The sequence below is a fragment of the Lissotriton helveticus genome, chromosome 3_1 (assembly GCF_964261635.1).
Source record: "Lissotriton helveticus chromosome 3_1, aLisHel1.1, whole genome shotgun sequence".
Classification (NCBI taxonomy): Eukaryota; Metazoa; Chordata; class Amphibia; order Caudata; family Salamandridae; genus Lissotriton; species Lissotriton helveticus.
The window spans coordinates 143,069,637-143,213,815 of NC_136061.1; positions in this window are offsets into that span (position 1 = coordinate 143,069,637).

Consider the following 144,179-nt stretch of genomic DNA (forward strand, 5'->3'; position numbering starts at 1 on the left):
GAGCGTTTCAGTTCGTTCCTGCAGTGGGTTTTTTCCAGGCGCACAGGCTCGGAGTCAGTGACGCACTACCTGGATGACTTTTTCCTGGTGGGGCGACCCGACGCGACGGACTGCCAGCGGCAGCTGGACGGTTTGGCCGGGTTGATGGGGGACTTTGGTGTTCCCCTGGCACCGGAGAAAACATACGGTCCCAGTACGGTGTTGTCCTTTCTCGGTATCGAGCTCGACTCGGTCGCCATGGAAGCACGCCTACCGGCATATCCCTAATCAGAGATCTTTTTGTGGCTCACGAACTCACCAGTCAAGCCAGATGTGATTAAGTCGAGGAGCTGCAATAGGGGTAGCTTGTAACAAACAGAATCTTTGAGCGAGCTCAAGAATAACCCAGTTATAGCACTTGATGGCCTCGGGCTACCTCTCATGTGGACTACTACGTCCCCAATTGAACTGTGCTGGCATCATTCTCTGTTGGTAGCCACAAATCCGATGCCCACGAGCTGTGGAGGAGACTAAAAAAGAGTTACCCATGGGAAATGAGGAATCGATTATCTCTACTAAATAGACCCTGAATGCATTTTGCAATTAAGGTTAACACTACGTCCCTGTTACGATACTAACAATGTTAATAAGGTCGCCCCGCTATATTTCATGTATTATATTGCATGACAAAAATACTGCATCTACTGCATCAAACCACTACAATTGCAAGGTAATTAAAGTGTTAGTAGATCTCGCATGAAAAATAGTAAACGTATACTTAAATAGACCATGTAGTGGTAGGAGATGTAGTGCATGAGATATTTTTATTGGTCGATAATAACAAACTCGATAGAGTATCATACTACATTTAACGCAGTTAACATTACAAAACTGACCAGTCAAATGAAATGACAAATAGAAAATTAACTATTTATTACTTACACTAAAAGTTCATCAACAGACATGCCTATCATTAAAAAAAAAAAAAAATCTTTATCCTTTTATTTTATAAAGTGCGCGAATGCCCGGGGGCGTCTTGGCGCTACCACTACAGAAGGGAATTACCGATAACAGACTCTATAAGAGAAGACTAGAGGAATAGCCAGATAAGAGACGATTGATTTGAAGGTCAAGTGTTTAGTGCTTTCCTGAAAGGAAGACCGATGTCATTTTTTTCAAACTGGAAGATAGAGTGTTCCAGAGTTTGGCAGTGCAAATAACAAATCTTCCACCAACCCAACGTGACCTTCTAGACTTGGGAAGGACAACTTTGTTTTGTTTGCCGAGTAAGAACGCAATACTAGATGGAGTGCACCAAGAAAAATTGCATTTAAGGTAGTTGGGGCCAGAATCAAGGAGTGTATGCTTTAAAAGCCATGCAAAGTGCTTTCAAATAAAAGCACTTCATTATAGGCAGTCAGTGTAACGAATTAGGGCCTGTGACGTTGACTGATGTTTAGGGATCCCTAGCAGCAGACGGGCTGCAGCATTCTGCAAAATCAGCAGTTTGTTTAAAAGTTTGTTCTGCAAATTAATATTAAGGGCATTGCAGTAATCGAATTTGGATAGCACAAGCGCTCCTGGGGAAAACAAGCATTTGCAATGCAAGCGGTCTCCACTTTGGGACCTTATATGCATTTAGCTATGCAGCACATTAGCCTGGGTGCTGAAACATCTACGGTTCTTTAACATGAAGGGAAAGCAAGCACCAAACTGCGTGACATGCCAGTATGGGAACACATGGAGAGAAATATTGCCTGTCAGCGGGAATTGGGTTAGTCCAAAGCCCTGTTTTTAATGTAAAATCAGGGCCTCCGAAGGTCATATCACTGAAAATACAAGATTTGAAACACATACTATTGTCTACGGGTGCTTGTGCAAGACAATTTCTATGGACTGAAATATAGAGAATGATAAAGTGATTCTGGTATTTTACTGACCTCTGCTGGTCGTTTTCTATCAAGAAAGCTAAATAGAGGCAGCTGCCAGAAAAATTTAAAAAACAAAGTCCCTCAGCAGCAAGCAATTCTGGTATTTTACTGACCTCTACTGGTTGTTTTCCATCAAGACAGTTAGAAAGAGGCAGTTGAACAGAAAAAAATTCCTAAGAGGAAGCAGACAAGTCCTAAGGCTGATCTCCAGAGCCCACAAAGTACATACACATATAAGTATATACTAAAGTATATACAAGAGGTCTTGAATCCTCATCTTAAAAAGAAAGCACTTTCCTGAGAAATGTCAAGGTTAAGAAAGAGGGTAAAGGGATTGCTTGATGGGAGAAGCATTGTAACTACCTGTTTTCAATTGCACTAATTGTTTGCTTGTGCATTCTTGTGCCTCCAAGTTTTTACTGTCCTTGTAGGCACTTAGCGCACGGAGGTGCCTGGCTCCAGTAGAGAGCTTGTTGGCATCTGTGTTAGAGCACCTTGACTCCTTTTAACCTTTCTTTTCTCATGTTTTTCTTTTGACTTTGTTGTTTTAACTATTTACTTTCACCAGAATTTATCTGCCTGGTAGGGAATCCTCCCAGGTTGGTGTGAGTCTGCTGGGCTCCTGATTGTTTTCTTTGCCCTCCCCGGTTTTCCGATTGCTTGCCTACGTCAGAGTTACGCTCCTTGATGGCGGCTACATATCCATAGACGGTGCTCAGATGCACCATTGGTACGCTAAACTCAAGCCTGCTTGCGCCTAGATGGTTGGACTGTTCCCATGAGGCACAGGGTCAAGACTGATTTGCATATGGCCATGTCTGAACTAGGGTGGCTTGGTGAGCAAAATAACAATGGATTAAACCCAGATCTGTGACTGGGGGTGAATGTTTTGCCATTGTGCAACATTCCGTCCATCATCTTGTGTGTTTTGGTGTTCACCCTATGTGGGAAGGGTATGCCCAGACGTGGGTCCCGAGCTCACTAAGCCACTGGAGTCAAGCTATCCTGGCTGAAGACGGCTGATAGCCAGAAACCGGTTCAAGGATGCTTGATTACGGTCCACGGAAGACATGGTTTGGCAGTTCAGGCTGGACTGTTCCCATGAGGCACAGGGTCAAGACTGATTTGCATATGGCCATGTCTGAACTGGGGTGGCTTGGTGAGCAAAATAACGATGGATTAAACCCAGATCTGTGACTGGGGGTGAATGTTTTGCCATTGTGCAACATTCCGTCCATCGTCTTGTGTGTAGACGGCCTACCCCCCAAACTAGATGATTTTCAGCTGCAGAACTTGGTCGATTGGTGACTTCTGCTGGTGAAGATTGCCTCCATTCCCTCAACATTTCTTTGATGAGTAATGAGTGCAGTAAGCTGGGTACGCCTTAACAGTCTTGTCGTTAGCGACATCCACAGACAATGTTGCGGTGTGCTCACCTCCGATGGCGCACTGTTTCTCAATAAATTGCAGATCACTACTTGTTTATCAGAGACCTGGCTTGACGATTTGTCTGCCCCGGATATTCTTAGCTCAATACCTATAGGAGACCAAATAGTCAGGCAGGAACACAGATCTCAAAGTGTGGGGGGGAATGCAATCATTTTTAAACATTCTGCTTGCTACACCATACATGTTGCTGGTATCTCAGTCTGTGAAGTTATCATTTTTAATCTCTTTATTTCTAACAATTCCACACTAGATGGCTTCTTAATTTATCATCCACCTGGACTTGCTATGAATTTTGTTTAATCTTTGACAAATATCCTGCATTCATACGCACTGCACCATTCTAATCTGATAGTTAAGGGCGATTTGAAATAACATTTTAACAGTGTAACCTGTCGATCAGCTTCCGCTCTCATTGAGGATTTAGCAATCCTTCAGAAGTTCCAGTGTATGGCCGCCCCCACCCACAATCATGGCCATTTACTGGACCCAATTTTCTCCAACTCCATTTCATTGGTAGTTGGAAATCCGATCCGGGTAATCTGGTCGAACCATTGTATTATCCTGTTCACCTTTTCTTTGGCTGGTCCCATTGTAATCTGTAAGGAAGGTTTTCAACATTAAACCAGGAAATGGCCCTTACCACTGCAACCACTGCAACCTCGACTGAGGACCCTCAGCGTAAAAATGACATCAAGTTGATCAATCAACATCTTGACATCTGGATTACGGGTGCCCTTGATAGGATTGCACCTCTAAGAGACCAGATTACCACTCATTCTAAATCATCTGCAGTGTGGCTTAATGAGGAGCTCGTGGCACGAAAAAAATAGTGTAAACACCTAGAGTGTATGTAGCGCAATGACTTTAGTACTAACAGTAAAGCAATCTTTTCTTCTGCCCTGAAAAAATATCACAGGCTTATTTCTATTAAGAGAAGACATTTTTATGCAAATAAGATTGAATCCTTGTCCAAGTCCTCTAAAAAACTTTTCAAAATTTTTAACTCTGTCATCTCTGGAACATGTATCTGCACATATAGTCCCATCCTTACAGAGTTGCCAACTGACTGCCTGCTTCTTTGTTGACAAAGTCACAAAAATTGATGATTCCTCTCCTGGGACTTTAAGAGATTTCCAGTGGCAAAAGGCCTGGGGCCTTATTTATGAAAAGTGACGCATCGCTGCGTGAAAACAGCGATGCGTCACTTTTCACTGCGCTCCCCCTGCGACATGATTGATGCGTCATATTTATGATATGACGCATCATGTCGCAAGGAGTTCAGATGTAAATGTAAATGTAAATGTACAGGAATTTATATAGCGCAAATCACCAAGCGGTTTCTAAGCGCTTGCTTAGGGAACCCGTCCTGGTATTCCCCTGTGAGATAACCCCGGCAGTGTATCCGCAAGGTGAAAGCCAGGCATCCCGCCGCGAGGGGCCGTTGTGGAGATTAAGCAAGCTATTGCCCAGAGTCGCAGAGTGTGAACCCGTGAATCGAGTAGGCACCGGAGCGAGAATTGTCGAGTCCATGGACATTTTAGGACTCAAGACCCCGCCGAGCCGGGAATTGAACCCTGGTCCCGGGCTGACCTCTGCTTCCAGGTCTGCCTCCTCTAGCCAGTGAGCCACACTTCTCCACTATGATACGTCAGTATTTCTGACGTATCTGTAAGCGCAAAAGTCACGCATTGCTGGGGTGTGTCACAAAAGTGACGCAACTCCAGCAATGTGTCCTTTCACATGGGGAAAGCCCCATGTGAAAGGGCTTGCGTCAGTCTTACGCCTGCTGTGAGGCAGGCGCAAGATTTTGATGCAACAGCGTCCTAAAAGTGACGCAGTGAAATCTCATAGATTTCACTGCGTCACTATTACGAGGCTTTTTGCGTGTGAACGCCCCCTTTGCATACATTATACCTGACGCAGGTATAATGTAGCGCAGGGGTTTAGAAAGTGACGCATCTGCTTAGATGCGTCACTTTGTAAATAGTGCGCATCAGGAGGCAAGTTTTACGCCACCGATGCGTCACAAAAAGTGACGCATCGGAAGCGCAAAACTCACGCAAGGCCTCATAAATGAGGCCCCTGGTTTGATAATCCAGCTCTTAACAATGACCTCGCCCCTTTCACTCCTCCCTCCCGAGATTAACTTCATTTACTTCTCATTAAGATAAAAGCTGAATCTCCCTCTGATCCAACTCCTCTGATAATTTTGGTCTATAGAATGGAGGCTATCTTACGTAGAATGAGCAATTTGCTCGACATTTCTTTTACAACTGGTATAGTCCCTACTAAGTGGAAACATGCTATTGTGAAACCTCTTTCTAAAAAAACTCTCATTAAAAATATCTCTTCCAGAAACTTTCAGGCCCATTTCGCTTACCCTCTTTTTTTCCAAATGTCTCAAAGAAATATTTGAATGCTCAACTGATAAGCTATATGGAATCAAATAGCATTCTCCACATATCACAATCAGGATTTCATGCCCAGTATATTTGAGAATCGGCCTTATTGGTGGCCTCTAAATCGCTTAGATACTGTGCTGATGAAGGCCAAAAGGACGCTATGATTATGCTGGACCTTAGTACAGCATTTGATGCCTTATCCCATGGCATCTTGTCAGAGCTTCTTGGAATTTACGGTATCAGGGGCCTAGGCTTAACATGGCTTGCCTCCTTCTTACAGGACTGTGCCTTTCAAATGGTACAGACCCCTTTAACTTCACTTTTTAGCCCTACATTGTTCAATATTTATATGTGCCCGCCAGCTAATGTCATCAAGCAAAAGTTTAACCATAGTCTCCTGTGCTGATGACATGTAGATTATTGTCATTTTATTTCAGGAGAAGGAGGGGGTAGCACCCCAATTTAGAACTTGTTTGAGGGGATCTTGCAGAATGTATTAACACGAGTTGCCTCAAGCTGAATGCTAATAAAACAGAGGTACATGTTGTTGGGAAACAACTCTCTGTTTGGTCTTTAGCTTGGTGGCCTAAGAAACTTGGCCCTACTCCAGACCCTAAGCCCAAAGTAAAAAATGTGGGTTTTCTGTTCAATTCTAAACTTACGTTTGACAGCCAAGTAGCTTATGAGGCTGGGAAATGCTTTGGCACTCTTAAGAAATTGGTCAAAATCATGGATTTTCTTCCTTTATCTGCCTGGAAAATAGCAGTTCAGGCTCTTATGTCCAACTTAAACTACTGTAACATACTTTACATTGGAACTATACAGGGAAGATAAAATAAACCTCAGCGAGTGCAGAATATGGCAGCATGTCTTCTGCTGAAACTTCAGAGGCAGGCACCTGCTGGCTCTGACTTGGAACAATTTCATTGGCTGCCTTTAAGGAATATCAATTCTTTTAAAGCTATGTTCTTTTGCCATAGGATGTTTAATGGCAGGGGCACACATTATCTTTTTCCAATAATTAAATCCTACCCAGTAGACGACTTAGAACATGAGATGATGCACTAGCAACAATGCCTATCATAAAAAGAGCTTGCTTGGGTGGTTCTTCCCTAGGCTTTTGGGCCTGAAATCTGTGGAACACTCTGCCACACTACCTGAGGCAAGAACAAATTCAGAAAACTAAAAACATGCTGATTAGAAGCAACCATTTTAACTTAAAAAATTCTTAACATAACATAACAGAATTGATTTGATTTTCGAAAGACGATTTGTTGTGGAGAAGAACCGCTAAATTCCTCACATTTGTAATGAGTGTAGGCAAAGTGCCCAGTTCCTGCGGCCACCATCTTGGGGACCCAATGTAGATGTCATTTCTGAACAGAAGGACTATAGTTTTTCCTGATTTCAGTTTAAGGCAGTTGTTCATTTATTTGCCTTTGTGTGACATACAGTTGTGTATTCTGGCTGCAGTATCACCAGGATCACTCAACACTGAAACCACAGTTTGGATACCGTCAGCATAGGATACTACAGGAAAAACAAATGTTTTTATGAGCTGGGACAAAGGGGTCACATAGAGGTTAAAAAGGGTGGGACTTAGGGAAGATCCCTGATGCACATCACACTGTAGGGAGAAAGGGTTAGGAGTAAATTTGTTCAATGCAACACATTTTTCTCGCTCCAACAGAAATGATTTTAGGAGAGCAAGTGCTAATCTCCTGATTCCAATAACATTTGTGATTGACTGTGTCGAATGCCGCAGAGAAATCTAAAAGAATCAGGGCTGCATTTCCTTCTTTGTCCCAAATAGATCTTATATCTTCATATGCAACAATTAGGGCTGATTCGTTGTTGTGCTCACTTCTAAACCCAAATTTGGAAGGGGCGAGAAAATTGTTGGTATTAATGAAGGAATATATATGTGTTTGTTTGTGTGTATGTTTACATTTTTAAAAGTACATTTGTTTGTTATATTTGTTAAAATATTCATTTAACCCCTTCCATGCTGCCGTCGACCATTGGCCGACGGCAGCACTACCTGCCCAGTGCTGCCGTCGGCCAATGGCCGACGCGGCCCCGCCCGTTTTGCAGAAGTGCCGCACTTCCGCAAAATCGGCGGCGCATGAAACGGGTTAACTATACTTTAATTTTGTAAACAAATGTTATTATTTAATATATATTTATTTGAATATTTTAAATTATATATATTTAAAAATGGATATTTAATACAACCATATAATTGTATGCAATATTTTTTTTCTTGTAATTTTTGTACTCACCTTTTAAGTATAGGCAGTCGATATTTTAGTTTCCTATATTTTTTTTCAACATTTTAATCTATATTTTTTCCTGGATATTCTGACAGTCTATCCAATGCAATGCTCTATGTGCCAGAGTACTCAATTTGCCACCGCCTTTGGCACTGAGCCTCACTTGTACAATGAAAACCACGTAAAGTATGCCAGCTCTAACAATTTCCCGCCATTCAATTGTGCCAGACATAAATGTAGCATCTGCAGTCACCTCTGGACCTGTGGAATGCCAGAAGAGGACTGAACCTGCTACCTGAGACCTGGTAAGATCCTAGAAAACTGGACTAGTTTTTCCTCTTGGAGCAAGGACAAGGAAATATACTCCAAGGGTCAGAAGTCTGACCTGCTGTTAAAGCTACAATACAACAAGCTACAAGTTACAAGAGGCCTTTTCCTGCTATTGCCCAGCTGGTCAGTGGCATCTAGACCTAGACTGGATAGTGCTGCTGAGCCTCAACCTGACAACCTGTGAGTGTCTATGTGCCTTCCTTGAGGTGAGGTTCTGGGGGTCTTTAGATGAGCATTCCAGTGATAGAAAGGAAGTTAAAGGACTAAGGGTCAAATTAATAATAGAACAGGTGGCCATAATTTACTGCAGCACCTGACGGAGGTACCTTCCGCCAAATTTAGAATTGACTGCCAAGTAGGGGGTCTTTTTTTAAAGCATCGTCAGGAACCGTCAATAGTAAAATCTGAAGCAGAATGTCTACTCCCATGGCAAAAGGATCATTTACCAGTTTTGACTTCCCCTTGCTAGCAGGGTTTGCTGGCAGTGAAAGAAATGGCAAAGAAAACTGACCTCTAATTCTACCCATCTTAATAAGGTGCATGGAATTAGAGATCTATCTCCGATGGCCCCTGCTCCACAGGGCCATTTGACGGGTTCAGTCTTGGCATGGATGGAGTAGTCTCTGCCATGATTAAAAAAAGGTCAGCTGCATCTACATTTGTGGACCATTATGTTGGCAGTCTGTATACTCCATCGCAGCTTTCTATTTGGGTGGCCAGGTCTCAACTTGTTTATTCCTTATGGCAGTGAGTGGAGGCCACTGCTATGCTGCCATGCTGGCTGCTTGCTTGGCCAGCACAGTTCATGCTGGCATGAAAGCGACAACTTCTTCCTCCCTGCCTGCTCCTTTGCGGGCAGGCAGTACATGTGTGTTGGCCTCCCACTATCCTGATGATGGAAAAAGGGAGAGTACACTGCACTGTTAGGGGTGCGCAGCAGTGCCCACCCTACATACCTATGCTTTATGGTCCCCGGTCACTCATTGGCCACCAGGGTAGATTGTCCCACAAGGAAAAGAAAACACTTTGGCAGAGGGGAGCAGGCATGACCTCTACCCAAATACAACATTTAACTATCAAGGGACCTCTTCCTTTATTTGGTGTCCCCTGAGAAGATGGGATCCCCAGGGAGGTGATAAGATGGGGCCCCATGGACATATCCACCTCAATGTTTAGGTACATTTTAATATGCGGCAATCCCCGGGCCTTGGCCCACCCCGGGGAGTGTGGGTTTATTGGAAAAATGCACAGTGGCTTTCTTTAAAAAGAATGTGCAGTACCATGCAAAAAACATTTTTCATTGGTTTTGTCTTCGATTAACTATCTCTCATGCTCTAAAGTAACTCTAATTGTGCCCCTGCTATGCAGTGTTGACATATATTATGTATTTTTCAATGTCATTAAGGATGTTATCAATGCACTCATTTCACATGTCATGAGTGATGTAATATGTGAGGATCTAAGCAGTACATGACAAGGGTGCATGTTATAATTACTTTGGGTCGCAAGCTATAGTTACCTCAGATAATTATAATGGTGTATTTCAGTGCTTTTATGAGTTTAACATGCACTTTTTTAAACTGACATTCACCTAACTATAACGTCACTTCAGTGCAATTATGTTTTTTTTAATGTGGAGTACAATTGTAGTACTATACCTTACTATACCACCACAAAACACTCACACCAATGACCATGTGCAGTGTGGGTTTGGGAGTATGGCCTGGCTTGCTGTTAGGCCCTGCATCCAACTCCCAATGGGAGGTCACTCCCCTACCAAACAGAAACACCCCTTTATTGTTATGATATGTGGTGCCCAGGATCCCATAAAACACACAAGGGGGGAGTGCTGGGGCCTTTCATGGATACTCAAAATCTACCACAGTTTTTTCTATTTGAGCGCCTGGGGGCCCTTGTGTTCTATGTCCCCCAATCCTGCCTTCTAATGTGTTTTTTAAAATTAATTCTAGGACCTAAGGATGGAGACCCAAAGTCCCAAGATGGCAGCTACAATATTTTTATCTGGTTGTGGCCATCCAATAAGATTGGCTATGTTGGCCTTGCAGAGCCACTGATCTTCTGCGGAAGTACTGCGTCACTATATATATATATATATTCACTGAAAAAACCATAGGTTATAGACCATATATAGTTAGGAATTAGCATTTACAAAACCTTGAAAATTCACTGAAAAAACCATAGGTTATAGACCATATATAGTTAGGAATTAGCATTTAAAAAACCTTATTTTACTCACACAAAACCATTGAAATTCCATATATAGTTAGTTGCACTAACTATATATCGCGCACCCGCAATCCACTGCTGATCATGTCACATATTACATCATTCATGACATGGTCAGTGACATCACTGATGACATCACTGATGACATCTCAAATGACATCACTGATGACATCACTGATGACATCTCAAATGACATCACTGATGACATCACTGATGACAACATCCAGTGACTATGTTTCTGTAAAGTTAAAATATGTCTTACATATTGAAGAATGAGTGGATGTATAAGTGTCTGGATGAAGGATTTAGTAGGTGCATGCCTGACTGTATGAGTGAGTGATTAAATGTGTCTCACTGAGTGCATGGGTTAGTGACTAAACTGTCTTAATTTGTGCATCATTATGTCTGTTGTTCTGTAAACTGCTGCATGTGTTGATCAGTAGCTATATGAGTAACTATATGGGTTATTGATTGGTTGCCCAAGTATTTGTATGGGAGACTGAGTGTGTGTGTGGGTGGCTGGGAGGTGTATGACTCTGTGCATAGATGTGTGAGCAGTTGATTCACTAGATGTATGGGTTCAAAAGTGCATGTGGAAACAGCTGTATGGGCGGTTGACTGTGTGCATGAGTGTATTGGTGAGTGAATGGATATCTCAGTGCTGCATGTCAAAGTAAGTACATATGTAAAACACAGTACATGTGAGAGTTGACATATATAAATGACTGTGCATAAGAGCCAGTGAATGTGTGAGTGGCTGTATGGATCACTGTGAACTTGTATCAGGGATTGTATAATAGAGTAAATATGTGTTAGTATATGTTTGAATAAGTAAGGTGTGTATAACTGTATAGTTGAGGAAATGGAGGTGTGATTGATTCTTTGCATGACTGACTAGGTGTGTGAGTAACTCCATGGATGAGTGACAGTCTGTGAGTGTCTGTTTACACTGAGTGTATCTAAGGTTATATTAGAGTCTGAAGAGGTTCATCGTATTATCACATGAATGATGTCATCAGTGATGTGATCAGTAATGTCAAATGAGCTGTCATCAGTGATGTCATCAGTGATGTCATTTGAGATGTCATCAGTGATGTCATCAGTGATGTCATTTGAGATGTCATCAGTGATGTCATCAGTGATGTCACTGACCATGTCATGAATGATGTAATATGTGACATGATCAGCAGTGGATTGCGGGTGCGCGATATATAGTTAGTGCGACTAACTATATATGGAATTTCAATGGTTTTGTGTGAGTAAAATAAGGTTTTTTAAATGCTAATTCCTAACTATATATGGTCTATAACCTATGGTTTTTTCAGTGAATTTTCAAGGTTTTGTAAATGCTAATTCCTAACTATATATGGTCTATAACCTATGGTTTTTTCAGTGAATTTCAATGGTTTTTTAATAGCAAATATCATAAGCTGTCGAATGTCAAGTACGTGGTAAGTGAAAACATTTTCGTGTTTATGCACACTGATCTGCTTTGAATGGTGCCCCCCCCCTCATTTCTATTAGGAGTACTCTCTCTTTGCAGATAGTGAAATGTAGTTAAAGCAGGCCTTTGCCCCCGTTGTAATCCGTCGTGCCTGCTTCTCTCTCCATTTGATTGATTGTTATCCAAGTATTTACTGTTTTAGAATTAGTTCTCTTTGGTTCATTCTCTATTTACAAACAAACGCAGAGTCGCAATACTCTGTTTAGTCTTTGCAGATAACGAAAAATCGTGTAAAAAAAAAGAAAAGGAATCGAGCAAAATCAGTAGGCCACTAATGGGATCTCTTTTTGACCTCGCTAAAATAGAAACATTAGGAACAACCCCTCATGACAAATACAAAACTAGTGAGATGAACTGAACTCCACACAATGATGGCTGCAAAACAGCTCGGCTCCGCCACCCACCCCGCCCAAAATAACGATAAAGAGCGGCTGCCATGATTGGTTGCGGAATGGCCACAACGGAGCTACGAAATGGTGCTGCTCTCATGCTAACCCCAGCTTCAGTCTGAAACATCCAGAAACACTGTAGACTACCAATTCGATCAGTTCCGGTAGCGCCCCAATGTAACCCGGTAGAGAAGAACTAGCCCTCCCCTCTTTGACTGATGGTTCTTGTTGCCTGTCCCTTCTGTTGTCATTTAACAGAACTATTTAGCCTGCTGAAAGGGGTTGTGTTCCGACCGCTGGTTGGTGGAGACATTTTGACTATATTCTGGACCTGCGTTGTCGCGTAATCCGTCATATGACGCGCCGCGTTAGCGCATCCGGAAGTCATCCGGGGCGCGCAGCGCGTAACGTAAGCATAACAAGTCATGTGACTTGTTAATAAAACTTTTCATTGGTTCATTTTACTTTTCTTATTGTAATGATGAAAGGCTTGGTCATATCACCTAAAAATTACGCTTTTCATTACTTCCGAACATTATTTTTTCTTAAATATATGTTATAATGTTCCAGGCTAATGTACTTTCCCGGAAATTTTACAACTGTCCTGCAAGTAAAATATATTCTTTTTTCGAGAAAAAGAGCGTTTCTTCGTCCCATGACGGAGCCGTTGAGCAAAAGAGGGTCAACCTGCTGTCTTAGTCGCCGATACGCCTGAATATGAGATTCTTATCGATCACTTTATGTTGCAGGAATAGAAAACACAACAGCCCTTGACCATTTATCTTTACTGCGTTCCTTCGTATTATACCTTTTACCCTTCATGTAATTGGTCTGCTTTATTTCACTTGCCTTTTAATGATTCTAAAACAGTGACTATTATTAAAAACTTTACCAATGTATATACTACTACCATGTTTTCTTTTAAAAACCTTTATTGTGAAAATTTCATTATACAAATACGAGCCTATAACCACGTGGGCCTGCCACGAAGCAAACTGTAATCGTATATGATGAATAGACATTTACACTGTAGAGGAACGTAACGGGCGGGCCATTAGGTTGCAAGAACTAAGGTGTCTAACAGTTACGGAATCGGTGGACGTACATTTTATAATTAAAATACGACAGGGCCAGTTACAATAAAATTATCTAGATATACATTTGCGGGCAAGTACCATGGGTGACGTTAATTCGAACTTTCAACAGTACAGTAATCAATAACACATCAGAACTTAATATCAATAGGGATGTCGAAATATTCAATAAATTCTCGTCCCCGCCCGCCATGTGCTTCAAAACTGCATACGTATCTCGTGATTTCAAGGTTCTGCAACCAGTACACAACAAGGAGTTACGAGTCCCATTTATTCCGGCGCCATTTTGGGCGAGGACTGGCAGGTCCAGGATATAGTCAAAATGTCTCTACCAACCATCGACTATGATGATGTTCATATGCTGTATTTATTAGAGTAACACTCATCTGTCCACATGAAATTAATTTACCACAATCTAAACATGTCATTTTAATCTTTCCAAAGTTCTTCTAAATATTTGGGACCGTTTCCCTTGCCTCTGAAGCTCTCAGTGCCACTTCTTTGATGAATGTACTAGCAGGTCAGGGGTTCTCCTCCAAATCTCTCTTTTATGCAGCACTATAATTAATTGATGCCACCTCTCCATATGACGATGCATGGTATAGTTACCACAACTATATTTTTTTTCGGTTCCTCTGGAGAGTTCATCGTGGCAGATGAAGCGTGTAACGTACCGGGCATTTACCTTTTTTTGCATGTACAGGAAAGGAAAAAAAAATTGAGCGTCCGAGTTCTAAGGTGTCCCAGGGCCATTTTAGTGGACCAGGCCCAAATCCAAAGAACAGGCCGCCATTTTGAGAGTCCTCTTGCAGCCGCCTGTCGCTGTAGCATCAACAGCAGCCGAAACTCAGCTGAATGGGAACTGAAACGGTAAAGGGGTGCCCCACTACAGCAGACGAGCCTCCACCTAGGAAGGCCCATTCACGCCGGCTCCCCCCCCCCCCTTCGGGCACCCCACGCCGTTATTCGGAGCAGTATTGTAGGATGGCCACACCAGTGCGGCAACTTGCTAGACATCACCCCGGTGGTAACCGAATCTCAACGCCTTGTGGTGTCTTCTATTCAGAAAACATTGTTATGCTGCCTTCGACCTATTCGCCGCAAGTGCGCACACAACTCAACTGCATAGCTTGCTAGACACCACCTCGGTGCCATCCGGATCTTGGAATGTCAGCGGCTTTTGGTGTCTTCTCTTCAGAAAATATTGTTGCGCTGCCTTTGGCCCCATTCGCACATCGGTCCGCAACTTAGACATCACCTCGGTGCCATCCGGATCTTGGCATCTCAGCGCCTTGTGGTGTCAGTCAGAAAATATTGTTGCGCTGCCTTTGGCCCCATTCGCACATCAGTCCGCTACTGACACCATCTCACAGGCCAACAGGGCGCCCCACGCCGACTTTTACCATTGTAGGATGGCCACACCAGTACAGCAACTTGCTAGACATCACCTCGGTGCCATCCGGATCTCGGCGCCCCACTGCAGATGAAGTGCCTCTCAACTATGAAACCACCGGATCTTGGCGCGTTGTGCTGCCTTCGGCCTATTCGCACATCGGTCCGCTACTGACGCCATCTCACAGGCTAATGGGGCGACCCACGCCGAGTTTCAGCATTGTAGGATGACCACACCAGTACAGCAACTTGCTAGACATCACCTCGGTGCCATCCGAATCTTGGCATCTCAACGCCTACTGGTATCTTCCATACAGAAAATATTGTTATGCTGCCTTTGGCCCCATTCGCACATCGGTCCGCAACTTAGACATCACCTCGGTGCCATCCGGATCTTGGCATCTCAGCGCCTTGTGGTGTATTCTCTTCAGAAAATATTGTTGCGCTGCCTTTGGCCCCATTCGCACATCGGTCCGCAACTTAGACATCACCTTGGTGCCATCCGGATCTTGGCATCTCAGCGCCTTGTGGTGTCTTCTACTCCGAAAATATTGTAGAAAATATTGTTGCGCTGCCTTTGGCCCCATTCGCACATCAGTCCGCTACTGACACCATCTCACAGGCCAACAGGGCGCCCCACGCCGACTTTTACCATTGTAGGATGGCCACACCAGTGCCACAACTTGCTAGACACCACCTCGGTGCCATCCGGATCTTGGCGCGTTGTGCTGCCTTCGGCCTATTCGCACATCGGTCCGCTACTGACGCAAACTCACAGGCCAACGGGGCGCCCCACGCCGACTTTCAGCATTGTAGGATGGCCACACCAGTGCGGCAACTTGCTACACACCACCTCGGTGCCATCCAGATCTTGGCATCTCAGCGCCTAGTGGTGTCTTCCATTCCGAAAATATTGTTGCGCTGCCTTCGGCCCCATTCACACATCGGTCCGCTACTGACGCCATCTCACAGGCCAACGGGGCACCCCACGCCGACTTTCAGCATTGTAGGATGGCCACACCAGTGCGGCAACTTACTAGACACCACCTCGGTGCCATCCGGATCTTGGCGCGTTGTGCTGCCTTCGGCCTATTCGCACATCGGTCCGCTACTGACGCAAACTCACAGGCCAACGGGGCGCCCCACGCCGACTTTCAGCATTGTTGGATGGCCACACCAGTGCGGCAACTTACTAGACACCATCTCGGTGCCATCCGGATCTTGGCGCGTTGTGCTGCCTTCGGCCTATTCGCACATCGGTCCGCTACTGACGCAAACTCACAGGCCAACGGGGCGCCCCACGCCGACTTTCAGCATTGTAGGATGGCCACACCACTGCACCTTACTAGACACCACCTCGGTGCCATCCGGATCTTGGCGCGTAGTGAAGCTGCAGCAGCTGCAAATAAGCTTCAGACAGTGTTACAACCGCTGCTCAGAACTCTCAACTATGACACCACCTCGGTGCCATCCGGATCTTGGCGCGTTGTATTGCCTTCGGCCTATTCGCACATCGGTCCGCTACTGACGCCGCCTCACGTGCCAACGTATTTTCTCCGCATTTTATACCCTATGCCGCATAACAGGTCATGTGACTTGTTTATAAAACTTTTCATTGGTTCATTTTACTTTTGGTTTCCTAATGATGGAAGGCTTGATCATATGACCTAAAAACAACACTTTTCATTGGATGAAAACTATTTTTTTTCCCAAACGATGAAAGCCCCACCTTGTTTCTGGATGTTTCAGACTGAAGCTGGCGTCAGCATGAAAGCACCACCATCTCGTAGCTCAGTCGTGGTCATTCCGCGAGCAATCATGGCAGCCGCTCCCCACCAGAAGCCTGCAGGAGTCGGGGCCCCCAAAACTTTTGATGAATTCTCAAGGCGGAGGGGACGCTTTCGAGAATGGGGTCCAAGACCTAGCAGACAAGCGTCCGATTTCCAAGGTGTCCCAGGGCCAGTTCAGTGGACCAGGCCCAAAAATGAAACAGCCTGCCGCCATTTTGAGAGTCCTGTGACAGCCGCCTATCGCTGCACCGCAAGAGTGGGCGCAACTCAGCTGAATTGCGGCTTTTGACACAGTGGACCAAAAACGGACGGAATGGCAACTGAAACGGTAAAGGGGCGCCCCACTACAACAGATGACACTCCACCTGGAGAGGCCCGTTCACGCCGCCTCCCCCGGGGCGCCCCACGCCGTTATTCGGAGCAGCATTGTAGGATACCAAAACCAGTGCGGCAACTTACTGGACATCACCTTGGTGCCATCGTTCTGCTGCCTTGGAACTATTCGCACAACAGTTTGCTACTGATGACCCACCCCCCGCGACGCCCCACGCCGTTATTTGCTGGGTGGCAACTTACTAGACATCACTTTCGTGTCATCTAGATTTCAGCGCGTTCTGCTGCCTTGGAACTATTCGCACAACAGTTTGCTACTGATGACCCACCCCCCGCGACGCCCCGCGACGCCCCACGCCGGAAATCTGGACGTTGTGCTGCGTTGGGACTATTCGCACAGCCGACCGCTACTTCGTTGTTTTTCCCTAAAAATGTTTATATGTTATTACTATTTTTGTTTTCTTGTATATATTTATAAATTATTAAAGTTTTATAATCTTACTACTTTGTCGGAGTGCTATATATTTTTAATGTGACACATAATTGTAAAAACTTTGATGTACAAAGAGTCATCCCTGGAATCTTCCGCTTCAGGCTCCGTCCCCTCCCCAATCACAATACAGGATGGTTTTCAGATAATAGCAACGCTTCTGCTGTGACGGATCTCATCGAGTGTGGGCCTTGATCTACTATAACTCCTTTGAAGAGGGGTGATTCTTTACAGCTGTGGCCATAAACTACATCTGCAGGGCTAGCTGATACCCTAGGACCAGCCTGGACAATCTGACACAGAGGAAAAGGAGTGTCAGAGGGTGCGGTAGTGAATAGGGCGAAAGGGAGGTGTCGGGCGGGCACAGGGTGTGATTCTCAGGGAAGAGCAGCGCAGATGGGGGGAGGTTTATTACCCATGCATAAGACAGAGAGCGGGGGTGACCACTGCCTGGGGGAGATGCTTGCGAGGGTGGGGAGCCATGCTAAGGATCGACAGCGTGCACATAGTGGGTCTGGTCAAGGCATCTAAAATGGCTGCCGTGCACGACAAAAGTGTGGCATTTGAAAAAAGACAAGATGGCGCAGACAATGTTTTTCAACACTTCCTGATTTCCTTCGAATCGAACGTTAACAGACGTTGGGGCATATTACCAAAGTTAAGCGATATTTATCCCTAACGATGCTTAGCAACGATTTTTTTACCGTCAGAAATTATCGCAGATAAACCTTGCTATTATCAAGGTTTATCGCAAATACGATAAAAAACGACCGCAATGCATTAATATCGCTGAAAACTCAGCGATATTCATGCATTACCGAGCTAATGCTCTTAGCCATGTTATCCACCTCCCATTGGATAACATGGCTAAGAACTGCTCAGGGCAGGTGCTAGCTTTTGGAGATATTCGCGCTTATCTCGAATATTTCCAAAAGTTGATAATAGGAGATAGCGATGTTAGAGACTGTTTCCAGTCGCTAACATCTTGGCATGCCCACTTTGCATGTCATTAGTGATAAATATCACTCACATGCAAAGTGGGGCCCAAGATGGTCGCTATCTCCTACTAGCCGTCGCTAACTGGTGTTAGCAACAGCTAGGTAATACACATATAATTTTATCTCCGCGAAGCGGAGCGCTGTTACAGATATATATCTTGTTTTTGAACGTTAATTTCTCAAAATGCACTGAAGCACATATATTGAGACCTAGCAAAGGCACATCGGGCTACCAGTCCCTAATATTTTACCAAGTTTCGTGCAAATCCATTCAGCCGTTCGATTATTATTATTATTTTTTTTTTTTGCCCCGCGGGGCCCTTTTAAAACCTCCACATCAAACCTAGGGGGTCAGCGAGGATCTACTATGCCCCCTTATGGTCATTTGCCCCTTCGCTTTGGCCTCCTCTTGTCTCTCGATCCTACCGAGAGACAAGATGGCGGCCGCTACGGACTGTTTGGAATGTTTACAGACACCGGAGAGCCAATCAGCTTCGCTTCGCAAAGCTCCGTAACGCGAAAAGTACGCGAAGCGGTGCGCTGTTACAGATATATATCTTTTTTTGAACGTTAATTTCTCAAAATCCACTGGAGCACATATATTGAGATCTAGCAAAGGCACATCGGGCTACCAGTCCCTACAATTTTGCCAAGTTTCGTGCAAATCCATTCAGCTGTTCGATTATTATTATTTTTTTTTTTTTTGCCCCGCGGGGCCCTTTTAAAACCTCCACATCAAACCTAAACTGTCAGGGAGGATCTACTATGCCCCCTTATGGTCATTTGCCCCTTCGGTTTGGCCTCCGCTTGTCTCTCGATCCTACCGAGAGACAAGATGGCGGCCGCTACGGACTGTTTGGAATGTTTACAGACGCCGGAGAACCAATCAGCTTCGCTTCACAAAGCTCCGTTGCGCGAAAAGTACGCGTCCTGGAGCGCTGCCCGGTCCGCTGTTACAGATATATATCTTTTTTTAAACGTTAATTTCTCAAAATCCACTGTAGCACATATATTGAGACCTACACAAGGCACATCGGGCTACCAGTCCCTACAATTTTGCCAAGTTTCGTGCAAATCCATTCAGCCGTTCGGGCTAAAAGTGAGGCCAACCGCCCTATGGAAAACTCAATGTTAAAAACACGTTTTGGGACCCCCCTTTTTTCTCGGCCCCCCCTTCACGAACCCCCCCCAAAATTTCAAGGGCTGCTCAGAAACAAAATGTGCCATTTTCCTGAAAATTTCAGCCAATTCCGTCCACAAACGCCAAAGTTATTAGACATAGAATTTTCAAAAATCCCATAGAGAAAAAATCCTAACTATATATCTACTGGCGACCGCCAGTAGGTAATATATATATATATATATGTCTTCACCAAAATGCCCGAAAGCAGCAGGGATGCACACAATGCAGATGAAAACCAGACGGCTTTTATTTAAATCAGGCAACTTGCATTTCAATCCTTTCGGTAAATATTTCAAAGACCTGACGCGTTTCGAGGTGCTGTCCTCTTTCTCAAAGGTCTCTCTTCACATGAATCTGGCGCAGGGAGTCGTGCTGTTTAGCATCTCTATGTGCTTCATAGTTTTTATACTGCCCCCAGTGGGCTCCGCTCAGTGCGTGTGTGGTTTCCTGCATGCTGGGATTAGTAGTTTGATGCAGGATGGCTCCGTCATCTTACTGCGTACTGCACAGTCAATCATGTACTTTGAAGCTTTTTTAAACCCTCAGTGGGCCCCAGGATCGTTTGCAAGTTAATTGAGCCTCATCTGTAATACTGCTCCGTGGGTCTGGACTCCGTTCCGACCAGGCAGTCTCCTTCCATTGTGAGGATGGTGCAGTCCCCCACGACAGGGCTGCCGTGCGTTAAAATGTCTTCACCAAAATGCCCGAAAGCAGCAGGGACGCACACAATGCAGATGAAAACCAGACGGCTTTTATTTAAATCAGGCAACTTGCATTTCAATCCTTTCGGTAAATATTTCAAAGACCTGACGCGTTTCGAGGTGCTGTCCTCTTTCTCAAAGGTCTCTCTTCACATGAATCTGGCGCAGGGAGTCGTGCTGTTTAGCATCTCTATGTGCTTCATAGTTTTTATACTGCCCCCAGTGGGCTCCGCTCAGTGCGTGTGTGGTTTCCTGCATGCTGGGATTAGTAGTAGTTTGATGCAGGATGGCTCCGTCATCTTACTGCGTACTGCACAGTCAATCATGTACTTTGAAGCTTTTTTAAATCCTCAGTGGGCCCCAGGATCGTTTGCAAGTTAATTGAGCCTCATCTGGGCCCCAGGATCGTTTTCAAGTTAATTGAGCCTCATCTGTAATACTGGGCATTTTGGTGAAGACATTTTAACGCACGGCAGCCCTGTCGTGGGGGACTGCACCATCCTCACAATGGAAGGAGACTGCCTGGTCGGAACGGAGTCCAGACCCACGGAGCAGTATTACAGATGAGGCTCAATTAACTTGGCGCTTTGCTTTTCAACATATCCCGGTTTGCCACAACCGCGGGAGGGGCTCCACTTCGCCAGATTCCTTGAGCTACGAACATGGCGGGGACTGGAGCGAGGCCACATTTCCTCGCTTGTTCAGCACGACTGATCATAAAATAACCATAACCTCGGAGCCTACCCTCCACCCTCAACCTTGGGCAAATTAATCAAGATGACGAAAAAAGCGCACAACCTACTTAAGGAACATTTACACACTCACCATAAAGACTACAGCTACCAGCATGCCTGGCAGCACAGCGTGATGAGCCACACCCACTTAGGGCGGTCAGGATTTAAATAATTTGCATGTGAATCCAATTGGTGAGTTACTGTGCACTTTGTCCATGTCCATGAAGAAGGGGCGTGTCTGCCCCGAAACGCGTCGGACTTCTGTTTATTTCCTTGAAGGGAGGCTGTGAGGTTGCTTGGGGCAGTACAAGGCTGGAGAGTCTGGATGCGCCGTGGGCAGCCCTCCCATTTCGCCTGGCGCTTTGCTTTTCAACATATCCCGGTTTGCCACAACCGCGGGACGGGCTCCACTTCGCCAAATGCCTTGAGCTACGAACATGGCGGGGACTGGAGCGAGGCCACATTTCCTCGCTTGTTCAGCACGACGGATCATAAAATAACCATCACCTCAGAGCCTACCCTCCACCCTCAACCTTGGGCAAATTAATCAAGATGACGAAAAAAGCGCATTGCTGCACAACCTACTTAAGGAACATTTACACACTCACCATAATGACTACAGCTACCAGCATGCCTGGCAGCACAGCGTGATGAGCCACACCCACTTAGGGCGGCCAGGATTTAAATAAATTGCATTTGAATCCAATTGGTGAGTTACTGTGCACTTTGTCCATGTCCATGAAGAAGGGGCATGTCTGCCCCGAAACGCGTCGTACTTCTGTTTATTTCCTTGAAGGGAGGCTGTGAGGTTGCTTGGGGCAGTACAAGGCAGGAGAGTCTGGATGCGCCGTGGGCAGCCCTCCCATTGCTCCTGGCGCTTTGCTTTTCAATATATATATATATATATATATATATATATATATATATATATATATATATATATATATATATATATATATATATATATATATATATATATATATATATATATATATATATATATATATATATATATATATATATTACCTACTGGCGGTCGCCAGTAGGTATATATAGTTAGGACCTACTTTCCATAGGAATTCCGCAACATTCTATTGGGAATAACTTTGGCGCCGGTTGATGAATCTCCGCAAATTTCTCAAAGAAGATGGCCCGCTCCGCTCCTTCCCTGAAAGTTTTGGGGGGATTCGTCAAGTGGGGGCTGAGAAAAAAGGGGGGTCCCAAAACGTGTTTTCCCCATGGTATTTTCCATAGGACGATTAGACACGGCTACAGCCCGAACCGCTGAACGGAATTACACCAAACTTGGCAAAATGGTAGGGACTGGTACGCAGTACGGCATTTTGTTTAAATGGTGTAAATCCCTCCAGTAGTTGTGAAGAAAATTGAATTAAAAAAAATGTATATATCTATATAAGCTTACTGTAAGCTTACTGTACTCTGTACCTTCCCGAGTACGAGCTGCATTCTGATTGGCTGCCAATGTCTGTCAACACTCCAAAACAGAAATTGTTGGCAGCCATCTTGTACCTCGGTGGACTGAGGCACAGGAAAGCAGAAAAACAAACGTGTAGAACTCAAAAAGGGGGCAGGGTAGAAGCACCCTGACCCCTAGGCCTGCTCATGGGGTCCCACAAGGACCCCCCAGGCCCCCCAATTATTTTTTTTTGAAAAATCGCGGGGTACGCGTGAGATCTGATTGGCTGTCAGCACTTCATCCAAGAAGTGTTGGCAGCCATCTTGGGACCAATATACATGATAGCACCTCATTAAAAAGCATTGTAGTTAATAGAAGGTTTTAGGACTTTAGTTACATTATAAATCATTTGTTGATGGTACCATACTCATTTTAGGAATTGTGGTGTGTTCTAAGGTGATTTTACCATGTGAAAAAGCCTTCTGCTGGGATATCATGAATCATGTTTGAAAGAAAACTATTATCTCATGCTTTTCCCACAGTGGTTTGGAAGGGGATCTATAAGCTAAACTGAAAGCATATTTTCTTTAAATTCACATTATCTTTCTCAGTCATGTGATAATGAAGTCTGACATTCTCAGTAAAACATGTACATCCAACAAGGACAGAGACTGTCAGTTGATTCCTTTGTGTTCTACTGCAGCCTCCTAGAGTGTTCTAAAGAACAACTAGAGCGCTAGCAGTCCTACTTATTACAAAGGTATGGCACACCTGAAGGCATCTTGATTAGAATAAAGTGGTAACTCTTAAAACATTTAATTTAAAAAGGAACAAAATGAGGGGGTATATTTTGTCATAGAAAGTATGATTAGTGCTGCAGAAAGAAAAATTAGGGCACATTTTGAGTGACTGCTCAAATCCTGTTCTATTTCATTAAAAAATTCTGACATGCAGTCTCCCAAGATGGCCACCAGAGACAAAAGAGCCCAAATGTAGCCCAAATATCACCCATATGTAGCCCAAGTATAGCCCAATGACAGCATGTCCCAGAGTGTTCTAAAGAACAAATAGAGCGCTAACAGTCCTACTTATTACAAAGGTATGGCACACCTGAAGCCATCTTGATTGGAATAAAGTGGTAACTCTTAAAACATTTACTTTAAAAAGGAACAAAATGAGGGGGTATATTTTGCCATAGAAAGTATGATTAGTGCTGCAGAAAGAAAAATTAGGGCACTTTTTGAGTGACTTCTCAAATCCTGTTCTATTTCATTAAAAAATTCTGACATGCAGTCTCCCAAGATGGCCACCAGAGACAAAAGAGCCCAAATGTAGCCCAAATATCACCCAGATGTAGCCCAAGTATAGCCCAATGACCGAATGTCCCAGAGTGTTCTAAAGAACAACTAGAACGTCAACAGTCCTACTTATTACAAAAGTATGGCACACCTGAAGCCATCTTGATTGGAATAAAGTGGTAACTCTTAAAACATTTAATTTAAAAAGGAACAAAATGAGGGGGTATATTTTGCCATAGAAAGTATGATTAGTGCTTCAGAAAGAAAAATTAGGGCACATTTTGAGTGACTTCTCAAATCCTCTTCTATTTCATTAAAAAAATTCTGACATGCAGACTGAAACATGCACTTTGAATACCAGCAGCAGACTTCCCTGGTGAGCAGTAGCTTTACTACAGTGATCTAATGAGCAACTAGAGTGCTAACATTCAGAATTCATGGCAAATGTGTGACACATCTGAATGCCTACTTGATGGAACCAAAGTAAACAAGCATTGAAAATGCAATAGATCTTGCCCTCGTTTAAGTTAAAGCCATTCTGTTTGTAATGAGGTGGCTTTTTTGCTTTGCTTTTATTAGTGTTTTTAAAACTTTCATGTAAATAACATGCATATGTATGCATATATGTATATGTATATGTATGCATGCATTTATATTTGTATTTATATAGATATGCAGATTATATATGTTTATATATGTATGTGTATATATATATACATATATATACACATACATATATATAAATGCATATGCATATATATGCATATATATATGTGTATATGTGTGCATGTAGAGAGAGGTAGAGAGGTAGAGGTGTAGAGATAGAGAGGTAGAGGTAGAGAGGTAGAGGTAGAGAGGTAGAGACTAGTAGAGCGACAAGTAGAGAGAGGTAGAGAGGTAGAGAGTAGAGAGTGAGTAATAGAGAGTAGAGAGTGAGTAGTAGAGAGTAGTAGAGAGCAGTAGAGAGAGTAGTAGAAAGTAGTAGAGAGTGAGTAGTAGAGAGTAGTAGAGAATAAGTAGTAGAGTGAGTAGTAGAGAGCAGTAGAGAGCAGTAGAGAGTGAGTAGTAGAGAGTAGTATAGAGTGAGTAGTAGAGAGTAGTAGAGAGTGAGTAGTAGAGAGTAGTGGAGAGTGAGTGGTAGAGAGTGAGTAGCAGAGAGAGAGAATAGTAGAGAGTAGTAGAGAGTGAGTAGTAGAGTGAGTAGTAGAGAGTAGTAGAGAGAGTAGTAGAGAGTGAGTAGTAGAGAGTAGTTGGGAGTGAGTAGTAGAGTGAGTAGTAGAGAGTGAGTAGTAGAGAGTAGTGGAGAGAGAGTAGTAGAGAGTGAGTACTAGAGAATAGTAGAGATTGAGAAGTAGAGAGTGAGTAGTAGTGAGTAGTAGAGAGTGAGTAGTAAAGAGTGAGTAGTAGAGAGAGAGTAGTAGAGAGAGAGTAGTATAGAGTGAGTAGTAGAGAGTAGAGAGTAGTAGAGAGTGAGTAGTAGAAAGTAGTAGATAGTGAGTAGTAGGGAGTGAGTGGTAGAGAGAGAGTAGTAGAGAGTAGTAGAGTAGTAGAGAATGAGTAGCAGAGAGTGAGTATTAGAGAGTAGTGGAGTAGTAGAGAGTAAGTAGTAGAGAGTAGTGAAGAATATTCCAAAGTTTGGCACAGCACCACTTGCACAATAAATCCAATCAAATCATATCACTTAGAGTCCTTATTGAAGCGCTGAATCTTGGTGTATATTCAAATGCTTTTATTTTCCTTAAGTTTATGTACCACAGCCAGCCGACGCGTTTCGTTCTGTACAACAGAACTTCTTCATTGCGTTCCTATTTCCTACAAGTTATGTCGGTATCCTGTTGTCATATAACTAGATATTTCTTCCAAATGTTAGACGAGACGTAAATACATTCTTATTCAAAGTGACTAGGTATCAATTTTACCCACACAATTTGGGCAGACTTGAGTAATTTATAGCATCCTCAAAGTCAGTCTTTCAAAAATTCCAAAGTATAGGACATGATAATCCAAATCCAAATGTTTCTCAAGAAAAGTCATTTTCAATCGTTCAGAATATCGGCGTTTGGGCAGATATGACCCAGGGACCCCCAGTATGCAAGGGGAATTAGTCCCCCCTCTGCAAAAGCGCCAGTGGGCTGCATTGCAGAGAGGTGTGAAAAGGGGCATAGCCTCATTACACCTCTGTGCAATGCAGCCCCCTGGCGCATACTTGAGGTTCCAGGTGGGCCTAGTGGGCCCCAGGGGCCCCCAGTATGCAAGGGGAATTAGTTCCCCCTCTTCAAACATGCACGGGGGCTGCGTTGCAGAGAGGTGTAAAAAAGGGTGTGGCCTCATTACACCTCTCTGCAATGCAGCTCCCAGGCGCATACTGCAGGTTCCAGGTGGGCTAGTTGGTCCCCAGGGACCCCCAGTATGCAAGGGGAATTAGTTCCCCCTCTGCAAGCACGCCCGGGGTCTGCGTTGCAGAGAGGTGTAAAAAAGGGCGTGGCTTCATTACACCTCTCTGCAATGCAGTCCCCTGGTGCATACTGGAGATTCCTGGTGGGCTTTCAGGTCTTATATAGTTAGGAATTAGCATTAAAAAAAACTTTGAAATTCACTGAAAAAACCATAGGTTTCAGGCCTTATATAGTTAGGAATTAGCATTTAAAAAACCTTGCAAATTCACAGAAAAAAAAATAGGTTTCAGGCCTTATATAGTTAGGAATTAGCATTTAAAAAACCTTTGAAATTCACAGAAAAAAACATAGGTTTCAGGCCTTATATAGTTAGGAATTAGCATTTAAAAAACCTTTAAAATTCACTCAAAAAACTATAAGTTTTAGGGGTGTTGTAGTTAGCTGGACATTTCACTCATACAAAACCATTGATATAGCTCCTATATAGTTAGTTGTACTAACTATATTTCGCGCACCCACAATCCACTGCTGATGATGTCACATATTACATCATTCATGACATGGTCAGTGACATCACTGATGACATCTCAAATGACATCCGTGATGACATCATCCACGTGACAATCACATACACCTTTTCATACACTAGTAAAATCTTTCATCACTCTTTGTAAAATACAGAGTATCATATTTGAATCCATTGTTACAGCAATACAAGTATCTAAAAACCCACTCAGTGATTCATAGATGTGTACACACATCTAATCACTTACCTGTAGATTCACTCATACATGCTGTCAATGAACAATAGAACACTATCAAAAATACTTATACACCTAAATCGACATTACACACCAGCACACATCCTATTCACATATGAAGTCATTCTACTCACTTATGGAAACAATGGATCATACTTACATATTTACTTAGCTACACACTTATACAAACACAACTTCATCAATTCATTTAGATAGTAAGTCATACTTAGTGAATTATAAAATCATTATTACAAGTATAAAGTTATCCATACAGTCACTCACACAATCATTGAGTCTTTTGTATACTTATTTATATACAACAACTGACACATACACTGCCTTTTATTTTTCTAGTTTGTTGGACATGTACCTTTGAGAAATATATTTGCTCATCACCACACCCATAAAGACATTCACTCACCCAAACAACTGTTAGAACATGTAGTTTTAACTTCATATATCTAGTGAATCAACTATTCACACATCTTTGGGCAGTCACACACCCCCCACCGAACCACACACACATTCACTCTCCCATACAAGTACTCAGTTAACTAATCAATAACTAATAAAGACTTTCACATAGCTAGTAACCAACTAGAGAACCAGTTTACACAACAACTGACAAAGTGATACAGATATTCAAACAGTTTAGTCACTATCCACTATATTTTTTGAGACACAATAAATTGGTCAAGTAAACAGTCAATTACACTGCTACTAAATCCTCCATCCAAATATTTATTTTTATATATCCACTCATTCTTCAATGCAAATTGCTATATATATAATGCATATTTAAATAACGAAGCAAACCACATTCACTGGATGATGTCATCAGTGATGTCATCAGTGATGTCATTTGAGATGTCATCAGTGATGTCACTGACCATGTCATGAATGATGAAATATGTGACATCATCAGCAGTGGATTGCGGGTGCACGAAATATAGTTAGTACAACTAACTATATAGGAGCAATTTCAATGGTTTTGTATGAGTGAAATGTCCAGCTAACTATAACACCCCTAAAACTTATAGTTTTTTGAGTGAATTTTAAAGGCTTTTTAAATGCTAATTCCTAACTATATAAGGCCTGAAACCTATGTTTTTTTCAGTGAATATATATATATATATATATCTATATATATATAGATATATTACCTACTGGCGGTCGCCAGTAGGTATATATAGTTAGGATTTTTTCTCTATGGGTTTTTTGAAAATTCTATGTCTAATAACTTTGGCGTTTGTGGACGGAATTGGCTGAAATTTTCAGGAAAATGGCACATTTTGTTTCTGAGCAGCCCTTGAAAATTTGGGGGGGGTTCGTCCAGTGGGGGCCGAGAAAAAAGGGGGGTCCCAAAACGTGTTTTTAACATTGAGTTTTCCATAGGGCGGTTGGCCTCACTTTTAGCCCGAACGGCTGAATGGATTTGCACGAAACTTGGCAAAATTGTAGGGACTGGTAGCCCGATGTGCCTTTTGTAGGTCTCAATATATGTGCTCCAGTGGATTTTGAGAAATTAACGTTTAAAAAAAGATATATATCTGTAAGCGCGGACCAGGCAGCGCTCTGGTTCGCGGACTTTTCGCGCAACGGAGCTTTGTGAAGCGAAGCTGATTGGTTCTCCGGCGTCTGTCAACATTCCAAACAGTCCGTAGCGGCCGCCATCTTGTCTCTCGGTAGGATCGAGAGACAAGAGGAGGTCAAAACAAAGGGGGAAATAACTATAAGGGGGAATAGTAGATCCTCGCTGACCCCCTAGGTTTGATGTGGAGGTTTTAAAAGGGCCCCGCGGGGCAAAAAAAAATAATAAAAATAATAATTGAACGGCTGAATGGATTTGCACGAAACTTGGCAAAATATTAGGGACTGGTAGCCCGATGTGCCTTTGCTAGGTCTCAATATATGTGCTCCAGTGGATTTTGAGAAATTAACGTTCAAAAAAAGATATATATCTGTAACAGCGCTCCGCTTCGCGTACTTTTCGCGTTACGGAGCTTTGCGAAGCTGATTGGTTCTCCGGCGTCTGTCAACATTCCAAACAGTCCGTAGCGGCCGCCATCTTGTCTCTCGGTAGGATTGAGAGACAAGAGGAGGCCAAAGCGAAGGGGGAAATGACCATAAGGGGGCATAGTAGATCCTTCCTGACCTCTTAGGTTTGATGTACCATTTTGCCAAGTTTGGTGTAATTCCGTTCAGCCATTCAGGCTGTAGACGTATGTAAATGTCCTATGGAAAATTGCATGGGGAAAACACATTTGAAAGTGTTGAAATTTAGAACCAATTAAAATGTTACTTTGGTTTTGTATTTGTGTGTGATGAAAGTTAATTGGTTATGTATATATGTCAAATGAGAGGAAACCACAGCCATTTTGTGATACTACTGTCTGAGGTACATTTGTGAGGAATTTTTGGTGGTGAATTTCTGGTGTTTGATTTACACAGTACTAACACTTCTGCTACTTTTAAAAAGGTGAGTTGTTAATTTGTAAGGGGAACTATGTTGTACACTTGAAGATAATTTGAAAAATGTTTTCTGTTATTTATTTGCAGTCCTTCTGTTATACTAAATACTTGATGAAGTTAGTTTTATATTATGTATTACTAAAAACGATAAATGAAAGTGATTATTTTTTTCTGCAATTTACAGCAAGCAATTTCAAAATAAAATGGCTCACAATGAAGAGACCGTGGCAATTTCTTTTGAATTGTCCACTACATTGATTGAAATTGAGAGCACCAATAATGAAATATTGTCACAAGGAGGACATGACTTGTATGATTCCATTAGATTGATTGAAATGGACAGCACCAAGAATGAAATATTGTCACAAGGAGATGACTTGAATGATTCCACTACATTGATTGAAATTGAGAGCACCAATAATGAAATATTGTCACAAGGAGGAGATGGCTTGTATGATTCCATTAGATTGATTGAAATGGACAGGACCAATAATGAAATATTGTCACAAGGAGGAGATGACTTGAATGATTCCACTACATTGATTGAAATTGAGAGCACCAATAATGAAATATTGTCACGAGGAGATGACTTGAATGATTCCACTACATTGATTGAAATGGACAGCACCAATAATGAAATATTGTCAGAAGGAGGAGATGACTTGAATGATTTTTTTGATCAATCTCTTGATGGCGAATTTATCGAGTGTTTGGAGACCATAGAGTTACAAGAATCATCATTGCAGACTTTTAATGAGGAGATTCCAGATGAGATGATTGAAGAGGAAATTACTGATGAGGACATGTTACTAGTTGTTTCAAATTTAGAAAATTCTGAAGAATAAATTTATATTTAGAAATCAAAAATTGTTTGAGACATTATTTATTTTTATTTTTAATTTATGAGGTTGTAGCGAAGTGATTGTAGTATAAAATGAGACTTATAGTATAGAGTGCAACATTTTTATGTTACATGGTAAGTTTACTCATATTTACTTCCCTTCTGCCACTATATTATCTCCAATGTGTATTTGACATGTCTTCTTCATCTCCGGCCTCCTTTCTCTCACTGTGTGTCTCCGATGCATCTTATCGCTGGTATTTTGTGTAATTACAGAAGAGAGTAAAATAAAATAGTTCGGAACGTGAAAAGGGGGCAAAGTAGAGTACTCCTCACCCCCTAGGCCTTTTTAGGCGGTCCCAAAAGGATCAGTTTCTGCTTTCCTGAGAGATTATGGTATGAGTTCCATATACCACAATAACTTGCATTACAACATGCAAGATATCTATCTCCTATTACCAACTTTTGGAGATATTCGCGCTAAGCGCGAATATCTCCAAAAAGTAACACCTGCCCTGAGCAGTTCTTAGCCATGTTATCCAATGGGAGGTGGATAACATGGCTAAGAGTATTAGCTCGGTAATGCATGAATATCGCTGAGTTTTTAGCGATATTCATGCATTGCGGCCGTTTATTATCGCATTTGCGATAAACCTTGATAATAGTAAGGTTTATCTTCGATAATTTCTGACGATGCTTAGTGGTAAAAAATTGGTTGGTAAGCATCGTTAGCGATAAATATCGCTTAACTTTGGTAATATGCCCCAACGTCTGTTAACGTTCGATTCGAAGGAAATGAGGAAGTGTTGAAAAACATTGTCTGCGCCATCTTGCCTTTTTTGAAATGCCACACTTTTGTCGTGCACGGCAGCCATTTTAGATGTCTTGACCAGACCCACTCTCTGCACGCTGTCGATTCGTAGCATGGCTCCTCACCCTCGTAAGCATCTCCCCCAGGCACTGGTCACCACCGCTCTCTGTCTTATGCATGGGCAATAAACCTCCCCCCATCTGCGCTGCTCTTCCCTGAGAATCACACTGTGCCCGCCCGACACCTCCCTTTCGCCCTATTCACTACCGCACCCTGTGACACTCCTCTTCCTCTGTGTCCGATTGTCCAGGCTATCAGCTAGCCCTGCAGATGTAGTTTATGGCCCCAGCTGTAAAGAATCACCCCTCTTCAAAGGAGTTATAGTAGATCAAGGCCCACACCCGATGAGATCCGTCACACCACACGTGTTCCTACTATCTGAAAACTATCCTGTATTGTGATTGGGGAGGGGACCGAGCCTGAAGCGGAAGATTCCAGGAATGACTCTTTGTACATCAAAGTTTTTACAATTATGTGTCACATAAAAAATATATAGCACTCCAACAAAGTAGTAGGAATATAAAACTTTAATAACATATAAATATATACAACAAAACAAAAACAGTAAAAACATTTAAACAACGAAGAGACCGTGGCAATTTCTTTTGAATTATCCAATAGATTTATTGAAATTGACAGCACCAATAATCAAATATTCTTGTCAGTAGCGGTCTGTTGTGCGAATAGTTCCAAGGCAGCAGAACGCGCTGAAATCTGGATGTCACGAAGGTGATGTCTAGCAAGTTGCCGCCCAGCAAATAACGGCGTGGGGCGCCGCGGGGGTGAGTGAGTCCAGTAGGCACCACAGCTATTCTTACCGGCATTGCAGAATTACTGCTGGGGACAATGCCTGTGCTGGAGCAGGGTCACAGCAGAAACAAAAAGGATTCTGTTGAAGATGTTGTTGGTTTTCAATTTGAAAACAGTTCTGGTGTCAACTGCTATGCTAATGTAGTGGTTAATGTTTTGTTTTCTCTAGAAAATGTAAAAGAGGGGGAGGCAGTCCAAAGTTCCGTTAAAAGGGCAAAGGAAAGGATCGGTGGTTTGAACTATCAGTCAAAAAGGGGAGGGGGTGCAACAATTTTTCCTACCGGGTCACACTGTGCTTTCACCGGAAGTGAGGTCTGCAGGATTCTAGTAATTCAAAGTGAGGCTGGCGCCGACGTCCCGCGGATACAGTTTCGTCACTCCACGGGTGATCATGGCAGTCATTCCCCATCGGGGGTGGGAGACTCCCGCGGCTCCTCTAGAATCTTCAAGGTCGTGGAGGACTACGGTGGTGGAGTCAACCAGTGACCGGGCCATTTCTTTATGCTGGGCCCGCTCTTGCCAGGTCGACCGCCATTTTGAGAGTTCGGTAGCTACTGGCGATCGCGGGGTCAAATGAGCGGACGGGCTCCACCCTGCCGGGCGAGACGTTGCAGCATGGCCACAGTGGAAGAACTCTTTTCCGGGCGCCTGGACCGCTGAGGGTGCAGCTGGGAAGCCTCCACTGGGGAGGCGGGAGAGGCCTGTTCGCACCGTCTCTCCCTCCCAGTGCACCGCACGGCGTCTCGCTTGAGATTTGTTATGGTCGGACCAGGCGATGAGGACGAGGGGGGGGTCGGAGGCATGTGCAAGACATCCCCCCCCAGTGTTGTCGCAGCCATTATAAAAGAAAGAAGTGTCCCGTCCGTCTTCGGGCCGGGCTTCCGGTGGATGTCGGCCGGACGCCCCTGGCTCTGGCTCCATGAACGGGTTTCTTGGTTTATCGGCTGCAGCCGGATTCCGTCGGCCTCGGCCCCCCGACCGTTGGTGGCCGGACCGGAAGAGCATGTGGCGGGACTACCTGCAACTCTCAAGGGCCACCGCGGCCGGACTGGGAGAGAGAGGGGAGGGTCGAGGAGACATTCCCCCCCCCTGCAACTGTTCAGCGTTGTAAAGGCAATCCCCTGGCCGGGTCCCGCTGGTCTCGGCCTCTCCTCCGGCTACACCCTACGTTAGGATCTCCTGGCCGAGGCGTGGCAGCAGGACCTGCCTTATATGGGCTGCTCCCGGCTGGGCGTAGCCGGAACCCTGCCCCACCTTGGAAGTTTCCAGAGTGGGGGCGGATGTTCTACTGACTTGCATTTTCCCTAGTCTATCGATTTTTTTGGCGTGGCAGGCGGTGGGACAGCGAGGGGTGATTTGGTTTCTCTTACTGTTTTTCTGGTCTCTCACCACTGGCATATTTTAACGTTTTCTTGTTTCTAGGACATTAATAGGTTTTATCATTACGTTATGTTATCGTTTCTTTGTTCGTTGTTTAATAAAAGTTCATGTTCATCAGTGGCCTACTGATTTTCGTTTTCCTATTCTTTTCTTTCCAGGTTGTTTCATGCTAAAGTTTCTGTTAACAGGATACAGTGATCACTTCGTTATTATTGCATATGTCCTTTTCACTAGGGGTGCTCTCTGGTCGGGCCAGATGACGTATGTCTAGTAAATGGTCCGGGTGAAACAGGTGCATCAATCAGTGGGGAGTAGATAGGCATGACAGATTACAACGGGGGAGAAAGGTCCGCATTACGTACCCTTTCACTACTTGCAAAGATTTTCCTACGTTTATTTGCAAACAGGGAATACCTCCAAAAAGAACTAATTCCCAAACAGTCAATGTTCGGACAATCAATCAATCAATGAGGAATGAAATAGGTACGACGTGTTAAAGGCTTGCGTTACCTACCCTTCACTATCTGCAAAGGGAGAGAGAATATTCCTATTCTTCCTCGTTTGCAGGCAGAGAAGATCCTTAAGAGAATTAACATCGAACAATTCAATGCTCGATTGAAACAATCAACAAGGGGTACTGTGAACACAAATGAACGCCGCTTATGTACATACGCATTGCTATTTTCAACAGGTTGTTCCTAATGTTTCTATTTTAGCGAGGTCAAAAAGAGATCCCATTAGTGGCCTACTGATTTTGCTCGATTCCTTTTGTTTTTTTACACGATTTTTCGCTATCTGCAAAGACTAAACAGAGTATTGCGACTCTGTGCTTGTTTGTAAATAGAGAATGAACCAAAGAGAACAATCAATCAAATGGAGAGAGAAGCAGGCACGACGGATTACAAAGGGGGAAAGGGCTGCGTTAACTACCCTTCACTATCTGCAAAGAGAGAGTACTCCTAATAGAAATGAGGGGTGGGGGGCAGCAATCAAAGCAGATCAGTGTGCATAAACACGAAAAAAAAAATTCTTACCACGTACTTGACATTCGACAGCTTATGATATTTGCTATTAAAAAACCATTGAAATTCACTGAAAAAACCATAGGTTATAGACCATATATAGTTAGGAATTAGCATTTACAAAACCTTGAAAATTCACTGAAAAAACCATAGGTTATAGACCATATATAGTTAGGAATTAGCATTTAAAAAACCTTATTTTACTCACACAAAACCATTGAAATTCCATATATAGTTAGTTGCACTAACTATATATTGCGCACCCGCAATCCACTGCTGATGATGTCACATATTACATCATTCATGACATGGTCAGTGACATCACTGATGACATCACTGATGACATCTCAAATGACATCACTGATGACATCTCATTTGACATCAATGACCACATCACTGATGATATCATTCATGTGACAATACAATGCATCTCCTCACATTTTAATATAACCTCTGTTTCACCCAGTGTTAAAAACAGAGTATAATTTTTGAAACCATTGACACACCAATACTAGTTACTACATACGTACTCACTGATTCCTACGTCTACACACACATTCACTCATTCACCCATACAATCATTCATACATACAATCACTCATGTTTACAACACAATCATATGCACTCATACACCTATACAGACACTCACACTCTGCCACTCATCCATGGAGTTACTCACACACCTAGTCAGTCCTGTAAAGAATCAATCACACTTCCATTTTCTACTCTATACAGTTAAACATAGAGCACCTTACGTTTTCAACCATATACTAACACATACTTACTCTCTTATACAATCATTGATACAAGTACACATTGATCTGTACAGAGTCACACACCTCCCATCCAGCCACACACACACTCAGTCTCCCATGCAAATACTTGGGCAATCAATCAATAACCCATATAGTTACTCATATAGCTACTGATCAACACATGCAGCAGTTTACAGAACAACAGACATAATGATGCACAAATTAAGACAGTTTAGTCACTAACCCATGCACTCAGTGAGACACATTTAATCACTCACTCATACATTCAGTCATGCACCTACTAAATCCTTCGTCCAGACACTTATACATCCACTCATTCTTCAATATGTAAGACATATTTTAACTTTACAGAAACATAGTCACTGGATGTTGTCATCAGTGATGTCACTGACCATGTCATGAATGATGTAATATGTGACATCATCAGCAGTGGATTGCGGGTGCGCAATATATAGTTAGTGCAACTAACTATATATGGAATTTCAATGGTTTTGTGTGAGTAAAATAAGGTTTTTTAAATGCTAATTCCTAACTATATATGGTCTATAACCTATGGTTTTTTCAGTGAATATATATATATCTATATATATTACCTACTGGCGGTCGCCAGTAGGTATATATAGTTAGGATTTTTTCCCTATGGGATTTTTGAAAATTCTATGTCTAATAACTTTGGCGTTTGTGGACGGAATTGGCTGAAATTTTCAGGAAAATGGCACATTTTGTTTCTGAGCAGCCCCTGAAAATTTTGGGGGGGTTCGTCAAGGGGGGGCCAAGAAAAAAGGGGGGTCCCAAAACGCGTTTTTCCCATGTTAATTTCCATAGGGCGGTTGGCCTCACTTTTAGCCCGAACGGCTGAATGGATTTGCACGAAACTTGGCAAAATTGTAGGGACTGGTAGCCCGATGTGCCTTTTGTAGGTCTCAATATATGTGCTCCAGTGGATTTTGAGAAATTAACGTTTAAAAAAAGATATATATCTGTAACAGCGGACCGGGCAGCGCCCCAGGACGCGTACTTTTCGCGCAACGGAGCTTTGTGAAGCGAAGCTGATTGGTTCTCCGGCGTCTGTCAACATTCCAAACAGTCCGTAGCGGCCGCCATCTTGTCTCTCGGTAGGATCGAGAGACAAGAGGAGGCCAAAGCGAAGGGGCAAATGACCATAAGGGGGCATAGTACATTGTCGCTCACCCCCTAGGTTTGATGTGGAGGTTTTAAAAGGGCCCCGCGGGGCAAAAAAAAAATAAAATAATAATAATCGAACAGCTGAATGGATTTGCACGAAACTTGGCAAAATTGTAGGGACTGGTAGCCCGATGTGCCTTTGCTAGATCTCAATATATGTGCTCCAGTGGATTTTGAGAAATTAACGTTCAAAAAAAATATATATCTGTAACAGCGCACCGCTTCGCGTACTTTTCGCGTTACGGAGCTTTGCGAAGCGAAGCTGATTGGCTCTCCGGTGTCTGTAAACATTCCAAACAGTCCGTAGCGGCCGCCATCTTGTCTCTCGGTAGGATCGAACAGCTGAATGGATTTGCACGAAACTTGGCAAAATTGTAGGGACTGGTAGCCCGATGTGCCTTTGCTAGGTCTCAATATATGTGCTTCAGTGCATTTTGAGAAATGAACGTTCAGAAACAAGATATATATCTGTAACAGCGCTCCGCTTCGCGGAGATAAAATTATATGTGTATTACCTAGCTGTTGCTAACACCAGTTAGCGACGGCTAGTAGAAGATAGCGACCATCTTGGGCCCCACTTTGCATGTGAGTGATATTTATCACTAATGACATGCAAAGTGGGCATGCCAAGATGTTAGCGACTGGAAACAGTCGCTAACATCGCTATCTCCTATTATCAACTTTTGGAAATATTCGAGATAAGCGCGAATATCTCCAAAAGCTACCACCTGCCCTGAGCAGTTCTTAGCCATGTTATCCAATGGGAGGTGGATAACATGGCTAAGAGCATTAGCTCGGTAATGCATGAATATCGCTGAGTTTTCAGCGATATTAATGCATTGCGGTCGTTTTTTATCGTATTTCCGATAAACCTTGATAATAGCAAGGTTTATCTGCGATAATTTCTGACGGTAAAAAAATCGTTGCTAAGCATCGTTAGGGATAAATATCGCTTAACTTTGGTTCTATGCCCCAACGTCTGTTAACGTTCGATTCGAAGGAAATCAGGAAGTGTTGAAAAACATTGTCTGCGCCATCTTGTCTTTTTTCAAATGCCACACTTTTGTCGTGCACGGCAGCCATTTTAGATGCCTTGACCAGACCCACTCTGTGCACGCTGTCGATCCTTAGCATGGCTCCCCACCCTCGCAAGCATCTCCCCCAGGCAGTGGTCACCCCCGCTCTCTGTCTTATGCATGGGTAATAAACCTCCCCCCATCTGCGCTGCTCTTCCCTGAGAATCACACCCTGTGCCCGCCCGACACCTCCCTTTCGCCCTATTCACTACCGCACCCTCTGACACTCCTTTTCCTCTGTGTCCGATTGTCCAGGCTGGTCCTAGGGTATCAGGTAGCCCTGCAGATGTAGTTTATGGCCACAGCTGTAAAGAATCACCCCTCTTCAAAGGAGTTATAGTAGATCAAGGCCCACACTCGATGAGATCCGTCACAGCAGAAGCGTTGCTATTATCTGAAAACCATCCTGTATTGTGATTGGGGAGGGGACCGAGCCTGAAGCGGAAGATTCCAGGGATGACTCTTTGTACATCAAAGTTTTTACAATTATGTGTCACATTAAAAATATATAGCACTCCGACAAAGTAGTAAGATTATAAAACTTTAATAATTTATAAATATATACAAGAAAACAAAAATAGTAATAACATATAAACATTTTTAGGGAAAAACAACGAAGTAGCGGTCGGCTGTGCGAATAGTCCCAACGCAGCACAACGTCCAGATTTCCGGCGTGGGGCGTCGCGGGGGGTGGGTCATCAGTAGCAAACTGTTGTGCGAATAGTTCCAAGGCAGCAGAACGCGCTGAAATCTAGATGACACGAAAGTGATGTCTAGTAAGTTGCCACCCAGCAAATAACGGCATGGGGCGTCGCGGGGGGTGGGTCATCAGTAGCAAACTGTTGCGCGAATAGTTCCAAGGCAGCAGAACGATGGCACCAAGGTGATGTCCAGTAAGTTGCCGCACTGGTTTTGGTATCCTACAATGCTGCTCCGAATAACGGCGTGGGGCGCCCCGGGGGAGGCGGCGTGAACGGGCCTCTCCAGGTGGAGTGTCATCTGTTGTAGTGGGGCGCCCCTTTACCGTTTCAGTTGCCATTCCGTCCGTTTTTGGTCCACTGTGTCAAAAGCCGCAATTCAGCTGAGTTGCGCCCACTCTTGCGGTGCAGCGATAGGCGGCTGTCACAGGACTCTCAAAATGGCGGCAGGCTGTTTCCTTTTTGGGCCTGGTCCACTGAAATGGCCCTGGGACACCTTGGAAATCGGACGCTTGTCTGCTAGGTCTTGGACCCCATTCTCGAAAGCGTCCCCTCCGCCTTGAGAATTCATCAAAAGTTTTGGGGGCTCCGACTCCTGCAGGCTTCTGGTGGGGAGCGGCTGCCATGATTGCTCGCGGAATGACCACGACTGAGCTACGAGATGGTGGTGCTCTCATGCTGACGCCAGCTTCAGTCTGAAACATCCAGAAACAAGGTGGGGCTTTCATCGTTTGGGAAAAAAAAAAGTTTTCATCCAATGAAAAGTGTTGTTTTTAGGTCACATGATCAAGCCTTCCATCATTAGGAAACCAAAAGTAAAATGAACCAATGAAAAGTTTTATAAACAAGTCACATGACCTGTTATGCGGCATAGGGTGTAAAATGCGGAGAAAATACGTTGGCACGTGAGGCGGCGTCAGTAGCGGACCGATGTGCGAATAGGCCGAAGGCAACACAACGCGCCAAGATCTGGATGGCACCGAGGTGGTGTCCAGCAAGTTGCAGCACTGGTGTGGCCATCCTACAATGCTGAAAGTCGGCGTGGGGCGCCCCGTTGGCCTGTGAGTTTGCGTCAGTAGCGGACCGATGTGCGAATAGGCCGAAGGCAGCACAACGCGCCAAGATCCGGATGGCACCGAGGTGGTGTCTAGTAAGTTGCCGCACTGGTGTGGCCATCCAACAATGCTGAAAGTCGGCGTGGGGCGCCCCGTTGGCCTGTGAGTTTGCGTCAGTAGCGGACCGATGTGCGAATAGGCCGAAGGCAGCACAACGCGCCAAGATCCGGATGGCACCGAGGTGGTGTCTAGTAAGTTGCCGCACTGGTGTGGCCATCCTACAATGCTGAAAGTCGGCGTGGGGCGCCCCGTTGGACTGTGAGATGGCGTCAGTAGCGGACCGATGTGTGAATGGGGCCGAAGGCAGCGCAACAATATTTTCGGAATAGAAGACACCACTAGGCGCTGAGATGCCAAGATCCGGATGGCACCGAGGTGGTGTGTAGCAAGTTGCCGCACTGGTGTGGCCATCCTACAATGCTGAAAGTCGGCGTGGGGCGCCCCGTTGGCCTGTGAGTTTGCGTCAGTAGCGGACCGATGTGCGAATAGGCCGAAGGCAGCACAACGCGCCAAGATCCGGATGGCACCGAGGTGGTGTCTAGTAAGTTGTCGCACTTCTGTGGCCATCCTACAATGTTGAAAGTCGGCGTGGGGCGCCCCGTTGGCCTGTGAGATGGCGTCAGTAGCGGACCGATGTGCGAATGGGGCCAAAGGCAGCGCAACAATATTTTCTGATTTGAAGACACCACAAGGCGCTGAGATGCCAAGATCCGGATGGCACCGAGGTGGTGTCTAGCAAGTTGTGGCACTGGTGTGGCCATCGTACAATGGTAAAAGTCGGCGTGGGGCGCCCTGTTGGCCTGTGAGATGGTGTCAGTAGCGGACTGATGTGTGAATGGGGCCAAAGGCAGCGCAACAATATTTTCTACAATATTTTCGGAGTAGAAGACACCACAAGGCGCTGAGATGCCAAGATCCGGATGGCACCGAGGTGATGTCTAAGTTGCGGACCGATGTGCGAATGGGGCCAAAGGCAGCTCAACAATATTTTCTGAAGAGAATACACCACAAGGCGCTGAGATGCCAAGATCCGGATGGCACCGAGGTGATGTCTAAGTTGCGGACCGATGTGCGAATGGGGCCAAAGGTAGCGTAACAAGATTTTCTGTATGGAAGATACCACTAGGCGTTGAGATGCCAAGATTCGGATGGCACCGAGGTGATGTCTAGCAAGTTGTGCCACTGGTGTGGCCATCGTACAATGGTAAAAGTCGGCGTGGGGCGCCCTATTGGCCTGTGAGATGGTGTCAGTAGCGGACTGATGTGCGAATGGGGCCAAAGGCAGCGCAACAATATTTTCTGACTGACACCACAAGGCGCTGAGATGCCAAGATCCGGATGGCACCGAGGTGATGTCTAAGTTGCGGACTGATGTGCGAATGGGGCCAAAGGCAGCGTAACAATATTTTCTGTATGGAAGATACCACTAGGCGTTGAGATGCCAAGATTCGGATGGCACCGAGGTGATGTCTAGCAAGTTGGTGTGGTCATCCTACAATGCTGAAACTCGGCGTGGGTCCCCCCATTAGCCTGTGAGATGGCGTCAGTAGCGGACCGATGTGCGAATAGGCCGAAGGCAGCACAACGCGCCAAGATCCGGATGTCACCGTGGTGGTTTCATAGTTGAGAGGCACTTCATCTGCAGTGGGGCGCCGAGATCCGGATGGCACCGAGGTGATGTCTAGCAAGTTGCTGTACTGGTGTGGTCATCCTACAATGCTGAAATGTTGTGGGGCGCCCATTTACCATTTCAGTTGCCATTCAGCTGAGTTTCGGCTGCTCTTGATGCTACAGCGACAGGCGGCTGCAAGAGGACTCTCAAAATGGCGGCCTGTTCTTTGGATTTGGGCCTGGTCCACTAAAATGGCCCTGGGACACCTTAGAACTCGGACGCTCGATTTTTTTTTCCTTTCCTGTACATGCAAAAAAAGGTAAATGCCCGGTACGTTACACGCTTCATCTGCCACGATGAACTCTCCAGAGGAACCGAAAAAAAATATAGTTGTGGTAACTATACCATGCATCGTCATATGGAGAGGTGGCACCAATTAATTATAGTGCTGCATAAAAGAGAGATTTGGAGGAGAACCCCTGACCTGCTAGTACATTCATCAAAGAAGTGGCACTGAGAGCTTCAGAGGCAAGGGAAACGGTCCCAAATATTTAGAAGAACTTTGGAAAGATTAAAATGACATGTTTAGATTGTGGTAAATTAATTTCATGTGGACAGATGAGTGTTACTCTAATAAATACAGCATATGAACATCATCATAGTCGATGGTTGGTAGAGACATTTTGACTATATCCTGGACCTGCCCGTCCTCGCCCAAAATGGCGCCGGAATAAATGGGACTCGTAACTCCTTGTTGTGTACTGGTTGCAGAACCTTGAAATCACGAGATACGTATGCAGTTTTGAAGCACATGGCGGGCGGGGACGAGAATTGATTGAATATTTCGACATCCCTATTGATATTAAGTTCTGATGTGTTATTGATTACTGTACTGTTGAAAATTCGAATTAACGTCACCCATGGTACTTGCCCGCAAATGTATATCTAGATAATTTTATTGTAACTGGCCCTGTCGTATTTTAATTATAAAATGTACGTCCACCGATTCCGTAACTGTTAGACACCTTAGTTCTTGCAACCTAATGGCCCGCCCGTTACGTTCCTCTACAGTGTAAATGTCTATTCATCATATACGATTACAGTTTGCTCCGTGGCAGGCCCACGTGGTTATAGGCTCCTATTTGTATAATGAAATTTTCACAATAAAGGTTTTTAAAAGAAAACATGGTAGTAGTATATACATTGGTAAAGTTTTTAATAATAGTCACTGTTTTAGAATCATTAAAAGGCAAGTGAAATAAAGCAGACCAATTACATGAAGGGTAAAAGGTATAATACGAAGGAACGCAGTAAAGATAAATGGTCAAGGGCTGTTGTGTTTTCTATTCCTGCAACATAAAGTGATCGATAAGAATCTCATATTCAGGCGTATCGGCGACTAAGACAGCAGGTCGACCCTCTTTTGCTCAACGGCTCCGTCATGGGACGAAGAAACGCTCTTTTTCTCGAAAAAAGAATATATTTTACTTGCAGGACAGTTGTAAAATTTCCGGGAAAGTACATTAGCCTGGAACATTATAACATATATTTAAGAAAAAATAATGTTCGGAAGTAATTAAAAGCGTAATTTTTAGGTGATATGACCAAGGCTTTCATCATTAGAATAAGAAAAGTAAAATGAACCAATGAAAAGTTTTATTAACAAGTCACATGACTTGTTATGCTTACGTTACGCGCTGCGCGCCCCGGATGACTTCCGGATGCGCTAACGCGGCGCGTCATATGACGCATTACGCGACAACGCAGGTCCAGAATATAGTCAAAATGTCTCCACCAACCAGCGGTCGAAACACAACCCCTTTCAGCAGGCTAAATAGTTCTGTTAAATGACAACAGAAGGGACAGGCAACAAGAACCATCAGTCAAAGAGGGGAGGGCTAGTTCTTCTCTACCGGGTTACATTGGGGCGCTACCGGAACTGATCGAATTGGTAGTCTACAGTGTTTCTGGATGTTTCAGACTGAAGCTGGGGTAAGCATGAGAGCACCACCATTTCGTAGCTCCGTTGTGGCCATTCCGCAACCAATCATGGCAGCCGCTCTTTATCTTTATTTTGGGCGGGGTGGGTGGCGGAGCCGAGCTGTTTTGCAGCCATCATTGTGTGGAGTTCAGTTCATCTCACTAGTTTTGTATTTGTCATGAGGGGTTGTTCCTAATGTTTCTATTTTAGCGAGGTCAAAAAGAGATCCCATTAGTGGCCTACTGATTTTGCTCGATTCCTTTTCTTTTTTTTTACACGATTTTTCGTTATCTGCAAAGACTAAACAGAGTATTGCGACTCTGTGTTTGTTTGTAAATAGAGAATGAACCAAAGAGAACTAATTCTAAAACAGTAAATACTTGGATAACAATCAATCAAATGGAGAGAGAAGCAGGCACGACGGATTACAACGGGGGCAAAGGCCTGCGTTAACTACCTTTCACTATCTGCAAAGAGAGAGTACTCCTAATAGAAATGAGGGGGGGGGGCACCATTCAAAGCAGATCAGTGTGCATAAACACGAAAATGTTTTCACTTACCACGTACTTGACATTCGACAGCTTATGATATTTGCTATTAAAAAACCATTGAAATTCACTGAAAAAACCATAGGTTATAGACCATATATAGTTAGGAATTAGCATTTACAAAACCTTGAAAATTCACTGAAAAAACCATAGGTTATAGACCATATATAGTTAGGAATTAGCATTTAAAAAACCTTATTTTACTCACACAAAACCATTGAAATTCCATATATAGTTAGTTGCACTAACTATATATCGCGCACCCGCAATCCACTGCTGATCATGTCACATATTACATCATTCATGACATGGTCAGTGACATCACTGATGACATCACTGATGACATCTCAAATGACATCTCAAATGACATCACTGATGACATCACTGATGACATCTCATTTGACATCATTCTTGTGCTAATACAATAAACCTCTTCAGACTCTAATATAACCTTAGATACACTCAGTGTATACAGACACTCACACACTGCCACTCATCCATGGAGTTACTCACACACCCAGTCAGTCATGCAAAGAAACAATCTCACCTCCATTTCTTCAACTATACAATTAAACACACCTTACTTATTGAAACATATACTAACACATATTTACTCTCTTATACAATCCCTGATACAAGTTCACAATGATCGATACAACCACTCACTCATTCAGTGGCTCTCATGCACAGTTATTTATATATGCCAACTCTCACATGTACTGTGTTTTACATATGTACTTACTATGACATGTAGCATTGAGATATCCATTCACTCATCAATACACTCATGCACACAGTCAACTGCCCATGTAGCTGTTTCCACATGCACTCTTGAACTCATACACCTAGTGAATAAACTGCTCACACATCTATGCATAGAGTCACACACCTTCCAGCCACCCCCACACAAACTCAATCTGCCATAGAAATACTTGGGCAACCAATTAATAACACATATAGCCTCTCGTATAGCTAATGATCAACACATGCAGCAGTTTACAGAACAACAGACATAATGATGCACAAATTAAGACAGTTTAGTCACTAACCCATGCATTCAGTGAGACACATTTAATCACTCACTCATACAGTCAGTCACGCACCTACTAAATCCTTCATCCAGACACTTATACATCCACTCATTCTTCAATATGTAAGACATATTTTAACTTTACAGAAACCTACAGTCACTGGATGTTGTCATCAGTGATGTCATCAGTGATGTCATTTGAGATGTCATTTGAGATGTCATCAGTGATGTCATCAGTGATGTCACTGACCATGTCATGAATGATGTAATATGTGACATGATCAGCAGTGGATTGCGGGTGCGCGATATATAGTTAGTGCAACTAACTATATATGGAATTTCAATGGTTTTGTGTGAGTAAAATAAGGTTTTTTAAATGCTAATTCCTAACTATATATGGTCTATAACCTATGGTTTTTTCAGTGAATATATATATATATATATAGATATATATATATATATATATCTGTCACAAGATTGCCCTGCTGTGAGACCTCGCCAAGTAGTGGGACAAGATAAATGACGCCTTGTTCACTCCGTCTTCAGTAATTTATTCACTGCTTCCTGACGCGTTTCAAGGCCTTGCGGCCTCTTCATCAGAGGAAATAAGCGCAGACAACAGAAATCAGGTACTTAAATACGCACGCGCTAGTTGTTCACAAGGGTGTGTCTCTTTGGATTAGCATGCTGGTACCTGTAGTTCTGATGATGTGTTGCCTCAGTGGGCTCTGTCGTTCTGCTGCCAATAAAAATCCATTAAAATACCCCAGAGGGCCTTCGGGCTGAGGAACAGGCAATAAGCATGTAAGTCCCGCTTTGCCATTTTCCGACGTGAAAAAGCATTCCTTCGTCGATGGCCCCGCAAACACTGTCACGGTGGCAAGTTCTCTGCGGCCAGGCTGCCGCATATAAATCGGTCACAAGATTGCCCTGCTGTGAGACCTCGCCAAGTAGTGGGACAAAATAAATGACGCCTTGTTCACTCCGTCTTCAGTAATTTATTCACTGCTTCGTGACGCGTTTCAAGGCCTTGCGGCCTCTTCATTAGAGGAAATAAGCGCAGACAACAGAAATCAGGTACTTAAATACGCATGCGCTAGTTGTTCACAAGGGTGTGTCTCTTTGGATTAGCATGCTGGTACCTGTAGTTCTGATGATCAGTACAGTGTTGCCTCAGTGGGCTCTGTTGTTCTGCTGCCAATAAAAAAACATTAAAATACCCCAGTGGGCCTTCGGGCTGAGGAACAGGCAATAAGCATGTAAGTCCTGCTTTGTGGCGAGGTCTCACAGCAGGGCAATCTTGTGACGGATAGATATATATATGTGTGTATGTGTGAATATATATATATATGTATATATGTATATATTAGTGCACAACTCCTTCCAAAGAAAGAAAAACGGGCCGCACTCCCAAAATGATTGTTTTACACTTTTGTAAAAATGTTTTGCTTTTCATTAAGTAAAGGGTTTTATGAGCGTGTCAGATAGACGCGTTTCGATGTTACCAAACACCTTGTTCACTATCAACTGACCCCTCAACAAGTCACCCTTGAAATATTCAAAATGCATTGATGTCATTTCCTGTTTTCTTAGGTGGCCCTTTGCATTCTGGTAGTTGTTGTTTCCAATACTAGTTTTCATTTCTTAGAGGCTTGTGTTAAGTCACTTCCGGTTGTATAATACATCAATTTTTATCCTTAATTTATTTAGATAACAATACTTGGTTCATATTTAATTTTAAAGTTTAAACCTTTTTCTTCTGTTTTTCAATAGTAACTTTATTATTCACTGTTTTTTCTGACATTCTCCCATGTTTTCTCCCCTCCAGTGGGGTTAGAGAAAATGTTTATTATTCAACCATGTTTATTCCAAACTTTATGAAGGACAAATCTTTTTCACAGTAAATGTACATTTCCTCTGATTGATTCAATCCATGTGGATTTCATGTTCTCAAATTTAAGATGTAGCGCAATTCCTTCTGACGGAGAATCTTTTCTTGATCACACTTCCAACGTACCTCGGTGTCCACGGACATTCCACTACATACACTGTGTATTGTGTTTTACAAGTGATTAGTTGACGTATCTCCCACACTTTGTTGTTTGCCAATTTTATTTATTTTGTTGGTTTTGCAATTTGGCACATTTTGCAAGTATGACATTTTACAAATCCTTTAGTTTTTAGCCATGTCTCTTCTTTTTTCTTTCCCTTGAAATGACTGTGAATCATATGATCCTTGGGATTTTTTGTAACCCTGGGCGTAGTGGGGCGTAGTGGAGCTCCGCGGAGCTACGCGGAGAGGGCGAGAAGCTACGCCCACTCCCACACTCCGCGTAGCCCCACTACGCACCTCCCTCCCGCTCTCCCCTACATACATTATTTAAGGAATTACAGTGATTAAAACAATATTAAAGCACTTACCTTGTCCGGGGCTCGTCCGGGGCTCCCTCTTTGAATAGCGTCCTTTCCTGGATACCAATGCGCATGCGTGGGCGGCCGCGCATGCGCATTTCTCCCGAGAAATGCGCATGTGCGGGCTGCCGCGCATGCGCATTTGTTTCCAGGAAAAGGACGCTATTCAAAGAGGGAGCCCCGGACGAGCCCCGGACAAGGTAAGTGCTTTAATATTGTTTTAATCACTGTAATAGCTTAAATATTGTATCTAGGGGAGGGCGGGAGGGAGGCGGGTGGCGGCCGACTCGGCTACGCCCACGGAGTGGGCGTAGTGTTGCCGGCTACGCAAAATGCGTAGAAGGCAACACTACGCCTACTCCGTGGGCGTAGCCGAATCGGGCGCCCACCCTTAATTTTTTGCTCTTCTGTAAGTAACTGTGGGATGATTTCCCAATATTTCCAGTTCACAGTTGTATCCAATTGGAGAATTTTCCAATTCGTCCTCAAGATTTTTTTTATTTGATGGCTTTCTTGGGCGTAGACTGTTATCATCCGTATTTGTTCCGTTTTTTACTTTTCTTCTGGGATTTTCGCCAACAGTCTTCTCGTGTTCTTTGGTTGGTTCTCTCCCAGCATTTTGTTACCACATTTGGTTTGTATTTTCTTCTGTCGAAGCGTTCTGCAGTTTTTTTACTTTGTTTCATCAACTCCTCTTCTTCGCTGCAAATCCTGCGAATCCTTAAAAACTTCTCCATATGGAATGCTGGATATTAGGGAGATTTGGCGGAAGCTGGTTGCTTCTAGGCTGGCATTTGTTGCCGTGGATTTTCTATGTAGCGTTGTGTGGATCTGACTATCCTTGATATATATTTCTGTATCCAAGAATACAACTCTTTCATTGCGCATTGTATATGTAAATTTCAGATCTTTTGTGCAATTATTGATGGCTTGAAAATATTCCTGGAATTCTGCTACTGTTCCATCCCAGGTTATTAACAAATCGTCAATGAATCTTTTCCAAGTGATGAATTTGTTTACCATTTGATCATTCATTACGCTCCATGCTCTTTCTTGCTCCCACCAACCCATCGTTAAACACGTGTAACTGGGACTAAAGTAAAATCCCATTGCAGTTCCACTGTTTTGGCGGAATAGTTCTTCTCCAAAGATAAATCCGTTATGGTCCAAGACAATTGAAATCATGTCAGGCTTGTTTTCCCATGGCATTTCCTATGTTTGTGAGGAGGGAAATGACATCCATCGTTACCAAATGATATGATGCCTGCCACGGAGTGTTTTGCAATGCTCTCAACAAATCACTTGTGTCCTGTGTGTAGGAGCTTAGCTGGGCTACATATGGTCTCAAGAAGTAATCTATATAGTCTGCCAATGGTCCAGTAAGGATCCCTGTGCCGACAGGATTGGTCTTCCCGGTGTTTTTTTTTATCCTTGTGGAGTTTAGGTAAAAAGTACTTGGTGGCCATTATCGGATGTGAGACTGTTAGGAATTTTCGTTCCCCCTCATCAATCAATCGACTTGATGACCAGTGTAGGGGTTTTTTATCGATCTTTCCTTTAATCTCCACCATTGGGTTCTTCTTTAATTTCTCATAGTATTGGGTATCTCTTAATTGGTGATGTGCCTCTGTTACATACACCGTTTTTCCCATATAACTATGTTTCCGCCCTTATCGGCTATCTTGATTTCAATTTGGTCATCCATTGATAGGTTCTTCAGGGCATCTCTATTATCCTTCGTTAAATTGTCAACAAATGTGGGACATTTCAATTTGTATAGGTCTTTAAATACTGCCTCCTGTAATAGGTCGATTTTATTTCCCAGGCCCAGTTGAGGATAACATTTTGATTTTGGCTTTTTCCACTTAAGCCTGCTCCAGATTGACTGCATGCAGCTTGAAGTGAGATATCTTCACCCTCTCCAGCATCTAGGTTCATTAGAGTTAGATATCCCTCAGAGTCCTTTGCTTGGAGGCCTTCAGTCATTTCTTCATATGCTCCTTTGTTTTGTTCTTTTAGTTTTGAATCCTTAAATACTTTTGCGAGTTTGATCTTCCTAATATATAGGTATAAATCAATTCGTACTTGTGCCAGGTCCATTCGACTTTTTGGACAAAAGTTAATCCCACGTTTCAATAAAGATGTTTCTATGTTGCTCATGGGTCTCTCTGATAGATTCACTACTTGTAACTCATCATTTATTACTTCCTTCTCTGACACATGCTCCTCGTTTCGGTTCCCACTCTTTCCGCACCACTGCTTGCTCCTTTTTCCTCTTCTCAAATGTTTCTTTCCAGCCACTGCCGTCCTTTTCCTCTTCCTCTCCTTTGCTGGTATTGGTGTGCTGGGCGATTTTGTTCCCACTGTCGCTATTGTAGCATGAGGCGCATGTCCCCTAAAAAAGACAATTTAGTATTGTCTCCCGATGCTTCCGGTTCCCTTTCATTTTGTTCTGTTGAAGCTACTGATGAGGCACTGCTAGACATGCTTGACATGCTAGTCCACGAAAACATTACAAAAGAAGGGGGGATTTGCTATATCCGATCTGCACATCAACACTTGTCTCTTTCTTGTCCAAGAACAACACCATATGATTGAAAACATAGACCAACTTTTGAGTGCAACCTTGATGTAGAATGCTTATCCTCCTTAAGCATTAGCCATAGACAATCTGCCCACCAATGGTGTTACAGAGTGTCACATCCATGTACCAGGAAAATACCAGTGCACATCATATATAGTCACTATGATCCATGTGCATTCAGCACGCACAAACACGACTTCCTAATCCAAAAGAATCACGTAGTGTAGACAAATTCAAGATTTTATTTCTTCTTCACAGCCGACGCTCGTTTCGCCCCCTATGGGCTTCCTCAAGGCTGCAAATCATACATAAAAGAATACATTACAGTCTATTTTCCAATAATATCATTTCTAATACATATTTAGTTATAATTATTCCATCCATCTTATTAAATATCATAGTCACCTCATAACATCCTGTGTCAAGCAGTCTGTAACACAACCACCAAGGATTATTTTATAAACACCATCATGCTTATCGTCATGCCACAACTGCTGCAGCCAATATATGTGCTGCAACATATGAAGCATGAGAATGCAGAAAGAACAGCCACCACGTGAGACTACCAACATAAGAACCATGCATGTGACCTAGATCAGCCAATACGTGACCAAGAATAACAAAAGAAAGGGGTAAAAGACCATGGTTAAGAAACTAACCACACCTTCAGAAATACCGTGCGAATGCTGCAAACAACCTCTGTGAAATATAAACACATCTATAGAAAAGGCTCAGCCGAAATCCAATTTAGTCAGCACTGTGTCTACCGAAGCTTATACAATTCAAAAACCCTATAAAAACAATTGTAATGTTGTAAAAAATAGGCTATGGGGAAACCGAAGGTAAAGGATCGAATTACATATACGGGGATTGTAGACATTATTAATCATGTTGAAGTGTGAGTTGCACGCATATAAAAAGTTATAGGCTGGTGGGAGGTGTTGAGTAATCACACGGCGAAGTGCAGGCAATCAGGGCCAGTAGGTTAAAAGGCGAGTAGGTCTGCTTGAAGACACAAAGTGGGAGACAGTTGGCCGCAGTATTGGTTCAGCACAAGGATTTCATAACGCATAGGTTTTTATGCAAATGCAATTGCATGTGAGGTGATACAGAGGTTTAGCTTATGCACATGAAAGGTATAAATAGCACGAATAACGATGTAGATGAAGAAGAAGTAATCATTTTTTACAATTATTTAATCGTGGAAATATTTATTATTGTAATAGATGATTGCAATGTATTGGCACATGTTATAAACACAAGAACATCATTCAGTTTGTTAACATAGTTTTTGTTTCTATTGTCACATTACAGTGTCCCCTGACGAAGGGCGTATCCCGCCCGAAATGCATTAGCAGCAGTGTCCCCTGATGAAGGGCGTATCCCGCCCGAAATGCATTGGGATAGAAATAAACACTGCTTGCAACGAACCCTGGCATTTGTCGTGTTTAAGCTAGAGGCCTGGATGGGCACAGTTTACACATAAGAAGCATGGAAAATCGCCATAAGAAACCCCACATGTAGATCTTGATCTAGAAAGTGGATAAAGATGTTTGAAAAACGAAGTATATTTGAAGTATGGAATAATTTGTAAAGATGGTATAAAATGATGGATTACTTGAAGAAAATTAGAGCCGAATAGGCACTTCTCAGCAGTGCACTTGGTCAGTGACGCAAACTCGCCTCACCGCCACACATTCGTAAAAAATAGGCAATCATCTTTTTATTCTATTAATGGCGTTTTTCAGCACATAAACCCACTATCATAGTTGGCCCATACCTTAAGATCTTACCTTAGAAAATACTCCGCCCAACGTATATTTCAATCTAGTTGCATGCCAGTAAGGATAACAGTCGTCCTCATTTATTGTATTTATGGAGCCATGATAAGTTCCAGCTGAGATAAAAATAGAATCATTGCATCAGCCCGGAATCCCATATGTGCATCTCATTCCTCACATGAGATCCCCCAAACTCCAAGTTGGCTATAACTTCCCTTATGTACTTGATCTTCGATTCTATGACGCACTCACATATCTGGATATTTATTACGGAATTCCAGAAATATGTATGCGTGCGGTGAGAACAATCGTCATGTTTGACCACTTAAGTAAGTTGTCATAAACACTCCTTCTATAACCACAATAAAATTCCTTGCTAAATAAAGCAGCCGACATACCCCCATAACTCATATGTCATCCCGCCCTTATCACAAGGGCTAATTACGGTGAGCCACCGGAGGTCATATTTTATCTCCTGTTGACATTTATTTTATATTTTACTTGCTCCCAATATATGAGTTCCTATACCTTCTTCTCACACGATGATGTGCTCATCTATATTTACTTCTTATATAATATTGGTACTTGCCATACATAATTCATTACTTCCGATATTAACCTTTGTATTCGTGACAGCCTTCCAAGTCTATACACTAATATAAAGCTATTTGTTCCACCAATGCCTGTTTTGTTAACTTATATGATATACTTTTATGCATAGAAACATGCATTCACCCTTGCCCAATGCATTTCAATTATATTGTGGCGAATATTTCACTCACCATAAAGCACCAAACATGTCTCTGACCAAAAAGTTCCCGCGACCAAGTTCCGTCTTTGCCCTCCCCTTCGCGCGTGTTTATCAGTAATTACTTCCTGCAGTAGTAAGCGAAGAAGGACTGTTGTCTCACCCATTGTCTGAATAATGGAATACATAGCGGCCATTTTGAGCTGGCTAGAAGAACATGTCAAGTCAGGGAATATGGGTCCGACATGGCTGATACGAATTCCAAAACAGACATTTCGTCCTTACGCGTATTTGTCCATCATTACCTCCTGCGATCGCACGCACATACTGACTTTCAATTCCGCCCAATGCTTACGTGATGGAAAAATAGCGTCCATCCTAAGCTGACTCACAGCACATATTAAGTCGGGAATAGCGGGTGTAGACAAGCTAATACACATTAAAGTACAAAGTTTTTGTCCTTCACCTCATTGTGAAGTGAGGCATGGTACGATGCTGTGGCACCTACACCTGGTGGCTGTCCCATCTGCAGAGACATCCTATATCAGGAGTATACATCTCAAACCACTGATTACGCTGATAAAATCTCACAGGCTTGAGGCAATCAATTACGCTGACGACACTCAATTCATCCTCTCCTGGGAGGGTGAGGCATCGATCCCTTTGGAATCCTTCCATGACTGTCTACGAGACACAGCCGGCTGGCTACACAACAACTCACTACAGTTCAACGCCTCCAAAACCGAGGTTTTGTTCTGTGCCGGAAGTCGGATCCCTCGCCCTTTCCCGGTGGATTTTTGGCCCCCTGAATCCTCGGAAAAACCCCAGCCGGTCTCCACGGTCCGCAATCTGGGTGTCATGATGGACAATGAACTCAGCATGGAAGCCCAGGTTGCGAAAACAGTGTCCATCTGCTCGGCCCTCATTCGCTCCCTACGCAAGATCCTGCCACTACTTCCCTTACAGGCCCGGCCTTTAATTGTCAGGTGTACTATTCTTAGTCGCCTTGACTATTGCAATGCGTTGCTACTCGAGTCCCCAGCCATGCTGTTAGACAGACTCCAAAGAGTTCAATCTGCCGCTGCTAAATTAGCCCTTGGCTGGCCTAGGAGATCATAGGCCACAGAGGCGATGGCCGAATTACACTGGCTCCCGTTGAAACAGCGAGTGGCCTTCAAATCCCTTTGTCTCGTTTTTAAAGCCCTGCAGGGACTTGGGCCCAGCTCTTTACAGCCTATGTTTAACTGGTACATTCCAACCAGAGCCCTTCGCTCTACAACGGCATGCCTTGTAAAAGTACATAGATTTAAAAAAGTTAGGACCGGAGGTAGATCCTTCAGAGTTACGGCTGCTAAACTATGGAACAGCTTGCCTCTAGACATCCGGCAAATGAAGGAACTCCTCCCTTTCAGGAAACGGGTCAAAACCTGGCTGTTTCCTAAATGTTAACTTGCTGGCCATTTTTCTGCTCCCCCCCGTGCTTCCCCCCTCTGGAGTTATCTCAGCGCCAGGATGCCTGTAAGGCGACAGCCGCGCTATACAAATGTTATAAATAAAGAAATAAATAAATAATCATCATATATTTCTTCACATCTATTTACATCTACACTAAATTTACTTACACATCACTATTTTATAAACATGTATATAAAGTGCATTTTTATACCACAATTAAAAAAGCTGATGATTATATATATTTGAACATCATTTTTAGGAGTGATGTCATGTATTTAAAATCTATATTCTTATTAACATGTAGAATTACCTACTATCAGTTTGTCCCATTTTTAAAAAAACACAAGTTCTGCCTTGTTTAATAACAGATTTGTCCCTTTACATTCAAAAGTATATTTACACCTAAAGCGCCCACTTTTCTTACATGTAATGTTAGAGAATCCCCCCTTCCCCCTACCTAGCATTTCTCCCCTTGCCATACTGTTTAACTTTCATTGTCCTTAACACCTCCTTATCGTTACATATTTTGTATTTTCAATCATTCTGTTATATTATCAAATCCACATATTTGGATAGATGTATTCATCCTTTTGATTATCCACACAATCATCCTATGATCTTAGCGTAAGGTTCTAGGCATAGAGCCATGTCTTTTCCTCTATTACCACCTTATTCTACTGCCCGGAATCACATACTCTACATCCATTACTTCTATATGTTTATAGAAATTCAAAAAGCTCCTTGTCTATATTGGTACCTAGTTCAACTGCCAGAAGGGAAATGATCCATTTGCTCTTCATTTGGCCCAACTTCAAGATCCTATTGCCTCCTCTTGCACCTGCCACTGCAACATCTATACCATGAAACCCTATTCTATGCAGTTCATTTTGTGCGTGTTTAGTATTGAAATGTACTGCAAAGGGATATTGCATGTTGTTATTTCGTATGGCTCGAATATGCTCTTGTATTCTTTCTTTTAAGGGCCTTTGGGGGTGCTGCCTATGTAGATTTGATTACATATGCTTTTTAGGCAGTAAACCGTATATGTGGTATTACAGTTTATGAAATGGTTTATGTTGTGTATTTTAAAGCTGTTATACTGAAATTTGATGGTTTTGTTCATAGCAAAACAGCAAATGCTGCATCCTCCACATTTATAAAACCCTTTTGGTGCTGTTGGTAACCAGATGTTCAGTTTCTTAGGAGGGATGTAACTCGGGCATAGTTCTTGTCTTAGTGTTTTCCCTTTTCTAAACGTAATTGAGGGTTTTGCACCTATCTTGTCATGTAGACTGGTATCCTCGGTTAAGAGGTGCCAGTGCTTATTCAATATCCTATACAGGTCTGTGCTTGCTGAACTGTATGGCGTGATGAATCGTATTTTGTTGGTATTCATAGTGGGTTTTTTCTTTTTTCGTTTGAGCAAGGAATTCCTATTTTTCTTTTCAATCATCTTCCGGGCCTTAGAGACAGTGTCCCTCTCATAGCCCCTGCTAGAAATCTCTTTTCTACCAATAGTAGTTCGTCATTTAATCTGCTTTCATCACTGCAGTTCCTCTTGGTTTGTATCATCTCCCCATAAGGGATGGCCCTAATCAGTGAGATGGGATAGGCGCTTTCTGCATGTAATAATGCATTACATGCAGTTGCTTTTCTGTATGGTACTGATAGCAATTTCTCATTCTTTACCACAATGGTGATATCCAGGAAGTTGATGCTGGACAGGCTCTGCTCTTTCGTGAAACTTAGATTGAATGGATTGGTATTCAGATGTTTAAAGAACTGGTCTAGTCCACGAAATGTGTTCCTTTAGGCCATCCAACTTCCTCGCAAATGTGAATATACGACCTTCAGCATAATCGTTGCTGTCTCTGATGAATTTAGTAGGGTTTTTTCCATTACAATATCCTCATGCTTCTCAATCTGGCCCTCCAATTCTTCCTTAAATGTATTCATTTCTGTAGATAGTTTCAATTGTGAAATGTCCTTTTCTGTTTCCTTCAGTTATATTTTGATTTTTTCCAGGCCAATTGCAATATGTTTTACTAAAATTTCTATCAGGCCTAGTGAAGACCTGAAAATAAATTCTCCCCACTCCTGTAGTAATTCATTCTTTGTGTCCGGATTATTAGGCATGGGCATTATTCTCAGTACCCTAGGGACACGTTGTACCTCCAGTTATTTTTTTAAGTAATCAGTTTCCAAGATTTGTTGATTTCCTACCGACTCAATTTCTCCAAAGATCTTAATTTACTTTTCACATATCCTTTCCCTGTCGTGACTCCTGCGCTTACATCTGTTGCCTTTTGTAAACATGTCATTTTATAACACATTCCTCTTTGCTTCTCTCTGTTCCATAATCACGCTCTGTTTCTTTTTGCCCGATATGTTATAAAATGATCCTTAATTTAATGCAGTGTTTCACTCGGACCGGTATTCCATACACAAATGTCTTGGTAGTTTCTTTATTTTGCTCGTTCCTTTATTGAAACACTAGCAGCCTGTCCCGACGTTGTCCGGGTATGAAATAGAATGTGTGTAATGTGTGTATTTGGCAAGGGCAATTTATTTTAAAATCTCGCGGTAGACAATATTGGTTGATGTTAGCAGGCGCGTGTAATTGGTGTAGTGATCCGCCGCCTGAGCCCGGCTACAGCCCTGGTTGATGTTAGCAGGTGCGTGTAATGTCGTTGAATGAGGGAGTTATCAGCCGTGGGTACATCCGTTTAATGAGAGAGTTCAGTGACAGTGAGTAGGAGAGGCTGCATTAATTGTCCCCGCAGACACGCTCATTTGCGTGTTCCCCCGCTTGAGGCCCAGATGCAGGCCTGTTTGATGTTAGCAGACACGTGTTCCCCCTCTTGAGACCCAGCTGCAGCCCTGGTTGATGTTATCAGGCACGTGTAATTAGTGTACTGATCTGCCGCCTGAGCCCAGCTAGAGCCCTGGTTGATGGTACAAGGCGCGTCTAATTTCGTTGAATGAGAGAGTTCAGTAACAGCGCGCAGGAGAGGCTGCAGTAATGTTACTTACCAGGCCTCCAGCTGAACGCGTTTGTCATGCCCCCAGCACTCGTCCACAGCAGACGATCTTCTGATTAATATACGACCCACATGGCATGAAGGGCGGAATGTAGCACATGCCCCCAGCGTTTCTCACGCCCCCAGCGTGCCCCTTGATGCGGCACAATTGCGTTCACATGGCATGAAGGCCGGACACACGCCCCCAGCGTTTCTGACGCCCCCAGCATGTCACGCCCTTAGCGTGCCCCTTGATGCTGTGCCGCAACGTAATTGGCGCTTGTATGTACGACTCACATGGCATGAAGGGCAGACACACGCCCCCAACGCTTGTCACGACCCCAGCGTTTGTCATGTCCCCAGCACACGCCCACAGCCCACGATGTGATGGCCGTACCACACGCCCCCAGCGTTAGTCACGCCCCCCAGCCCACGCCCACAGCACAACGCAGACACGCCCACAAGGGACTACTTTGCTGGCACAGTTCTTTTACCTTTTAAATGTATATGGTGTCCTACGGTACAATTGTATGTCTTGCACTGTGTGATTGTGATGAACACCACTGTTTCTTGAAAAGTTAATAAAAACAATTTAAAAAAAAAGAAAATGTATATGGTGGCCATCTGCATAGCCTATGTCCTTCTGCTGCAACTGCCCCTTCCAACGCTGTATTGGGTGTTGTGATTGGTGCTGTGGTTACTGAGATTGCCCGCCTCAAAGGTTTGGGCTCTCTCTTTATAATATTAGTATGGATAAAGTTTGGAATAAACATAGTATAATAATAGAAATGTTCACTAACCCCGCTGGAGGGTTGAAAACATGAGAGAATGTCAGAAAAAACAGTGAATAATAAAGTTACTATTGCAAAAAAGAACAAAAAGGTTTAAAATTAAATATGAACCAAGTATTGTTATCTAAAAAAAATAAGGATACAAATTGATGTATGTACAACCAGAAGTTACTTAACACAAGCCTCTAAGAAATGAAAACTAGTATTGGAAACAACAACTACCAGAATGCAAAGGGCCACCTAAGAAAACAGGAAATGACATCAATGCATTTTGAATATTTCAAGGGTGACTGGTTGAGGGGCCAGTGGATTGTGAACAAGGTGTTTGGTAACATTGAAACACGTCAATCTGACACGCTCATAAAACCCTTAACTTAATGAAAAGCAAAAAAAAAAAAAAAGTGTAAAACCATCATTTCGGGAGTGCGGCCGGTTATTCTTTCTTTGGAAGGAGTTGTGCGCATATACAAAGCGGCGTGGTTCAGCCGCAGGAGATCGCACCCACGCTGAGCGCTGCATGAGCCGGGAGCAGGGAACAAAGTTGTAAGCATATATCTATATATATATATGTATGTATATATATATATATTACCTACTGGCGGTCGCCAGTAGGTATATATAGTTAGGATTTTTTCTCTATGGGATTTTTGAAAATTCTATGTCTAATAACTTTGGCGTTTGTGGACGGAATTGGCTGAAATTTTCAGGAAAATGGCACATTTTGTTTCTGAGCAGCCCCTGAAAATTTTGGGGGGGTTCGTCAAGGGGGGGCCGAGAAAAAAGGGGGGTCCCAAAACGCGTTTTTTCCATGTTAATTTCCATAGGGCGGTTGGCCTCACTTTTAGCCCGAACGGCTGAATGGATTTGCACGAAACTTGGCAAAATTGTAGGGACTGGTAGCCCGATGTGCCTTTTGTAGGTCTCAATATATGTGCTCCAGTGGATTTTGAGAAATTAACGTTTAAAAAAAGATATATATCTGTAACAGCGGACCTGGCAGCGGCCCAGGACGCGTACTTTTCGCGCAACGGAGCTTTGTGAAGCGAAGCTGATTGGTTCTCCGGCGTCTGTCAACATTCCAAACAGTCCGTAGCGGCCGCCATCTTGTCTCTCGGTAGGATCGAGAGACAAGAGGAGGCCAAAGCGAAGGGGCAAATGACCATAAGGGGGAATAGTAGATCCTCGGTGACCCCCTACGTTTGATGTGGAGGTTTTAAAAGGGCCCCGCGGGGCAAAAAAAAAAAAAATAATAATAATCGAACGGCTGAATGGATTTGCACGAAACTTGGCAAAATTGTAGGGACTGGTAGCCCGATGTGCCTTTGCTAGGCCTCAATATATGTGCTCTAGTGGATTTTGAGAAATTAACGTTCAAAAAAAGATATATATCTGTAACAGCGCTCCGCTTCGCGTACTTTTCGCGTTACGGAGGTTTGCGAAGCTGATTGGTTCTCCGGCGTCTGTCAACATTCCAAACAGTCCGTAGCGGCCGCCATCTTGTCTCTCGGTAGGATCGAGAGACAAGAGGAGGCCAAAGCGAAGGGGCAAATGACCATAAGGGGGCATAGTAGATCCTCCCTGACCCCCTAGGTTTGATGTGGAGGCTTTGAAAGGGTCTCGCAGGGCAAAAAAAAAATATACCGTTTTTTTAGTTTTTAGTTTTTTTGCGTGGAGTGCGCCCGGTTCGCGAACCGGGAAGCGGTCTGGGGAGCGTACTTTCTTGAAAATTAGTGAAAAAAGTTAGAGTAAAATAATAATTGTGAGTGATCAGATGTAGGGTAGCTCTGAGAAGAGCTTTTGGGTTTATGGTACATTTAGGTACTTATAAGTAGGTACCAATGCACAGTCTTAAATTCAGAGTGAAAACTCTGTTGCCCTCATCTGAGAAGTGAACTCCATCTGCTCTGTAGATATCTTGCATGTAGTAACGCAAGTTATTGTTGTACAGGGAGCCCATTCCATGGTCTCTCATGTAAGCTGAAACAGATTTGTTTACATGCTTCCTCGATTTCTCAATTTGTGGACAAAATTGGTTCGACCACCTCCATTTCTGTCTTTGGCATATATTTGAATATACCAAGGCAGTCTGAGGAAAAAGTGCCATCAATTGCTCAAAGGTGTCCTTTAAAAGCATTTCCAGACCTACCCCAGTCAAAGTGCCCAAATCATTACCTCCACAGTGCACAATTAACAGGTCAGGTTTTGGCAAATGCATAAAGGTTTTCACCAATGGTATCAATTGGTGACATTTTAATCCTCTGTGGCCAAACCACTTAATTTCCACATCTTGTAAATTGAGGTTAGGTAAATTCCTGTTTTCAGCGTACCTTTGAGCCCAATAGATGTAGCTATGTCCAACAATCCAGACAGAAAACATGGCGAGAGAAGGTTCTCCTGCAGTCAGATGAAGTGTGGCAATGAAATGGCAGTTGAAAAAATGAGAGTGTAAAATGAAAAAAACTGAGGAGTTTCTGTGTTAATGAAGCAGTAAGAGTGATTGGTGGATTTTGATTGCTGAAAACAGAAAGTTAGTGTGCATGGATGAGTTCGTTGAAAGATGTATTTTGAGTGGCGAAGAAAAAATCATTAAATGAAAGAATGCTCTGGATATGCAGGTGCACTGAGAGTTCAGAGTTCAATTGCAACATTGTTGTGTGAGAGGTCTTGCAAGAGGTGGTTGCTATGCAGAAAAAGCAGAGAGGGGGCAGAGGGGGGAAGGGTTTTGCTTTGAAAAAAAGTGAGGGAAGAGTTTTGATTGGGTGACATGAGAGATCTGTGTGAGGAATTACAGCATTTCTGTGCTTTTGATAGCTGCAGACTCTGGAGTGCATACCTTTTGCTCTGCTGAAGACAAATTGGTGTGTTTCTGAGACTGTTTTGAAACTCAAAGTATTTGCTAAGGTGAGAAAAAATTTCTTTAATTTAGATAGAAAATAGTGTGCTTTAAGGAGAAAATTATGAAGAAAGTTGTGTTTTTCAAATGTTGCTTTGTCTCAAGTGTTTCACAAATAGATTTTGTTTCTTTGAGAAATTGTAATTGGAGAAAATGTGAAGTATTAGTACTGACAGGGCTTTTATGTGCATAGGAGTTGTGGAGTGTTTTCAAATTATGACTTGTAAATCGTTTTTGAGAAAAAGCAATGGTTTTAATATTGATGAGAAGGACATAATGGTGTCTGCTTCTTTATAAGGTAATTGAGAGTCTCTGATGTTATTTTTCCCATTTCAATGTAAGAAGTTTGTCTGTGGAGCAAATTGCTTGTAAATATGCTCCCACCTGTGCATGGCAAATTTAGATTTTGAAAGTTTCCGTTACATAGGCATGTTAAAGGTGACTGAAATATGCTGCAAAGGCAATCAAAAAATGCTTTTATGTGTCTTAAGGACATTTTAAGTCATTTCCCCATGTGCAGTGTTTTCAAATTATGAGTTGAAAATCGTTTTTGAGGTAAAGGAATGTTTTCAAAATTTATGTGCGCCATATGACCCCAAATTTCTTTTTCAGGGGTGCAGCAGGGTGTTCTTGAGACACCCCTGCACCGTCGGAAAAATTCGTAATTTGCGATGAGGTAATTGCTAATCGCAAATTGCACCTTCATTCCTATGGGCCTCCTGCTGCATGGAAATGAATGGGTAATCTTGCTGAAATGCAAAGTCGAATCTGTATTTAAAAGGGTCTGCACCTCTGTACGGGTGTTCGCTATGTGAAGCACGAAAGTTTCACGGGCCGAACTCAAGGCCACCTCTCTCTGAGACAAAAGAGCTCTTATTCTTGCCATGCCGTTGAAATGTGCTCCCAAGGTTGGTATTTGTGGCCAGATTGAAAACTCCCTATGTTCATGTGTGGGAGGAAATAGAACATTTCTGCAGCAAATAACCCGTTCATTTACTGTTACGATAAAATGAATACTTTTAATTAACCCAGAACAATCTTCATTATTGAGCATCAAATAACTACCATTTTCCAAGAACTTGAACGTGGGGATGATAGCAGGAACTGGTGTGCCTTGCAACACGCAAGCCATATTTGGTCGGTGTTTGTTGCATGAACCGTGTAACTGTATGTGCCTACACATTAGTGAATGATCTGGCGTCTCAGTGCATTCCTCTCCATTCAGATAAAGTTCTTGATCATCTTTGAAAATCTGTATGTGTATGGAAGCGACCAGACCTCATGAAGAAAACCACTACCTAAAGGTTAATAACGACCTATTGGTATATATTTCATACAATTTGAAAACTTATATAAAGCAAAAGGCAGCGTTATTAAACCGTGGATAAGGCACGTTGCCAAAGCAGTCAACCTTTTGGATTTATACTGGAAATGTTAAAGGAAGAATTACGGAGTAGGGCCTGTAAATCTTTAATGGACAACGAGTAAAATTACTCCAACCATCATATTCCTCTAACTCCGGGATAGTAGGGGTGTTTAATTTTTTAGAAGTAGCCAATCCAAAGCATTTGGTCTGGGAAATTGTTTCATTCACAAACAACATATGATTTGGGATGAGACATGCACGGTGGAAAGCCTCAGTGCCTTGTACCTGCCAGGTTCGTGAACCCCAAACTGATGTAGATCCTGGATATTTTTACTCTGTGTTACGTTAGCATGGGCTCATTACTGGTTTAAACGCCATTTTTCCTTTTTTGTAACTTCTGCACACGATACTTAGTTGTTGCTTTAGCTTTCAGCCTACCTGCGTCAAGATCTATGCCTGCTTCAAGCAGGCGCAGGATTTTGATGTAGCTTTGTCCTATCTGATTGTAAATGCGGCACACCGTGGGTGGCAGAGCAGTGGTGCACGTTAACTGGTGCATCCCTGGGGATGTGCTAGTTAATATAAATCTGCCCCTTTACATTTAATTATGTGCAGGGGACACAGAGTAGGTGAGGTTTATCCAAGGTTAAGAAGAGATGAGTCTTGTTCAGTGAAAAATTGGAGATAGGCTTCAGTATATTATATACTTAAGTAGTGTGTTAAGTTTTTGATGACTGTTATTAATTTACTGTTGGGTAATAGTGGTTAATAACATTTTTTATTATATTTTACCACAGATTCAACTGCAGATTATTTCAAGATTTTAGGATGCCTAGCAAAGAAAGAGTAAGAAAGGCTGCAAAACGTCAAAGACAGCAGGACCATGGAATAATGCAGCAGTCCTCTAACAAAAAGATTTGTCAAGTCACCAAGAAAGCACCGGGTAAGAGTCGAAAAACAGTCATAAGAAATATGTGTAGTAAAAAAAATATTACTACAGAAAATGTTTCAGTCCAGAGAAGGAGAAAGAATTCAAATGGTAAGGAAAGGCCAATGAGAAATGTTACTGCTAGAGTAAGAGATAACTCTATGCATGAAAGTAGAAGGAAACAAGAGTTTAGGGATATTCGTAAACGAATGTTCCGCAACAGGATAATTGGGAATTTGTTAAAAAATATTAAGAAAGGTCAGCAGAAAGTGGTTTTTTATAAGAGAAAAAAAATAGTTGAGAAAGTTATTGATCAGGCATTTGAAATTAAACGTAAGTTATTTATTTTGACAATCAATAGAATTAAGAAGCTAAACAAGGTAATTTATGATTTCAAAAGAAATAGTAGATGGAAGAGAATAGTTAATCGTAGTAATTTTTGTGAAGTTGTTTCTGGAGAATGGATGCATAGTTCAAGCTCTGAGGCATTTTTTAATGAGGAGAGTTATTTCCAGGATAATGATTTGGTGCATGCAGTTGACACCAGTGGTCGAGCTTATGAAGTGAAAGATGGTTGTCCAGTTGAACAAGAAAAACTTGTGAGAACAGAGATAGAAGAGGTGTTAGGTAATGAGGTTTTAGGGAGACGTCCTAAGGGTCCTGTGTACACCTGGAAGTGTAGTAGTATTTGCAGTGTACGACAGGATTCCATCAATTTGCTTTGTGATTTTATACGGTCATTTAGTAAGAACAGTTTGAAGCAGAAAATGAAGTTGTTGCAAGAATTAGATCCTTGCAGAGTGAGAGAAGTGATAGGTTTGCATGGTCATTCACTGGCTTGTCTTTCCAGGAGAGTATGCCAGAGTGTTTTTCATCATTTCAGGATGCTAGCAGTGCATCATAATAAAGTGAGGAAATTAGTTAGAATGTTGTATTATGCTAAGAGTCCAGCAATTATGCTTAAACAATTATGCGCTGCTCTTTTGCATGGTTCTGAAATAGATGTGAAGAATATATGTGAAGAAATTGAGTTTTGTTACTTTGGAAGTAAAGAGGAGAATGTTGAAATTGACCAAGAAGAAGAGAGTAATGTGGAAGATAGTGTACAGGTTTCCAGTACAGATAATTTCCAGAGGGAAATTGCGACGTTTGAGGTGAAATCAAGTGAGAGGCCAAATTTCACTTGTGTGTGTTGTCGACGCACTTATTATAAGAATCAGACTAAGTTAGTGGATTTATATGGAAAAAGTGAAAGGGAAAATAATAGTGAATGGAAGGATTTTACAACATACTTGATGGTAGAAAATTGTTTTGATTTGGGATTGGATCAACGTGTGTGTACTTATTGTTGTAACAAATTAAATCAAAACCAGATGCCTGCTAGAGCAGTTCATAATAATCTGGAATTGGTTGAGATTCCTTCTGAATTGAAGGATTTAAATACTTATGAATCTATTTTGATTCAAAGTATCCATCCCTTTCAGGCTATTGTAAGAATGGAGCCAAAGACAGGGAAATTGCCTCCATCAGATTTACAGAGAGGATTAAAGGGAAGAGTTGTTTATTTGCCTCTAGATTTGAAGAAAAACATTAACACAATTGGAGTAGAAAAAGTGGAAGAGGAACCTCTTGTTATCTTAGTTAATGGGGTTCCGACAAAGAATAAGAAAATATGGCAAGATTTAGTAGATGTTAGGAAAGTCAAAAGGGCAACATTGTATTTGAAAAAATATAATAAGTACTATAAAAATGTATATGTTGCAGAAGAGGAAGTAAGTGAGGAAGAGGATAACGATTTGTGTGCTGGTCAAATTGAGAAAGTAGAACCCTGTACTAGTGAAGAAATATATGAACATTATAGTGTTCATCCTTTGCCTTCCAAGGAAGTCATGGGGAATGCTATTGAGTTGTTTCAAATGAAACAAGCGAAAGGGAGTCCCATTAGTGTTTGGGAGGAAAGTTTGGAAGCTCGGTGTTTCCCACAGCTTTTTCCAACAGGTCAGGGAGGAAGATATGATGAGCGACCTCATCAAATTCCTGCTTCTGAATACCGGACTTTGCGATTGTATGCAGGAGATCCTAGGTTTCGACAATGCATTCCTTATTTGTTTCATCTCCTGTTTGAAAGCGATCTGTCTGGACTGTCATATGCAGTGAACCACATCTTGAAAAGTGGTATACACATGCAAAACATCTCGGCAAGTGACTTTTTGGATAAAGTCAATGTCCAAGACAGTATTTTGGATTCTCACCTGATTAATCTCATGGCGTGTCAGCGTGGTACTAATGAGTACTGGTACCGTCGTCATGGTGATTTAAAATGTATGCTAAGGAACTTAGGAACTCCCACATGGTTCCTCACTTTGAGCTGTGCTGAGTATGGCTGGGAAGACTTACTTGAATTTCTACGAGAGGCAAATGCTAACGTAGAAAACATCGAATTCAAGACACCCGGAGAACTGTGCTCTTTGGATCCAGTCAATGTATGTAGGTACTTCAATCATAGATTTGAAGGTATGATGTCTTTCATCATGAATAAGAAGAATCCACCTCTTGGAGAGGTGTTGGATTTCTTCTGGAGGAAGGAGTACCAAGCAAGAGGTGCTCCTCATATACATATGTTGCTGTGGATCAAGGATGCACCTAAATTTGGAACGGATGCAGACGACTCAGTGATGAGTTTCATAGAACAGTATTCTACGTGTGCTGTTCCAAACGCAAAGGAGAAAAAAAGCCTAAGAGAAAAAGTTCTACGTTTCCAAAGCCATCGATGTGGAAAGTACTGTCGTCGTAAATTCCGAAACAAAGACAAGTTCTACACCAAATGTCGTTTCGGCTTTCCACGATCGGTGATTTCTAAAGGAAGAGTGAACAGTTTGATGTCTTCGCTGCGACATAATGTGATGAAGAAATCACCTAAAAACACATACAATTTGAAGAGGAACGAAGAGTCTAAGTACATTAACGACTACAACCCGGTGATTTTGTCCATGTGGAATGCTAACATGGATATACAGTTTGTGGCTGATAACTGTATGGCTGTGGCTCGGTATGTGACATCTTACATCACCAAAAAAGAGAAGACAGAATTGAAGGATATGTGGGAGGACATTTCCCATGAAAAGAGCCTCAGCAAGAAGTTGTACAGTTTCAGTCTGAAGATGTTGTCGCATCGAGAAATCGGAGCTTACGAATGTTCTGACCGGTTGTCTTCAGCAAGTCTCTATGCCAAGTCCAGGAGTATCGTTTGGGCGAGTGTTGGTCTTGCTGCAACGCGTAATCGAGTTCTGAAACCTGTGCAGGAAATTGAGTATTTGGCGGAAAAGGAGCCAAACAGTACCGACATTTTGAAGAGCAACATGTTGGATACATATTATCCAAATCGAAGCAGTCACCTCGAGAATGTTTGTCTGTATGAGGTTCTGCAAAATTACATATTCAAGAGGAACATCAAAGAAGATACTGAGAAAGGAGTGTATGCTGTAATAGGAAGTGAGGGATGTCTGGTCAAGCAAAGAAAATGCCACTTGATAAACCATCGAAAATTGAGTGGCGAATCTCCTGAAAAAAAGGAGTTTTTCTATTTAGCACTTTTGCAACTTTTTAAGCCTTGGCGTGCAGAAGAGGAACTGCTTGGAGATTTCCTTTGTTACGAAGACTCATTCAATGCTGCCAAGGAGACCATAGAATGTCCTGCTTTTCCCAAATATGTAGAAATGTTGAATGTGGAAATTGAGCAGGAAGCAACGATTGCAGCCGAGATTGCCAGAGACAGTTCTCAGGACAGTCAGAGTTCTGCTTCATTGAGTCAGGATCCACTAGGAGGACCTCTTATCGAAAATGAAGCTGCCACTGCTATGAATGAAGTGGAAAGAGCCATGGCACATGCTCAGGAGGATGCGGTTAACTTAGAAGAGTTGGAAAGACAACTCAACGTTGAGCAGAGGAAAATATATGACGAACTTACCATGCAAATTGATCATGGATTAAGTCATGACAAGAAAGAGTGCTCATGTACGTCGTTGAAGCCTGTCCGACTGTACGTGAGGGGAGAAGCGGGAACTGGAAAAAGTTTCCTTATTAAAGCAATTTCATGTTATTTGCAGGAAAGGACAGAGTCATCGCTGTCTTGTGTTGTCACCGCTCCAACTGGACTGGCAGCACATAACATTAAAGGGATTACTTTACATCGTTTACTGATGCTGCCAGTGGAGCATGACAACAAATTAGAATATCACAAGCTATCTGGAGATGCTTGTTTTGAAGTTTCAAGAGTCTTGAGGAAAATGAAACTTCTTATCATTGACGAAGTAAGCATGGTTTCCAATGTCATGCTTGCCTTTGTGCATTTGAGAATGCAAGAAGTTCTCAAAACAGAGTATGATGTGTTATTTGGTGGCAAACACATCATTGTTTTCGGAGATCTTCTGCAGCTGACACCAGTGAAAGGGCAACCTGTGTTCAAAATGCTCACGCATGAAGATACCAGGAAGTGCTTAGGGAGTATTGGCAACGTCAATATATGGTTAAACTTCAATTATGCTGAACTGCATGAAAATATGCGTCAGGCAAAGGATGAAGTTTACAAGACTATTCTACAAGATGTTAGAATTGGAAAAGTGACCGAGCATGGGAAAGAAGCTTTACATGCACGATTACTGACAAATTTATATCCAGACGAAGATGTTGTGCCTGAGAATATTTTTCAGAAAGTTACTGAGAAAAAATCTGGAATATGTTTGATGCCAACTCTTGCAGAATGTGCCAAATTCAACAACAAAATGTTGCATTTAGAAAAGCAAGAGATTGTGAAATTGGAAGCTATTGACAGAGTAGAGCATATGGGATCAACAATTATTTTGTCTGAGAATCTGAAAACAAAATTGGATTCATTAGAGAAGAGTATATCTAAAACTGCGGGTTTTGAAAAGACTCTGAATGTGTGCTTGAACTGCCGTATAATTTTAAGAAGGAATTTACATGTTGAAAGAGGTCTGGTAAATGGATCAATGGGTAATGTTGTTGATTTTGTGAAATACAGAAATAGAGATGGAATTGAATTTTTAAAAATTAAATTTGATGGCATTGAGGAAGTACAGCTAATTGCTCGTTGTTCTGCTAGATTTTTGCTTGTAAAAGACTTATATGTTCGTCGTAAGCAGTTTCCTGTTTGCTTGGCATATGCGGTGACAATCCATAAATCGCAAGGTTTAAGTGTAGACTGTGCATTGGTGAATATTGGCAGTTCTGTGTTCAAGGAGGGTATGGCATATGTGGCATTGTCACGAGTTAGGACTTTATCGGGATTGTACTTGATTGAGTGTGATGTCACAAACATTTGTGCGGATCTAGATTGTGTTAAGGAATACAATAGGTTGAGAAGAGAGTATGCGCCACATTTGCCTCAGTATCCTTTGTTTGAGAAACGTGTGGTAGGCCGGAAACGAAGAAATGTGACCAATACTGGGGAGGTTGTAGCAAAAAGACGAAAAGTCGATGAACCTGAAATTATAAGCAGAAACAAAAAGGATTCTGTTGAAGATGTTGTTGGTTTTCAATTTGAAAACAGTTCTGGTGTCAACTGCTATGCTAATGTAGAGATTAATGTTTTGTTTTCTCTACAAAATGTAAAAGAAGAGATTGTGGTCAATTCTGATCAAAGATTTTGCAGTTTGTTAAATTCTGTGTTAGAGAAATGTAGCACTGATAGAACAAACATAGAAAGTGTGTCTGAAATTCGAAATCTGTTAGACAGATGTTCAGGCCAAACACAATTCTCTCAAAATAGTCAGCAAGATTGTCAGGAGTTTTTAATGTATATGCTTGATGTATTGTATGCTGAAGGTGTAGATGTAGATCATCTGTTTGGGCTTTCTTATCAAAGGCAGCATGACTGCGAGAACTGTAGGGTATCAAGTAGTACTAGTGTAGACTCAGAAAGATTTATATATTTAACTTTGCCAGACAGTAAATCAGTCTCTTTTAATAAGCTAGTAAAAGCAGCTGATCACAATATGGAGTGTAGGCAATGTAAATCTGAAATGATGTCCACATTATTTATACGAACATATGGCCAGTATGTCATTTTAATGTTCCAACGATGTAGGCCTGATGGAACAAAATTGACAACTTTAATTAAAAATTTTGTGGCTTCACAGTTGTCAATATCAGGAAGGACTTTTGTAACTGTAGCAATTATATATCATGATGGTTCTTCAATAACATCAGGACATTATACAGCTTATTTAAAGTGTAGAAATGGCTGGTCATTCTGCAATGATTCTGTTTTAATTTTCAAAAAAAAATTGCCATATGACCTTAAAAACTCTTACCTGGTGTTTTTAAAACCAAAATTTTAGGGAAAGAATCTCGGGATGTGCTCTGAGGAATTTCAAGAAGTTCTCATGGCTCCTACACTATTTGGCCTTGAAGATAAGTGTAGTACAGAGACATAACTTTTTACCATAACACTGGACGTTATTGAGAAATATGTGCACTTTGAATGAGTTCAGAAAAACTATTTCTTTTTATAAGCTAATTGAAGCAGCGAATCAAAACATGGAGTAGAGGGAATGTAAGTCTGCAATGCTGTCTACTGTTTTACATTGCTTTGTGATTAAAAGTGATGTAGAGAATTAAATAATTGTACTAGTCATAAAGGTAGTGTAAGTCTGCTTCATAGTAAGCAGTATCAGTGTGATAGGAAATGTAGAACATGATTGAGCAAGAAGGGGAAGATATTACTAGTCCAGGATTGTGTAAATGATCTTCAACATTTTAATTCTGAAAGTTGTGGAAATGCGAAAAGACGGGATTGGCTAACAAGAAATCCAAGAGTTATACATGGCTCTGACAAGATTTGGCCTTGTGGAATCTTGTGGTAGAGAGCAAGAAGTCATTTATTGTATGTAACATGTTTTTGAAAACGATGGAGGTTTTCTTTCAGAAAGTGGCGGGTTGAAAGTAATAACAGCACAACAGAGTGTAAGCTGTTCATAGGACATCCTTGGCCGTCATGGAAAGTAAGTTAACTTTAAGGAGTTCTGAATTCTGATTTCTAATGTTGTATGGGTTTTTTAAACACAATCATTTTGATTGTGTTTTTTTTTCCCCGCTGTTATATGATGAATACCTTCAAGTCACTGTTTTAGTGAAATTTGATACATTCTGAGAACAGCAAAAATAAACCATTTAACATGTATAATTAATTCTGTTCTGTTTGCATTTATGATGTACATGTAGAACTGTGTAGGAGGCATGGAGAAGGTGAGGCTTCTGTAAGTGTCAAAGTTGTTGCATACAGTGCTCATATTCTACGTAGTCTTTTATATTTCATTACTTTCACTGTTTCTGACTGATCTAAAAAAATTTTTTTAAAAAGAACAGTAAGTATAAGGGAAGGAAACAGACAGTTATGTTAAAAGAAACACAGCTATAGGGAATAAACTAGGAATACTGTTACCCGCAATCCTCTGCTGATGATGTCACTGAGCATATCATGAATGATGTAATATGTGACATCATCAGCAGTGGATTACGGGTAATCGTATCTCTAGTTTACTCCCTTATAGCTGTCTTTCTTTTAACATAAGTGTCTGTTTCCTTCCCTTATACTTACTGTTCTTTTTTTAAAAAACATTTTTTGGGTTCGCTTCCGGTTCGCGTACCGGGGAGCGAACTGGGAAGCGAACTAAGAGAAATAGAGGTTGGCACAGTTGCAAATATTGTACCAATTTTTTAATAACGGGGAGGTAGTTCTGAAAAGAACTTTTTTTTAAATTGTTTTTGTTGTTTTATATTTTTTTTATTATTTTTCTGAACATTTTTTTACTTTTTTTGAATTTTTCTGAACAGTTTTATATTTTTTTTGTTTTTTTTTCGGAGGGGGCAACGAAAACGATTCATTGTAAAGGGCTCAACAGGAGCAAGAAAACAAAAAAAAAGAATTTATTGTTTGGGGAGTTTCGGACAAACATGAGCATGATTGTCAATAGCTCTGTTGATCAGAGTGATGCTACTTTCTGCGTAGCAAATGAATCCACTGCAATGTACGCAGACTTGTTTTACTTCACGAAATCTGGTTTGTATATTTGGCACCATCTCCCTGCCCTCTGGTCCCGTTACTTCCGGTACAACAGATCTTCTGGCCATAATAGGGAGATTATCTAGGTCGTCCTGTTCCTCTTCTTCCTCTTCTTGCTGAATTATAACTTTAGCAGGTGGTCCACTCTTCCTTGGATGTGGTGGAGGTGGTGGGGAAGCACCAGCTGAAGCTAGTAAAGAAGCCATTGCTCACTGGTAACAAAGGGTCTTTCTCTCACAATGATGAAAGTCAGAGTGAGGAAAGAAGGAGGGATTTTCACCATTTGGGAAAAAAAATAGTTCTCAACCAATGAAAAGTGTTCATTTTAGATCATATGACCTAGTCTTACATCATTAGGAAACCGAAAGTGAAATGAACCAATGAAAAGTGTTATTACCAAGTCACATGACCTGCTGTGTGTATGTTACGCGCTTTGCAGGGCCTCCCGGTTTGCTTCCAGAAACCTGTGCTTTGCGACTCGGTAAGCGTACGAGTTCGCTAACGTAGCACGTCATATGACGTATCACGCGACAACGCGAAACGTCATGCGGACGGGAGGCGTCACTATGTTGTTTTCTAACGCGGCAGTTGCGGTAAAGAAACGTTTACCGGCTCGCGGTCTATTTCGCGGCATCAAGGTCAGCTAACGGGAAGCTTCCCGATTCGCGAAGCGGGAACGAAGAAAAAAAAATATTAAAAAAAAAAGTTATTAATAAACATATAAAATATATTTTGGGATTTAAAGAAGAATACATTTTACAGCTACAGATATTAGCTGTTAAAAAACCAATGAAATTCACTGAAAAAACCATAGGTTATAGACCATATATAGTTAGGAATTAGCATTTACAAAACCTTGAAAATTCACTGAAAAAACCATAGGTTATAGACCATATATAGTTAGGAATTAGCATTTAAAAAACCTTATTTTACTCACACAAAACCATTGAAATTCCATATATAGTTAGTTGCACTAACTATATATCGCGCACCCGCAATCCACTGCTGATCATGTCACATATTACATCATTCATGACATGGTCAGTGACATCACTGATGACATCACTGATGACATCTCAAATGACATCACTGATGACATCTCACTTGACATCAATGATCACATCACTGATGATATCATTCATGTGATAATACAATGCATCTCCTCAAACTCTAATATAACCTCCGTTACACCCAGTGTTAAATAGAGAGTATCATTTTTGAAACCATTGACACACCAATACTAGTTACTACATACGCACTCACTGATTCCTATGTCTACACACACATTCACTCATACAATCATTCATACATACAATCACTCATCTTTACAACACTATCATATGCACTCATACACCTATACAGACACTCACACTCTGCCACTCATCCATGGAGTTACTCACACACCTAGTCAGTCCTGAAAAGAATCAATCACACTTCCATTTTCTCATCTATACAGTTAAACACAGAACACCTTACATTTTTGAAACATATACTAACACATAGTTACTCTCTTATAGAATCACTGATACAAGTACACATTGATCTGCACAGAGTCACACACCTCCCAGCCAGCCATACACACACTCAGTCTCCCATACAAATACTTGTGCAACCAATCAATAACCCATATAGCTACTTATATAGCTACTGATTAACACGTGCAGCAGCTTGCACAACAACAGACATACTGATGCACACTTTTAGACAGTTTAGTCACTAACCCGTGCATTCAGTAAGACGCATTTAATCACTCACTCATACAGTCAATCACGCACCTACTAAAACCTTTATTCAGACACTTATACATCCACTCATTCTTCAATATGTAAAACATATTTAAACTTTACAGAAACACATAATCACTGGATGTTGTCATCAGTGATGTCATCAGTGATGTCACTGACCATGTCATGAATGATGTAATATGTGACATGATCAGCAGTGGATTGCGGGTGCGCGATATATAGTTAGTGCAACTAACTATATATGGAATTTCAATGGTTTTGTGTGAGTAAAATAAGGTTTTTTAAATGCTAATTCCTAACTATATATGGTCTATAACCTATGGTTTTTTCAGTGAATTTTCAAGGTTTTGTAAATGCTAATTCCTAACTATATATGGTCTATAACCTATGGTTTTTTCAGTGAATATATATATATATATATATATATATATATATCTCTCAAAACAATACCCTTTCAGGCTTAGAGTGACAAATAAATTATGCAAAATAGGAAGCAGAGAACTCTGGGTAGTTCCCAAATTTAGGTGGAGAGCAGCTCCTATTCAGAGCACCCTGCCAAAACATCGACAGTCTGAATCTGCTCACCTCAAATGTCTGCTTTTCTAGCAGGAGACGGAGAGCCAGCAGGGACCATGGAGGCCTTGAATCACTCCTAGTGGTCCCCAATGGAGAGGCCAGGCCCGCGGTAAGGGATCGTGGGGATGCGAAGCCCCCTCCCCTTTTTAAGGAATAAAATAAATGTCTCACCTTGGAGTTTAATTGGCCATGGGAGGGGGACTGAGCTGCCCCCTCCATGTAAGTTTTGAAAACATTTTTTTAAAGGCCACGCCCCTGGGATAGGGGTCCCAGGGGCTGAAATTGGCCTGGGAAAAAGGCTGCACTGCTCCCCTTCTCCTTCTGGGGATGGAGTCCAAGGGTCCCAAATTAGTCCAGGGAAAGGGGGCCACCTCTCCCAATGAATAAATTAATCATTTTAAAAAAGGACCAGCAAGTCACTGGAGGCTCGTCCCTTTCGCCACCACTCTGCAAACACGCCTCCTGGAGCACTTCAGGTCAGCGGATGACGTTCTACTGGGTGTTGAGGCTCCCTGGGGGCCAACCCCCCCCCCTTGTTACCACCAGTAAGTCCCACACAGTGGTATTGCAGAGAATTCTTGGCCTCCAGGCCCTCTTTCTCTGCCACTCTGCAAACAAACTTTCTGATGCACTGCTGGTTGGGGAATAAAGTCTCCTTGACTACAGAGGGTCCTTGGGGGCCAACAAGCCCTCCTGTTGCCTTCAGTAAGTCCCATACAGTGGGATTGCAGAGAGGTCTAGGAAGCCACAGCCATTTTGTCCACCACTCTGCAAATGCGCCTCCTGGCACATTGCTGGTTGAGTGATGAAGTCCCCTGAGATGCTAAGGGTCCTTTGGACCAAAATGCCCACCGGTTACCTCCAGTAAGTCCCGCACAGTGGGATTACTGAGAGGACTTTGGAAGCACACACCCTCACATACCTAGTTATTCACCTACACATTGACTCACACACTTACTCACTCACCGATGCAGATTCTCAACACAGCCAGTCACGCACCCATACAAGCACTCACATAGTTACTCTCACATTCACAAAATCACTTAAATACCCATTAACACATCCATACAAGCGCCCACACATCCTCTGACTCATCCATGCAGCCATTCACACACTCACTCTCCAAAACAGCCACTCACACACCGACTCACTTAATCAAAAACCCACTGAAACAATCACTCTCACCCATAAGCCACTTACACACCCAGCCACTCACTCATACAGCCATTCAGACACCTACTCAGCTTCCCATACAGTCACTACACACCTACTTGCCTAACCTTAGAGCCACACACACCACCACTCACACAGCCACTGACAAACCAACTCACTCACCAATACAACCACCTACAGAATTCTCACTCACCTACACAGCTACGCACACTCCCACTTATACACTCATACAGCTACTCACACACCCATACACACAAGGATACATGTAGTCACACAGCCAAGCACATAATATGTGTTAAAAATAGAGTTACTCAGAAGTAGTGCATCTAGTATACTTGATAATGTCATGAGGAATGTCATTTGAGATGTCATCAGTGATATCATCAGTGATATCACTGACCATGTCATGAAGTGATTTAAAATGTAAGGTCATTAGCAGGGCATTGCGGAGGCGTAAGTTATAGTTAGCTCAGGTAACTATAACTGCTGAATTTCACTGGTTTTGTATGAGTGAAATATGAGCCTAAAATAACGTCCCTGTAACCTTTGTTTTTTTCAGTGAATATATACACACACATAAATATTTTGAAGCTTAACTTCTCAAGAACTACTGAATGTATTTAGAGCAAATCACAAAAAGCATGCTTTGTGGATCAAGATCTAGCTTTCTGCTAAATTAGCTGTAATTCTGTTCACCTGTTTTTGTGATATTCCAGCTCAATTTCCACATGGAAAATTGCATGGGAAAACATGTTTTCAGCCTCCTTTATCTCTGTCCAAATTGACGTATTACCCCAAAACATTCCAGGAAGAGGGTAAGGTGGCTTAACATCTATTATAGAAGGTTTTTTAAAGATTTGTCATGACAAAAATTGGTACAAGCCCAAAAATCTATTTCCAAGGTCAACGTGGTCCTTACTATACATATATATATATACATTTAATTATCTTAGCCAATTTTGCAAAGAGAGAATATGCAGGCAGTGGTGGAAAGATTTCTGGGGCAGAAAAAAGGTACAAGTACAAGCCTGATGCTGGAAACAGGAGTCAGCCGAACTCGTAATCACTGAAATTCTTCAAGTGAGAAACTATAATTGTAGGACAAGATTAAATGGTGCATTGCATTTCTCAGTCGCATTAATGTGTTTTATTAATAATCATGATAACAAATAAACCAGCATATATTTACTATGCATGCAGCAGAAGAAAATACGCCTGGAGTCTGAATTGCTAGACATACTCAAAACCCTGTTGGGACTTGTAGTAAATTATATATTATTGCAACAAGCCTAATAGAAAAAGGCTTGTTAAATTTAGAGGCAGCAATATCGCACTAGCTCTGAGACAGCATCAATAGAAAAGGACTAGACAAAACAATGTTAATCAGATACAGAAACCCATGTGAAACAGATTTGAATTTTTGGCAGTGTCAAATCATGACAGCATTTCAATGTTGTGACAATTTATTGAATATGATGATGCAATTTAAAAAAAGTTACTTTCATTATATTTAATTAAAAGCCGTACAATATGGTCAAATTTATGACCCAGGAGAAACAATATTAATTTTAAAATGGCTTTATTCCATTGATACCATCTGGGGCCTGTTACACCGAAGCCTTGCATTCCAAAAGGCAATGGAACTCATTTTCCAATGGAAAGTCTCATTACAAAAAGCAAGCATGTATTGCGATTCTTGACACATTTTCAAAGTCACAAACCTTTTGGCCTCCCATTGGTTGGACATCCACCCACAGAGAACAATGGAGCAGTTGTTTGAACTGTTACTGCATGTAATAGATAGAGCATATTTTTTAACCAAGGGACACGGCCTGAATTGTGCTAGGCACAACCGATAAACTTCAACAATGGAAATACGTGCACAAGTGTGTGCACCAAAGACTAAGAGCCTGATTAAGAGTATGGTGGTCCATAGGACCTTCTTACTCGTGGCGGTCCGGCCACCGCCACACTGCGGGTCAACCAGCAGTATTTTGAGTGTGGCGGTTGGACCGCCACAAGACTGCCTGCTCTGCCATGATCAAGGATCCCATGCGGCGGAGGCAGTGCTGACAGGGGCAGCAATATGAATATTACAACTTGCCTGTCCATTACCCAGTTCATGGCAGTGAGCCCGCCATGAAATGGGTGCGGAGAGTCTACTTGGGGGTACTTAACAAGCCCCCTTCTGTTCCTGGGCCTGGGAGGGGGCTTGTAGTGCTTCCTTGGATTTGCTCCCCTGTTCAGTTCCTTCCCACACTGTGTGCTATGTATGCCAGACCATGCAGAAAATGTAAATGTAGTGTATTTTGTAAAGCGCACAGCTGCCCCAACGGGGCATCCCCGCGCTGTAGAACGCTGTGGAACCCTTCCTGGCTCTCCCTGTGAGAAGCCCCTCCTGGGCACCCCGAAGGTGAAGCCAGGCATCCCAGTGTTGTAGGGGCCGTTGTGGCGATTAAGCAAGCTATTGCCCAGAGTTGCAGCGTGGGACCCATGATTAGAGTAGGCGCCGAGGCGAGAATTATTGAGTCTGCGGACATTGAGCTTAAGACCCTGCCACATCAGGACTTGAACTCTGGTCCCGGGCCTGATCTCTGCTTCAGAGTCTGCCGCTCTAACCAGTGAGCCACACTTCTCCACTGCAGTCTGAGCTCTAATGGCGGCGGTCTGCGTGTTACGCTCTACTTTGAGCTTACCTGCAGCCGTAGTCCAACTGCCGCAGGACCACCCGCCACACTAGGATATTACTCCTAATCTGGCAGGCGGATTTGCTGGTCCTACTGCGGTTGGTGCATTGCTGACCCCACTGCAGGACTGCCAAATTTGTATTCAGGCCCAAAGTGTGTGCCAACAGTTTTTGCAGTTTGCTGCGTTAGAGCTTTTGATACTCCTACACTAAGAGTATTTTTATAACACAGCTGCTAACTTGCCCCATGTCAGGAAGACGATCTACAGCTAGCTATTGTATGGTTCCCAACAGATATAGTGAGAAACCTGAAATAGAAGTTCTTCCATATAAAAAAAACAAGATTCGCTCAAATGTAGCATCAGGAACATGTTGTAAGCTTAGCACTAAACATATGAAGGCAAAAAGAATGCCCCATGTGTGCAATAGTGAAAGCATCGTCAGCATATCTTTATGGTGATAAAAAGTGTAAGCCTTGACCTGCAATGGCAGAAATAGGTCAGTAAAAGCTTTAATCCAGCTACTTTTTTTGTTTTTACCTTTTTTTCCAGCACTCAAGGTCATAAAATAAACACGCAAAGAAGAGAAAGGGAAACAGCTTTGCTGTTATGATGGAAAAAAACTGAAGCATCCCTTGCTTTATAAATGCAACGTACTCTCTATAGGGTGATGAGAATCGATAATAACATTGATTGTTAAAGGACCTGGAACTCAAAATGTATCACCTTTGTCCACAACTAGAGCAGAGTTGTGCAGCCTGGGAGATTATCAGGACATCCTCGAGTTTGTTCCTGACTATTTCTAAGTTTCAGATGAGAGGCAGTGAATATCATTGTCAGAATAAGGTCTGATTTACATATTGTGTACTAAACATCGTTTACAAAAAATTATCACCCACTGGAGTAAATAATAGTAATCCCACACACACGAAATTTTGGTAAATTATATTTAGTAAGACATTTTTGGTGAGACTACTTCTGAAAATAATATTCTCACATACAACCATTCGGATTTCACCTGGCTATGGAATTCTCTTCTAACACCCAGCTGGGTGCAGTGGTTTGACGGGACTTAAAAGTTCTGCTGGACTGAAAAACGAATGCTAAATTGGAACGCTTTTGAAAACGGTGCACATTTTGCCAAAAACAAAATTACACACACTTAAGTGTTTACGCAATGTTGTAGTAGTAATAGCCCAACTTTTTCAAGTGAGTATTTTTAAAGCATGTGTGAGGTAAACATGTCGGAGTATTTTCACAAATTGCATTTTGTATTTTGTAAAGTATTTCTACACTATTACTCACCTACTATAAGAATCTGTTTATCAACCACTACTCAAAAATCAATGATGAGGGAAAAGAAATTATAGTTCATACTGCTTCCTTAAGCTAGAGCAAAAAAATCAATGGGGGAGAATGAACCACGTGTCCTGTGTTTCCAGGGTCTATGATAACGTGGAGCAGGCCATCTTTGTAAAAAACCCTCATATGCGAACACAGGCGTTAGGCGGTATATCTTGGTTCTCCCAGTGTTGTGTAAAATACCCCTCACACACCAACAGGCCCCTTGGTGTCATGCTTCATCATCGGGGTCTTCGCACCCCGCTGAAGGGATGCGGCACGCTGCGACCTACGACTACGCGGGAGCGTTGACAAGTCAGACTATGTGTGGTGTGTGTTGAGTGCAAGTGAAGGGTTTTGGATGTGAGTGGGAGGTGTAGTGATAAGTTAAAAAGTACCTGGCTAGTGGGTGAAGTAAAAAGATTTTTATTAAATACCCCTAGCTGGTGCTGTTAAAAAATGTGCAAAGGGACGAGGTATTCTGTCTTAATTAGGGACAGAACCTCTGGTGTGCGTCGACATGTTTCGGTACGGGTGTACCTTCTTCAGGACGGGGCACAACTCCCAACCCTACTCACGTTTTTCTAAAGAAAATGGGTTTCCATTTATTTATAAAATGATTACACTCATTAAAGGTGGCTATAATGTGCCTACAGCGGTTATCTGGTACATGTATTTACATGTCCTGAAAAAAGAAAAAACCATTAGGTTTGGTTACCATCTATGGTTGGCTCAGACAGGTGCACTCACCTGGAGCCCCAAACAGTTCATTAAACCTGTAAAGAAAAAAATGACATACAACATGTAACACATAAGACACACTTAGGATTTTTTGTTTTCATGTTTTGTGAACATACTTGTGATCTTGGTTGGCTATTACCTCATGAGCAAAACTCTGGCATCAAGGTAGGTAGGTGGATCCACAATCTATAAGAATAGAGGAGTGGATTTCAGTGTTGTCGTTTTTACTCACTTTTCAGCTCCTACTGAGGCCCGGTTTTTGTTTTAGAGAAATACTCACGAAATCCGCCTATATTGGCCTCCTTCTACCACCTTGTGCTGCTCCGCCGTGAATGGATTGCGGATGACCTAGGCGGTATAAATAAGGGTTTAAGGCGTGTTCTTATTGGTTAATAGGCGGGAACGGTAAATGACCATGTACGGGCGATACCTGTGCGGCCCTCCCCCTCCACGTATGTGGTCGGGTCACATGTAGCATGTACAGCTCTCTTATTCGTTCATTACCGGGTTCTGGTAAGTCCAAATAAGGACTTTCCGTTTGTTGTCCACTTACTGGCTGCCCCGTGGCTCGCGCTGATCAGTAGCCCATGTGATGCCTCTGCCGTGTAATTTTCTTCCCTTCGCGCATGCGCATTTGCTGGTACTACGGTGTTCTCTAGCGCATGCGCACGGACCGGATGTTGCGCATGCGCAATGTCTGGTACTCCGGGACTCTCTAGCGCATGCGCATTGGCCGGATGTTAACTGAGTGTGCGCGTTGGAGTTGTAAACCAGCGCTAGTTACTGAGGAAGATTGGGATCATTCAGCCTGAAGTGTCTCCTTACTCCTGGTGCAACTGGTCACTAATTATGGCAGATGATTGGAAACATTGGTTTCAAATAGCAGAAAACCGTGTCTGCTTGTAATTTATAAGCATTCTGTGCGTTTCAAAATTTATAATAATGATACAGAGAGTGCTACATGTGGTGACCCAATGACTTAACTATGATCAATCAATGGGGGGGGGGGGAGGTGTGTTTGTTATTAGGTGTCCAATAACTGGTCCTTCTTCTTGTGGGTTATCTGGAGATTTGGCTCCATGGTATGTCATCATTGAGTCCCGTGACATGAGTTGCCAGACGGAACACCCAGCGTTGTTCTTTTTGGAACAGGCCTGTCTCTGACGGTAATCTTTCGATTACGGTCCACCGTAGATCGTTGATGCAGTGCTGGTACGTCAGGAAATGTGCTGCCATCTTGGTTGTTGTTTTTTTGCAGCGTATGTTGCTTTTGTGTTCCCCTATCCTGATCTTGACGGGACGGGTGGTCATGCCCACATACTCTAGTCCACATGGGCAGGTTATTAAATAGATCACGTTTTTTGTATTGCAGTTTGAGAAATGGCGTTGTTCCCATCTCGTGCCATTTCTGAAGGTTAGATTTTTACTCTTCTGGGTTTGGTGGCAACAGCTGCAATCGCCACATGGGAAGTGACCCTGTATGCCAGTAACATTTTGTCTAGCTGTCTTGCTTTCCTGTGGTCTGGTGTGGACCACGATGTCTTTTATGTTTTTGCCCCTCCGATGTGCATGCATCGGTTTCTCAAAGCTCAGATCTCCACAGTTCAGGATACCCCAATGCTTATCAATGACCTTTGACACTTGGTTTGATATGGTCGAGTAGGTTGTCATGCAGATTGGTCTTTTATTTGTTTCTTTTTCATGGGGGTTTTCCTGTATGAGTGCCTCCCTGTGATTGTTTCTTGCACTCTTCATCGCTTTCTCGATGGTTCTGGTGGGATACTGCCTCTGTATGAGTTTAGTTCTCAAGTCTTTCGCTTGTTGGGTGAATTCACTCAGTTCTGTGCAGTTTCTCCGCAGTCTCAGGAATTGCCCATAGGGCAGATTCTCCCTTAGGTGTCTAGGATGGAAGCTATCATAGCGTAGTAGGCAATTCCTGGACGTCGGTTTGAAGTGGGTGGTGCTTTTCAGCCTCCCGTCCTCGCTATAAATGTTCAGATCTAGGAAGACCATCGATGTGTTTGAGACGGTACTTGTGAATTTTAGATATTCATTCTGGTTATTGAGCCAGGTTACAAAATTCAAGGCGCTGTTGACATCGCCGTTCCAGATGATAAGAATGTCATCAATGTACCGTTTCCAGGTGCCAATCTGGAAACGGTAGGGGTTGCTTTCATGTAGGATCTTTTGTTCCTCTAAGTGGTAGACGTATAGTCCTGCTAAGCTTGGGGCAAACGTACTTCCCATACTCGTTCCATGGGATTGTAGATATAGTGTCTCCTTGTACTGAAAAAAATTCTCTTTCAGGGCCATGGTGATACACTCTAGGACCAGGTTTCTTGGTGTCTGGTATTTCCAAGTGTGGCTGAAGAGTACCTCTTCAATGATCTCTAGTGTCTCTTCGTGGGGCAGACTTGTATACAGGCTCTCCACGTCGAGACTTACCAAGAGCTGTGTGGTTGGATCAAAAGTTGTGGTTTCTAACAGTTGTAGGACCGATTTGGTATCCTTCAGGTACGTTTTCGTTGCTTGTACCATCGGTCTAAGGAAGGCGTCTGAGAATTTCGATAGAGGTTCCAGGATAGACCCAATTCCAGAGACTATTGGTCTTCCGGGTGGGTTGTCGATGTCCTTATGTATCTTGGGGATACAATAAAAGTATGGTATCCTAGGGGTGGGTTGTTGCAGGAAGTCAGCTTCCTTTTTACTAATCCAGTCATGGGCTAGTCCTTCCTCCACCATACCTCCAATCCTTGTTCGAAGTCGTTCTGTTGGATCACTTTCCAAAACTTTGTAGTTCCGTTCGTCCGACAGGAGACGTTGGCATTCTCCATCATATTTCTCAAGGGTTTGCAATACTATTGCCCCCCCTTTATCAGCAGGTTTTATAACAAGCTCCCGGTTGGCAGTTAGATCTCGTAGGGCTTGTTGTTCCTCTCCACTGGTATTGTGGAAGATCTTTCTCCCTTGCGTATCCAGTTTATTGACTTCTGTTGTTACTGCCTTTTCAAAAGTTAGTATTTCTACGGGGATGCTTGAGTCTGGAGGGGTGAAGGTAGATTTCAGCCTCAGACACGGCAGAGGCATCACATGGGCTACTGATCAGCGCGAGCCACGGGGCAGCCAGTAAGTGGACAACAAACGGAAAGTCCTTATTTGGACTTACCAGAACCCGGTAATGAACGAATAAGAGAGCTGTACATGCTACATGTGACCCGACCACATACGTGGAGGGGGAGGGCCGCACAGGTATCGCCCGTACATGGTCATTTACCGTTCCCGCCTATTAACCAATAAGAACACGCCTTAAACCCTTATTTATACCGCCTAGGTCATCCGCAATCCATTCACGGCGGAGCAGCACAAGGTGGTAGAAGGAGGCCAATATAGGCGGATTTCGTGAGTATTTCTCTAAAACAAAAACCGGGCCTCAGTAGGAGCTGAAAAGTGAGTAAAAACGACAACACTGAAATCCACTCCTCTATTCTTATAGATTGTGGATCCACCTACCTACCTTGATGCCAGAGTTTTGCTCATGAGGTAATAGCCAACCAAGATCACAAGTATGTTCACAAAACATGAAAACAAAAAATCCTAAGTGTGTCTTATGTGTTACATGTTGTATGTCATTTTTTTCTTTACAGGTTTAATGAACTGTTTGGGGCTCCAGGTGAGTGCACCTGTCTGAGCCAACCATAGATGGTAACCAAACCTAATGGTTTTTTCTTTTTTCAGGACATGTAAATACATGTACCAGATAACCGCTGTAGGCACATTATAGCCACCTTTAATGAGTGTAATCATTTTATAAATAAATGGAAACCCATTTTCTTTAGAAAAACGTGAGTAGGGTTGGGAGTTGTGCCCCGTCCTGAAGAAGGTACACCCGTACCGAAACATGTCGACGCACACCAGAGGTTCTGTCCCTAATTAAGACAGAATACCTCGTCCCTTTGCACATTTTTTAACAGCACCAGCTAGGGGTATTTAATAAAAATCTTTTTACTTCACCCACTAGCCAGGTACTTTTTAACTTATCACTACACCTCCCACTCACATCCAAAACCCTTCACTTGCACTCAACACACACCACACATAGTCTGACTTGTCAACGCTCCCGCGTAGTCGTAGGTCGCAGCGTGCCGCATCCCTTCAGCGGGGTGCGAAGACCCCGATGATGAAGCATGACACCAAGGGGCCTGTTGGTGTGTGAGGGGTATTTTACACAACACTGTGTGCTCCCCCCCTGTTTCTCCCTTTTACACAGGTAGTAGGATTCTTCTTGTTTAGTTACTAGTGCCCGTGGAGTAGGAATCCTACTTTATACTCTACCTCCCCTCTTTGTTAAGTATATCTTGGTTCTCCGCCATTCAGTTTCGCAACAGCATTATTATTGGGTCTTTTCCTTAGTATGTTATGCTGACCTCCACATGGACCTCCACATGGAGTAAGACCGACTGGTGTAACAGTAGTGGCCAGAAATAAGAATAAAAAGAGGGTGTGTTTGTGCTCGGGTGGGAGAAAAAATTAATAAAATTCCTTATACCATGACTCTCGTATTTTATTCTACAAATCAGAGGTATAGGAAGCTAGAAACAGGAACGCGCATCTGCAGGCCTAGTTACTAGCCTTACGCCCTAGTGAGTATGATCAACATGTTTCAGCCTTCTGGTATCTCTAGAGGCTTTCATCAGGACCAATATTTTAAGAGCCAATTCTGGCTCCTAATTATGTAAAAGTGGGCTACTCACCACTTTTGAAGTTTGTACGGAGATAAATTATATCTGTACCTTAAATCATTCAGATTTTCGGCTCCATCTAGGATCATCGGTTCTACTAGATAAGGATCTAGCACAGACCCTAGTACAGACCAGCGAATGGGATGACCTAACTGAAACAAAGAAAGAACTGGTAAGAACAGCTACACATGGCATCATCATGAAGGAATACCTGGGTGCAAATTCGGCCCCAAAAGGATTGTGGGTACAGAATGCTCCACACATCTTCTTGAAAGATCTTGTATTCAGGAAAGACTGGTCTTCCATATCATGGAAATGCACCAGGCAAAGGTTCACATCTCAGTCTACAAAAAGAAACTGGAGGAAATAAATAAAGAGTTGAATAAAATTAAGGAATATATCACCCAGAATAAGATTCAGAAACTAAATAAAGATCTCAAGAAGTTCTCAATGGAGAAAATGCACCCCTATTCGTGAGAGGACTATGTACCTCAGGACTACAGAGAGGACGATGATTCCTCTGCAGACAACAACAACTCCGACTGGAGTAGTGATGAATGCATCACCCCTAGGAGAGGTAGAGGCCAAAATAGATGCAACCAATGTCGAAGAATGAATTCCTGGCAGACCCCGAGATACTTCAATTACCCACCACATAATTACCAGCCACCAATGCCTAATTTTCCTGGTTGATATAACCCTTACTTCCAGGGCCCCCCACCAATGGGCCATATGATGACCACACAACCACCACCTCCTTTTTTAGGAAGAGGTCCAGGACAACAGAGAGGGAGAAGAAAAGGGGTAACCTGGAACAAACAAGAAAACCAGATGTCCACACAGAGCATGACCAAGGAACAACCAGGAACCAGTTCGATGAATCACTGGTAGTTAACCTTACAGAAATCTCACTGACAGTAGAACAAGAAAAAGTCTTACGTAAAGGATTAGGCTTTGTTCCAACCCGCCACCCCCCCCCCCTCCCTCGACATCTTCAAACTGAGATGCGAAATGGGCAAGTTTTGTAGAAAAATAAAACTCAAAGCTTTTTTTGAAGGGAAAGAAAAAGAAGCAACAATTAGTGACACAAATTTGAGGTCAAAGTCGACTTTCTGTCCACCCAACCACCTTGTGCCAATAGAAATACAAGCTTTCGAGCAAGCAATAATGCTAGAAGTTGAAGACCTGAGAAATACTGCAAAGAAACCATTCGTGAAAATGACTAAACTCGAAAAAAGAGCAATGGATGAACTTCGTAACAATGAAAACCTGATCATAAAACCGGCGGATAAAGAAGGAGCAATTGTCCTCCTCACGAAAGAGGGATACAACGAGCAAGGCATCACACTCCTGTCTGACCAAAAATTCCATAAAAAACTAACCACTGATCCAACCAATAGACTACAGAGAACCATCGAACTAATGGTAGGAGAAGCAGAAACCAATCAATAGATCTCGAAACAGGAGGCAGATTTTCTCAGAACGAAATCCCCGAGAGTACCATATTTCTACTCCTTACCAAAAACCCACAAGAACAAACACCCACCATCAGGACGCCCAATAGTGTCTGGCATTGGTTCTGTTTTAGAATCACTGTCACAATTCGCAGACAAATTTCTGAGACCATTAGTGCAGAGAACACCGGCATATCTCAAGGACACACGTGACCTCCTGAACCTACTAGATGGACAACCCTATGATGAAGACACCATGTTCCTAGTAGGACTAGACGTAGAGAGCCTATATACGAGCCTCCCTAGCAGAAAACTCTAGACACCTTGGAGGACATCCTCTTCTCAGATACTTGGGAGCACAGAACACCAAGACATTTTGTATTAGAATGCTGTAAAATGGCCCTCACTGAGAACTATTTCGAATATGAGGGGACCATATTCAGACAATGCCATGGTACATCTATGGGCAGCACGTTTGCTCCAAGCGTAGCAGGGTTGTATGTGAGTGCCTATGAACAAGAACACATACATACCCCAGACAATCCATACCAAGATGGCTGCATACTTTGGAGACGCTACATTGATGACGTCATTATGATCTGGAATAACACCCTGGAAGCACTCACTAATTTCATGGCGTGGATCAACATGAGAGATGAATGTTTGAAATGCACTTACACCGCCCACAAGAACAACTTGGATTTTCTTGACATCACCATCTTTGTGCAAGAAGGCTGTTTACATTTTCAAACCTTCTACAAGCCCACAGCTCGTAACAGCATACTTTCATACAACAGCTTTCACCCTCGACCACTGAGGGACAATTTACCTTACAGCCAGTTTCTTCGAATAAAACGAAACTGCAGCAACCTTAGAGACTATAAACAACAGGCTCAAAGTCTGGAAGACAGGCTGTTGAAGAGAGACTACCCTATCAAAACTGTAAAGAGATGTCAAAAAAGAGCACGGAACCAACCTAGAGAGAACTTGCTACAAACAACGACTCAAGAGGACCCAGAGGATCTACTAACCTGCGTAACCACGTACAACACTGTGTCCAACACGGTGAACATAATCGTCAATAAGAATTGGAGAATCCTCATCTCAAATACACTAAAATGGCCAAAACCAAGGTTAGCGCATAAGAGAACTAAACACCTGAAAGACATGCTTGTACATACGAGACCCCACACAACGAAGCGGAGCAACACCATTCTGACAACATGGAACCTGAACCCAATAAAAGGACACTACCCCTGTGGAGGCTGCTCAGTATGTAAACTAACACAAGTGATCAAGAGTCTACAACTCCTCCCCAACTTGAAATGGGAATTACGCAGCCACACAAACTGCAACACCACCCATGTGGTGGATATGAGCATTTGCCCCTGCGACCTAAAATATAAAGGGATGACCTGCCGCAAGATCAAACAACGCATCATCGAACACAGGAGCAATATCTCGTACAGAAAAGCCACCACAAAGATGAGCAGACATTTCATAGAGGTTAACCGCTTCACTGAAGACATCAACTGGGTAGTCCTAGAGACTCTTACCAACAAAGAACACAACGCAGAACGGGTTCTATATGAAAAAGAACAACCCTGGGTCCATCATTTGAAAACAGATAAGGAAGGCATAAACGATAACATCACTGGGCACTCCCTCGCATAACGATACCACGAGACAATAACGAACATGAAACATTACCAAGCATGTGATTACTTCTCTTGGCTCTCCCTCGCATAAACTTACCCTAAGCAACAGTGAACATGGCATACTGCAATTAGTACGCGATCACTTCTGCTCCAATGACTGTCTGACATAAATCATGAAACCACAGAAAAAACTGTTCCTTTATCCATTCCAAACCGCAATGTAATGGCAACGTTTATTTCCAATCATAATCAATCGTTGCTAATTATAATCCAATTACTGTAGCAAAATCTTAACTTTCACTTCACTCTTTGCCAACCAACAATGCAAACCATTACTCGAAGAATAGTCTCTCTTTACTGTTGACTGGAAGCTGCTTTAAACCAGTCCGACACGGATGTGCGCCAACCAAAGAACTAGAGCCAGTTCCAGTAACAGCAGCACTGCAACAGGTCTGCCCAGCTGGCCCCGTTCCTAGATGGAGCCGAAAGTCTAAATAATTTAAGGTACAGATATAATTTATCTCCGTACAAACTTCAAAAGTGGTGAATAGCCCACTTTTACATAATTAGGAGCCAGAATTGGCTCTTAAGTTAAAATATTGGTCCCACGCAACACCCATTGAACAAGACACATCTCCATATTTACGAGAAATAGTAAATCTGGAGATGCGTGTGAATGCTACGCCACACTAGAGGTGGCGTAGTGAAGCGCAACGAGGAGAAATTTTTTCAATTCTCCCCATTTTTTCCTCTTGCAATGCGTGCTGCATTCTACAGCACACATTGAAAGAGGAAAATGCCTGTAGTGATTGTATTTGTGCAGGAAGGTACCCCTTCCTGCACAAAAACAATCTCCCCACGACGCAGGCATCTTTGCACCATGGTGCAAGGGTGCCTGCACCGGCGCATTGGCTGAAGATTGTGCGCCAGCGCAGGGGAAGGACAGCGATGCGACATATTCTTGTAAATATGTCGCATCTCTGTGCTTTACAAACTAACAAACTAACAGAGCACGGTGCAGCAAAATGACTTGCTGCACCGTGCAACGTTACTTGTTGTAAATCTGCCCTAAAGTGCTTTAAAATTTTTACAACTCCAACACATCCATAGGACCAAATTCTCACGAGTGCCGAGATGCAATGGGACTTGTATATAATGTTTTTATAAGACAAATTATTCTTATAATAGAAATTGGCAAAAGTGAAAAACATTTTGGGGCAGATTTACAAGCCCCTTGCGCCACTTTTGCGTCACTTTTAACATGGGAAAAGTGATGCAAAAGTGGTGCAAGTGGCTTGTAAATACGCCTCTTGGTGTACAGAAAAAAACCTTTTAAGATGTATGAATGTCTTTTCTGTTCTTAGTTAATTTTATTTGTTGTTGACCTGTGACATTCTTAACTTCTTGGAGTTTTATTCACAGCTACCACTTGATAAAACTGTTTAAATGTAAGGAATAGGCAGAGTGGGAGCCCTGGGGGTACTGGAACCAGAAAAAAACAAATCCAGTTTACAAAGGCATGTAAATATGCAAATGGTCTTTAACGACCTGTCAAATACTCGGGTGTGCCGGAGATAAGACTCCAGACACTGCCCAGCCCACAGAAGCTCGAGCTGCACCGCAGCAGCCAGGGCTGAGACACAGACGTGGAGGAGGGGGGCTGAAGCCCTTGTAGTTTTCTACAGCTCGGCAGAAGTTTGCCTGGGAATGCGCGACCCCCTTTGTAACACCCCACACCCCCCCTGGGGGTCGCGCCCCACAGTTTGAGGACCCCTGTTCTAGAGATACCAGAAGGCTGAAACATGTTGATCATACTCACCAGTACGTAAGGCTAGTAAGTAGGCCTGCAGATGCACGTTCCTGTTTTTCACCCACCCGAGCACAAACACACCCTCTTTTTATTCTTATTTCTGGCCACTACTGTTACACCAGTCGGTCTTCCTCCGTGTGGAGGTCAGCATAACATACTAAGGAAAAGACCCAATCATACTGCTGTTGTGACACTAAATGGCGGAGAACCAAGATATACCGCCTTACGCCTGTGTTCGCATATGAGGGTTTTTTACAAAGATGGCCCGCTCCACGTTATCATAGACCCTGGAAACACAGGACACGTGGTTCATTCTCCCCCATTGATTTTTTGTATCAACCACTACTCCACCTATTTTTCTATGTGGATATCTCCACACATGTAGGTATATATTTCATTAGTAGATGTGGGATGGACAAAGGCGAGTGGGTGGAAAATAGGAAGTGTTTTCTACTAAGGGCTCGAGTACTCTTTTGCTGGGAAAGCCCTCTATATAACTCAGATCCAGAGGGTTTCCCAGCGAATTGTGCTCTCCGAAGGTGACGGACTCGGTTCGCTCGGACTCCCATTCAACTCTATAGGAGCCAGTATAATGAAAGCGTACACAGGCTTCCATAGCAAAAAAAGGGTGAGGAAAAGCGTACACCCTGTGGTGGGCACTCCGTGGTGCCAGCCACACTGCATGCATGGAAAAGGGGGACCCATGGGTACCCCTAAGGAACCGATTCAGAGGGCCCTGCGTGAAGGGGGGCCTGCTACAACCCTCTGAAGTCCGATTCCCACAGCCGTTTCATCTCACCTCAACAAGGCTGTCCAAATTGTGTATCGTACTTGCCCGTTCGACAGGCGGCTCCATAGTTTGGCACAATTCGGATGTGAATGAGTCAGACTGACAGGATCGGGTTCGGAAAGGATTCGGACGATGTGGATGAGATCTTTGCATCATATTTGCATCATATTTGGTCGTTTGGAACGGGGGGCGATTCGGCGGTGAAAATAGGCTAAGAATCGGATTTGCTCATTCCGGAACCCGTCTGAAAAAACTGCTCACATGATGGATCAGCATCCATGGATGAGGATCCTTCATGTGAGCAGTTTTGTCACGTATGAGGAAGAAATCAACTATAAACAGATATAACAACCTCAAATCATATTCGCAAAGGCTTCGCTGCTTGAGCAAGTCAAGTGCCCTTGTGACATTAAACTTCACCTGGCATGAAATAAACATTGGATATATATATATTTTTTTATTGACATTTTTATCAGCAAACAGAAAAAAACACAGGAAAGAAAACAAATAGACCAGGCAATCATAATACATTGTCCAATTAATATCGATATACACACATCCTGGGAATAATAACATCCAGAGAATATAACATAATCATATCCAATTAGCAATAGGTGCCCACAGTTTCAGACCCAGCATTTTCTTTCTCTTGCCCATAAACTTATAAACCGCAGTCTCAAGATGGTATATGGACAGTAATCTAGATTGCCACTTAGTAAACGTTGGTGGTTCTGTATTTAGCCACTGTGTCGTTATACAAAGTTGGAAAGCCGGAAAGCTGACATACAAATAAAAATAAACCCTGCCTCGGCCTCCTTCCCAGGTCTAACCATAGTTTCGTGGGAACCTAAGATCACCATTTTAGCAGATAATTGCAATTGAATATCTAAACTATGATTCAAAAAATATTCCACATCGCTGATAAAATGACACAATTTAGGGCAAAAAAAGAACATATGAGGTGCATCTGCTGCGTATAACCCACATTGGTTACATCTATTGCCCCGCGTAGAATTCCATTTTGCCAATTGTTCGGGAGTATAATATCAATTAAAAATAGACATAAAATGTTGACTCTTTAAGGGACCATTAAATAAAACATTCATGGATAACTCAATTATTCTTTCCAGATTAATTAAAGGGGACTCAAATTTATTTTGCCACTTAGTCTCCCATAACGATAGATCATCCTCTATCTTCTCTAAAAGCAGCTGATATAACGGCCCCATTTCCTTCAGCTTCTAAAAATTCAATCCTATTATACGTAATCAAATTCTGAGATTTTTTCTGCTCTAAAAAACTACGGACCTGCAGATACTTGAAAAAATCTAAACGGGGTAATTTAAATTTAGACTGCAAATAATCAAAAGTGACTAACTGATTCCCCTGAAAAAGATCTCCCAGCCTACGGACTCTGGCCCGATCCCATCTGGTCATAACCTGATCTCTAAATTAAGCATGGGCGTAAAATCCGCTCCGATCGCGGATTTTGCGGATTTTCGGCAAATTCGCAATCCGCGAACTCTCGCGAATTTGTCGAAAATCCGTGAATTCGCTCGCGGCGGATTTTTTGCTTGGTGATACAATACTGCGGCGCGCGGCGTGGTGCACGGCGTTCACTTTCCGTCATTAAGCGTTTGCTGAGTTGTTTTTCTCGATCATATTTTGCGAATGCTGCGCCATTTTGGATCTTGCTGCGGGATCCCGCGGGAGTTTGGCGCCCGCAAATTCGTAATCGCGGCTTGCCACCTTGCACAGCACGCCTCGCGAGAGTTCGCAATTGCGAACACGTAGTTGCGGCGGACAGGAACTTCACCAGCAAACAGGATAAACCTTCAGAAAATGATGATTTTTATCAGAATCACTCCTCAGGTTGACATTTGCATGGCCTTTTTTTTTTGCAAGGAGTCCATTTTTGGGGGGGGAGGAAGGAAGTGCTCCGCAGTCTCCAACTTCCTGTTCCTTTCCAGCAGGCTCCTCCCAGTGCTTTCTTCATGTGAGGGTCACTTTCATTTGGACCTTGACCTGGAAGGATTACTTTTTGTGGGTGCTGCTGGATATTTGGATTTGAGGCCTTTTTGACTTTCTTTGGATCACTTTTGGATTAGAAATCAACTTTCACAAGTAAGTTTGTTTGCGGCATTACAGTTGCTGCAACTACAATTTTGGAACTTTTTCAGAACATTAAATAAAATATATTGTGGGTAGCCACAGTATCCAGTAGGACCAGGGTTGGTTATGGGTGCATGATACAGTTTTGTTGAATTTAAACACCATTGAGGCCATGGATGGGCTGGGATTGTGCTGATTTTTGTTGTTTTTGTCGTTTTTTGGGGGCTGCTGGTGGGGCCCTTTGCCCAGGGGTGGTGAGTGTTGCATGGGCCTAGTCTTTCTGTGGGGTGTCTTCTTGAATTTAAACATCATTGAGGCCATGGATGGGCTGGGATTGTGCTGAAGTTTGTGGTATTTGTCGTTTTTTGGGGCTGCTGGTGGGGCCCTTTGCCCAGGGGTGGTGAGTGTTGCATGGGCCTAGTCTTTCTGTGGGGTGTCTTCTTGAATTTAAACACCATTGAGGCCATGGATGGGCTGGGATTGTGCTGATTTTTGTGTTTTTTGTCGTTTTTTGGGGCTGCTGGTGTGGCCTTTTGCCAAGGGGTAGTGATGCATGGACTGAGTGTGCCTGTGGGGTCTCACTCTCTTTAATGTAAACATCCTGGATGGCATTGGATTGTGGTGATTTTTGGGTGTTTTTCGTTTTTTTTGGGGTGTACTGTTGATGTGGACTGGCCATGTGGGTGGTGGTGGTGGTCATCTTGAGTGCTGGCTGGTACAGGCAACATGTGCTTGGGGTGCAAGGGGCCATTTTGAAGAGAGGCAGTGTCTGAGGCCTGCACTTATTTTGCCTACTTTTCATCCATTATCCCCAGGGGTAGTGAGTGTTGCATGGGCCTAGTCTTTCTGTGTGGTGTCTTGAATGTAAACATCATGGATGGCATGGGATTGTGCTGATTTTTCTGTGTTTTTCGATTTTTTTGGGGTGTATAGCTGAACTGATGTTCCTCTGTCTTCCATTGCTTTTAGGTGCACAAGACTCAAGAGAACCACCAGTGCCAGGAAGAAGTCCTGCAGCGGTGTGTGTGCGCAGCATAACGTCACGCGATGTCACGTCTGGACACAGACAACTCTGCAACTCGTTCAACTGCTGCCTGCTGTTCTGACCTGCTCTGAAGAAGATGGCCCCAAAAAAAGTTACCCGTAGCTCCTCTAGCAAGAAAGTTGCCAGTAAGGAGCAGAAGAAGCAAGTTACCAAGGAGACTGGTGTGCCAGCCGCCTCTTTTTTTGGGAGGAAAAAAAAAAGTACGCCTGCAGCAGCAGCGGAATCTGCTGGGGACCAAGCTGGGTGCAGCACCCCCGCTCCATTGGGCTCAGTGCCACCACCACCACCACGCCAACTTAAGTCCAAGCCCTTGACTGCTGCAGAGGCACTTAGTCTAGTTGTTCAATCACCATCGACCAGTGATGTTGGCTCATCGCAAGAAAGTAGCAGCAATGTCCCTCAATCAACACAGGTTGTTGTAACTCATCTGACGAGTGTTGAACAACCACAGCCGCAACAAAAACCACATGTGCAAGTACAAGCCCAAGTACATGTGGAAGGAGAGGCAGCGCAAGGAGATGCGCAAGCAGAGGTGCATGGAGGGTCACAAGTGCCCACAATAGTTGTTCCTCCCGAAGTAGGGGCACATCAGGAAATCGACAATCAAGGCGAGGTATCATTTGAGGAAGCCACTCCTCCTGATGATCATTCATTGTCTTCCACACCCCTAGCAAGGAAGAGATCAAGGGTGGTGTCTACATCTTCTTCAAGCACACCTCCTTCTGATGATACGGATCAAAATTGGGAACCAGCACCACTGCCGTCTGAGAGTGAGGCACACCATGATCTGACAAAGGTAGTTAAGCGTAAAAGGAAGCTCGTCCAAAGTCTCAGAGTTATGGAGTGTGATGATGAGGCTCAACAAGAAGTGGCGGATACTGCTGCTGATGAAGACTCTAACAACGACGACCCAGTCATCATAAAGGTCACTGCAGCCCCAGCGGGCATGCAGCAAACAGACATTTTGACCCTAGCCCGAAAAGCTGCCGAGCGTGATGATGATGATGTTGTCGATGAGGAGGCAGTGGAAACACCACAATCATTGGAGTTAACTAGTACACCAACTCGTACCGCTTCCATATTTCTTCCTCGCCAGAAGGGACCTCCATCCACCTTGACCTCAATTAGTGGTGGTGAAAGTGCACAACGTACTAAAGTTCGGCAATCCACATCCTCCACTTCATCTGGCATTAGCAGCATGACCCCCACCACCAGTATCGCCGCCTCCTCCAGCCCCCACAGACAATTCAAGTCCCCAGTTTGGGACTTCTTTAGTGTTTGCCCAAAAAGGGAAAAGTTCGCCATTTGTAGCATTTGTAAGCTTGCAGTTAGTCGTGGTAAGTCTGGTACCAACTATGGTACCGGAGGCCAGAGAGGTCATCTTAGGAGACAGCACGCTGTCCAATGGTATGCGCACCTAAAGGCGATCAAGGAAGCCCGAATTGGAAGTCAAGAAAACATTGATGTTTCATCTGATGATGACGAGGAGGAAGAAGACGTGTCAAACACTTCACTTACACCCAGTACCCCTGTCAGCAGCACACCCCATGTGAGGCACACTAAGAGTGTTGGAGCGAGTGAGACACCAACGCGAAAAAGTTCACCAGCGAGCATAATTGGGTCAACGAAGTCATTATCATCCCGTAAATGCTTGGTCCAGGGCAACATTAGAACCATGTTTTCTTCAGGCGCGCCATATGAACGCAACCACCCACTGACGCGTCTGTATAACACTAAGCTGGCTTAAATGCTAGCTGTGGACCATCTCCCTTTTTCTTTTGTAGAAGCGGTAGGTTTTCTAGAATTAGTGGCAGCGCTCTGCCCTAAATGGAAGGTTCCTAGCCGGTTCTATTTTGCCAGAGTTGCGGTTCCAGCACTACATGAAGATGTGCTGGAGGTGATTGGGGCAGCTTTGCAGAAGAGTGCTGTTCACACTATACATCTGACAACAGACATGTGGACCAGTGGCGCAGGCGCGGATTACATGTGCATCACTGCACACTGGGTCTCTTTTTCAGGTGTTAAAGCAAAGCTAAACGCAGGTGTTGACCCGGACCAAGTTTTTAAAGCTGCTCGGAAACATGCAACACTAGCCATGTTTGGCTTGGAGAAAAGTCACACAGCACGAAACATTTTGGACGAGTTTAACAAAAAGGTCTTTCACTGGCTGTCCCCAAAAAAACGCCGGATTGGTTATGTTTCCACGGATAATGGCGCCAATGTAGTTAAGGCCATGGCGCTGGGTGACTATTTCAGAGTGCCGTGTTTGGCGCACTGTATCAACCTGGTAGTTCAAAAATTCTTGAGTGATAAAGACAGTCCAGCGTGCGAGGTAATGGCCACCTGCCGAAAAATGTGCAACCATTTCAGCCATTCTTTTAAGGCCCGGAAGCATCTGAGGAGCCTGCTAAATGAACGTCGAATGCCAGTGAAAGCACTCATCCAGGAGGTGACAACACGTTGGAACTCAACCTTCTACATGCTTCAGCGTCTGTATGAGCAGTATACGGTACTCGATCACTATTTCTTAAAACAGGGTACAGCTCAGAAGGACCTGAGGATGGGTGCGGCGCAATGGGACATAGTTAAAAGCCTGACAGACATGCTTCGTCCTTTTGAGGTCTTCACGCGTGCAGTCAGCAAGGAGGACTGTAATTTGGGAAAAGCTATCCCATTGTTGTGCATGCTGGAGCACCAACTGAAGGCGGTGTCTTCTGAGTTAGAAAAATATGAAAAAAACAAAGACCCTTTTGTTTTGTCGGAGAAATTATTAGAGCGCCTACGTGGTGATAAACGTCTTAAAATGATCAACTCAGACAGCATTACATTTGTGCTACTATTCTGGATCCACGCTACAAAAAGGCGCTGGCAGGCCAAGCATTCTTTCCTTTTGCTGATGAAGATGTTAAAAAGTACAAACGTTTGCTAGCCTGGTCAGCCAAGAGGTTTGAAAAAGAACGGCAGGATATTGAAGGAGAAGGCAGTACATCAGCATCAGCATCAGCAGGCCATCCCCAGTCAAAAGAATCCACTTCTGCACCTGTGGCTGTGGCACAAGTAACCTCTCAGCCATTAAAGACACTGGCAACCGGATCATCTGCACCACACACAAGAGTAACATTGGCTGCTGAAGAGGATTGGCTAACTTGTCTTAAGTATGGTTCTCGAAAAAAGGTCACAAGCACAGCAAAAAGTAAGCAAAGTGGAAGAACCGTTGAGGACCTTGAGTCGATGGTGCAGGACTATCTGAATGACTCAACAGAGGTCTTTCTTAATGATGATCCATTGCAGTATTGGCATGGGAAAAAACAATTGTGGCCACAGCTCTCCAACCTGGCTATAAACTACTTGTCTTGCCCACTCGCAAGTGTGTCTTCTGAACGTGTTTTCAGTGCTGCTGGTGGCATTGTAACTCCCAAACGGAGCCGCCTCTCGCCCAAAAATGTGGAGAGGCTAACAATGATCAAGATGAATCAGCACCTCATACCACCAAATTACAAAGTACGAGAAAGCACGCCGCATGAAGACGAGGAGGACAGCAACATAGATGAGGGAATTTCTTCTCTGTTCGGTGACGCTGACCTCATCCTGCCTGAATTCGCAGAGTATGATGACGAACTCTTATTCTTATTCCCTGACACCGAGCCCTGAAAATGAGACAATGAATCAATAACTTTCTTTTTCGTCCTTAATTATTCACTTTTATTCCTGTGTGTCTGTCTTTCTTTGTTTTGCACAGTTAATTTAATTCAAACTTTAATCACCTAATCACAAAAACAAGCCCATCAGCAGAACTGTCTTCACTTGTTTGCTTATTGATTTGAAGGTGCCGCAGTCTACATTCCTCAGGTTCACATGTTCAGAAGAACAAGCTCCTCTATCCTCCTCCTCCAGACTCCTATTTCCCTCAAAGCAGAGGGCTGGATTACGCCCAATGAAGAAAGACTCAGCACTTGTGGAGGTGTTCTACTTCTTTGCGGGTGAGTTGACGGCTCTGGGCCCATTGCTGTGAAGCTCTAATAATGGATAAAAGTGTTTTGGACCAAATATGAGGCGGAAATTTCTTGCCGTTTTTGCTGACTTGCTTGCCTTTGAGGTGCTCTTTGGCGGGGTTCCGGGTGTTTGTGGGTGAGTTTTGGGGCCTGGGAGCACTGCTGCGACAGTCTAATCTTGATTGCATTTGCTTTTCAGGAAATCCGTGGTGGAAAACAGGAGTTATGATGATGACCTAGCTGCACAGCGCGTTTGGACCGAATGCGGAGAGATATTGTAAGTATGAGATTTTGATTTTTGGCTGTTTGGGGGTGTTGTCGCGTGCTTTTTGCGGGTGGGTTGGCGGGTCTTGGGGCATTCCTGGGAAGGTCTAATACCGGATAGAAGTGGTTTGGACAAAATCCATGCAGAATTCTTTTTTGCTATTTCTTCTGACATCTTGCTCAATGTAGCGTTTTCGGGGGCCTGTTTGGGGGGCTTCCTGGTGTTTGTGGGTGGGTTTTGGTGTCTCTGTCGGAGCACTGCTGCGACAGTCTAATCTTGATTGCATTTGCTTTTCAGGAAATCCGTGGTGGAAAACAAGAGTTATGATGATGACCTAGCTGCACAGCGCGTTTGGACCGAAGGCCGAGAGATATTGTAAGTATGAGATTTTGATTTTTGGCTGTTTGGGGATGTTGTCGCGTGCTTTTTTGCGGGTGGATTGGCGGGTCTTGGGGCATTCCTGGGAAGGTCTAATACCGGATAGAAGTGGTTTGGACAAAATCCAGGCAGAATTTTTTTGTTGCTATTTCTTCTGACATCTTGCTCAATGTAGCATTTTCGGGGGCCTGTTTGGGGGGCTTCCTGGTGTTTGTGGGTGGGTTTTGGTGTCTCTGTCGGAGCACTGCTGCGACAGTCTAATCTTGATTGCATTTGCTTTTCAGGAAATCAGTGGTGGAAAACAGGAGTTATGATGATGACCTAGCTGCACAGCGCGTTTGGACCGAAGGCCGAGAGATATTGTAAGTATGACATTTTGATTTTTGGCTGTTTGGGGGTGTTGTTGCGTGCTTTTTTGCGGGTGGGTTGGCGGGTCTCTTGGGGCATTCCTGGGAAGGTCTAATACCGGATAGAAGTGGTTTGGACAAAATCCATAAGGAAAAGCCTTTTGGGACTTTTTGTAACTTAGGGTTCGTTAGGGTTAGCCCTAGCAGCAGGATTGCATGTGTTTCGGGGTGTTCTAGATTTTTGCAACTGAGTTCTGGGGTCTTAGAGCACTCTTGGAGCGATGCTGGCTATGGATACTTTTGCTTGCTTGCAAGTGGTTTGAATACAATCCACGGTGGGTAAGGGGGTATTTGGGCATACTTTTACTTTCAAAGTACGTTTTGTCACCATTTTTCTGCTAGGCCTCGTTTTTTGAGATCTGATTGGGGGTCTTCTACATTTTTGCGACTGGCTTTAGTAAGGGCCTGGGTGGGAGCACTGCTGGGAAGGTCTAATTTTGTTCTAAAACACAGTTTACAGTACACCTAGCTTGAGGGGAAAGATCCGCTAAATTAATTTGGCCATACTTATTAATCCTTCAAAAGGTGACTCAGACAGAGTACGCAATTTCAAAAATATTGTACTGTCTATTAGGAAAATCAAAGTGTGACTTTTTGCACCCCACAGTGTACATACCTTATATTTATTTATCAGTGGTATTGTAATAGCACTTACTGTTTTCCGTTCAATAATTACAGGCCGGGTTTCAGTCTGTGCAATGGGGAACAAAGATGGAGTCAGGCTTCACATTAACGAGCCGCAATTCAACATCCGCCAGGCAGGCAGTGGACAGGGTGTCTTCTGTCAGTGGTCACCAACATTGATGGACGAAGCGTCAGCTGGAATGGAGGAGTGCCGCTAATAAGAGGAATTGTTTGCTGCATGCAACTTACTTACCAAATTCAACAGGACAACTCCAACAACAAACAGATACAGTATCCATTGTTTCCTTCTATGAGTGTGACTGCATTTCTTGGATCTCTCTCTGCTTCTAAATTGATCCCAACAGCAATTCTATAGGTTTTACTTCGGCTAATTTTTAAACCTAATTTAATGTAAGAAGTGTTTTTCTGAGTGCAGAGATAGGCTAGTCAAAACGCTGCAGCCCTGTACTGTCGCATTCTAGTACTACTTACTTTTCAGTAACTAACAATGCATGCAGTAGGGCATGCACTTCCTTTATGTCACTTAAAAGATTTGTGGTTAGCTTTAGTGTGTACCCAAAGATTTCTTTATCTTCAATTATTGTTTGTCCATGCTGTGCTTCTTTTTTTCTTCTCTCAACAAAACCTACCCAAAAAGAAACCCCCATTCCCATCCATTTTCCAAACCCTAACCCTCTTCCCCCGGGCTGTGTGGTTTTGCTTGATGTGTGACTAAATGACATCAATAATTCCACACACTTGCTGGGGAGGATAAGGTCATAGCAACAGGCTGGTGAAGGAATCCGAGGATATATTCTAGACTTACTCAGCTTCAGTACTATTTCTTGTAGTAGTAGGAGCCAATGTCAAATAAATTCAACGCAAGTACTAGTTATACTTGCAATACTTTACCATTTGTTAGGCTACATTGTGGCACAGTTTTAGTGTACTGTCACCTGCTATATTCTCTATCGTACCGTAACCGTTGTAATGCTACAGTAAGGACAAACCAGGTTTCGTTTTCTTTTTTTCCATAGGCATGCAACTGCCACTGTGTCACACCACTAGTACCACCGCAATGAGGACATTTCATCCGCCCAGGATTGCCAACCTTAATCCCCATTTCCCGTGGAGCCAGCCCTGGGCCTAGCCCTACTTTCAAACACAAATTACAGGTAAGATAAGCGTTTGGTGGGAGGTAGTATAATGGAGTATTAGGACTAGACGAGAGATTGACGGTAGTACTACTAAAGTCCTAGGACTCTTCAGGAAAATAAACTTACTGTTAAACCCCCACCCACCAGACTCAAAAGCAGTAAAAAACAGGTATGGTCAGATAAAGTTTAAAAAAGTATATTTATGTAGCCCTAACAAAATAATCTCCCTCAAGACCCTCCCTAACCCCAACGATTGTCTTTCAAAAGTCCCAAAAAGAACCCAACTCCCAAATCCCACCCCCCAAAAGTCTCTAAAAAAAGGGCAAGGGACACTACACTACTGGAGGGTGCTGTTGAATTTAGCGGCCAGGGCATCATACTCCTTGCGGAGGGTGGCATGGTCGAAGCGGAGTCCCTCCACCAAGTTCTTATAGCTAAGGACCTCCTGCTCCAGGTAGGACACTCTGAGTCCTAAGCGGCGCTGGCGGGCCTTGCAACTCCTGTGGGGGGCAGCTGATGTCTTTGCTGCTTGGCGGTGGCGGTTGGCTTTGGTAGCCCGGCTCCGCACCGCTGGAGCACTGCGCTGGCTGGCAGCCCGTGGGGGCACGGAGGAGGATGCAGCTGTCCCAGTGGAGGATGTTGTGGTTCCACCGGTTGACTGCGTGTCCTCCTCCTCCAGGGCCACCAGCCGCCGATATTCGGCGACAGTGGCATCCAGCCTCCGTTGCTGGGCCATTCGAGCCTGCTCCCTCCGTGATGTCGATTTGGAAGGAGCAACTATATGAAGAAAGAAAGACATAGTCTGTAACCAATGCTCCTTAACATTAATAACACAAAGTGATTGAGCCGAAAGTTGTGCCACAGTACAAGTAGCAAATTGAAAGCACAGTACATAACTATTGAGGACAGTATCTATCTAACCTCCCACTTCTGCATCCTTGCTCTAACATTAGTGGGAGTTTAATGAACAAATTCTACGACCACTATGGACTTCCATTACAGTCGACTATGACAGTACACCAGTCTTATTCTTCTTCTTCTCTCTTGTTTAGGAAAATTGGTACGTTATGTTATGCAAGCCGGCAGAATGCCAGTGCAGTGAACTTGCACCCGAGAAAAACAGACACACACCATGATGAGTGAGACAGACTTGCGTTACTGTACCGGTCCAGTACATGCAGGTGGTGAAGCTATTACTTTTCTATTACGGGTGGCACTGAGAATACTCTGTTACAAGGGCTACTGCTTAAGTAATTTACCTTTCGCCCTACAGTGCAAATGAGTACTAGAAAAGGAAAATGAAGAAGCTAAATAATTTGATTATCTATCACTTCACATGGGATGTATTTGATGACATATGGGATGACTTTAGGTGCTTTGCTTATTATTGAGTGAACAGTGATACACCCACACATGAATGACGTACTACTACTAAACTAAAGTTATTAAGAGAGGTACGGAGTGTCCACCGTAATAACCGGATATATGCTGTGCTTGCAGTTGCAATACAAACTACTGCTACTATTCATGGTAGTATTGGACCAATTTACAACTTCTTTTCCTTGCCTTCCCTACACTGGAACGGACGTGCGGGTGCGGTGTTACATGCTCTTCAAGGTAACACTTAGTTCATCCAGTGACCATCTACTCTCTCTAGATACACATATGCTATCTAAGAGTCAGATAATACCATGCTCCAGGCATCCATCCATTCAAAGTATATGCACACATACAGTTTCTGTTTCACCCACCCAGGCTGTTCTCCTTCCACCCATCCTTGCTTCATCATTGACCCAGCCATGCACCATACCATATTCTTTCCTTCCCAGCCACCTCGGGGACCAAGCAAACACATATCATTCTTCTTTGCCAGCCATCATAACATTTCTCGTCCTTCCACACTTACTTACACCCTTCTTTCGCTTTTCGTTCATCCCATCCATCAAGTTCATCTAAGATCTTATTGGGATTCTTCTCACCAAAAACTTCACAGCTAAGTCGAAGTACATTTAGAGGAGGATACTACCTGGTTGATTTATAATACACCCGTGCAGAAAGCACACTATGCAGTCTTCAATCTCAATAAGTAAGGAATATATAGCTTACCTCTTCCCGCCACCACCGTGTGAACCCTCACAGGAACGTCCGGCACTTGCACCGCATCCTCCCCAGAGTCCTCGTCCAACACCACCACCTCCGCACTGGCCCCGCCACCAGATGTTACACCTACAAAGTACATTTAAGAATGTTAGAAATACACCACTCACTACTATATAATATTTGGTCTAGGAGGAATAAAGAAATGTTAAAAAAACGAAATACAATGTAATATTTTGTAACTGTATACTCTCAAGTAAAAATGTCCCTTTTTCCAGGGAAGGCTGTTGTCTTGCAGCACTTTGTGGCACAACTGATGAATGCTTGCTTTTTATTTTTAACACACACCACTTTTTCTCCTAACAGAAGCTTGACTTCTAAGAACACGATCAGGGTCAAGCTCAAGTTCAAACCAGGTGAGAGCTCAGCTCGACCACAAGAAATGTGTCCAATTAATCGTTAGCACTAAGCACTTTTCCATTTTCAGTTAAACGTTTACTTTTATGACAAAGTTGATTTTAATAAATGTGTTTAGTTTTAATAAAGCTTTTAAACTTAAATAGACTCTGTGGTTTTTGGTCCTCCAGACTAGAGTGGATGAGCTAAAGGTTTTGGAATTTTTGCAAGCATGAGTGCCTCTGACACTTCTTGACTGTGACTCCGTACTCTTGTCCTGCGTTGGATAATCTAATCATCATTGGGGATCAATCATCGGTGACTTTGGGAGCTAAATGACTCTGCCACACTATCTAGTCAGTAAGGAGATTGGGGGTTCTTCAAAGTCTGATATCACTGAGGTATGTGAAAAGAAAGTCTACCTGCGCCTATTATAATTGATAAACAATGCACTATTTAGTGTTCATAGTTCGGTTTGTGCAGATTTGTCCCTGCAACAGTAGTAGAATGGATTGTCCTTCTATCCAAACCAAAAGTAAAGTAGTATCTTATTCTTTCTTGGTGGTCATTCACCTTTTTATTGTTGGCAATTGTCAAAGCATAAACATTTAGAAGACTTGAAAAGACATTATGGACAATCCCAGAGGACTGCACTCAGTGCATAGAGCTATTGTTGACTAGAATGAGAGTCCAATGGAATTGCCAAATGTGCAATCTTAGTTAGCTACACAGACAGACTAATAAGAATAATCTAGTAATACCACAGGGAGTCATAGTCGAGGCAGGATAAGAATTTAGATCCAGTCTACAAGAAGATCAAAGACGATTTAGAAAACATCGAATGAGGAACGCTAGGAAAAAATAGGTACTCTATATTAAAATTAAAACTTACTGGGGCCAGCAAAGGAGCCCTCGCCTGCCCGATCCTGGCCTGCATCCTCCTGAACAGCACCCTCCTCCTCCTCCTGTGTCCTCTTGCCCTTGGGGGGAGCTGATGTACAACATGAAAGAAAGAAAGACCAGAAAACATGGATGAGATTTGTCAACCAAATCAAACATTTCAAAAGAACAATAACAAAATATTTTGGAGAAATAGCAAATAGATAGACAACTATCCCACGGGATATATTGACCAATCTCATGTGGTATACTACGTTATTCGTATTGCCTGATTTGCGGACCGTTGACTTTGAAAGTTCCTATGTAACTCACTAAACAGACTACTAAAAAGGTTTGCCTAGGCCTGGCAGGCAGCAGTCCGCAGCACGCGAAGTGACAGACAAAGTCCATCGTGCTTGCAGATCAGTGAATACTCAAACTATCAATCCACCGACCACCACCACTATTTCTTCTTATAGCCATGTGTCTAAAGGAAGTACTGGACTTCAGTCTGTTGGGGCTGATTTAGAAGTCCCTTGCGTCTCATTATCCTCCATTGTTGCGTGACTTTTGTGACGCAGCGGCAGAACCAAAGAGGCGCCATGGTGCGGCGTATATATAAAAAAAAATTACGCATATGGGAGATGCATCACGTTGTAAAGCCCTGCGCCATCAGGGGGCGTTCCGGCGCAAGGGAGGGCGTTCCTGCGCAGGAACGAATCCTAAAAGTGGCTGAGGGAAATCTACAAGATGTCAATCAGTCACTTTCAGGACAATGATGCGTGACTGAAACACTGCGCCTGCTTGAAGCCGACGTACGGCTTGATGCAGCATTGGGGAGATAGGGCACCCCAGAGCATTGCTGGAGCTGCGCCATCGTTGGCACGCAACTCCAGCAATGCGCCGCCTTTACGGCACAGATGCGTAAGGCTTCTGTGACGTTTTGGGCCCATGGGTGGTGGTGGTGGCATGGCGCACAATTACTGCCGCATCCCTGCTACTTTGCAGGGATGCGCCGGTAATTGAAAATATGACCCTTAGTGTCTAGCATTACGCAGTTCTTTACACTACACTCATACATAATTTCTCAGGCCAATGAAATGAACACAATATACAAAACAAATAAGCATAGTAGCAAGGCTACTGAGAAGGAGAGCAGTGCACCTGAAATGCATAGAAGATTTTGAAATATAATTTACCTACAATGTAATCGGCAGCATTATTGCTCTTGGTAAAGAACAAAGATTTGCAAATAACAGAGCCGGATAAAACACAGTAGTGATGAAATAGCTAGAAATAGCTACTACTACTCACCAAGCCCGGGGATCTCTATGCCGAGCGCGTCTGGCAAGTCACGTTCCCGGTCCATGACGTCCGTCCAGCGGTGGGTGGCCTGGTTATAGGTGCGCCGGACCCCAGAGAGTTTAAACATGGCCTGGCACACCTTATCCCACCGCTTCCGGCGCTCCCGGAAGCCATAGCCGGTTGCGATCTTGCCGCCTCCCAGGATGGTCTTGGGGAGGCAGCGCTGGACGTGGAATATTAGTGCGGCCACCTCCTCCGCACTAAAAATCTCCCGGGCTGTCACTGTCTGCCCCCTCAAACGCCCGCACGGGAGCTGGGCACGGGGTGGGGGACCCTTCCCCTTCTCAGGGTGCTTCCCGGCTCCCTTTACCATGGTCTGGGCAGAAATGAAGTTAAATAATAAAGAAGAAATAGAATAGGGAAGAAGAAAAGAAAAGAGTTTAAAAAAGTAGTTTAAAATTAACAAAAAGTAGCAGAAAACACAAAAATATAGAGCTAGAAAAATAGAGGGATAGATAATAAGTAAAATAGATCAAATAAACTTCAAACAAGCAAAGGATGGCAGAGATTCAGAGAGGATACAGAAAGCATGCCCAGAACCATAGCAATGAATGAGAAACAAGATGGCCGCGCCCATTCACGACCGCGTGGGTAAGTTCGCGCAAGATTTTCCTCGCGATCACGCCGCGAAATTGTACTAGCAAGCAGCACACTTTGCGAGATTACACATAGCGGCCGGAAACGGAATTACGTCACGCAAACAAGATGGCCGCGCCCGTGTACGACCGCTAGGGTAACTTCGCAAACGTATCGCTACAAGCGCCTTGCGAACACGGAAAAAATCACGCGGACATACACGCTGCAAAAAAAAAAATAGTGTATTCGCACGCATTCGCGGCTTCCGAAATCGATCTCGCACGGATTCGCGCCCCGCAAATCGCGCGAAATTGCAGAAAAACGATTTTTGCTAAACTGAAAGCAATCAGCAGGTGCAAAAGTTCAAACTTAACATTAGTAACCATTCACTCTAGTGCTTCCTGAGGGGCCCCTCCAGAGTTCAGTTGCCTATATGCAACTATTCTATGACCCTGCTATGACCCAAACAGCAGGCTCATAGAATAGCTACAAGTAGACCATAAAGGTCCTGTGAAAAAAAATTGCACTGCAACAGAAAGCAAATTACAGATAAGGAAGCAAGCAGGTGCCAGCCAGACTGGAAGTTTCAAAATTACTGACACATTAATCACCCCCAAATTAATTCATGGCAGTTGAAGAAGGGCAGGTGTGCTTGCTTTCACTGCAACAGAAAGCAAATTACAGATAAGGAAGGAAGCAGGTGCCAGCCAGACTGGAAGTTTCAAAATCACTGACACATTAATCAACCCCAAATTAATTCATGGCAGTTGAAGCAGGGCAGGTGTGCTTGCTTTTTTTCACCCCCATAATCTACAGTGATAAACAAACCTAATGGGTGGCAGTGAGGATGTACCAGAGGGTGGCATGGGTGTACCAGAGGGTGGCAGTGGAGAAACAGAGGGTGCTGTGAACCTGTGTTGATAAACCAGACGTAGAAACAACATAGTCGCGGCCGTTGCGAGCCGAAAAGTACGTTCGCAATTGCGAAATGGTCCACAAATCCTCGCGAACGCTCGCCAACACAAAAAACATATAAATCCCAAATCAGCGAGAGTTCGCGGATTTTGCGGATTGCGAATCCGTAAGTTCGCAAATTCGCGTACGCGAGATCCGCTAAATCCGCCCATGCTTACTCTAAATACTGAATGGTGTATAAAAATTTAAGTTGGAGCGTAATCCAATTCTCCTCTTGATCTTCCTCCATATTTAAAATGCAGCAAACACTATTTTAAACTTTGTTTTCTTATATAACTAGGTTCAATTATACGAACTAGACATTGCCTCGCCTCTATTCCCATCACCATCTCATATATAGATGGCGTGGCAAAGTCTTCCGTCGGATCTTCCTGTAAAAATAATACACCCATATGTTGCAGGAGAGCTATCCAGTGATATAAACGGAAATTAGGCACACCCCATCCAACTTTTAATCTAGATAACATACACCATTTAAGCGCTCCTTGATCGTCGGTAACACATTCTTTCAATTCGAGAGAAATATAAAGTTGGGATAAGTAAAGGAATAGTCCGAAAAATATATACGAATTTTGGAAAAATAAGCATTTTTAAAACATTAGAGCGCCCATACAATGATAAATGTAGATTATTAATCCTTTCTAAGGTCCGATTTGCCAAAGTTATAATTGGGTCCAGATTTAACGTACAAGATCCTCAACCTTAGATGAGATATTGATGCCTAAATAAGTTGCTTCAGCTTCGAAAGTCATATCACTGGGCCGGCCAGCTTCTGAATGTATCAATTGGGTCTTGTTGACGTTTAATTTTTAACCCGAATTCATCCCAAACTTCTCAGCTGCTACAATTATCTGAGGCAAAGCCGTTCTAATATTAGATGTGACAATCGCAATGTCATCTGCATACTTATTGTGTATTACAACAGGTTCTATTTCGGGATTCCTTTCTAAATATTTTAAAAAAGGTTCAATATAAAGAGCAAATAGCAAGGGGGAACAGGGGCAACCTTGCCTCGTCCCCCTTGCTATTGCAATGTTCCCTGAAAGCCTACCCGAAATACGAATAGCGGCCCTCGGTTGTGCATATAGTGACTGCACAGAGGTGATAAATTCTTGCAGAAATCCTTTCCATGCCAGTACTGTCCACAGGAATCGCCATGAGACCCTGTCAAATGCTATTTCTGCATCTAACAGAGCCACCGCAACAGGGGAGTTTGTAACCTGTGACCAGTCTAGCATGGAAATGATTCTTTTAACGTGATCTGTTGTATCTCTATGTTTAATGAACCCATGTTGGATTTTTGAAACTAAACTTGGCATAAGATCGTTAAGCCTATTAGCAAGTAACTTCGAATAGATCTTACTATCAGTATTCAATAGGGAAATAGGTCTGTAAGACCCCATTTTAGTATAAATTTTTTTCCTTTCTTTTTAAAAACCACAATGGTTGCCTCCAACCAAGAGTCGGGAGAATTACCTACGAAAGCTTGTTGACATACTTCCAATAGTTCACTTTAAGTATTTTCCTAAAAGTTCGATAAAATTCAAGCGGAATATTGTCAGGCCCCATAGCTTTACCTAAGGCCAAACCTAATAAAGCAGACTCAACTTCTTCCCATACTATGGCAGCAGATAATAGCGCTTTCTGTACATCTAAAAGTTCATGAGACGGTAAATCCTTCAAGAAATCTACTTCATCCTGCACAGGCAGCCCTGCCACAGTTGCACTGTACAGAGATTGGTAGAAACTTCGGAAACTTCGGCTTCTAAAACGCCCTCCTTCGTTTCTTGCAGCACACCATTTAAATCAATAATTTTTACTATGTCATTAAAAGCGGCTTTCTGTCGTAGTCTGGTGGCCAGAATTCTGCCTGTTTTCACACTGAATTTATATAAGTCCTCTTTATGCTGCAAAAATTTCTGCGCTATTTGATCAGCTATATTAGCGAAAGCTAACGCCCTTTTAACAGTGAGGTCTCTCTGAACATTATCTGGGACCAAACCCTTCCTAATTGTTTCTGCTAGCTTCTGTTCAGCTATTATAACCTCATCATAATCCTTTTTGTGTTTATCCCGAATCATTTTCCATTTAGTATTCGAGAAACAAAGAGTTTCTCCCCTAACTACAGATTTGAAAGTGTCCCAGACAACTCTAATCGGGGCTGTTCCTTTATTGAATACAAAACATTCCTGTATTATCTTAGTCATAAACTGAAGATATTCATCATCCACCAGTAGGCTTCTTTCAAATGCCCATGTCCAAGCATGATTTCCTGTTTTTCGTTGGGGGCCTAACGTAAGATCAATGATTAAAGGATTGTGGTCAGAGACGATTTTAGGCTGAACCTGAATGTCAATCCTACCTAAAAGTGATGATGAAAGAAAAAAATAATCTAACCGAACAAATTTAACATGGGGAGTAGAAAAAAAAGTAAAGCCTGGGTCATAATAGCCCATTATGAGCCTGCACGCAGTCTCCGGTCTTCGCAGACCGGGCTGTTAAAAGTCCCAAGAATATCTAAAGCTCGCATGGGAGGCAGATCTTTCAGATACCTTGCTCCCAAGCGCTGGAATAATCTGCCGCTGGAACTTCGGTTGGAACCCTCCGAAGTCCAGTTTAGAAAAAAACTTAAAACGCACCTGTTTCAGTAGATAGCTTGGTTGGGAGGAGGGGGGACAGCCACACCACTTGTCATAGCGCGGAGACACGCCAGTGGCGTAATCAGGCGCTTAATAAATGTCCAATAAATAAATAAATAAAATATGCATGTAATAAGTTTCAGACATCATAAAGCCCATGATCCAAGCACAAACTACGTAGTGATGAGAATAACTGCTTCTTCCTACCTAAGTAAGAGGTATTCTTCCTTATATCAACCTGAGCATCAATATGGATATTCAAATCACCACATAGAACCAATGGTTGAGGCCCTTGTGCTAATTCTATATTCAGATAATTCATAAGTTTGGAATCATCTAAATTTGGACCATAGACATTGCAAATAGTAAACCTATGAAAGCCAAACTTTAACTCACTTATTACCCAACGGCCCCATTTATCTTCTAAGCTTTTTATGCAGACACACAGGCCATGTTTCATAAGTATAGCAATACCTCTTTTAACACCGGTTTGTCTGGAACAGGCAACCATCTCTAACCCTAGATTTTTCAAGCAGCCCCTATTAGCCCATGAGATGTGGGTCTCCTGCAAACATAACAGATCGATATGTAATAACTGAATGATTCTAGCTAAAGCATGTCTTTTTTTTGGTTCATTAAGTCCACATACATTCAAAGTACAAATTTTTAGTTTCCTATCCATTCTTAAAGAGGAGAAAAACATGCCGGAGAATCAATACAAAACAATAAGAAAAACAACCTAATCGGTCAAAATGTTTATAGGTCCAAACTTTGCTTAACATCTCCTGTACACAACACCCCAATACCAGCTGTGTCTTGACTGCTGCTGATTTTTTACCCCCCAACACCGACACCCAACTCCCACCACCAACACCCTGTCCCCCACACCCAAACCCTTGAACCTTCTTGGCCATCCCCCCCGCCCACTCATCCAACCATATGAGGCCCAGGGGCTGTAAGTCCCTGCAAAATATGGTATGCCGTGCTCCCCCGCCCCGGAACAGGGAAGAGAACTCCATCCTTAACAGAATATTTATGATTTAAGAGATACAAAACCCCTTTGCTGGGGAGAAGAAGAAGAAAACAAAAAACAGAATAAATCCTAAGCTTCTCTGTTCACTGTTCAAAAAAAATAATCGGCTATCCCTATGGGCTTACTACAGGGATTCCAAAAACTCTTTCGCTTCAATCTCCGAAAAGAAGAATCTCGTCTGCCCCTGAACAATAACTTTAAGCTTTGCAGGATTCTGCAGAAAAACAGAGGTCCCTTTATTCTGAAAACCTGTTATGAGTTGACGGAGATGCCAACGTTTGCTAACTGTCGACTGACAAAAATCTGGCCGAACAAAGAAGTTACAATCTTTAGCAAGGCCCCTTTTATCTGGTCTGGCACGAGAATATATAACTTCCCGCGACAAAGAAGTTGTTAAAGGACACTAGAATAGCTCTCGGACGATCTTCCTCTCCTTGACGGGGCTTCCTGACCATAAACGGAAACCTATGAGCTCGTTGAATTTCCTTTGACCAGTCCCAAAAAGTCAAATCAGGAAAAGCTTCGGTGAGCAGTTCACATACAAATTTCTGGATGTCTGACCCCTCTTTCTTCTCCGGAATACCTAAAATATGAAGGTTATTTCTCCGTGCCTGATTCTCTAGCTCGGAGACTTTGTGGCTGAGATCATCCCGATGTGCTTTGACAGCATCCAATTCCAATTTATACGCCGCGACATCGTCCACTAATACCGAAATTCTGGCTTCTGCTTCCGTAACCCTAACAGCCATATCAGAACAAATTTTTATCACACGGCATACTGCGTTCTTAACTTTGCTACATGTAGCCTGGGTACGTGTGTTTTCAGCTTTAATTTCAGCCCTGTGATTCATCATTGTGTTGTAAATTATGGATAGAGTGATCTCTTGTGGCAGATTTGTATCGTTTGAATTCTTCTCACCATCTGCCCTCATTATTTCACTTGGTGTAGGCTCTAGTATTGCCACCCCCTCTACATTCACTGGATTACTTCCTCCACTTTAGAGTTGTTGCGATGAGACCCTCTCTTCTTCACTCGTTTGAGTGTCAAAGCACTGATATTAGGTGAGACAGGATTTGATGTTGTGTCATTCTCCATACTACTCCTCTCACCATAGTCAGCCCAATCCGTACTTAAATTGGTACTATCATCTGAGGAAGGGTCTTACAGTGAATAAAAGTTATCGCCAGCTTCCTGAGATCCCTCAGCGGGGGCTCCCTCTGTTATTGCTAATAAGTCTATCTCAGAAACCAAACTGACCAGGCTCCCAGTCATTGGCCCCTTAGGGATACTGCCAAGAACTCCATTTACCATAATGCTTTTCTCTACATTTAGAGAAATCCGATCCGGAGTTCCCTGCTCTCTTTCACCTCCTGAATTTATTATCGCAACATCACCTGGGCATTCTAGTTCAATAATTGGTTCGAGAGGTAGGACTCTCAGTGCTTGGTAAATCCTCCGCCACAACTGGCTTCTGAAGCATAAATTAAGCCCCAACCTCCACATCACCAACAGGCTGTAATGCGGCATTCTTTGATAACTGCCGATCGAATAGCACTGGGAGGGTATGTGTGCCTTGTTTTGTAGAGCGAGTGCCCAAATTTAGCTTTTCCCCACATTCACCCCCTTTCTTAACTTAGGGGTAGCAGGTATTGTTATTGCTCTCACCTCCATCCTCTATTCCCCCACTGGCGTCTCCACTATTATCCGCTGCCACGGACTGTTCTTTCAGTTTACCGCTCCGTGTGTTGACCTTCGGCTGCATTTTACGAGCAGCCTGGGCTCCTCCGCGCCCACAGACCACACCAAGCTGGAGTCTGGCAAAGAAGACAGGAAACCGCCACAGTGGGGCTTCGCGCCAGAGAGGAAGAAAACTAGCAGTCATCTGACCAGCACGCACAAAGCCCGAAGGTAATTAATACAGGTGTGTGGAGAGCAGGGAAAAGGGAGGGACTGGGCTGCTTACGCCGCCCACACCACGGCCGCCATCTTGCCTTGGATATATTTTTCTAATTAATTTTGTGCAAAACTGATTTAAACTTTGAAAATTTAAAGATAAATTATCGTTGGCATTAATCTCAGAGGATCAACCAATTTTTTATTTACTCAGTACTGAAGATGGTCTAGCAGACAACAGCGTGATAGAGCGAAATATCGACCACAACACCTATCTCCTGCTCAAATGATAGTTTAGGCAATTTTGATTTATATAAACTAATCAGTCTGCCTTCTTTGTATGTTTTTGAGAAAAAGGTGTTTACAATTGCAACTGAGAAATATATGAAATGTATATACAACTGTAATTTCCTGCTGCATTGTGTATACTATGAATGTGTACCCTTTTATGTTATCTTTTGAAATTAGATAAATTCCATTATTTGAATATATACACCCGTGTCTTTGATATATCTTCATATCTCAAAGTGAATGAAAAAAAATTTTTTGTTGTTTAATTCATGCATTAACTGTTGGTACTATAACTCATTATAAGAAATTATTCTGCAAGTAATATATTTAAAACTTGTCTTGAACTCAAAACAATAATCCAACTCCAAATAGTCTATATTAAATAAATCCCTTGTATGCACATCTACTTGACTATACTAAATGTATCAAATCAGATGTAAATGTACTCCATCCCAGCCTTGGTGCATACCAAGCACCAAACAATGCCACTCGCAGGTACTGGAGACATGGAAATTAAATAACACTCTATATGAACTATTGTTGCATGTATTAAAGACTGTATTAAAGACTTTTGACAGATCAATTATATATAGATCAATTATATACAATTATATACATATTAATGAATCTTTTAAAAAAGAAATACAACCATATGTGGAACCTCTTTTCCCACTGTCACTTTTGGAGCTGTGGTGCCAAACTTACTACCGTAGATCTGAGTGATACGACTAGGTGCTACAAGAGAACACATTCTCTGACAGCAGCAATTTATGGATGCAGGGCACCAAACTGTTCCTTAAACATAAAAGCAAAAAGTCAAATAAGGGGAAACAATAGGTCCACCCTGAGCCATTCCCCACCTCACAGTCCATAGTGGAAGAGCCCGAAAGGGCACCACGTAGAGTATATTTTAAAAAAATATTTTAAAAGAGGTTCTAGGATATACAGATCCTTTTCAGGATCCATGCCCACCCAAGGATCACTGGGGTCAGCCTGCGTGGCATTTCAGGTGTTGAGGATTAGCAAATCCAAAAAAGGTATCACAAATCCAGGGCAAGTTTCATGCATGGACACCACTAACTCTGGAGCCCATGCATTGCTTATTACAGATTTGCAGATGTGGATACATAACCAAAAGCCTCCTAAAGGACAACATGTGTTGATGAAGCTTGACCTAAATTCTTGGTTCCACCTAGGATCCAAAAGAAATAAATCGTATAAAGGCCAGGCCAAAGGCCAAGCTTTTTAGGTCAAACCTAATGGACATGTTCACAGCCAGTTGGCACAGTGGGCAACCACTGCTGTGCACAGCTGAAAGCCATGAGCAGTAGAAGTTAACCCTTTGCTTACAAAGGTGGGCTGGGTGGAGAGCCTGGGCTTGCTTTTGCCCATAAGTATTGTGTCTTGCCACTTTCTGCAGGTTGTACGCAGGACTGAGCTGTTGACCAGTCCATACAGCTAACCCATGTGCACAGAAATCTGGCCTTGTGGTGTACTCCCATTGTCAAAGGGGTTTGCAGTGGGAGTTGGGTTTGCTGTGGAGGACAGGGCTGAACTATATGTAGTTTAAAAAAGTACTTCCCATCAAAATGCAAAGTAAATCTACTCCTGGTGTAATAACTCCCACTGTAAATGTAGTCCTCAAGTACTTACTCCAGTGTAATGACTCCCACTGTAAAATCATTAATCATCATTCATCAGTAGTTGTACAGACACAGTGGTGGATCAGAGATAAAGTTGCACTCTGTGCACAAGAGACCACAAGTTGAATACGAAGACTCAATGCAGTCCCTGGAGACCCACAAAGGTTCTGTTTGGTACTGAGGCCACTACACCAGGGTGTAGAGACTTGGGGACCGATTGACAAAGGGCCTTTGCACTCATGGCGGAGGTCCCAGAGTCATGGCAGGGGGCCCTTACTTGTAGCAGGACTGTTGGACCTCGGCCATGAGTGCGAAGGCTGTTTGTAAGTTCAGCCCAAAGACTTGACCAGACATAGGGAAGACTGAAATCAGTGGTTTCATGGAAAACATTTAGGGGTCAATTCTGATTCGGGGAAAAAACCGTCCGTACGATTTGTATCCGGAGCCCTCTCCGTACGAATCATACCCGTCCGTCCGAGTCGCGTAGTACAATCCGTATTCCGTGAATCCATCCGAATCGTCGCGATCCGTACGTATTGCAAGCCTGAAAGCGTGAACCGTACGACTCGTACATATGCCGTACGGCTCGTACACATGCCAACGACCCGACGATGCGTACATGGGGTACGCATCGTACCCCATGTACGCTAGGTATACGCATCGTACCCCATGTACGATGGGTGTACGCACCGTACCCCATGTACGATGGGTGTACGCACCGTACCCTATGTACGATGGGTGTACGCACCGTACCCCATGTACGATGGGTGTACGCACTGTACCCCATGTACGATGCGTACACCCATCGTACATGGGGTACGGTGCGTACACCCATCGTACATGGGGTACGGTGCGTACATCCTTTGTACATGGAGTATGGTGCGTACACCCATCGTACATGGGGTACGGTGCGTACACCCATTGTACATGGGGTACGAAGCGTACACCCAGCGTACATGGGGTACGATGCGTACACCCAGCATACATGGGGTACGGTGCGTACACCCCATGATCACACGGGTACGCACCGTACCCCTGCGATCATGGGGGTACGCACCATACCCGGGGGGGGCGTTCCGTACCTGTTTCGGCGCAAACAATGCTTTTACGGCTGTTTTCAGCTCCCATAGAAAAAGAGTCATACGGTGCATACCCGACACATATCGTACTTGCTGGGTCGTAAAAACCAGGCGCGAACCGTACAGATGTCGCGTACAGCGGGTTCCGAAGGAGAATCGTACGAAGATTAGAGTCGTACGGTCTCTGTACGACTCGTACGGAGTATGGCTGCTGGTACGAATCGTACTTCGTCGTACGTACGGGGGACGTTGCAGGGTACGATTTGTATGGGAATATCGCTCCGAACGGCTATTCGGAGCGGTTTTTACCGAATCGGAATCGCCCCCTTAATATTTATTGAACACTGCAATTCAGCAAAAAGCTCATGGACACAGTTCTCCTTGTGTTACACAGTTCTCCTTGTGTTTAAAAAGAGGCAGCTGCCTCATAAACTAAAAATACATTTTGCTTCATACCCGCTCGCTCAATGAATCCAACAGTGATTTTTGTTTTTCGTATTCTTCGTAGTGACAGTTGAATGCCGTACCCACATCCAACCTGTGCAGTTTTAAAGCCCTTACAGCTTTTTGTTTTGATAACATGATGATAAATATACAACAGTCCTGCTAATGGACAATAAATAGATCTTAAAAGATCCATATCAAGCACATTTCAGGAACCCAAAGAAAAACACAGAACAGGACAGCATCTAGTCACAAAGGAAATTATAAGCATGCATATCTATTTCTGAATATATTTATTACTGCACATACCTTTGTTATATTTAATTTACGAGTGTAGATTTACACCTAGGTGTAAACTTGCATTTCTCCACTCCCTTAAATCAGGCGGTGGCGCTCCAACAATAGGATTTATGAGCATAAAGTTACTACCAGTTATTTGTACAGATAGGTGGAGCTCTCCGAAATGACAACTCCATATGGGAAAGTATAGGGACAATTTTTGATGTTTATCATTTAAAACCCAAACCATATGTAGAATATTCTGTTGTAAAATATAATTTTAAAATAATGTAAACTATTTGTTTTTAACCTAGAATTATTGTCATAAAAGTTTACATGGTGTTTTATCTATGTGGTGCACACAATTGCTAGATGTTCTGTTTTATGTTCTACACTTTTGACAAAGGTTAGCTACCTTCATGAGATATTTAAGAGAGACCCAAGTGAATCACATAAAAGAACTTACAATGAGGGCCAATACTGATAAACTAATGATCTACTATAAATCAACCTAGCATTATCTTGCAATCAGTCTCCTCTAGAATGAGGTAAGAAGACCCGTGTCAACACAGAGATAGTTTCATGAGCTTCTGAACACTGATAGCAATCCATCTACTTCTATAATAAATACTTGGGGGTCTGTTGGTATGGCGGGTGGAGGCACCATCGAGGTGCTGGCGGAAAATTCTTTATTCGGCCCACCAGCAGCGGTCCTCACGTCCAAAATATTAGTATGGGCAAACTTAGCCCATTTCCCGTCTGCTGAGGTGCGACGCGAACCGCCATCAAAATCCGCCATCAAAATCCTCCCAGCACCGCAGCAGCGGGAGCCAATGGAGACTCACCGCCGTGCAGAATGACGTCCCATCCGCTGTAGAAATCAGGATGCGCCAAACAGCAAATCGCACCGCAGAGGAGAAACCACCCAACCAGAGATGGCGGAAGCTCGACAGCGGAGCGGGACACGAGAGTCCCAGTCCCTTCCACCCGGTTCCGACCTCAATGGATCCAGCTCTACACTTCTTTCCGGTGCTGTACATGATACATTACCAGCAACTCATGGACAGTCACGGACACCGCCATAGGTACACAATAAAACAATCCCGCACACAACCACAGCACACAACTCATGGGCTGATATAGGGTTCCTTTCCACACCAGACACCCTGGTGGGGACAGAAATACATCCATAAGTGTACCCACAAATGTCCTACCTGTCGCAAAAGCACACCTTCGCATCCAGGTCACCCGTCTACCGTGATCATTATGTAATGTCCTGGTCACATCACTGCAGCGGTGTAGACGCAGAAAAACATGCACACAATGCAGAAGGCAGGGCCAGCAGCAGGCACAAAGTCCACAGAGCTATACCTCCATCTTTGACACACTATGCCTCCCCTAGTCCTCCCCTATGAAGGGTCATGCCATGTGCCCCCCCCCGTGCCACCATGCACAACAACAAGCCAGGTGAACCCACACCCTGCACCATACACCAAACAACTAGGGCGACAGCCACAGCAGGTGTGGTTCATGCAAACCATGCCCATCAAGCATTGAGGGTCCCGCATTCACATATGAGAACAAAACACACAAACTGCCATCATTGTTCACGAACTGTAACAGCACAAATGTGATGTACATTATCCTCTGTCCTTGCAATCTACAGTACAAAGGGCAGACTACGCAAAAAGTGAAGACAAGAATTCTTCAACACATAAGTAGAGTCAGATGTAAGGTACAGGGAGCCCCCCTCGTTGAAAACTTCACAACCCATAATCACTTGCCCGAGAGCATTAGATGGAGGGTGGTGGAGAAGATCTGTCCCCAACAAAGAGGAGGGTCTGTTTCCGCGTCCCCGAATCTGAAGGAATGTCGATGGATTCACTCCTTGAATTCTGTAGCAGCTGGGCTCAATGAACACGAGGAGACTGCCAAACAGATGGGCCTAATATAGCCAGTTATTGGTTCATATCCACTATCAGCACTTACTTTGGTCTGCATGCACAAAGTTTGTGTGATGTATTTCAATCATGTACACAGTACTTGCACATACAGTTATCTTGACCTGTGACATATCTGCTTGTTATTAGTCATTCAGAAGGAAGAGACATACTCCATGTAACTGTATAAAGGTGCCCCGTTGTACTAATTTTTCATGTTCCCAGTGTGTATGCCTACAGATACATCAAAACCATGTGCATATACTATATTGAACAGCTTGAATAATCGAATTGCCGATTGTAATTATCTCCAGATATGCCTACAGGTTCATCATAAACTTGTATACATAAAGTTTTTTGAACTACTGGTGAATGCCATGACAATCGATTATGTTTTTGTCCATACAAATTAGACGGACGTCACTGCGGCCACGCACCATTTCATTTATTGTATTATGGTGGGCACGTTTGTGAGAGCAACGACAAATGCACTTGTTATACCACCCTATTCACTGTGTCTTTGCAAGCACATTATTGACCACAACTGTACATTTTGACACTGATAGTTAATAATCTCCTGCTACTACACCATGCCCCGCCCTGGCCGGTGTAGCCGAAATTCACTTACATTCAGAGATTCTCCCTGTTGCCTGGCAACATATGCTCCCTCGCACGCATGCCACATCCAAACTTTGGAGACCAGCCCCGTTGCTTGGTAGCTAATGCTGTCTTGCATGCATGCAATGTGCATGTTGCCTTCACATAGGCGTGCTCTCCCCATAGGAGTCTTCCATCACCATGGAGACTCACTGACATCCCGCAGCGGCAGTACAGGACTGATGCCTGTCTGCCTCCGCCCTGAGACCGATTGATTCTACACGCACAAGCTGAGCTCCGAATGCACATAGGCGGCCCGCGCCACGAGCTTCATTTCCTGCCTCCACCCCCCCGCAACCCTTCTAACAACGGCGTAGGCGAGCGTGTCTGGGAACGAGCGCGTTAAGCTGCACCGGATAGCCAGGGCTGGGATCATGTAATTCCCGAGATCTCAAATTCGATCTTTGAGAAATATGTTTAAGTAATCTCACTGTCAATCCGTTGACGAGCTGGGTTCGCGAGTCATCACATAGCTGATCCTTTGCCTCACTTACTTCACTGGGCACACGGGAGGCCTTACATTACCCCTCATGGCCTTCCGCCTCAGCGTCTTCAGTCAAAGTGCTAAAATTCTTTTATTTTGAGCACAATCTTAAAGTAATCAAATTGCCAAAGGCTGGGATTATGTAATTCCAGTGATCTCAAATTTGTTCTTTGAGTGCTATGTTTACCTAATCTCACTGTCAATCCGTTGACGAGCTGGGTTCACGAGTCATCACGTAGCTGATCCTTTGCCTCACTTAGTTCACTGGACACGCGGGAGGCCTTACATTACCCCTCATGGCCTTCCACCTCAGCGCCTTCAGTCAAAGTGCGTGAATTCTTTTATTTTGAGCACAATGTTAAAGTAATCAGATTGGCAATCCCTCAACAAGCTGGGTTCCCGCGTCATTACATAGCTGATCCCTTGCCCTACTTAGTTCACTGGGCATGCGGGAGGCCTTACATTACCCTCCAGGCCGTCCGCTTCGGCGTTTCTAATTAAGCACTCAAGTTCTCCTTTTAATAGGAGTGGTTAACTGAGTGGCGGTTGGCCTTAGGCACATCGCTACTGCTTCTCACTAATTGTCCTGCACATACCATGATTGGTCTAACTTGAGAATAACTACTAACACACGACCACCCCCTTGTAGAAACCTATGCATGGAGCCAACTTGAGTCTACTGCCAGTGGTCCTTCGCTTCATTTGCCACTTAAACCAGGATTGTGTCTGGCTTAACGAGGGTGAGTAGTTGGCACTTCCTCTTAAATCCGTACCTCCCCAGCCTTCCAACGATCAATCAAGTATAAATACACATTTATAGGCTGTCACATTCCCTGACCATTCCCCCTGTCCTGAAGAAGACCCTATGTGACCACCCAATGGGGTACACTATGGGTTGAAACGTTGATGATCACACAAGGCCCAGATTGACCAAGGCTCTACACATAACAAAATAATATTATTTAGTGAACTGAGCCATTGGTGTGACTGTATTATCTGGCCTATCCCTCACATGTATATAAACCTTGATCACTTTTGTATATTGTACACTCTTTGAGCACTGAGCACTTACGTCACATGATTACCTTTATATGTGAACATTTCTTGTACATTGACAGCCTCCAAATACTGCATTTTGTGACTATATATGAATGATGCAAATCTGATAAACAAAAACAGTAGAAAGTTTCTTGAGTCACGTTTCAGTCATTTGTAAATTGTCCAGGCGCTGGAGATACGGTTGCTACAAATTGAATTTAGGAATTATAATGCTTTAGAAAGTAACCACCTTCTACCCGACAGAACCTTCATTTGCTTACTTATATGATGTTATAATCAAACTCCCTATTCTATCCTTTGGAAACAGAGAGCCTGACAATAATGAAAAACTAAATTGGCAGTATTTCACTATCAGGACATGCTACACACATCAGGGCATATCCTACCTTTCATATACACTGCACCCTGCCCACAGGGGTAACTTGGGCCTACCTTAGGGGTGACTAACATTTAAGAAATGGGAAAGTTAGGGCCTGGCAAGTGGGTGTACTTGCCAGGTTGGCATGGCAGTTAACAAACAGAACACAGGCACTGCAGTGGCAGACCTGAGACATCTTTTCCAGGCTACTCAGGTGGGTGCACAAATAGTGCTGCAGGCCCACTAGTACCATTTGATTTATAGGCCCTGGCACACTCAGTACACTTTACTAGGGGCTTACCAGTTAATCAAATATGCCAATCATGGATAAACAATCATGATAACAATTTACACAGAGATCATATGCACTTTAGCACTGAATAGCAGTGGTAATGTGCCCAGAGACCTTTAGCCAACAAACATAGGTCAGCAAAAAATAGTAGGAAGAAGCAAAAAGTGTGGGGATAACCCTGAAAAAAGGGCCAAGTCCAACAATGATAATATTTCAAAATGGGAGCTTCCCGTACTGTTGTTGCTATGCCCCCATGGTGTACACCACATTCTTGATGTTGGGATTTTTCAGTTTTTTGGTCTGCCTTGTCTGGTCTCACTGGATACCCTATGTTCTAGTGTGGGTGGGACTTTAGGTTTTGACTTAAGCTCTTGTCCACTTACTCATTTCCGCTTTACTGCCACAACACCTCCTATGATGCCTTCATCTCAATTTCCTACACTCCCTCATGCACTTTTTCCTGGCTATTGCCATGCCTCCTGCCCAAGGTAACAAGTCATTGGACCTTACTCTTATTACATGGAACATTTGTTGCATCAACAAAACTAGGAAGGGGAAACAGATACTATTGTACTTAAAGAGGCATGGTCTTAAAATCTCTCACTGCTGATTGCCCGTGCCCTAGGCTTTGGGGTGTGCATCAATACTTCTCCTGCTACAGTTCATATTTCCGGAGCACGTGCAATCTTATCCACAAATGTGTCCCTTTCACTTTTCACTCCAGCCAATTAAATCCAGATGGATGGTACGTACTTCTTCAGGATATCCTAGCCGATAAACCGGAGCTGCTATTGAATGTCCATGCCGCTAATGTGGATGACCCTGACTCCTTTTATGATCTTTTGTCGCACATAGACCATTCAGATGCGGACTATATGCTATTGGGTGGGGACCTAGACATAACGATGAGTGCCTAAACTGACTCTACTAGTATTCACCCTAGTAGTAAGGCCGGGCATGAGATGTGCTGCAAAAATCATGGAAGCCTCTATGATACATAATACTTGGTGCACCCACTACCCTTCTGCCTCTGGATTTACTTTTTATTATGATCCTCACTCCGTGTGGTCCAGACTGGACTATTGGCTATTCTGGGCCAATGTGGACTCATGGTTGGCAGGAAGTTACAGTCTTACCATGCACACTGTCGGATCATAGCCCTGTGCTTCTCTGTCTGCAGGTCCCCTTTGGGTATGGCGTGGAAAGTACTTGGAGACTCTCCAATGAGCCCAGTGTTTTGCAGAGAAGTGCTCACTGCTATATCTCAATATTTCAAGGTAAACATGAGATCGGTGGGGACGCAGGCCACAATTTGGGAAGATTTTAAGGCCTTCATCCGTGGAGTGTGTATCTCAAAACATACAGCAATTTTACACGCTATTTCCTCACGGCTGCAGGGTATCGAGACGCTCTCTGTGTCATTGATAAAGCTGCTGCTGTGAGAGGGGATCCCTGCCTCCATCGATGTTCTGTGTCCTTGCTGAGAGACAGGTCATCCACATGGTGAAGAATTTTAGAGTTTGCCAGTGTGGGGAGGGAGAGCACCTGGGTCGCACACTGGTCTGTCTTCTGAGACTCAGCCACTCACAGAATTACATCACAGAACTGTTCTCAGAATCTGGACAGCAGGTGACTGGTTGCGAGTGTGTGGTGGCGGAACACAATCAATATTTCCTGTAATCTTTATTCATCACTCGTCTCTGATAACTCTTCTGAAATATCCCCCTATCTTGAGGGCATGGCGATGGTCTGGCTGATGAATGGCCAATGCCAATTTATTGCTGAGCCTATTACAATTGAAGAAACTGTACAGAACATTTATACTTTTGACGACTCTAAGGCTCCTTGATTGGACAGCTTGACAGGTCCCTTCTACAAGTCCTTTAAACATGCACTGGCTCCCCAACGTATCCTTGTGCGAAGCCCTTCTTGTCGTTCTGCTGAAGCCAGTATAGGACTCCCTCTTGTGCTCCGTTTACCACCCCCTATCACTTTTGAACCTTGACAATAAAAACCTTACCAAGGTTCTTGCCACAAGGCTATCCTTATTAATAGAATACATAATTTCACCTGTGCAATCAACCTTTCTTCCACACCGTTCCACCTCCCTAAATCTCTGCACCATCTTGGCGTCCTTAACAAGATCTCACCATCTACCCCTGGTGAAGTGGCCATGTTAGATGTAGAGAAAGCCTTCGACTCCCTCGAGTGGCTTTCCTCAAAGCGGTCCTGGGCACACTGGGCATTTCTCCAATTTTTATTTCACTGATCATGCTTTAGTATACTAAACCTGTGGCTAGTCTCTGTGTTGAGGGTTTGCTCTCTTAGACCCTCCCTATCACAAGCGGGCCCAGCCATGGTTGCTCTCTCTACCGTCTCCTTTTTATCATCACTGTGGATCCCCTTGTCTGCTACATGCAGGATCATCATCTACACTGTGGTCTTCCACCATCCTATGGTCTGCTCTTACTCTCCCTATGCATGGACAACATCTTGCTTTTCAGTCGACATCCATCTAAAAAACTGTTCCCCTTTGATACATGAAGTTGACCAGTTTGGTGATTTGTCTGGGCTCCGAATCAACTAGGCCAAATCAGAGTTGTTCCGGTTGTCTGATACAGTGCAGCTTACCTCAGTTAATTACTAGGTTCTACAGCTGCTAGTGCACTCTTACCCTCCCTTAAGAGCTTGGTGGACTAGCAGTCCCCGGCATCTACTTGTACTACCTGGTCCAGGATTCCTATCGCTGCTTCCATACTGATGCTCACATCCCCTACCTGAGACCAGAGCAGTCCCACGTGGGAGATCTCTCACACGTTCTAATCCAAAAGACATCCTGCTACATGCTAAGGCTATCTAGATGGTGTTCATGACTTGTTGGGTGTGGCATAGACTGCGGCAGCTACTAGGCGGGGGCCCTCTTTATTACTTTGCTCTCCCCCTTGCTCATAACCCCTGGCTCTCGCTGGTCGGTGAAAAGCTCATACAAAGAGTGTTCCTAGTAATCACTTCTTCACTCTGGGGGATCTATTCCCAGATGGCCATGTTGTACAGCCAACTGCAGAGCCTTACCCTACCTGTACCACTTCATTATTCGGAGACTCCATAATATATTGCGCTCTCTGCTTCCTACTTTCCCGCTGCCCCCTGAAGAATTCCTCCCCTTGAGTCTTGTCGCAGCCACTGGGGATAGTGATCGCCTAGTCTTCTGACTATATCGCACCTGCATCTCGCTCAAACCCGACACCACCAAAAGGATTCATGGGGTATTGGCAGAGGAGCTGGGAGTCCCTCTCATGGATAAAATATGGACATATGGCTGTTCGAAAATCATGAGCATTTCCAGCAGTTACAACACAAATACTACATTTGAAATATATTTACCACATGTATCTATCACGCCATATTGCTAAATCTGAACCTACCAGATTGGACGTATGTGTCAAATGCCATGCCGCAGTGCTGAATTCACGCATCTGGTCTGGACCTGTCCTGTGAAAAACACACACTGGACCCTGTCTTTGTGCATGCCTCATCAATGGCTGTCATGGATATTCCTCTGAACCCTCTTTTTGCGCTTTTGGGATACACCAGAAATACCACGCTCCCTGTGTCACTTGTTCTCCATTTATACGTCCTCCTGGCTAAGTGCGAAACAGCACTCCACTGGGGAGAATCACTCTATTTCTGCCTGGCTTAATAGCATGTCATTGTGCGAAACTGTCGGCGAAGACTACATATACTTGCAATCCCCCTCCTCCAAACCTAGGGATATCTGGGGTCCATTGCATGAGTACTTCTGCACATTCACATTCAGTAGGGTTTGGAGGAGAGTACACAGTGGCACCACTTTTATGCCTGGCACCAGCCTGTGGGTGAAGATGACCCCCTCAGCAATGTAGAAAAACCTATCGGAGGCAACTCTAGGCACTTTCACATCACTTCCTGGGGGTTTGGCCCTAGAACAATTTCACCTTGCCATGCCAGAATCCATAATGGCAGAATCTTTCTTCTGTTGGTCAGAGCTCTGAGCATCCCTGTTGGACCTGCGATGGGCAAGCCCAGCACAAAGGGGGTAGCTTGGCTCAAGTGTCAAGGCAGTGAAGGCTGTAGTGCTAAGCCGGCTCTGACCCAATAATAACCCCCTGCACAGTCACACCAAAAAGAAGGACACCACACCACTGCTGTAGAAAAATACGATTCCTTTATATAAAAGTTCTCTGCTGTGAATAGGGATCAATTGGGGAAGCACATTCACATTTCATTTGTTACAGCACTCTGGGATTCAGGTTGAGAATAAATACAGTAAATAGGACTTCAGGAACACTGGTGTTGCATAAATATTAGGAATAGCTCTATCAATAAATAAAATGCATATCAGGTTTATATATCACCAATACATGGAATAATAAAGCCTGGTTCATTTAAATGCATAACCACATTTTCATTCTGGTATCGCTGCCACCAATTAAATAAATCAGGAAGTTTACATTTGCAAGATAAACCCACTTTGAAAAGGATAACAGTACTTGTGGAATCATGGGGAATGCGGGCGGGCTTCTCTGGATTCACGGTGCACTGGGGACTCTTTTATGTTCACGCGGGGCCCATGCGCGTGTACCTAAAGACAAGGAAACACGGTAAATATGACATTTGGCCCTCCGCTGCCACCGGGGAAGGATGTCCGCTTGCCGGTGTGGTTTACTTGAGCCTACGGCAATATCGCAGGCACCAGTGTAGCACAGTTCGAAGTCAGTAGACGAACGAACGGCTGCCAGCGGGGTCACTCAGTCTCAGCGCTCGCTCAAATCAATGCCGGTGCACAGTTCCTTGATAACGCGCCACCCCTCCAGGGGAAACGACCCACCTCACTACAGCTGCAATCGAATAGTGATTCAGTCAGGGCACAGCACTTCCTACGCCAGCATCAGGGTTCTCAGGGGCTTCACGGACCTCCCTCCGACTTCCTCATACGGGGGCTGGTCCCGCCCACGGCAACAGTTTCCCGGGTCTCTGGGAAAGGGCAGGGACGCTAATCCCGCCCAATGAAGGCCGGCCTCTCCCCGCCCCGGCGCACCACCTCACCTTCGATCACTGCACAACCAGGAAGCGCGCAACGCCGGTGGGGCTCGGAGACGTCCGAGTCCCCCGTGATAGGCGCTATTCACGAAGGGGGCACTGTGGAAACTTGGCCACAGTCTTTTGGGGCAATGAGGCACTAGCTGGGCAGGCGCTGTATTCGCAAGGTTACTGGAACACGCCTGACTGGAACGCCAGTCAGGAATCAGGCTATTAACCCTTGCCACTCTACTGCCTGTGCTCTCAGCCACCTCAGGGGTCAGCAGGGCCGGTGTCACTCTGGTGTCAAGTCTGGAATCTGAATTACATCTCAAATGGCCGCCAGGGACTGGGCTTTATATAGCCAGTGCCCTGAGGTACTGGCACGAGCCAGAAGGTTCTAGAACCTTCCCTGGCTGTGTCAATGGCATGGCACTTTTGAGGTGTCTTTTGGTCACTCAGAGCCACCGTACTGGGGCTCTGGAGCAGCCATTTTGTGTACCTGAGGAAAGTTATGAAATTCCTGTCAGGAAAGCACGCCAACCAGAAAGGGCACCAAAACCTCAAAAGGTCAGGGTTCAAGGAGGCTCCAATGGGAGTCACTCACATGAGGGAAATATGTGTCCACCATTTTAAGGTTAAACACACACAGGTTGCCAACCTCAGTTTTCATGTCCACAGGTTTCGCCAGGCGCCTTGTACATAGGTGCCAGAAACCTTGTGAGCAACTGGGTGTCAAGGAACACCTAGCCCCATGAAACAACACACAAAAAGGTCCTGGTGGACAAATAAAAAGCGGCAAATTTTGGGAGGTTCAGGGGAACAAAAGAAATCATATTGGTGAGGGGACTCTCAGAAGCAGACGGGTCCAACACGCGTCCCCCCCAGCCGAAAGTGGGGAGAACTGCCCAACCCCTTGGGAGTCCTCAACACTAAGGCGGAAATACCTGGAGAGACCGTCTGCATTGGCGTGGTCAACTCCGGGCCGATGTTCCACCCGAAAGTCCATTCCCTGTAGGGAGATAGACCACCTCAACAGTTTGGGGTTTCCCCCTTCATCTGCATGAGCCAGCGAAGGGGTCGGTGGTCTGTCTGAACAAGGAAGTGTGAACCAAACAAGTATGGTCGCAGCTTCTTCAGTGCCCAGACCACCGCAAAGGCTTCCCGCTCAATGGTACTCCACCTCTGTTCCCGGGGAAGCAGTCTCCGTGACAAAAAGACCACGGGTTGATCCAGACCCTCTTCATTGAGTTGCGATAACACCGCCCCAATGCCAATATCGGATGCATCTGTCTGGACAATGAACTCTTTTGAAAAATCTGGAGCCTTCAGGACTGGAGCTTTACACAATGCTTGTTTCAGAGTGTCGAATGCTCGCTGGCAAGCCTCCGTCCAGATGACTCTCCTGGGTTGCTTTTTGGACGTGAGTTCTGTAAGGGGTGCCACGATAGTGCCATACACCTTCACGAACCGTCTGTAGTAACCTGTGAGGCCCAGGAAGGCTCGGACCTCAGTCTGGGTCTTGGGGGGTTTCCAGGCCATGATTGCCTCAATCTTCGCCTGAAGGGGCTGCACCGTTCCCCGGCCCACCAAGTGACCTAAGTACACTACCGACCCCTGTCCAATCTGACATTTGCTGGCCTTGATCGTCAAGCCAGCCCGTTCCAGGGCCTGGAGAACGGCTTGCAAGTGCTTCAAGTGATCCTCCCAACTGCTACTGAAGACAGCTATGTCATCCAAGTAAGCAGCAGAGAATGACTCCATCCCGGTGAGGATCGTGTTCACCAGCCGCTGGAAAGTGGCAGGAGCGTTCTTGAGCCCGAAAGGCATAACGCAGAACTTGTAGTGTCCATCAGGTGTGGAGAAGGCTTACCTTTCCTTGGCTCCATCAGTCATGGGAATCTGCCAGTACCCTGCAGTGAGGTCAATGGTACTGAGATATTGGGCAGCTCCCAACCGGTCAATCAATTCATCCGCCCGAGGGATCAGATGAGCATCGGTTTTCGTTACCGAATTGAGTCCTCGGTAATCCACACAGAATCGTAATTCTGGTGTGGTGCCTGGTGGGGCAGCTTTGGGTACAAAAACCACCAGGCTGGACCAAGGGCTGTTCGAAGGTTCGATGACTCCTAGCTCCAGCATCTTGGCTACCTCGCTTCGGATGCTGGCCTTCACCTTGTCAGACAGCCGGTAAGACTTTGACTTCACAGGTGGGCTGTCTCCTGTGTCCACGTCGTGGGTACACAGATGGGTCTTACCCGGGACAAGGGAGAACAGCGGAGCGAATGTCCCCAGGACCTGGCGACATTCCTCCTGCTGCTCAGGAGTCAGGGATGGTGAGAGTTTTACTCCCTCCTCTGACCCATCCTTTTCTTGAGACGCAAGGAGGTCGGGGAGAGGCTCTGTGTCCTCTTCCTCCGCTCCGTCAGTCACCATTACCAACATGACTTCGGGCCTCTCGAAGTGGGGCTTGAGGCGATTGGCATGTAACACCCGATGCGGATGCCGAGGGGTCCTTACGTCCACCAGATAGGTAGACTTGCCCATCTTCTCCAATACCTCATAGGTGCCTGTCCAACGGTCCTGGAGAGCACTCAGCTCCCCCTGCTCCATCCCCCACACCTTCTGTCCAGGCTCCAACTCCACTGGGTGAGCATTGTGGTCATACCACGCTTTCATAACTGCTTGACTGGCTTCCAAGTTGTCAGAAGCTTGCTTCCACAACTTAGCCATTTGGCTTCGGAAGGCCAGCATGTAGCTCACCACATCCTGGGGAACTTTCCGGGGAGACTTTTCCCAGGAGTCCCTCACCAGGCTGAGAGGTCCACGTACAGGGTGCCCGTACAAAAGCTCGAAGGGGCTGAAGCCCACTCCTTTCTGTGGCACTTCCCTGTAGGAAAAGAGCAAACAAGGTAGGAGGACGTCCCATTTCCTCCGCAGGCTTTCGGGTAGACTTCTGATCATACCCTTCAAGGTTTGGTTGAACCTCTCCACGAGACCATTGGTCTGTGGGTGATAAGGAGTGGTGAACCGGTAGGTCACTCCACACTCCTTCCACATTGCCCGCATATATGCTGACTTGAAGTTGGTCCCACTGTCAGACACAACTTCTTTGGGGAATCCCACTCGGGTAAAGATCCCCATCAGGGCCTTCGCCACTACCGGTGCAGTAATGGTTCTCAGAGGGACTGCCTCTGGATACCTTGTGGCGTGATCCACCAGTACCAGGATAAACCTGTGACCGGATGATGTCGGTGGATCTAGGGGCCCAGCAATGTCGATGCCCACCCTTTCAAAGGGGGTGCCAGCGACGGGAAGTGGTTCCAGGGGAGCCTTCAGCTTCGTCCCTGTTTTCCCACTGGCTTGGCATGACACACACGACCGACAGTATGTATCGGACGCCACCCTCATTCGAGGCCAATAAAAGTGGGGGACAAGCCGGGCAAAGGTTTTGTCCTGACCCAAGTGTCCTGCCAAGGGAATCTCATGAGCCAACTCTAATAGGAAGGCTCGGTAACACTGTGGGACTACCAGGGCCCGTGACAGACCGTGCACTGGCGCCCTGGGTTCACTGTAGAGGAGACCATCCTCCCAGTAAACACGATAGTTCCCAGACTCGTTACCTGCTGCCTGGGCTTCAGCCTGTTGCCTCAGACCCTCGAGGGTGGGACATTCCCTCTGTCCCTTGCTTAGCTCCTCCCTGGATGGTCCGCCCTCCACTCGCCACTCAGTGGGGATAGGCAGATCCTCCAACGGAACCATGTCCACCTCCGCGGACTCCGGGTCCACCTCCACAGGTGGCCTATCTGTCTCACGGGGCACGGACATCGAGGCAGGCTCTTCCTGTCCTCGAGATGCTCCCTCATCAGCAGCTGGGTGGGCCATTGTTCCAGGCTCCAACCCACGCGACTTCTCCTCCTGAGCCGCCGCAGACCTGGTACTCACACAGGCCCAATCAGGTGTACCCAGCATCTCAGTGTGAGTCCGGTATTCCACCTCCTTCCAAGCATTGTGCTCCATATCATTACCTAGCAGACAATCGACTGGCACGGCGGGGCTTACGGCAACTCGAAGTGAACCTGCAACCCCTCCCCACTCAAAGGGAACCTCGGCCACAGGATAGTGGCCCATTCTGCCGTCAGCCATCGCGGCTGGATGAAGTACGCCTGGAATCACCTGCTCTGAGGACACCAGATGACTCCTTACCATAGTCATACTGGCTCCTGTATCTCTCAGAGCTTCCCCTCTATGGCCATTGATGGTGACCCATTGCCCATACTTGGTAGTATTTGAGGGCACCTGGATCTTTGGAACCATCTCCCGATCACCCAGGGACACTAAGGTGACTCCCGCCCACTCCCTCCCCTTAACTAAGGGCATCTCCTCCCCGAGCGCTACACTAGCGACTCCCGGGGCCTTTCCTCCAGTGGGAGGGGGTGGTCTCTTTGGGCATTTCACGTCTCCCTTATAATGTCCAATACCACCGCACTCAAAGCAATGGACAACCCTTGGCTGCTGACTCTGGCCAGGATTAGGGTTCTTCTGCGGGTTAGCCTTAGAGTTGGAAAATAAACTTTTCCCCTTAAAGTTATTTTGGGGGCCTTTGGAGAACTCCTGTTTCTTGTTATCTCCCCCCTCTTTCTTCTGGGGAGCGCCCTGTCCGGACTTCTGAGAATCTCCTCCCGTCCCCTTCGTGGACACTCGGGTACTCGCCCAAATGTCCGCCTCCTCAGCAAGCTTACGGGGGCAAGTAAGTTTGCTGTCTACCAGGTGTTGCTTCAGCTCGGGAAGACATTTCTCGAGTAGATGTTCCTTGAGTATTAGGTCGTACAACCCTCGATAGTCCTCCACCTCATTACCTTGGACCCACCCATCCAGGGCTTTCTTGGCAAAATCCAGGAAGTCAACCCAATTCTGTGAGCTCAGTTTGTGGCTGCCCCTAAACCTTTGCCGGTATTTCTCGGGGGTCAACCCAAACTTCCTGATGAGCGCCACCTTCATGGCAGGGTAGTTTACCTGTTCCTCCCGAGCTAGGGCCAATAGTGCATCCCTACCTGTCGGAGGCATGTACCGGTATAATCCACCACCCCAATGCTTCTCATGGATCCCATGGGCTCTTAAGGAGACCTCATAGGCTGCCAGCCACTTGGCTATGTCGTCTCCAGCGGTATAACTGGTGACTACGTCCTTGGGTAAATGGGGCCTGGGCTCCCTGGCAAATTCCTTTGACTCGACACCCTCCGGACTGACGTTGTGGGCCTGGAGGTCGAGTTCTCGTAGCTTGAACTCGTGTTCCATCCTCTCCCCCTCCCTCCTTTCTTCCATCTCCATTTTTGCTATTTCCCACCTTAACTGTCTTTCCTCTCTCCTGTCGGCTAACTCGGTCTCTGACAACCCTCTCGATGACACACTGCTGCCCTCCCGTGAGGTTACCTTAGGGCTGACATTTCACCCACCCCCGGGAGACATTCCGCAGTCCCATCAATGACAGTACCTCTGTCTGACTCCTCCTCCTCCACCGTTCCCTCCGTGTGCGCCTCCACCCAGGCTCGCAGACTAGTACGGAGCTCCTCTCTTTTGGCCCCTCGCCTAACGAACACTCCCCTTTCCTGACAGAAATCCTTGAGCTGTGCCACAGTATAGGTCTCCAGCTCTGACATTTCGAATTCCATCTTGCCAGTGAAAAGTGTGGACAACCACCCCGAAGTAGGTTACCAGGATAGGAACTCTGAGGGTCACCTCCACCCACCTCCAGGAAAGAATTTAGAAAAAGCAAAATGTTGAATTCGAGGGCCGCTAGGAGAAACTCCGGGTGTGTACCTGTGACGCACACTGAATTATTATGGGGTACAGAACAAGCACGGCTCGCAATCCCACCCGCTAAGCACCAATTTTATGTTGGACCTGCGATGGGCAAGCCCAGCACAAAGGGGGTAGCTTGGCTCAAGTGTCAAGGCAGTGAAGGCTGTAGTACTAAGCCGGCTCTGACCCAATAATAACCCCCTGCACAGTCACACCAAAAAGAAGGACACCACACCACTGCTGTAGAAAAATACGATTCCTTTATATAAAAGTTCTCTGCTGTAAATAGGGATCAATTGGGGAAGCACATTCACATTTCATTTGTTACAGCACTCTGGGATTCAGGTTAAGAATAAATACAGTAAATAGGACTTCAGGAACACTGGTGTTGCATAAATATTAGGAATAGCTCTATCAATAAATAAAATGCATATCAGGTCTATATATCACCAATACATAGAATAATAAAGCCTGGTTCATTTAAATGCATAACCACATTTTCATTCTGGTATCGCTGCCACCAATTAAATAAATCAGGAAGTTTACATTTGCAAGATAAACCCACTTTGAAAAGGATAACAGTACTTGTGGAATCATGGGGAATGCGTGCGGGCTTCTCTGGATTCACGGTGCACTGGGGACTCTTTTATGTTCACGCGGGGCCCATGCGCGTGTACCTAAAGACAAGGAAACACGGTAAATATGACATTTGGCCCTCCGCTGCTACCGGGGAAGGATGTCCGCTTGCCGGTGTGGTTTACTTGAGCCTACCGCAATATCGCAGGCACCAGGGTAGCACAGTTCGAAGTCAGTAGACGAACGAACGGCTGCCAGCGGGGTCACTCAGTCTCAGCGCTCGCTCAAATCAACGCCGGTGCACAGTTCCTTGATAACGCTGCACCCCTCCAGGGGAAACGACCCACCTCACTACGGCTGCAATCGAATAGCGATTCAGTTGGGGCACAGCACTTCCTATGCCAGCATCAGGGTTCTCAGGGGCTTCACGGACCTCCCTCCGACTTCCTCATACGGGGGCTGGTCCCGCCCACGGCAACAGTTTCCCGGGTCTCTGGGAAAGGGCAGGGACGCTAATCCCGCCCAATGAAGGCCGGCCTCTCCCCGCCCCGGCGCACCACCTCACCTTCGATCACTGCACAACCAGGAAGCGCGCAACGCCGGTGGGGCTCGGAGACGTCCGAGTCCCCCGCGATAGGCGATATTCACGAAGGGGGCACTGTGGAAGGTCGCGACTCGCCTTTTCTTCACGACTTGGCCACCGGGGGGGGGGGCAGGGAGGCACATTAACTTGGCCACAGTCTTTTGGGGCAATGAGGCACTAGCTGGGCAGGCGCTGTAGGCCCAAGGTTACTGGAACACGCCTGACTGGAACGCCAGTCAGGAATCAGGCTATTAACCCTTGCCACACTACTGCCTGTGCTCTCAGTCACCTCAGGGGTCAGCAGGGCAGGTGTCACTCTGGTGTCAAGTCTGGAATCTGAATTACATCTCAAATGGCCGCCAGGGACTGGGCTTTATATAGCCAGTGCCCTGAGGTACTGGCACAAGCCAGAAGGTTCTAAACCTTCCCTGGCTGTGTCAATGGCATGGCACTTTTGAGGTGTCTTTTGGTCACTCAGAGCCACCGTACTGGGGCTCTGGAGCAGCCATTTTGTGTACCTGAGGAAAGTTATGAAATTCCTGTCAGGAAAGCGGCCAACCAGAAAGGGCACCAAAATCTCAAAAGGTCAGGGTTCAAGAAGGCTCCAATGGGAGTCACTCACATGAGGGAAATATGTGTCCACCATTTTAATGTTAAACACACACAGGTTGCCAACCTCAGTTTTCATGTCCACAGGTTTCGCCAGGCACCTTGTACATAGGTGCCAGAAACCTTGTGAGCAACTGGGTGTCAAGGAACACCTAGCCCCAGGAAACAACACACAAAAAGGTCCTGGTAGACAAATAAAAAGCGGCAAATTTTGGGAGGTTCAGGGGAACAAAAGAAATCATATTGGTGTGGGGACTCTCAGAAGCAGACGGGTCCAACAATCCCCCTGACATGTGTTTAGGAAATGTTGAACTCCCCCTGCAAAGGTAATTCTATGGCATATTTCCCCCTCACCCACTGGAATTGGTGCCACTTTGGCTACTTAGACAGAGCAGAGGCAGACCTAGGTGTGAGTCACATCTTCCTGTGACAGGGGCTGCCCCTTTGAAACTTATACAGATGGTAGTTTTATCCCCCAAGTCATCCTGTCAGGTTGAGGCCACACCTCCTCCCAGCCAAGGCCCTTTTGTTCCCTTTCCTGCGAGCAATTCACACCTTTCAGCAGGCTGCAAGATGGCAGTTGAGGATAACTCTGAAAGGGCTACTAGAGGCTTGAGGTTGGAAAAATGCCAACTTTCTAATGTGATGACTAGATTATCCTGCTGTTTTCAACTTTCTAAATGTAGTGTTTAAAAATAGTAATTTGAAATATGACTTTCCATCAGATTGGATTTTGAATTCCTATTAATTTGATTCCTTGAATCATGGCATAGCTTTTCCAAAACTAAAGGTTTACAGTATGAGGCGTTTTCTAATGGAGAGCCAGTCTAGCCATAGTGAAAAACTAATTTAGAGATTTTCAATGCCAGGACAACTTTAGTGCACATGGCCTACTTTTTTAACCCTTTCGCTGCTAGGCCTTCCAAACCCCCGTGCAAAGACTTTTTTGGGCATTTTGGGTTAGTTTGAGCTTAGGCCCCTGTACATTTTTGTCCACATAAGGTATTCACACCAAAGGTGCGTCCTTTTCTTCCAACATCATGGGGATATTAAAGGTACCCAGGGTTTGTGGATTAACCTGGAGGGGAACCAGAAATTAGCCATAATACAGCTACATTTGTTTTTTTTTGGGGAAAAAGTGTTACAGAAGAAATCATCTGGTTTCCCCCCTGCAAATGGTATCAAGAAAGGGTTTGTGGTGCTGAAATCATCGTATACCCAGATTTCAGGGACAAGCAGACTTTTGTCAGAAAACCAAAATGTTTTACACAGTGTTGGCATTTCAAACATACTGTTTGTGCTTTCAAACTCCTTCCAGTTAGTGGTAGAAATGGGTATAAAAGCAATAATGGAACCCAGAAAGCTATACATTTCTGAAAAGTAGACATCATTCTGAATTCAGCAATGGGGTAATTTGTGCAGATTCTTCAAGGTTTTGTTATAGAAACTAACAGTTGAAAATAAAAAAGAATTGAAAATGAGTTGGAGGAAACAGTCATATGTGCCAACCTTTTCACATATAACTTCATCTAAGCATGACAAATGTTTGACATCAATATGCCTTTACATTTGCTGGACCCTTCTGGTTGTGGTCATATATAGGACTTGTAGGCTAACCAAGAACCTGAGGAACCCAGAGCTAATAACTGAACAGCGTCTTGCAATGTTTTTTCATTGTGTACCAGTTATGTAGCAATTAATTTGGTAAAATGTAAAGAGTGAAAAATAGGTATGCATGACACCTATGTATTTACGAAATGGAAACAAAATATAGAGTTTGAAACAGTAGCTATTTGCACATCTCTGGAATTGTGGGTACCTATACTAGCCTGTGAATTGTCAGACCTTTTTCAAAGTGACTTCATTTTTACACATTGTCTCACATTAGGAAGTCAGAAATGCATAGAAAGTCAAAAGGTAATAACAGTTCCTCTACAATTCTGAGTTCCCCTAAGTCTCCTAATAAAAATGGTACCTCACTTGTATGGGTACGCCTAGTGCCCGTGACAGGAAATGTCCCAAAATGCAACATGTCTTGAAAAATAGGGGACCCCTACTAAAGAATGCGTTTGCTACTCGTAGGGAAAAATAATCAATTGTGAAAAGGAGAACAGTAGCCAAACAAATAATTATATCAATGCCATAAAGATGACCATCTGTAGCAGTTTTTGACACAAACCAACATATAAAAAACTAGTTACTGACTAGTTGTTACAAAAATAGACTTTGTTTATTTAGTTTTTTTCAATTTTAAGTATATTTGATAGCATTTATAGATCATTATTATTGACACAATACAATAAATAGATAAGTAAACATAAGAAAAGACAAACATAAAAATGTTCAAATGACTGGTTGGTATTAGGACTATTGAAGATGGCAATGCGGTGGGTTGTAAACTACGCGCGTTTCGGCCACTGCCTTCATCAGGAGACCGTCATTTGCATCAGAACAAAGAACGAAGGAAGAATCACTAAAATAATATATATAAAAAACATATGTCAAAATTCCAGTTATGTACAATGTTTATATACATTATATCGCTACAGAGGGCACCTATATACATGGTCATATTTTTTTAAAATACATCAGAAGAGCAACAAGTGCAATTATTCAATGGAGTAGCTGCTTAACAAAGAACCAATATAAACACACTAGACGTATTACGAAGTTCTGAATATATGGATATATGTTAGGAAGAATTTTATTGATTTCATTCAGACCTCGCAAAATTTATTTAATAAACATTATCAACCGTTAATTGAATTGTAAAGTCCTACATCACAGATATTTGATTTGCTTTAGTTTCTTTGACATCAACCTTATTAGTATATTTTTTTCCTTTTGGGCTAGACATGTGAACTCAACCAAGAAAAAGATATATAAAGAAGATATAGGAATGGAAGTATTTACAAAAAGAAAAAAGTGTAGACAGTTTGCTAAATTCCTAATTTAAATTCGTGCATATTGCTATAGTTGCGTTTGAGTTGGAATGGATATCAGGATTATGAATTGCACTTACTTCAATATCACTCACAGCGGTGTACAGATTATATCCAAATATTCGGTTTTGATGAAATGAAGTTTCTACTTCTAGGGCATTTTATTTCACCTCTATTTTACATCTGAAAAGTAGATTAAGGTCTAATTATAGATTATTCCATTGTATAAATTATGGAACAGGACTATAAGTTATGTTGAAAGAATTATACCGATATATATCACTCCAACGTAAGAACCGGTCCACTTCTTAATGGGGCTACGTTGTATGGTGAGTTCCCTTTTCCTTAAGTGATGAATTTCTAGGCAAAGGTAGATGACCTGCACGGACACAGATAAAACATTGTCAATAACGCGAATGTTTTTATGGGAGGTTTTACTTAAAAAACCAGCCTAAAAAGAATAGCAAAAACAAGTGAATGGTTTAGGTACCTAAAAATTGATAGGATCTGGATAGCGATGATGGTCGTGACGTTTTTTTTAATAATCACTAAAGCGTATTAAAGTGACTGATATGTATGGCGATAATATTCTGCAGCCTTGCACGAATGTGGCTGAAAAAGTTTGTAAACAAGCATAAGACTATTAGGAATATGGTTACTGTTTACATCCAAAAAGTCCAAATAATATAAACAAGCATGAATACCTTGTATTATAAAAAAACCTTGTCTTTCCGCTGGTTACACAAAACGAGGAGGATATTCAAGGAACGCAATGATATGTAGTTGCCATCGTGTGGAATACTGGATCTATGTTAAATAGTTAAAAAGGTATGAAAAAAAGTCAGGATTCAAACTAGATAGCAATTACGATATACTGCCGGTATATTACGCAGCCACTTACCGAGGAGAGATACTCGTACTATCAAGGAGCCGGGGTTCTGTTATCGGTCTGCCGCCATACGTACTCGAGGAGCGAAAGGAAAATGCTCAGGCGACCGGCTCTATATATATCCCCGAGATTATGCACTTATTAGAACCCGGTGTGAAAATACGAAAAGAAAAACATGGGCGCATGGCTCATGACGTGTCATGACCTAGTTCTACGGCTCCATGACAACCGAAGTCATGAAAAGAGGACTGTTTACGGAAGATATTTATTCTTTAAAGAGGATATTACAAACAGCAATTTTTATGTTGTTTAACTGAATAGATTACTTCTAGTCAATACCAAATAGATATACGCACTTGAGAAATTATTTTTGGAAAGGGAAGCAAAATTATAATGATGTGAAGTTTGAAAATTAACAGGGTCATATCACACCCAATTTTAGTCGACAAACAACGCATTGACATGGTCATATCACACCCAAATTTAGTCTGCGAACATCAGCTAGTACGGATTTAGTATTCGTTTCAGTAGTTTAGATATACAATATGTAGATTATTTTACATTATGAGTAGATAGCCAAGTTGGAATAAAAATGTAACAGTATAAATTCAGAGCATCACATGAAATGCGAATCAAAAAAATTCCTAACCAAGTGGAAAAACAATGAATGATGATCCAAATGTAATACATAAAGGATCATTCTAGATCAGTGCAGTTGTCACTATTGGTTGTGACTGCTATATTGTAAAAGTACATAATATGGGCAAGCAAGTCTGTTGGGCAGGAAATTAAATGAGTGCTTGCTCCCATGGGATATCAAGATTTAACCCATTTTTTGCCGTGCCCAAGATAAAAATCCAGTAGACTTCTCGTTTCTTTCGGATTGTGTCTGGGCAAAGTCCCTCTCTGACTTGTATGTTTTCCAAAATAAACCACTGTAGATCTTCAGGTAGATGGTTATTTTCAACGAAGTGGGGGACTATGGGGGCAGTCATTTTCCTAGTCCGCACTGCGGATTTGTGTTCTGTTATGCGTTTGCCGATTGCACGAGACGTTTCACCCACATAACCCTTGTGGCACGGACAGGTCAGTAAATACACCACGTTTTGTGTTTTGCAATTCGTCATGGACGAGGACTTAATTTTTACATTGTTGAAAATTATTTCGTTACCTTCTTTCGCCTGTGGGCATGTTCTACAGTTACCACATTTGAAGTTTCCAATTACTGGATTGTTTCCTGTAATACTTTTTTGTACGATTTTTTTTGGAGTTGGCATTCTAGATCTAACTACCATATCTTTGATATTTGTATTCCTTCTATAAGCGAAGAGAGGTCTAGGTAGTTTTTCTCGTTCCGATTTATTGATATTCAGTAGATGCCAGTTAGAATATATGATCTGGCGTAATTTACTGTTCAGTAATGAATGTCTAGTTACAAAAACTAGATGGTCGTCTTTTTCTGATTGATTGTCTTGGAGAAGATGTTGGCGGTCATAGAATCTGGCTCGTTTGAGTGATTCACGGACAAGTCTGTGAGGATAACCACGTTCCTCAAATTTATCTTTCATAGATATTGCTTGCTTGTCGAAATCTTTCAACTTTGTACAATTACGTCTTAGTCTCAAAAATTGACTAAAAGGTATACTATCTTTCTGATTTGACGGATGAAAGCTTTGATAGTGGAGCAAAGTGTTGCGGGCAGTTGGTTTAACATACAAGTCAGTAAAAAGATGGCCTTGATCGTGTTTTATTTTGATATCAAGAAAGTCAATTTCTATATTGCTGATATGAGATGTGAATTTGAGATTCTGGTCGCATGCATTCAGCCAAGATATAAATTCGTTTAGCTTGTCTTCATTGTCATCCCAGACAAAAATCACATCATCAATGTAGCGTGACCAATAAAAAATAGATTCAAAGAAGGGTGCCAGTTCATTAAAGATATGTTTATCTTCGAAGTGTGCAACATAGATATTGGCAATAGTGGGCGCACAGGAAGCGCCCATGCTGACACCTTTGAGTTGCCTATAGAGTGTTCCTTTAAATTCAAAAATATTGTCTTCAAGAACTATTCTAAGGCAATCTAGAATGAAGTTGGCATTACAGTCAATCTCAAAAGTGTCTATAAACCATTGGGTTGCCATGATAGCACCGTTAGTAGGAATATTAGTATAAAGGCTTTCGACGTCTAGCGTCACTAGCCATTGTCTACTTTGTTGGAAAGGCGTGCCCTCTAGTTGGTTGATGATATGGCCAGTATCTTTAACATACCCTGGTATTGCAGATATAAATGGTCTTAAAATCGCATCTAGGTATTTAGATATAGGCTCAGTTACGCTGCCTATAGTGGTTACAATTGGTCGAAAAGGAGGGTCTATCTCATTTTTGTGTACCTTTGGCAGACCGCATAGACTTGCCATCCTGGGTTTATCGATATTCATGTAATCAAATTCTTTTTTACAGATATCACCATCCATTAATGCTTTAGAGATCAGTTTGTATATTTTTTGTTTTATCTTTGCAGTTGGATCTTTTGTAATTTTTGTATAGAAAGTCGTGTCGCTAAGCATATTTTCAATTTTATGTACATACTCGGAGGTGTCCAAAATTGCTATACCCCCTCCTTTGTCACATCCCTTAACTGTAGTTACTGAGGACTCCTTTAATTCTTTCAAAGCATGATGTTCTTGGATTGAAATATTAAAAGGAGTTTTCGGTATGTATCTAGTAGTTAATTCTAACTTTTTGAACACAACTTGCTCAAAGATACGGATTTCCGGAGATACCTGGTCAAGTGTGGGCATGAAGACCGATTTAGGTGCAAGCCCAGATTTATTTACTTCAGACAAAGCGTTGTTGTCTATATCTGAAAAGAAATCCTTTAACCGTATTTTTCTGAAGAAGGTCATTAAATCATTGAAGAGTTCGAACTTATTCAGACCTGAATGTGGCACAAATGTTAAGCCTTTGGATAAGGCTGAAATTAGAGCATCATCAATTTTATGTTTACTCAAATTAAAAATTGGAATACTCTTCATTCCCTCCAGTAACGAGCATTTCGTGTTTCCAGATACCTGTTCGGGTTGGGGGGTTGATGTTCCTGGAACTGAGGTTGTTACTGAGGCTGGTATTGCTCGAAGTAATGGCCTCGCGTTTGATATGTCTGACGTGGTTGATACTGTGGTTGTTGTCTGTATTGTGGCCGGTATCGTGGCCGCCAATTCCCCCGACCTTGGGGACGTCTCCCTAAAAAAGACCTGGGTCTTGAATAGAACCTATCTCCTTGATTTTGATATGGGGATAGACTACCAGTACTATCCGAATCAGATGTATTAGAAAAGGTAGTTGTCTTTCTTTGTCTATTATCTACAGATGGAAACAAAATATAGAGTTTGAAACAGTAGCTATTTGCACATCTCTGGAATTGTGGGTACCTATACTAGCCTGTGAATTGTCAGACATTTTTCAAAGTGACTTCATTTTTACACATTGTCTCACATTAGGAAGTCAGAAATGCATAGAAAGTCAAAAGGTAATAACAGTTCCTCTACAATTCTGAGTTCCCCTAAGTCTCCTAATAAAAATGGTACCTCACTTGTATGGGTACGCCTAGTGCCCGTGACAGGAAACGTCCCAAAATGCAACATGGACACACCACATTTTTACAGTGAAAACAGACCCTCTTTTTGCACATTGCCCAGCAGTGGATTTTGAACCCTAGCTCAGCCGACACCTAGGGAAACCTAGCAAACCTATACATGTTTGAAAACTAAAAACCCAGAGGAATTCTGGATGTGGTGACTTGAGTGGCTCTAACCGGGTTCTGTTACCCAGAATCCCTTGTAAACCTCAAACTTTGTAAAAAGAAAAACAAATTTGCCTCGCATATCTGTGATGGAAAGTCCAGGGATCTGCGTGGGTCCACAAAATTCCACACACCCCGCATTCCCCAAAGTCTTCCGTTAAAAGTGGCACCTCACTTGTGTGGGTAGGCCTAGTGCCGTGACAGGAAACGGCCCAAAACTCAACGTGGACACACCACATTTTTACAGTCAACTGACCCTTTTTTGCTGTGGATTTTGAACCCTAGCTCTGCCGGCACCTAGGGAAACCTAGCAAACTTATACATTTTAGAGAAATAGACACCCAGAGGAATCCAGGAGGGGGTGACCTGTGTGGGTCCCACCAGGCTCTGTTACCCAGAATCCCTTGAAAAACTCATACTTACTAAAAAAAAAACCTTTTCCTCATATTTCTGTGATGGAATGTTCTGGAATCTGCGTGGGTCCACAAAATTCCCCTCACCCGCATTCCTCATAGTCTTCCAATAAAATTGGTTCTTCACTTGTGTGGGTAGGATTAATGCCTGTGACAGGAAACAGCCCAAATCTCAACATGGACACACCACATTTTTAACAGTGAAAAGTGCCTAGCTGTAGATTTATAGAAACTAAAAACCCAGAGGAATTCTGGATGTGGTGACTTGAGTGGCTCTCACCGGGTTCTGTTACCCAGAATCCCTTGCAAACCTCAAACTTTGTAAAAAGAAAAACAAACTTGCCTCGCATATCTGTGATGGAAAGTTCTGGGATCTGCGTGGGTCCACAAAATTCCACACACCCCGCATTCCCCAAAGTCTTCCGTTAAAAAAGGCACCTCACTTGTGTGGGTAGGCCTAGTGCCGTGACAGGGAACGGCCCAAAACTCAATGTGGACACACAACATTTTTACAGTCAACTGACCCTTTTATGCTGTGGATTTTGAACCCTAGCTCTGCCGGCACCTAGGGCAACCTAGCAAACTTATACATTTTAGAGAACTAGACACCCAGAGGAATCCAGGAGGGGGTGACCGACTTGTGTGGCTCTCACCAGGCTCTGTTACCCAGAATCCCTTGCAAAACTCATACTTTCTAAAAAAAAAAACCTTTTCCTCACATTTCTGTGATGGAAAGTTCTGGAATCTGCGCGGGTCCACAAAATTCCACTCACCCACATTCCTCATAGTCTTCCAATAAAATTGGTGCTTTACTTGTGTGGGTAGGATTAATGCCTGTGACAGGAAACAGCCCAAAACTCAACATGTACACACCACATTTTAACAGTAAAAATTGCCTAGCTGTAGATTTTGAACCCTAGCTTAGCCGGCACATAGGGAAACCTAGCAAACCTAAACATTTTTGAAAACTAGACACCCAGGGGAATCCAGATGGGGATGACTTGTGTTCCTCTCACCAGGTCCTGTTACCCCATAATCCCCAGCAAACCTCACAATTTGTAAAAAAAAACAAATTTTCCTAAAGTTAAAGTTCTAGAATCTATGTGGATCCACGAAATTCCACCCACCCCGCGTGACCCAACACTACCGAAGTTCCACAAGATGTGCTTTTTGTTTATGCTCTTTGTGTTCAAGGCATCTGCTTGGTCCTCCCCTTAGGTTAGTGGGACCCCAAAATGAACACCTCTCTCATTACCTAATGTTTTCATTGAAAAAGTACACTTTTGTGAATTGGTTATATGCTTTTTAGCATGTAAAATTGCTTTATCAAAGCATCTGAGGATGTTGTTGATTTAACTGCTACGCTACGTGATTAAGTACAGGTTTGGTACTGTGCTACGTGCAATTTGTGGAGTGCAAATTAGTACAAACTACGAATACTCCGTTAGCGTAGCGTAGTACTATGCCCAGGGTTAATTGTAGCCACATTCATCTCGTTGGAACTTCCTCTCCTTTTTTTCAATCACTTCCTTTTCATGTTTTTAATTCTTTCACAAACCAGCTGTTGCATTTATTTACTTCATTCCGATCACTTTCTTTTTTAAGTTCATCAATTATATTATTGATTTGTGCAATTAATTCTTTGAGTTCTTCCCAGGCGCTGTGAATCTAAATCTGCAACATGACTTTAGAGCAGGCATTGGTATTATCTATCCACTCCTTTAGTACCTTTGGTTTGGGACTAGATAATGTGTTTATTATAAAAATCCTTAATCCTCATGGAATGCGGTTCACCTCTAAGTAATTTTGTAAAGAGGTGGCTTCCCACTACGTGCTTACTTCTTTCCATTGTATCTTTCAAGCAACATACATTTCTGTTTAACAGTAGTGGACATTGTTTTTTGTTTGTGTGGAGCTACTCATTGCATTATCAGCTTTTTTCATTGCATGCTTTTTAAAAACGTAAAGTTGCTGATGCCTCCCGGCCCTTTAGGACTTTGAATGCCATTGTTTTAAACAATTAAACTGTTGCCTCCAACTGTGCTATGCACAGTGCTACAGCGTACCTTGGCGATTTTGTTCTTGAGATCAAATTTCTTTAATTTGGGTGCCTGGCTTAACCTGTTTTTAATTCTAAAAACTCTCCCTCACATGAGGCATCGCAATCACATCACATCACAATTGAAATCTCAGGTTTACACTGAATTTTGTAAAATTCAGAATGACTTTATCAGAATATTGTGCCACGCCTAAAAAGCAAATAGTTTCCTCTTTTAAAGCAAGCGAAACCATATGCTAAATTGTATTAACCAATTCAGCTTTGAAAACTACACCATCACCAGTGATGGTATGTCCTAAAGATTCTTTGGAAGTTGTCCCAAATGTACATTTCTCTAGTTTGATGGTGAGGTTGAATCACTCAACCTTTTTAACACATATCTCAATCTGACATTGTGTTCCTTAACATCCTTCCCAAATACAAGAATGTCCTCTTGATGAATGCATGCTCTCTACACCTTCCAAATACCCAGATTTCATAGCCTGCTGGACAACTGATGCTGTAGCTACTAAACTGAATGACAGTCTTACATACCTAAATGTACGAAAAGGCATTATGAAAGCAGTCATATCTTTAGGTGCCTCCTCCAGTTTATATGGTGATGTGCAGAAGTAAGATCAATAGTGTTGTATGTATAACTTCCCAACAAAGCAACATCAGCAATTTTGAGATGATAGGAAGAGGATATCTGTCAACCAGGGTTTTCTCATTAAGATGCCTTAAGTCAACACATAACCTCAGACTTCCATTAGACTTTCCGGCTGTGACAACTGGTGCCAACCAATCAGTACCCTCAACATCCTCAATAATACCATCAGCTTTTAACTTCTCTAATTCAGTATGCAGTTCTTCTCTTATTGCTATAGAAACATTCCTCACCTTACTACAGTTGGGATTTGCCACTTGAACCAAACGTATAACGTGACTATATTTTGTCATTCACCTCAGATCATTGCTAAAAAGTTATGAAAAATGTTTCATCTTCTATAAGAATGTGACATCCGATTGTGTTGGAATCCATATTTCACTCACTAAATTATTTTTCTTCAGCAAAATCGGTTGATTGCTACTGGGATCATACATTACTCCTAAATGTCTTTGGAGGAACCAGCTAATTATGCTGTCACCTTTCTTGGATACAAAAATCTTCCGAGACACAAAACATTGGTTACACTCAATTAAATCAAGGAACTATCGATGTAGCCTAATAGACTCACCACCATTTGCATACAGCTTGATGTCAGGTTTTAGTAACATAAACACTTCCCTTAAGTTTCGCTTCATCAAAAAATGTTTTGGAGGTAATTATGATCTTTCCACCAGATTCAAAGAGGACCTTGGTTTCTTCTCCTCCTACCAATATGATGTCAACATAGCTTGATTTCACTTTATCCCAACCTATAACACAATTTAACCACATTCAAAATCAACTTTGTCACTCCCCTCACTAACATTCACCTATCTGACTCTCTGTTTGGGTTTCCTCATCTGGAACACTATTGTGAAGTGGCCTTTTTCTTTTACAAGACATACAAGTGGCTTAAAGACATGTCTTAACATGGCAAAATGACCATTCCTGTCACATCCAGAACACTTATTGACCAGATAATTTCCTCTGTCATTTCTATAGTAATTTCTGAATTCTTGTTTTTTGAACACGTCTTTGATGGGTTATACACTTTGCTCATTGGCAGTATCCTTTTTTATCATTTCCACACATTTAATTGAATGTTCAACTTTTTTTGCCACTAACAATACCCCATTCAAGGTCGAGTCTTTCTGCCATAACTCTTACCGTACTT